General features: G+C 50.0%; 2 protein-coding genes across 2 annotated transcripts; both read right to left on the reverse strand.

Annotated features, from left to right (window-relative positions):
- Window positions 1–17,662: 17,662 nt before the first annotated feature.
- LOC123346499 (butyrophilin subfamily 1 member A1-like) lies at window positions 17,663–102,159 on the reverse strand. Its single transcript, XM_044983935.1, has 9 exons — window positions 102,054–102,159; window positions 95,885–96,232; window positions 86,715–86,996; window positions 77,981–78,097; window positions 70,911–70,943; window positions 67,208–67,228; window positions 65,367–65,372; window positions 65,243–65,269; window positions 17,663–18,271 (listed from the first exon to the last, which is right to left on the reverse strand). Exons 1-9 carry the CDS (start codon window positions 102,157–102,159, stop codon window positions 17,712–17,714), a joined length of 1,500 nt encoding a protein of 499 aa, XP_044839870.1. The 3' UTR covers window positions 17,663–17,711.
- An 18,565-nt stretch (window positions 102,160–120,724) lies between these two features.
- LOC123346684 (erythroid membrane-associated protein-like) lies at window positions 120,725–121,386 on the reverse strand (the record flags this gene model as incomplete). Its single annotated transcript, XM_044984159.1, has 2 exons — window positions 120,725–120,751; window positions 120,859–121,386. Coding segments are annotated over 2 exons (555 nt in total), but the record flags the coding sequence as incomplete, so codon positions are not given.
- Between the last annotated feature and the right edge of the window lie 22,487 nt (window positions 121,387–143,873).

Consider the following 143,873-nt stretch of genomic DNA (forward strand, 5'->3'; position numbering starts at 1 on the left):
ATTCCAAGTTGTGTTTGTTGTTAACTGTTTTCATGGATAAGTTTGGCTAGGGCAGGAAGAGGGGGGAACTGCACCTTTGAGAGGCCCTGGCTTAGCTAGTTGGAGCTGGTTGTTATGGGAGGCAGAGGCTCGTGTCAGGCCATGCTGATCATTCAGAGCTCAGGCACTGAATGGAGCAGAGCTCCACCAACCTCCCTGGCTCCCAGGGGCATTTACACACAGGGCTGGTGCCAGTGGTTTCCCCAGGAATTGAAATTAGGGGGGGTGTTCGAATTTACAGGCGGGGTGTTAGGACCAATGAGATATATAAAAGAGATATGAATAAAGTAAATGTTTTGTTAGGATTATGCAAATTTAACATAAGAATAATGCAAGTTACACCAAAATACATAACAGGTCTAGATTTCTAAAAATATATACATTTTAAAAAAAAGTATTTAATTTAAATTGACTTTTGAAAAGTAAGCCATCATGGGGTAAGAGGAAAGTCCTCTCATGGATCAGTAACTGGTTAAAAGATGGGAAACAATGGGTAGGAATAAATTATCAGTTTTCAGAATGGAGAGAGATAAATAATGGTATCCCTGAGGGGTCGGTACTGGGACCAGTGCTGTTCAACATATTCATAAATGATCTGGAAAAATGGGTAAACAGTGAGGTGGCAAAATTTGCAGATGATACAAAACTATTCAAGATAGTTAAGTCCCAGGCAGACTGCGAAGAATTACAAAGGGATCTCATAAAACTGGGTGACTGGGCAACAAAAATGGCAGATGAAATTCAGTGTTGATAAATGCAAAGTAATGCACATTGGAAAACAATCTCAACTATGCTTACAAAATGAAGGAGTCTGAATTAGCTGTTAACACTCACAAGAAAGAGATCTTGGAATCATTGTGGATATTTCTCTGAAAACATCCACTCAGTGTGCAGCGGCAGTCAGTGATTCCCAACATTCTGTTTGCTTTTTTAAAAAGAACAGGAGCACTTGTGGCACCTTAGAGACTAACAAATTTATTTGAGCATAAGTTTTCGTGGGCTACAGTCCACTTCATCGGATGTAGCCCACGAAAGCTTATGTTCTTTTTGCAATACAGACTAACACGGCTGCTACTCTGAAACCTTTGCTTTTTAAAGAAAGGGATTGATAATAAGACAGAAAATATCATATTGCCTCTATATAAATCCATGGCACATGTACACCTTGAATACTGTGTGCAGCTCTGGTTACCCCATCCCAAAAAAGACATACTGGAAATGCAAAAAGTACAGAGATGGGCAACTAAAATGATTAGGGGTATGAAACAGGAGAAGAAATTAAAATGACTGGGAATTTTCAGCTTAGAAAAGAGATGACTAAGGGGGGATATGCTAAAGGTCTATAAAATCTTGACTGATGTGAAGAAAGTGAATAAAGTAAATGTTTTGTTAGGATAATCCAAATTTAACATCAGGAAAATACAAGTTACACCAAAACACATAACAGGTCTAGATTTCTAAAAAAAATATATATAATTTAAAAAAAATGTATTTAATTTAAATTGACTTTTGAAAAGTAAGCACTCATGGGGTAAGAGGGAAGATCCTCTCATGGATCAGTAACTGGTTAAAAGATGGGAAACAAAGAGTAGGAATAAATTATCAGTTTTCAGAATGGAGAGAGATAAATAGTGGTATCCTTGAGGGGTCAGTACTGGGACCAGTGCTATTCAACATATTCATCTGGAAAAATGGGTAAACAGTGAGGTGGCAAAATTTGCAGATGATACAAAACTATTCAAGATAGTTAAGTCCCAGGCAGACTGCGAAGAGCTACAAAGGGATCTCACAAAACTGGGTGACTGGGCAACAAAATGGCAAATTAAATTCAATGTTGATAAATGCAAAGTAATGCACATTGGAAAACAATCTCAACTATATATACAAAATGAAGGAGTCTGAATTAGCTGTTAACACTCAAGAAAGAGATCTTGGAATCATTGTGGATATTTCTCTGAAAACATCCACTCAGTGATTCTGTTTGCTTTTTTAAAAAGAACAGGAGCACTGTAGATCTCTGAAAACATCCACTCCATGTGCAGCAACAGTCACAAAAGCAAACAATGTTGGGAATCATTAAGAAAGGGATAGATAATAAGACAGAAAATATCATATTGCCTCTATATAAATCCATGGTACATGCACACCTTGAATAGTGTGTGTAGATCTGGTCACCCATCCTAAAAATATATATATTGGAATTGGAAAAGGTACAGAGATGGGCAACTAAAATGATGAGTGGTATGAAACAGGAGGAGCGATTAAAGTGACTGGGAATTTTCAGCTTAGAAAAGAGATGACTAATGGGGATATGATAGAGGTCTACAAAATCTTGACTGGTGCGAAGAAAGTGAATAAGGAAATTTTATTTAATCCTTCACATAACACAAGAACTAGCAGTCACCCAATGAAATTAATAGGCAGCAGATTTAAAAAAAAACAAAAGGAAGTATTTCTTCACACAATATAAAGTCAACCCAGGGAACTCTTTGCCAGGGGATGCTGTGAAGACCAAAACTATAACAGGATTTTAAAAAGAACTAGATAAATTCCTGGAGAACAGGTCCATCTGTGGCTATTAGCCAGGATGAGAGGGATGCAACGCCATGCTCTGAGTGTCCCTAGCCTGTTTGCCAGAAGCTGGGAGTGGGCGACAGGGGATGGATCACTTGATGATTCCCTGTTCTATTCATTCCCTATGAAGCACCTGGCCTTGACCATTGTTGTAAGACAGGGTACTGGGCTATATGGACCATGAGTCTGACCCAGTATGACCATTCTTATGTAAAAATTAATTATAATAAAAATGTTTAGTACAGAAACTCCCCAGCATAATGACCTCCCAAGATAGCAACAATGTGAGATAACAACCTTGGCAAATACTGCATTTTAAAAATCTTGGCCTACTGGGAAACATATTTATATAAGTTTCCATTCCCAGTCACAAATCTAGCATTCTGGAGCAAAGTGACTAAAATATAGTCCAACCATCAAATGTTTATTTAACATGCCCCTCACTTTTCCCTCCACCGCACTCCACTCACCGGTGTTGTCCTTGGTCAGTGGAGACTCAGAGTTCAGAGGTGCTTTCACGTGAGTACACCTTCCAGGTGGGGGACAAAAAGGCAGAGTTTGCTCTGGCCACGGCTGTTCGTTGCGCCACCGTTCACTCCACCACTCTGTTGCCAATGGCTCTGCACAGTCACCTTCTGCTGTCACCTACCACAGTGACCTCTGCGAGTTGGTCTCTTGAGGTTCCACCAGCTCTCAGTGATTTCAGCTGAGCCCTCAGTACGGGAACCTCGCTGCTAGTGCAGTCTGGGCTGTCTCTTACACAAAAACACTGTACCCACAGGAACACTGTCCCCACAACAGGACTAAGCACTTAGACCTGATTGTCAGTGATTTCAGCTGCAGTGGTCACTTAACAAAACAAAAGACTATCTATGGAGCCTAATCAGCTCTGTCTTTAAACCGTGGAGAGGGACAGGTTCCCCACCCTCTCTCTTGATGCCTTCAAATCATAAGAACATAAGAATGGCCGTACCGGGTCAGACCAAAGGTCCATCTAGCTCAGTATCTGTCTACCGACAGTGGCCAATGCCAGGTGCCCCAGAGGGAGTGAACCTAACAGGCAATGATCAAGTGATCTCTCTCCTGCCATCCATCTCCATCCTCTGACAAACAGAGGCTAGGGACACCATTACCCATCCTGGCTAATAGCCATTTATGGACTTAGCCACCATGAATTTATCCAGTCCCCTTTTAAACATTGTTATAGTTCTAGCCTTCACAACCTCCTCAGGTAAGGAGTTCCACAAGTTGACTAAGTTCCACATCACAGACTAAGTACAGTTCTACTGCCCTTTATTCATCAATAAGAACAACATTTCATCCCCCCTTTCCCCCACATTCAAGTGGTTTGTAACCCAACCCCAGCCAAAATCTATCACTTGGACAACACAGCTTTGTTTGCTGGATCCCTAGGTAGATTAGGTGTGAATGTAAATATAATCTGTCCCTGAAGCCTTAGCTCCCAGCTCATCACTAGCTGTCAGGGAGAGCTCATTTAGACTTTGCTTACAAATCATCATTTGAAATTATTAGGTTGGCCAACATCACCGAAATGAATGCACTGACACTGTCATAAAAACCAGCTGTATAAGGAAGCAAGGAAGCTAGTCTATGTTCATACTTTTCAAATCTATTATACTTTTTCAGATACACATATTTTATCATACACTGTATAAGCTTTTAAAGTGTGTATTAATGTTTCAGTTTAAATTCAGATTTCCAAACAGTCACTAAATTGGTATGTAACTAGCTCACAAAACTGGGGGGGGGGTTGGGAAAATTCAGGGCGGGTGTAGGGAAATCACTGGCTGGTGCAACCACTAGGAGAACTAGGCGGTTGCCTAGGGTGCCAAGTGTTTGGGGGTGCCAAAAAGCGGTGCCCTCGCTCGGCAGGGAGGATCCGTCTTCTGGAGGCACCGGAGAGCCAGGGCACCGGCTTGCGGGGGCGGCGAGCCCCAGCCATGGAATAGCCAGTGCGGTGCAGTGGGGGCAGCAGCCTTGCAAAGGCAGTGGTGCCGCTAGCAGGGAGCAGCTGTGCCCCCCACCCCTCCTGCCCAGGCTGCGGCCTGGCGCCCCCCCCCCCCCAGGGGCTTCTGCAGGCTGCAGCAGATGCATGCGGGAGGTGGCTCCCATGTGCCCCCCAGCTCCCCCATTGTCATGCCCTCATGCTCGGGCTCTGTGGCTCCCAGGCATGTGAGCTGCCACCGGGGTGCGGGGCCCTGAGCCTGCCGGGAGGGGCAGTGGCGGTGGCAGCTCACACTCCTGGGAGCCACTGAGTGTGAGCATGGTGAGGGGGGAACTGGGAAGCACACGGGGGGGGGGGGGGGCGCGGCCTGCATGCATCCACTGCAGGAGCCCCCGGGGGTGTGCCAGGCCGCAGCCTGGGCAGGCGCGCCCCCCAGCTCCCCCCTTCACCGGGCTCGGGTTCTGCGGCTCCTGGGTGTGTGAGCTGCCCCTCCCCTCCCAGGGCCCCGCGCCCCGGCGGCAGCGGCTCCTGACATGCAGAGGTGAGTGCTGCCCAATGATCTTGGAATTCCTGGTGCGGGTGCTGAGAAGCAGCCAAGCAGGGGAGAGGAACTAGCTGAGGCAGCAGCCAGGAGTGTCCAGGGGGAAGGTGCTGAGAGCTCACTGTTCAGGGCCTGGTACGGCTTTGGCCTCTGGCATCTCAACTGGGCTCAGTCCTGGGTACACAAACAGTGCTGCATTAAGGACCTCAGAAACAGGCCTGACTTGGGAATTCACATAAGTGCTGAATCTATGCCCCTGCTTTGAGGCTGGCATTGACCATCCCATCCCAAATGACTCACATGAGTTCCAGGAACTTTTGGATGTGGCCAAATCCGTTGCGCAACATTAAGCTTGCATGTGTGTGGTGCACTGCGGGCAGTGGGGAGAGGTGAGAGTCTGTGGCTGGAGCTGGTGGGTGTGGTTGTGGGACAAGATAATATCTTTTACTGGACCAACTTCTGCTAGTGAGAGAGACGAGCTTCCGAGCCAAGCAGAGCTCTTCTTCCCTCTGGGAAATATACTCAGTCACTGCTAAATACAAATTGGGACAGATTGTTTAACATAACCAGTTAACACACATTTCAAGGGACCATTCAAGGTCAAGTGGCCAGTTAACGGGGGGGGGGGGGGGGGGAAGGAAGGTGGAAGTTTTGCCTAGGGCGCAAAATATCCTTGCACCGGCCCTGGTTCTGCCTTGGTCAGAAGCCTGGCCAATATAAGTTCATTACCCAGTCCACCCCCTCCCCTGATGTGGAGAAGACGTGAACTAGCCTTTGTAAATGTAGCTGAGATTTTCCAAGCACCTCAACCAAAACACAAAGTTTTAGATTAAATATCACACAGATTTATTGGCTACAGAAAGATAGATTTTAAGTGGTTATATGTAGCAAATGTAGAGATCAAAGCTGGTTACCTAAGAAATGAAAATAAATTTGCAGGCTAAGTTCTACAAACTAAACAAGATTTGAATCAAGCAGTGTCTCCCCCTGACAGATGGTCTAGTTCCTCGATACACAGGCTGGGACTCTTTTCCAGCCTGGGACCCCCTTCTTTTATAGTTTCTTCCAGCTTGCTGGAAAGATCTTTTGCTGTGACATGAGGGTCAGTCACTCCCCACTGGTCAAGCTGTCTCCATTGTACACAGTCTCTGGAGAGTGGGTTCTTTCCTTAATGGGTGTCGATGAGCCATTTACCGCTGTCTGGCTACTCCATTGTTGTACCTGAAAGGCTAGTTGTGATGTTCCCAACCTGACAACATATTTCAGTAACACATATAGCAACAATTCATAACTTCACATAGAATAACACATACAATCCAACAGATCAAGACTTTTAGAATGATACCTCACAAGGCATACTTTATACAAAACATATCCTAATGATCTGACAGTGGTGAATATGGGGGTTCCAGGGTGCTGCTTTGAGGTACAGAGGCCTTACATTCAACTCAATGCATTTCACCTCTCTGTCTGTAACACAATAATGGTTCAATGCTGCATCTGATCAATTCCAACACTTCAGTGATTGTTCTAGCCATCAGCAGGCAGAACTGCACTGATTGTGTCAGAAATCTGGAAGCAGGAAATGGGAGACACTCGGAGGGCCTGGCACTGGGTGGGGTGGGCAAATGGGGGCCTTTGATGACAGAGTTGGGGGTAACTGAACCTTTAATCCACTCTGTGGTCTATTGAGAAGCCACCTACAGCAGTGGGAGGGACAATCATTCCTGGTGGGGAAGACCCTCCTGCAGCCAGTTTGGTTCTGGTGAACAGGGCAGGGATTTAGCAGGAGGCCTCCACACGCCCTGCCGGGACAGTGGACAGTATTAACACCTATTGGTGAAAGTCTCCCTCTAACTCCTCCCAGCTGCGAGTGATGCAGACTCAGGAGAAATTCTACCCACAGTTCGAAATCTAGGCAGACCGGGCAGGTGAGAGCCTCCTAGAGACAGAGCGGGGGTGGAGTGGGAGGCTGCAGCAGCCAGGGCCCTGGGAGAGGAACAGGGGGGGGAAATTCAGTCTCATTCATTCATTTCACAACCATGGGCCTCACCTCATGGAACTAGCTACAGGCAGAACAGCCCAAAGCCCTGAGCCCTGGCACTTTAGGGTCTGTTCACAATTGATTCTGCTTCGCCCAGGATCTCCCCTTAGACTCTCCCCTGTTGCACTGTGTGTTCCCGTGCAACTCACCAGGGGCTCTTGCTTAGGGGCCCTGGCCCTGCAGAGACCTGTCACCGGCAGGGGCAGCTCCTCCCTGGGGGAGGAGGGAGTGAAGTCCCAGCAGAAATGTAACTGCTGTGCTGTGCAGCTGACATACTGTGGGGGGCAACGCCGCCTGCTGCCACTGGGGAATCCTGGAGGCTGCAATACACCAGGCTGCTACCAATGCCTGTGTCCCACTCAGCCTGCAGGCAGCACAGGGAGGAGCCCAGAGCAGGGCCCAGAGGTGGCTGTGGGGCTGTTTCAGCTCATATGCACTGTGAGGTCTCAGGGGGGTTGGTGTTGCAGGGTTCCCAGAGGCAACCTGGAATAATGGGGTGCCCAGCGCTGTCCCTGGGGGGATGGTTCCCCAACCCCACAGATCTCACTGCCAGGATGTTTCCCCTGGGACTCAGCCTCACTTTCCCCTTTGTTAATTTCTCTCCAGCCCCCCTGCTCTTTTTGCCCCTAAATTCTTTATGTTCAAAAACAGAACCAGAAACAATAGAACCCCCCAGTTAGTGGCCACAGAAAATACTGACTCTAGGATCAATTCTCAATACACATCTCACACTGCCCATGAGACCTCCTGTTCTCAGTCATAGCTCTGCCCACAGTCCTGCATGTCTGGATGGGTCTCTCCACAGCTGGGATGGGCAAATCCCCTCCTGCAGACCCCTCCCCTCACAGCTAGGATGTGGGACTCTGGAAAGTCTGGAGGATGCAGCCACATTAGCATTGGCCTCCCCCCTCCTCAGATGCAGTTGGTGGGGACAGAAATGAGGACATCCCAGGAGGGGGTTCATACAGGATTTCATGCCAGGCAAAAGTCCTGTTTGGATTGGACTTAACTTTACAACCCCTGCAATGAAGTGGACCTGAGCGGATGGCTCCCTGTTAAATCAAACACTTTGCATCTCTCCCCATGTTAAATACATCTGGAGTGTTTTTAAACATTGGCCAAGCGAATTATTTATCATTCTCTGTATTATTGCTGCACAATAAAGCCTCTAATCAGCTCTAACAAGTGCCCCTGTGAACTAATGGATGATGTGGAAGTAGAGCAAAAACTAACAGGGATTTCAATGCATGACAGTCTCTGTGAGCAAGAGTCAGGTTAGCTGTCACCCTAATAATGCGAGGTTTGTAGAAGCGAGGATTGTGTGAGGCGAGTGGGAAAGAACTGTGGGAGAAGTCGTTGCGACCTTGTGTCGATAATGAATGTAGACTGGCGTCTAAATAGAGGTAAGAAAAATAAGATATCAAGATGGCCTATGTATAAACAAAATGCAGCTGTTGCCTATTATTGTATGTAACAAAAAGTATAAATGCTGCTGTAATTGTTTACCTGTTGAGAGACCTGCCTAGGACTGGGGAAACCCTGTGTCCTAGCGCACCCCCTCCCTCTATACAATTGTAAAGAGAAAATAAAGTATCTGACTCTGCTGCACCCAACCAAAAAGTGAGAACTAAGTTTTTCTCTGACAATGACATAGTGCAGCAATTACTTCTATTCACCGTTGTGCTGGCACAGCGGCAGGGGCAACAGGTTTCTATAATTTTTGGTGGTGCCCAGAATGGGTCCATGTCCTGTGCTTCCCCGTGCCCCCCGCCCTAACCTGCCTTGTAAGCTGTCATAAACAGTTAGTTAAGGGTTAAGGTTTTTGTCTACCTGTAAAGGGTTAACAAGCAGTACCTGTGGACACCTGACCAGAGGACCAATGAGGGACAAGATTATTTTCAAATCCGTGTGGAGGGAAGTTTTTTTTCCCCTGTTCTTTGTTTTCTTAGAGAGTCTCTCTTGGGAATTAAGAGAGTCCAGACATCTTAATCAAGTCCTCCCAGGTTTCTGCAATAAATTCTTCTATTCAAGCTAGTGAGTATTAGCAAGGAACTAGTATTCTTATACTTTTATTTCTGTATTTGCAATTCTGTGTTTTGCTATAGAATTTCTTTAAGTCTGTACTGTATTGCTTTTACTGAGAAAGAAAGGAGGGGGAATTCTCTCCAGAGATTGATAAGTTTAGACCCTGTATATTGTTCCATTTTGGTTACAGAGACAGTGACTTTCTTTTTATTCTTTAATAAATTCTTTTCTATTAAGGACTTGGTTGGTCTTTCCTTGGGTGGATTCTCAGGGAAAGAGGAGGGGGAGGTATCCCTCTGTAGTTAGATCCCGGTGTCTCTCCTAGGAAAAGGGAGGGGGGAGGAAGCAGGGGGGAATGGTTTATTTCTCCTGGGTGTAAGAACTCCATGGATTTGGGGCTCTTGGGATCCCCTAGGATTTTGGGGAAGGATTGTGTCCCAATCCACGTACCAGATTGGGTGGTGGCAGTTTTACCAGATCTAAACTAGGATTTTAGTTTAGAGGGAAACCAAGGCAGGTCCCCACATTGGAACCCAACAGCTCTAAGTGGGGGTGAGACCTATGACATAGTTGGCAGCGGTGACGAACCTGGCAAGGCATTTCTACCAAAAGGCAGTTTTGAAGCAGTTTTCAGGGTTAGAAGGAGGGTTTTTTTTCAGCTGGGCTAAGCTGAAGGGAGCTATTCTCTTCTTCTAGAGCAGGAAAGCAACCTGAGAGAAGGGGGGGGGCGGTTACAAGTAGACAGTTTCTAACTGGTATTGTTAGAAGGAATCTTCAGCAAGGTTGGCTGGAGGGAATTAAGTTTTCCAGCAGGCTTTGTTGGAAGCAGTTTTTCTTTCTGGTGGCTTAGAAAAGCACCTTGGAGGAAAAGGAAGGGTAGGTTTTCTGACAAGTCTTTGTTTCAGGAGACCCCATACTGAGAGCTACTTAGCAAGGGCGAGAGACACTGGTTAAACCAGTTTGTCTTGCTCTTGGGAGGAGGGGGAAATTTTTTTTTCTTTCTCGGTCAAAAGCACAGTCATCCCCACAGAACACAATCTGCAAAACAAAAGATTTGATTTCTCTTTGTTTAGTCAATGATAGACAGGGTTAGGAACTGAAGCAAGCAACACAGAAGTACACTGACTGCAGAGGGGTGTGGCCAGCACCAGGACACAGAAACAATGAGTGCCAAGGACGCATCTAAACTGGAGGCAAAACAAAAAGAACTGGACTTAAAACAACAGGAATTAAATATTAAACTCCAGGAGATGGAAATGAAAGAAAAAATCAAAGAGGCTGAGCACAAGAGAGAAATGGAGAAACTAAAAGCCAAAGAGGCTGAGCACATGAGACAAATGCAGTTAAAAGACAGAGAAATGGAGAAACTACAAGCCGAAGAAGCTAACCACAAGAGGGAGCTGGAGAGACAAGAAGCTGACCACAGAGCCAAAGAGGCTGAGCACAGGAGACAAATGGAGATCCAGAGGGAGGCCCACCAGCAGGCTCTGGAATTAGAAAAGACTAAGCAGCAGGAGCCAACAAATCCAACCCCTCTTACAACTACTGATCAACTTTCTCGAAAAAAATTTCCCGCCTACAGGACAGGTGATGATGTTGAGGCCTTCTTAGAAAACTTTGAAAGGGTCTGCATTGGGTACAGGATCCCTGAAGACCAATACATGGTAGAGCTGAGGTCACAGCTCTGCGGAGAATTATTACTGGTGGCAACTGAAATGCCTAGGGACAACATGAACGACTATAGACTGTTCCTAACCAAGGCCAGATACAGAATGGGCATAACCCTTGATCACGCCCGTCAGCGTTTCAGAGCCCAGAAATGGAAACCAGAGGTGTCATTTCCAAAACACGCCTCCTACCTTGAAAAGCATTATTTTTCCTGGTTATCAGGAGCCAATGTTAATTCCATAGACGACCTAAACCTCCTGATAATGATGGAGCAGTTCTTGGATGGTGTTCCTGAGGACATTACACGCTACATACAAGATGGAAAACCAAAAAATCTCACTGAGGCAGGGGAGATTGGAGCCAAATGGATGGCAGTTGCAGAGAACAAGAAAGCTACTGTCAAGGGGAGCGAATCCCACAGGGTTCACACCGACACTAAACCCTACCATCGAGGACCAATCAAGCCCACACCTACAACCCAAGGACAGCCACAACCTACTTCTTCTTCTACCTCACTAGTCTCCAGTAATCCTCATCGGCCCAGTGACCCGTCAACTGGGCGATGTTTTAAATGTAATGAACTGGGGCATATCAAAGCCAAATGCCCAAAGAACCTAAACCGAGTGCAACTCCTTGCACCTTCACACCAGAGAAACTCAGACCTAGATGTCTCTCAAATACCCTCACACCGTAGGGAAACTTTGAGAGTGGACGGAAAGGAGGTTATCGCAATGAGAGACACTGGAGCACATGTGTCAGCTATCCACCGAGCCTTCGTGGACCCAAAATTCATCAACCCAGAGATCAAAATCAAAATTTCTCCATTCCTGTCAAAGTCGGTAAGCTTACCTACAGCTGAATTGCCTGTCCAGTACAAGGGCTGGTCAGGAAAGTGGACTTTTGCTGTCTATGACAATTATTCTATCCCCATGCTACTAGGGGAAGACTTGGCCACCCACGTTGAGCACCCCAACTCAGTGGGAGTGGTTACACGCAGCCAAGCCAGACGAGCTGCCGAACCCATCCCTGTTCCTGAGCCATCCACCAAGACCCCGTCTGTGTTACCAGAGACCCAGACAGAGGTGGTGCAACCGGATCCCATGCCAACAACTACAGCAGCCATAGTACCTCCAGTCCCAGAACCGGAACTGGAAGAACAACCAGTGTCAACACTGACTCCAGCGCTTGCAACTCCACCACCAGAGGGCACCAACGAGCCTGAACTGGCAGAAACAGCAGACAACCCTACCCAAGAGGCTCAGCCAGAGCCTGAAATGTCACCCAGTGCACCAGTAGAGAGCGGTCCACAGTCAACAGAAACAACCTCTTCACCTACATCGCTTCCAGAGGGATCAAGCCCAAGTCCACAGTCTATGGAGGAACTGGTGTCTCCAGCCTCAAGGGAACAGTTCCAGACTGAGCAGGAAGACGATGACAGCCTTAAGAAAGCTTGGGCGGCGGCACAGAGCAACCCACCGCCTCTCAGCTCTTCTAACCGATCCCGGTTTGTTGTAGAACAAGGACTTTTATATAAGGAGCTTCTTTCTGGTGGACACCAGGAAGGCTGGCATCCTCAAAAACGGTTGGTGGTTCTAACTAAGTACCGGGAAAAGCTCTTAAGCTTAGCCCATGATCATCCCAGTGGCCATTCTGGGGTGAACCGAAGCAAAGACAGGTTGGGAAGGTCCTTCGACTGGGAGGGGATGGGCAAGGACGTTGCCAAGTATGTCCGGTCTTGTGAGGTATGCCAAAAGGTAGGAAAGCCTCAAGACCAGGTCAAGGCCCCTCTCCAGCCACTTCCCATAATTGAGGTCCCATTTCAGCGAGTAGCTGTGGATATTATGGGTCCTTTCCCAAAGAAGACCCCCAGAGGAAAGCAGTACATACTGACTTTTGTGGACTTTGCTACCAGATGGCCGGAAGCAGTAGCTCTAGGCAACACCAGGGCTAAAACTGTGTGCCAGGCCTTAACTGACATTTTTGCCAGGGTAGGTTGGCCCTCCGACATTCTTACAGATTCGGGAACAAATTTCCTGTCAGGGACCATGAAAGACCTGTGGGAAGCTCATGGGGTGCATCACTTGGTTGCCACCCCATACCACCACCAATCCAATGGCCTGGTGGAGAGATTTAATGGAACTTTGGGGGCCATGATCCGTAAATTCGTAAATGAACATTCCAATAATTGGGATCTAGTGTTGCAGCAGTTGCTGTTTGCCTACAGGGCTGTACCACATCCCAGTTTAGGATTCTCACCATTCGAGCTTGTGTATGGCCATGAGGTTAAGGGGCCATTACAGTTGGTAAAGCAACAATGGGAGGGGTTTTCGCCTTCTCCAGGAACTAACATTCTAGACTTTGTAAGCAACCTACAAAACACCCTCCGACACTCTTTGGCCCTTGCTAAAGAGAACCTAAAGGATGCTCAAGCAGAGCAAAAGGTCTGGTATGATAGACATACCAGAGAGCGTTCCTTCAAGGTAGGAGACCAGGTCATGGTCTTGAAGGCGCTACAGGCCCATAAGATGGAAGCGTCATGGGAAGGACCATTCACGGTCCAGGAGCGCCTGGGAGCTGTTAACTACCTCATTGCATTTCCTAATTCCTCCTTAAAACCTAAAGTGTACCATGTTAACTCTTTAAAGCCCTTTTACCCAAGAGAATTCCAGGTCTGTCAGTTTACAGCCCAGAGAGGAGATGACGCTGAGTGGCCTGAAGGTGTCTACTACGAAGGAAAAAGAAATGGTGGTGTGGAAGAGGTGACCCTCTCCACAACCCTGGAACGTCTACAGCGGTAACAGATCAAGGAGCTGTGCACTCACTTCGGCCCTTTGTTCTCAGCCAACCCAGGACGGACTGAGCAAACGTACCACACCATTGACACAGGTAATGCTCACCCGATTAGAACCCCACCCTACCGGGTGTCACCTCATGCTCAAGTTGCTATAAAACGGGAGATTGAAAACATGCTGGAGATGGGTATCATCCGCCCTTCTACCAGTGCATGGGCATCTCCAGTGGTTCTAGTTCCCAAACCAGATGGGGAAATACGCTTTTGCGTGGACTACCGAAAGCTTAATGCTGTTACTCGCCCTGACAACTACCCAATGCCGCGCACCGATGAACTATTGGAGAAACTGGGACGTGCCCAGTTCATCTCCACAATAGATTTAAACAAGGGGTACTGGCAAGTACCACTAGATGAACCCGCCAAAGAAAAATCTGCGTTCATCACCCATGCAGGGGTGTATGAATTTAATGTGCTTCCGTTTGGACTGCGGAATGCACCCGCCACCTTCCAAAGGCTGGTAGATGGTCTACTAGCAGGATTGGGAGAATGTGCAGTTGCCTACCTCGATGATGTGGCCATTTTTTCTGACTCATGACCCGAACACCTAGAACACCTGGAAACGGTCTTTAACCGCATCAGGCAGGCAGGACTAACTGTTAAGGCCAAAAAGTGTCAAATAGGCCAAAACAGAGTGACCTACCTAGGGCACCAGGTGGGTCGAGGAACCATTAACCCCCTACAGGCCAAGGTGGAGGCTATCCAAAACTGGCCTGTCCCACGGTCAAAGAAACAGGTCCAATTCTTCTTAGGCTTGGCCGGATATTACAGGCGATTTGTACCACACTACAGCCAAATCGCTGCCCCACTAACTGATCTAACCAGAAAAATGCAACCAAATGCAGTTAAGTGGACTGATGAGTTTCAGAAAGCCTTTACCCAGCTTAAGGCGACACTCATGTCTGACCCTGTGCTAAGGGCCCCGGACTTTGACAAACCCTTCCTAGTAACCACCGATGCATCTGAACGTGGAGTAGGAGCAGTTCTAATGCAGGAAGGACCGGATCACAACTTCCATCCTGTCGTGTTTCTCAGCAAGAAACTGTCTGAGAGGGAAAGCCACTGGTCCATCAGTGAGAAAGAATGTTACACCATTGTGTATGCCCTGGAAAAGCTACGACCATACGTTTGGGGACGGCGATTCCAGCTACAAACTGACCATGCTGCGCTAAAGTGGCTTCATACTAACAAGGGAAACAACAAAAAACTTCTCCGATGGAGTTTAGCTCTCCAAGACTTTGATTTTGAAATTCAACACATTTCAGGAGCTTCCAACAAAGTTGCTGATGCACTCTCTCGTGAAAGTTTCCCAGAATCAAGTGGTTAAAAAGTGTTCTTCACATGTTTACATGCTTAGTAGAATATGTAATACTGCATGTGTTTCAGTAATCTGTTTATTTTACAGTTCTAGGAGGAAATCACCACCAGTAGTTCCCACTGTTGGCGATTTGGGGGGCGTGTCGTAAACAGTTAGTTAAGGGTTAAGGTTTTTGTCTACCTGTAAAGGGTTAACAAGCAGTACCTGTGGACACCTGACCAGAGGACCAATGAGGGACAAGATTATTTTCAAATCCGTGTGGAGGGAAGTTTTTTTTCCCCTGTTCTTTGTTTTCTTAGAGAGTCTCTCTTGGGAATTAAGAGAGTCCAGACATCTTAATCAAGTCCTCCCAGGTTTCTGCAATAAATTCTTCTATTCAAGCTAGTGAGTATTAGCAAGGAACTAGTGTTCTTATACTTTTATTTCTGTATTTGCAATTCTGTGTTTTGCTATAGAATTTCTTTAAGTCTGTACTGTATTGCTTTTACTGAAAGAAAGGAGGGGGAATTCTCTCCAGAGATTGATAAGTTTAGACCCTGTATATTGTTCCATTTTGGTTACAGAGACAGTGACTTTCTTTTTATTCTTTAATAAATTCTTTTCTATTAAGGACTTGGTTGGTCTTTCCTTGGGTGGATTCTCAGGGAAAGAGGAGGGGGAGGTATCCCTCTGTAGTTAGATCCCGGTGTCTCTCCTAGGAAAAGGGAGGGGGGAGGGAGCAGGGGGGAATGGTTTATTTCTCCTGGGTGTAAGAATTCCATGGATTTGGGGCTCTTGGGATCCCCTAGGATTTTGGGGAAGGATTGTGTCCCAATCCACGTATCAGATTGGGTGGTGGCAGTTTTACCAGATCTAAACTAGGATTTTAGTTTAGAGGGAAACCAAGGCAGATCCCCACATTGGAACCCAACAGCTCTAAGTGGGGGTGAGACCTATGACATAAGCCGATCTATATATTTGTAAAACAATGTAAAAATGGACTGGAAACAGTAAGCGCTTAACAGTTTCCCTCTATTGCACAATATCACTATCGTCAGAAAAATGTATTTAACTAAGACTATCAACTTGATTAATACTGTTCTGAATACGGAAACAACGCAGCACTCTTGGATCAATAACCCATAAAAGCAAATACCAAGCCCTAGCTGCTCAGGTCCAGACTCCAGGAAGCCCCCTCAGAGTCAGTCAACTCCCGGTGAGTGCTGGGGGGGGGGCTACCATAACATGTGTGTCTCCTCCCCTCCTGCCTCTGCAGGCGCAGTCCCTTTGTTGTGAGGTAGCGCAGCATAGAGTGGCAGGGCAAGGGACAGCTCCATCCCCCACTGGACAACGATGAAAAGTGTTTGCTGCCTCCTGAAGAACATTGCAAAAGAAGGGGCTACATTTTGTTTTAGTTTTAGAAAGTATTTGCTTTTTATGGCTTATTGATCCAAGAGTGCTGCTGCCAGCAATGCCCCTCTGCTATGTACATCGGCCAAACTGGACAGTCCCTACGGAAAAGGATAAATGGACACAAATCAGATACTAGGAATGGCAAGATACAAAAACCTGTAGGAGAACACTTCAACCTCCCTGGACACACAATACAGGATTTAAAGGTGGCCATCCTGCAGCAAAAAAAACTTCAGAACCAGACTTCAAAGAGAAACTGCTGAGCTCCAGTTCATCTGCAAATTTGACACAATCAGCTCAGGATTGAACAAAGACTGTGAATGGCTTGCCAACTACAAAAGCAGTTTCTCCTCCCTTGGTGTTCACACCTCAACTGCTAGTAGAGGGCCTCACCCTCCCTGATTGAACTAACCTCATTATCTCTAGCCTGATTCTTGCTTGCATATTTATACCTGCCTCTGGAAATTTCCACCACATGCATCCGACGAAGTGGGTATTTACCCACAAAAGCTCATGCTCCAATATGTCTGTTAGTCTACAAGGTGCCACAGGACTCTTTGCTGCTTTTAATTCTATCATTTTTTTCAACTATTAATTTTCAAAGATGTAGTGCAGGACGTGAGCATATGTGCCCTGCCTTCCAGAGAGAACCAGTCAAGACAATAAGCGGGGGGGGGGGGAGAGAGAGCAGATGTACATGTGTGTAGTTGTGATGTTTATGACACTTGTACATTTGTAACTGAACAACCCAGTCTGACAATTTAATAGTTTATTTTGTTAAGATAAATATTTTGGATTTCTTGAAATCCCACAGTTGAAATACAAATGACGTTATTTAGAGAAGTTAAACTTCACTATAGATTTGAGGGAAGAATTTAAAAAAATGTAAATAATTCCATTTCTACAAATATATTTAGATGCTTGTTTTTAAAATAGTGTTTAAATGTAAATTAAAATATTCTTGTATTTACACCTTGTTACAATAATATTTTCTAAATTAAAAAAATATTTTTTCTTTCATATTTTATATTGAGATTTCACAGGGGTAGAAAATTCTGACAGGAGTGAATGACCCCATCCCCCACCATCTGCTACCCCTGGGGCAGGGGACGGGGAAAGGTGGGGGCTGGGGGTTCCCAGGTGTCCGGTTTTCGACTGGGACCTCTAGTTGAAAAGGGAAACTGGCAGCGTCTGGTCAGCACAGAAAGTCCAGTTGCTGCAGTAACTGGCCCCCACCACGGGGGGTGGGAAGAGCAGCAGGGCTGGGAGGGGCCAGTCTGTGCCGCGGGGTCACTGTCAGGGACCAAGATTCCCTCCAGCCTGAGCTGGGACCGGGCAGATTATCAGGGGAGCCGCGTTTGTACCCCCAGCGTTGTTACAGGGACAGAAATAAGGGCGGAGCTTCCCGGAGAAGGTGTCAGTGAAAGTGAAGAGATGGGACCTGTCAGTCACATTGTAAAACGAGACCTCGCCCACCTCATAGTCCAGGAAAATCCCCACCCGGCTGGGCCTGACGCTCACGGGGAGGGGGGTCCTGTGGGAGGTGCCGGCCTTGTATTCCCCTTCCTCCAGCCACATGGCCCAGTATCCATTCCCAGGTGTGCCTGTGACCTTCCCCTTCCTGCTCACAGATTCCCTACAAACCCCCAGAATCCAGTCAGGCTTCTCCCTCACCTCCACCTCCCAGTAACACCTCCCGCCCGCGAACCCCTCAGCGCCCAGAACTTCAGGGTACATATCAAATCTCTCAGGGTTGTCGGGCAGATCCTGGCATGTGTCTCCATGTCTCGCACGTTTCCAATCCTCAGACAGGACTAGGTTGGGATTTGCCGTGTCTGGATCCAGAGTCACGTCCACTGGGGAGAGAGGCACAGAGTCAGGGATGGGGGCAGGACCTCGTCACTGGGATCAAAGGGAAATTAACCTGCATCCCCGTTAATCACTGGGGGGTGGGTTGTGGCCTGAGAGGGATGGGCACCAGGAAGGAAGGGGACAAGGGGAAGGTCAGGTGTTGTGCGGGAGGAGGAGGGAAGGGGCAGGCAGCAGGAGGGTGCGGGGGGGAGGGGAAGGGCAGGTGCCAGGGGATTGAGGGGGTTGAGCAGAAGGGCAGGCACAGGGAGGGCAGAGGAGGGGAGGGACAAGCACCAGGGGGCAGAGAGGGGTGAGAGGCAGGGCAGGTGGGCAGAGGGAGGTGTTAGGAGAGGGGACTGGGGAGAGGCAGGTGACGGGGTCAGAGTGGGGCTAGAGGAGGGATGGGCACAGGGGGGTGAGGGAAGAGGCAGGTGCCAGGGGTCAGAAAGGGTGGGGAGAGGGGCAGGTGTCAGGAGGGCTGAGGGGAGTAAGAAGGGCGAAAGTCAGGACAGCAGAGGAGGGTGAGGGGAGGGGTGGGAGACATGGCACAGAGGAGGGAAAGGGGAGAGGTGGATGCCAGGACATAGCAGGGGTGTGAAGTGATGGGAGGGCTCCAGGGTGCAGAGGATGTTTTGGGGAGAGGGGCAGATGCCAGGAGGGCAGGGGGGAGAAGGGATGGGCTGTTCCAGCAGGGCAGAGATGGGTGGAGGACAGGGGCATGTGCCAGGGAGCAAAGTGGCAGTAGAAGGGCAGGGGCCCAGGGGAGCAGAAAGGGAGTGAGAAGAGAGGGAGGGATGTTGGTGAGGGGTCAGAATAGATGCAGGGTCCAGGGTCCCTCACAGGGGTGAGGGAAGGGTAAGGGAGGGGCGGGAGCCAGAGAGCGGGGAGGGAGAGGCAGGCCCCAGGGAATCTCTGCTGCTTTCGGGCCATGTGTGGTTGGTTTCTCACTCAGAGCACGTCGGTGCTGTCCCCACACATACTGGGGGTGCAGCCCTGTCCCAGGAGGAACAGCTAGGGCTCCCCATGCTGGCGGACCCCACAGGCCCCACCTTCCAGCCAGGAAAACCCCACAGCCAGCCCCTGCCCTCGCCGGGCCCAGCCCCACCCAAGGGGAGCAGTTGTCTGCATTTCGGGGGGAGGGGTATAAATGTGTGCTAATCGGCTGTTGCTAATGAGGCCAGGGTAGTGGGGAGGGGAGGGGGCATTTCCCCACTTACTGCCCCCTCCATCTGGGAGAAGCTGCACTGGGGACAAGTCCCAGTTCACACCTGCACAGCGCATCTACACTAGGGGTTTGCACCAGTGCAGCTACATCAGTGCAAGGAAACCCTGGCAGACATGGCCTGAGACACTGCTGTGCCAGGGGCCATAACCCCTCCCCTCACTGGGGTTATGGATCAATAATTACAGGGTCACTGGAGCAGGGGAGCTGGACTCTGGGCTCCCAGGTGGGCGCCCAACCCACTGGGCTGCAAAGTCATTCTCACTCTCACACTCTGGCCCAGTGCCCATGGCAGTGTTTAGACACAGGGGGACGTCATCAGACACCTGGAGCCCAGCGGTTCACGCCCTCTGGCCCAGTGCCCATGGCAGTGTTTAGACACAGGGGGACGTCATCAGACACCTGGAGCCCAGCGGTTCACGCCCTCATGGCATCACACGGGGGGATTGAACCTGGGGCTCCCAGCTGAAGGCCCAGCCATTGGGCTAGGGAAGAGGCAGCACCTTTTTCTGTTCATTGAAACCAGTCAGCAAACCCGACATAGAGTCACGAATAGTTTCTATTGACCCAAAATATAATTTTGCAGCAAATAAACTATTTGTCCAAAACATTTCACCCAGCTCCACTGCAAACCTGTCTGAGCAACTTAGGAGCCCCAACCCCAGTGACTTGCAATGAGAGACTGTCAACATCCCCAGAAACGCAGTTACAGGCAGGCCAGGCTCAGGACAGCAGCTATGAAACACTCCTGAGCTGCTGTTTAATTTGCCCTTTGCAGACAAATGCCCCCTGGGCCCCTGATCTCACCCCCACAAATCAGGCTAAAAATGGAGACTCGGCTCCAGCCTGAACTCTCTGCCCAGAGCCATTTGTCCCCTGGACTCTGATAGCAGCACAGACCCTCTGCAGCTGCACCTGGGCATCTCCCAGAGCAGATAACAGTCACAGAGACCATCTCAGAGCCCCAGGAGCTCAGGTGTCTCCATCTAACGACTGTGCCAGCCACCCCCCTCGCTCTCATTAACCAGCCCTGGGACAGACATGTTGGGAACTTTCACACCCAGACTCTGGAGACGCTTTGGGTCCTTCTACACAGCCTGCAGCAGTGAGTCTTGGAACAGGGTGGACAGATTCAGGCTTGCGGGGCTCCCTCTGTGGAATTAAAAATAGCCGCACAGATTTTCAGGTTCTGGCTGGAGCTCAGGCTCTGAAGCCCAGGGTGGAGCCAGGTCTGCCCCTCACAGTGCAAGAGGGGACATTGTCTGTGTCCACATTCCCTTCACCCCCTTCCTGGGACGAGGAACAGCAGCCCCAGGGCCCCTCCCTTCACCCCCAGGGCAGGGGAGTGAGAGCCCTCAGCCTCCTGGGCAGTGGGGCCTCCCAGCACAGGTTCCTGGGTGAGCGTGAAAGTGTCTCCACACAGAGAGCTCTGTGCACCCGGCAAATACACAGATGTGCCTGTGGATCAGGATCGGGGATGGTGCTCTCCCCAGGAGTGATGGAAGCTCCCTCAAAGTAGAGGGGTCACCCACTCGTGCCAGCCCTTCTCCCTGAGCTCCTGTCCCCGCACCCCTGAACCCTCGCTCTCACACTGCCCCTCCTTCCTGAGCCCCTGCCTTCACACCACCTCTTCCCCACACCCTGACCCCCTGGTCTTTCTTCTCAGCCGCTCCCCCATTGTCGCTCACCCTTACAGCTGGTAAAAAGTGGGAGGGAATAGCCCTCCCATTGCTAAAAGTGATGGGGTCATGGCCCTCTGACCCCTCTCTTCCAGTGCCCCTTACTCACCCGCTCCCACCCCAGGAGGAGAGGAGCCTTGGGGTAGTGTCAGTGAGTTCAGTGCGGCGGGTACGAGTGGGGTTTACACGCCGGCTGCTGGAGCTCTGTGTATCGAGGGTACTAGGACGTCACAACAGCTGTGTGAGCCCCCCACTGTCCTGCCAACATGGCTCAGCCCTGGCACCTGCTGGAGCCTCTCCCTGGGGAGGAATCGTCCCTGCGGCTGGTTCAGGCCTTGGCCTCCCTGCAGATGTGGCTGGTGAGGCTGCCGTTAAGGTGAGTTATGATGTGAGCTCCTGTCCGCTGGGAACCAGACTCTGAGCCTGGGCTGAGATCGGTGATGGGGAGTGAAAGGCCCCAGCTCCCATCACTGTCCCCCTTAGCCAGCTGGTTCCCCTTCCCCCTGCAGTGCGATAACAGCGATGCTCACACTTGGTGACACCCCCAGTGCCCCAGCGGGCAGGGCGAGGGCCTGTCCATGGAGCAATGGGCACAATCTGCAGCAAGGGAGGTTGAGGCTGGAGATGAGGAAACACTTTCTAATTCTCAGGGCCGTGAAGCTCTGGACCCGGCTCCAAAGGAGGTTGTGGGATCCCCGTCACTGGAGGTTTGTAAGAACAGGTTGGACAAATCCCTGCCAGGGATCGTCTAGTCCCTGACCGAGCATGGGGGGCTGGATTAGGTGACCTCTCGAGGGCCTTTCCAGCCCTGCATTGCTCTGGTTCTAGGTTACAGCAGTTCCTGGGGCTGGGCCCAGGGCCCTGGGGGCTCTAAGCCTGGTGAGTGGCAGGTGACAGAACACATTTACTCTAATTGTTGGAATCCAGACCCAGGGATCTGAGTTCTAATTCTGGATGGGTGGAGATGAATTTTGATGCCGTCTCACCTTTAGCAGCTCCACAACTGGTTGCTGACACTTCTCCTCGATCTCTGTGATCAGCTGCTGCAGAGAGGAGCTTTGCTGGGAGAGTTTGGTTACATTTTCCGTTAGTCTCTGCAGAGTCTCCTTTTCCTCCTCCTCCAGGCTCTGCAGAAGCAACTGCTCCTCCTCTCTCAGCAGTGTGTGCAGTTTGTTAAATTCACCTGCAATCATCTCTCTCCTATTCTTCACTTTCCCCTTGAAATAGAAGAATAGGAAAGGCACAGAGAAAACGAGCCAGATGCTGAGTTACACAGACTGGGCCTCTGTCGATGAAGCAGGGGATTAGATCAGTATCAGGTTTGTAAGATTTACTTCTTTGGGAAACGTATCATAAAGGGTTTGTTTTAGTTCAGAGTCCATAGGGCCAATTCCATAGCGGGGTTGTCTAGGGTGCTTTGTAAAGACGCAGTCTGTTATTACAGGTGGCATGGGATTAGGGTGACCAGACGTCCCGATTTTATCGGGACTGTCCCGATATTTACTTCATTGTGCTGCATCCCAACCGATGTTCGGTCAGGATGCAAATAGGCAGTTAATTTGCCTCCACAGGCAGAGCCTGGAGGGGGCTCACGCCCCTGCCCCCGACTCTGCCCCCTTCTTCCCCCATTGGATCCCTCCCCAAATCCTACCCCCGGGGGGAAGGAGGCAGAGGCTTTGGCCTCGGTGCCGGGGAAGGGGTGAGGGATGCCAGCTGCAGCTGGGGATGGGGCTGAGTGGGAGTGGGGCATGGGGCTTAGCAGGAGGGGAGTGTGGGTGGTGCCTCGGGGAGAGGAGGCCTAATGGGGGTGAAGCAGTGGGCAGGGCGATGATCCGGGCGCAGGGGAGGTTCCGGCCCATAGCTGGCACCAATCCTGTGCAATGGAGTAAACAACCAGAGTAGGTTCATAACCTCCTCCTGGAGCTTTACGGCCCCGTCATTCCTGGGAACGCTGCAGGGGGAAGGGCTCAGGGAGGAATAAACCCAGATACCCACCTGCCACTCTGTGGTTTTCTTCTCCTCTTTAGACATCAGAGCCAGGGCCTCTTCCAGCTCCTTCCTCAGAGGGCCCAGGGCTCCCTGGAGTTTCTCCTGCAGGGACATAATGTGCGATAAACAGCCATTAGTCTGCCTGTCCGATGGGTGGACAGTACTGTTCATATTGGTATTTCACACATGAGCAGTAAATATCCTGCAAGCGAGCAGCAGACTGGGCTCTGCCGGCCCCAAAGGCCTCATGGGAGCAGACAGGGGCGGCTCTAGGAATTGCGCCGCCCCAAGCGGGGCGGCACGCCACGGGGCGCACTCTTGCGGTCGCCGGTCACGCGGCTCCAGTGGACCTCCCGCAGGCACGCCTGCAGATGCTCCAACGAAGCCGCTGGACCACCGGACCCTCTGCAGGCAGGCCTGCGGGAGGTCCACCGGAGCCACCTGCCGCCCTCCCGCGGCACGCCGCCCCAAGCGCGCTTGGCGCACTGAGGTCTGGAGCCGGCCCTGGGAGCAGAGACGCCAGTCTCAGAGCAGGGGCTCTGCTCCCTGCAGACACTCAGGACTTCTCAGAGCCTGTGTCTGAGCTAAAGCTTCACATCACTGAGCACAGGGCAGAGGGGAAAGAGCTGGGAAGGTTCTGAACGATCCCTCCTGCCGGTGCCAGTGAAGAGGTTGGGGCAGCACCTCGCTGCACTGTACCCAGACCCAGGCCAGGAACAAGACCCCACGGTGCTCTCCTCTGTCCAGGCTCCCATGTGGCCTCCCCAAGGCAGCGGCTGAGCACCTGAGCCAGCGCAGTCCCATTAACTGCACAGGGTGAAGCTGTGATGTGGCTGGAGGTCAGTGAGGAACAGGGAACACTCGGTCTGGGGGAATGTGCAGCACGCATAATTATAACTGCCCCAGAGCTGTAATAACCCAGGGCTCTCTTCCCCTTTGACAGCGTGTGATTCATTCACACAGCACAGCAACGTGCTCCTGCCCCGCCAGCCCCGCTCTGTGCAACACCCCTGGCAGCCCCCCAGAGCCGCCGGCTGAAATTTCCCCATTTCACTCTTTTCTCTGAGCCCTCGAGTTGTCTCCTCCCCTCTGCCCAAGGGCCCAGGCTGCTGCTGAGAGCTCCTGGGGAGCTGTTCGGTGACACCCCTGCGGTGCTGCTGCAGGGAAGCTGGGAGGGAGGGAGGAAGTCAGCAGCAAGTTGGTGGGGAGAAGGCACATAGGTTCATCTGTCCTCCTCCTCCCCACACAATGGCTCTGGTGCTGTGCAATGTGGAAGGTTGTTACCCCCATTTAGAAGAGGGGTAAGTCAGGCCCAGACAAAATAAATGACTTACCTGACTTCACACAGAGCAAAACCTGGTTCTGTGCATGTTAACTTAGCACCTTAACTATGGGGAAACCTTTCCCTCTGCAGCCAGAACCTGGGAGAAGAGGATGAGGAGATGGATGGACACACACAGACACAGAGTTTGTCTGACAATTGTCTCACTGACCCTCCCCACAGGCACTAGGCCAGTCTGTGCAGAGTCAGGTGATAATGGTGAGATCACCAGTCCCTGATGTGGGCTTTCAGGGGGCTCTGCTACCCCCTGATTGGCTTCCTTTGGTTGGCCCCTGGCATCTAGTTAGGCCTAGAAATCAGTGCCTTTGGGCTGTGTCTCTAGAGGCAGCCTGAGCCAGGGTTTTACCCAGGCCTGTCCTTAGGATTTATGGGGCCCTACGCAGTATTATTAAACTGGTGGTGCCCCTCTGCCCGCTGGCAGCCCAGGCTTGCAGCCCAGCGTGGAAGGGACGAGGTAGCAAAGGATAGTGAGATGCCCGGCCCGCCTCACAGTGGCGGAGAGTCACAGTTCCCTGCAGAGACCCTGTACCAGCCACCTCACGCAGAATGGACATGCAGACCCATTTTAAACCCTTCACCACAAAAGACAAAGCCCCTAGGATTCATCATTAACTATTTATTTTCCTCCCTTGGCCAGGGCCGGCTCCAGAGCCCAGCGCGCCAAGCAGGCGCGTGGGGCGGCCCTTTCCCGGGGGCCGGCATTTGGCTCTGGCGGACCTTCCGCAGTCATGCCTGCGGGAGGTCCACCGGAGCCCGGGACGAGCGGACCTGCCACAGGCATGACTGCGGCGGGTCCCCTCTTCCCGCGGCTCCGGTTGAGCTCCCGCAGGCATGCCTGCGGCGGGTGCGCTGGTCCCACAGCTCGGACAGAGCTCCCGCAGGCATGCCTGCGGAAGCTCCACCGGAGCTGCGGGACCACGGCACCCGCCGCAGACACTTCTGTCCCGGCCGCGGGACCGGGGAAGGGCGGCGCAGTGCACTGCCCTGCTTGGGGCGCTCTAATTTATAGAGCCGCCCCTGCCCTTGGCTCCCTACAGCCACCAGCCACCTTCTTTCCCTCTTCTCTCGCAGTCACAAAGACCCGAGGCACAGGAAGACCAGGGCCCTCCTCATTCTCCATTGATTTCCATGCTCAGCAGCTCACAGGGGCTGGCCCAGCTGAGAGACTCTCAGCCTGGGGAACAGTGTCCCACAAGGGAAGGGCTGGGAGCCCCACTGCTGGGACTTTTCCAAAGACACTGTAGACAGCTCTGGAGAAGCCCCTGCCCAGTCTGAGAGTGAGGGGCTCTTGGGGTCTGTTTGCAAATGAAATCCCCCTTTGGAGATGTTCTCTCCCCCTCTTTCTGCCTCTCTCCACCGAGGAACCCTAATGCCACTCACTTGCTCTAGGTGATGGTAGGATGGATGGTGGATGTTCAGGGTCAGCAGATGTCCCTCTCCCGCCTCCTCACTCTCCAAGCCCAAGGCAGGCTGGAGAGGGTGGTGACCTGAGGAGTTACCCTACCCAGCCAGCAGGCAGGGTGATGACACAAGGGCGATCGACTGGCTGTGAAAACAAGAGTCTGTCTTATTGCCAAGGGATGGAGAAACTCGGCCAGCAGCAGGGGGTGCAAAACAAGAGCATCTCCTGTTTGTCACAGTGCATTAAACTGTCTCGTCGTACACAAAGAGGAGACACTGTGATCTAGAAAATTAGATGAGATGCTTCAGTCTGAGCTAAGTAGTTGCCGCTCTTAACAATTTCTAAAGAATAAAATACCAATCAAATAGAATATTATGTCATAATCTGATATGGCTCAATGTGATAGGACACCTCCTATTCTGCACTGCTAGCAGTGACACTCTTCAATGGATCACCATCATCCACCCATCGCGAGGTAGGTGGGAGAGGATTGTTATTCGTACTTGACAGAAGGAGAAACTAAGGCTGAGAAAGGAGCAGTGACTTGTCTTAGCTGATGCAGCCAGTCAGTAGCAGAGTTGCTCTCAAATGAGCTACAGACCAACAATTGTTCATAGTAATTATTCAGCAAGTATTTTAGAAGAATTGGAATGTTAGAGAGGATCATGAACTGCTCTGAGACAATGAATGGAGAGCAGCATCAACATTGGTCAAACATATCACTGGTTGTGACTTATTTGCTTGGTCATAAAAGAGAACAACAAAGACCAGAGTTTCCTCCCTGTCAATAGCCCCCTCCTCAGCCAATCAAGGTTGAGACTTTGAGGGGTGGGAGGCTAAGGGTTCTCATCAAATAGCCCAAAGAATGGTGCAGGTCACCACTGAGGGGATCACTCTCGGAGCACTATTCCAGTCTCACCTCTCTGTGAGGGCCTCCCACAACCCCCCGGCCCCCGCTGCACACACAGAGCTCCTGGTGGTGGGAGGAGAGCAGAGGAAAAGGACAAAGGAAGCAAGAAGAGAAAGGTAGGAGGGACAGAGGAAAAGGGAAAACAAAAAGGAGAAACCGCAATGTCCCCAGTGATTCTAAGGGACAAGTCCTACATTGGGAATACAATGCTGCCACCTCAATCTAGTGTTTTCCATTCCTAGAATTCAGCCGGCACCTGATGGCTCAGATTGAACAGGTTCCAAATCTCTCGGAGGCTCTTACCTTCTATACAAGGACGTCTGTTTTCTAGCAAAATCATGAAAAGAAAAGGAGACAAATACGAAGAGGGTCCTCTTTGCGCTCATGTACATGAAAGTGAATTCTCTCTCAGTCCTCAAGGAGAGACCTCGTGAAAGAGACATTCTGAAGCAAAGCCACAGGGATCTCCAAGGTTGCCCCTGTCCTGCACCCCTGTCTTGCTTGGCCGATGTCAAGATCTCTCTGTGAGATCATCGCCTCCCCACCACCTTTGTCCAATAGGCTGAGGTCCTGCCAAAGGCCCTTGTGATGTCACTGCCACACCCACCCCTCCCCTGCAGTGCTGATGTCCTGCCCCTGTCCAGCCACATTGGATGTTTGAGCTGCTTCCCCTGGATCACTCCACTCAATGACTCTTCATTGTGGGATGACACCGACTACATAGTAGAACACGAGAGGCTCTTCCCCAGGCCACAATCAGGTTTTCATAAGTTAGTAGACTATATGGCCAGAAGGAACCATTAGAGCATTTGATTCCTCTGCGTATCCTAAGGCCTCGTGTATGTCAGAAGAGCTGGGTTTTTCTTTTACTCAAACATTTTCCAGAAAGTCATCTAGTCTTAGAAGATATCAAGAGATGGGGAAGCCATCATTTCTCTTGGTAGTTTGTTCCAATGATGAATCACCCTCTTACAAATCTGGGTCTTATTGTCATTATACTTTTTATGATTTCTGCTTCCATCCATGGGGTCTTGTCATGCCTTTCTCTGCTAGATAAAAGCCCTTTTATACTCAACATTTTCTCTCCATGAACTCAAGCAACTCACCTCTCATTCTTCTTTTGTACATACTAAACAGACTGAGCTTTTTGAATGTCTCATTACAAGGCATCATCCCCATCACTCAATTATGAATCTTTTCTGTACCCTCTCTAATTTTTTTAACATAATCTTCAAAATGTGGACACAAGAACTGGATTCAACATTCCAAGATCAGTCTCCCCAATGCTGGATCACTTCCCTTTTCATACTCACTACTCTATCCATCCAAGAATGGCTTTAACCTTTTTTACCACAGTTTCACATGGACAGGTTATGTTGAGCAGCTCGTCCACTATGGCCCCGAAATCCTTTTCAGTGTCACTGCTTTCCAGCAGACTGTCCCCCATTCTGTAGGGTGCTGCCTGGCTCCTTTGTGACTGAAAGTATGGGTTTGCATATGGCTTTATTAAAACCTAATTATTTAGTAAGTATTTTAGAAGAACTAGCCCATTAGAGAGAGAATCATGAATTGCTCAAAGACAATGAATGGAGAAAAGCGGCAAGAACAATCAAATACATGTTTGATTATGGCTTATTTCCTTGGTCTTAAAAGCGAGTAACCTGAGTCTCTTCCCTCACAATAGCCCCATGCTTGCCCAATCAGCGTTGAGACTCTGAGGCCTGGTCTACACTACGCGTTTATACCGAATTTAGCAGCGTTAAAACGATTTAACCCTGCACCCGTCCACACAACGAAGCCCTTTATATCAATATAAAGGGCTCTTAAAACCGATTTCTGTACTCCTCCCCGACCAGGTGTCAAAGTTAGACTCAGGACTCACAGTTTGTCAGACCACTCTGTTTTATTAGCACAGCGCTTCTGCTAATAACACCCAGATAATGTGAGCCCCATGCAAGACACAAACTATCTTATTTATACAGATAAAAGGATGAGAAACTTAACAAGATAACAAAGGAAGCAGAATCAGATAAGTTTACCTGGGTTAGGCATGCATATTTTATTCCCTTACTAACTACTACCCATCTTCTGTTAATGTTTTGCCATTAGCACCATTGTTTATGCCTAATGTTTCTTTTCCTGGCACCTGTATTTCAACATTTCTTATTTCTGCTTAAAGGTACATACAACATTTCTTTAATCCATTCTTATTTTTACAATATAATTTATTCTACTTTCACAATCCCTCCTTTTGGTCAAGCTTACGCCATGACCAAAATTTTACTGGGTTTTACATATTAACCGTTTTTTTTTATCTCTTTGTTCATTAGCAATATTTAAAATTATTGTATTAGCACTCTGTTCTGGGGCAGTTACCTGAGTAGCATGCCTTACACAATTTTGGGTACAACAGGAGACTAACTGAAAACATACAAAAATTATTAGGATTTCAAACAGGATAGTTAGGGCTTCCTGAAACAACCAGTTTCCTATACCACAGAATACTTAGCCACTTCCATAAAGAACTTGGCTTTTTATGGGGAATATATGCGATTTGTTCTAAGAGGCTAGCGTGATCTATTACCTTATTGGTATCGTCAGGTATAAACACACAACATTGTTTTTTTTTAATGAGAGCACAGGTCCCTCCTTTGGCCGCCAGCACTATGTACAATGCCTGACGTTTTTGGAGGGCCACCTGTCGGACCGCCCCTGTTTCTTTGGCCAGGGCTCTTAAAACTTTCTCCAGTTTTATTTGCCATTATTTTAACTACTTCTTTTAACCTCAGGAGCCTTTTTGCCCGGTGTATTACTCCCCCAAGTGGGTTAAAGGAACTGCCAATAGTCTCTTCCCAGGTGTCATTACTGTTCCATATTGTATTAAACGGACGAGGTCCTCCAGTGAAGTCTGGGGAATTGAGTGGGATAGCCAGGACAGGAACATCAGTTTGACAGTGGGCTGGGATGTGGCTGCAGACCCAGCATTTAGAAATATTAAGGGTCTGAGCTATCCACACTTGCTGCTGGATAAAAGAATTGTCATTGTGGACTCCCCCGACCTTCAGACACCAACAGCCGAGGAACAGGCACCACATGTTGGAGGCAGGGCCCTTCTGGTTCTGACAACCTCAACTGAGGGAACTGTAGTCAGTTTTATGTCCACCAGGCAGCAGGCGCTAGGCTCACTACTGCTTTTTCTTGGGCCTTGCTTTAGGTAGTCGTCTGCTTCTGGCAACCCTTACGAGAACGTAGATTGTAAGGTATTGCAGGCTGTTCCTCTACGTCATCTTCTGGAGTCAAAATTGACTCTGCGTGGTCCTGAGGTGATGATTGGTTCGCTGGGGTGGTGCATTCTTACACGGCAAAGCATGTATTCATGCTGCGGATGCCAGACAGTTTAACAGCAGTTTGGGTAGTAAGCAGTGCCTGATGATTCTTTGATACTCTTTAAGTCTTTTTGCTTCTTTTCTTGACTCTGGCTATAACAATGGCCTTCACACCTTATCTTTTCCTGATGCATTCATTCCTCATTCACACAAACAGATTGAGAATACAAACAGTAGTATTTTATATTGAGCAAAAAGGCATTGCAAATTAAACCTTTCTAAGTTTTACAATTAACCAAGACAATTTACATTGAGACCCAGGCCTTCAATGTTTCTCTAATTTACTTAACATAGACACAATAGAGAATCCTGTCTCTTACTACCTAAATCTTAAAACAAAGAGTTAGAGAGGGCCCAATTTGTAATGCATATGGGAAAACAGAATCTTATAGTCCCAGAGGGTCATTTCTTTCTGCTATTCAAAAAGGGTGGCTGGTAGGATGAAATCAAATTATACATTATAAAGTCCAGCTCCTACATATCCCCCTTTTGACACTAAGATTATCAATCGCCAGTGTCACTTCTTATGTAGTAAAATACTGGGAGGTGATTTGGGCCTGTGGCTTTAGCTTTGCATACATTTGTTTTATTTACCAGCATATTTTAAACATTTTAATTAAACACATACAATTTAAAACCAAAAACAATTAGGGGTAGTAACATTAGTATGCCAGTAGTTGTGGGAGACCATCCAGATAATATGAATGGTTCTGTTTCCCACATTGTTTTGTTTGTTTGTTTTTAGGAACTATGTTACCTTTTTAAACAGATAATGGGTAACTGTTTGCCATTTAATGCCAAGACTGATAGAGAACTCAGCTAAATCAGTGCTTACAGTAAGCTGAGACTTTTTGGTTGTGGCAAATAGTAAATGTGATTATTGGTAAACACAGTACTTACATTACATGTACATTTGTCTCCTGGTGGGTTGCTAACACTTTTATTCTTTTAAAACACTTCTTTCCAAGAATTAACACACACATTGCCCGTTATACAATACTTTGGCCTAATTATTAATTGTATCCCACATACAGGATCCTAGTGAGATGCCTTTACTACAGGGCTTTGGAGCAACAGGCATGGATAAGCATACCCACTTTTGAGGAGTTCACTTGGTACAACCTCTAGTGTCCAATAGTTTCCCTTCCTCCCCAGCCCACTGGCTTGAGGTTTGAGGTAGCCAGAAGGATCCCAGGTGCAATCTGTGGAGTGGGCTAACTTTTCATTTTTTTTGCTTCCAGAGCCTGTTGGTGTGCAATTTTAACAACAATTTCTTCACTTAACAAATTTTGTCTTACCGTACTGGAGACATACTGCATCCAGTTATATTGATAGGTATTAAACAATAATCTTTTCCTTTGATTTAACAGATGCATCAAAACCTTAATATTTTCTGATATTACCCAAAACATCTTATGTTCTAAATATCTGCATTTTAGTACATTTCATAGCTATTGCAGTATGTTTTTTTTTTTTTAACTTATTTGTTTTTGTAATAGGTTGTTCTGTAGCTGGTATTAGCTTTTTCTGATTTTCTGAAAGACAAAAATAACATTTTTCTACCCCTTTCAGGGTGGCATTGATTGTTGCTTAAAATATTCCTTTCTTTTACAAATACCCTTGCTGATTGCAGGCAAAACAGAGGAATTACCCCCATATTTTCCTGTGGTTTTTTTGTTCTATAGGCAGGCCAGGTTTTAATGGGTTCTACTTTTTAAGAGTCTTGGCTTGTGGATTCAAAGCCATTAGCAGAGCTCAGAGACTTTGTCTTAAAAGGGACACAATTAACTTCCACCAGAGTTTTAATTTCTTTCCACTTTCAACTCCTGCTTACAAAACACACAGAGATCTGAAAAAGAAAACAGTCTATTGCGGCTCTTTTTGGAGCCCTAATAGGATTTTAATTCAGTAGCATATTTCATTTGTATTTCTTTTACCCCTTTTTACAATATACACTGCACATGTCCTAGGGAAAAAGCACATTCCTTCTATATTACAACTTTTTTTTTTTTAAACATTAGCCATATCAATTTTTACATACGATGTAACTGTTTTTTTTTTCTTACAGAGTTTTCATGTACCCTTATCAAAAGTGACAGTCTGATTACACAGAGCCATTTTAAGGCTCAGTGTTTTTAACATTGCTTCTTTTTGTTTTGTGCACCTCACCTCTGCTGTTGCTTCAGAGGGGCACTGTTAAAATATTTTTTTTTTAATTCTTTCACTACAGCTCTTATCTGCTATTGTTACCAAAAAAAAAACAAAAACAACCAACCAAACAAAAAGACTCCAGAATCTCTCCCTATTCTCCTGATTTTGACTGCCCTATTGCAGCCATGACTTGGTTTTTATTTAAAAAACATTTTAAATTTTATAAAGAATCAAGTTACCCCTTAAGGGTTAAATGCTAAATCCCAAAGCCAAACAACACTAATTACCTGTGTCTTGCAAAAAGGTCTGTCGGTTTTGCAACTTTGAATTAAGAGTCAAATGAATTTTTAGTGGCATTAAAAACAAAAACAAAACTAATTTATCTTACACCTACAAAACAGGAGTTTTACAAACCAGATGTGCTGGTTTAGATTCTTAGAACTTTACATATTTTCACAGACAACTAGATACATACACATTTTCTTTTCCTTAACATTCCTTTGCACTGCTTTGTTTTTACATAGCTCTATATATATTTGGATTATTTACAGGCATTCTTTTGGAAAAGGGCCCATTTTCCCTTCAGAATGGCTGCAAAGAAACCAAGAATTCTCTCTCTTTAACGTGGTCCTTTTTAACATTTTCACAAAGTTTAACTGCTTAATTCTCTCCAGCCCTTGTAGAGTTAACTTTTCACTCTCTTTCCTTAAATCACTCGTTTATCTCCCAAAATAACACCTTTATCACCTCAGATTTCACCATTTTAAGTATTGTTCCAGGGGTTCATGCCTGCACTTACTGCTTTTCTTACTCCTTACACTATGCCCTTAGGGCGTCCAACCTGTTTTTCAGTTTGTTTTTTTTTATCTGTTGCTTGCCTGCTTTTCTGGGCCCAATCCTGCTTTTTGTCCTTTTTACAATGAGATGGGAGTATTAAGAGGGTTGGATCGATCCGGGGTGGGTTTTTTTGAGAACGGGGTAAAGGGGAGTGCTCGGTCTGGTGGTGGGAGAGGAGGCTTTTAATAAAGCTTTCAACTTATTATTTGAATATTTGAGAGAGGCGAGTTTTTGATTTTGTCCAGCTACGATTTGCCTCTTCCCACCACTGAATGAAACAATTAACCTCTTCTTTAGCCAATTTAGTTTTAGGTTGGCCGAGTTTGTCCTTTAAGACGTCCACTCGGTCTTTGTTCCAAGATTTTAACAGTGGCCACTGAGTTTTGGGATCCCCCTGAGTTAGCCTAGACCATTTTTCCAGAAATTTACAGGAGTCCGGACCCTTCTTACAGGAGTCTGGAACCATCCTAAATACATAAAATGAGCCGGCGTTCGTTTAGGGAACTGTCCCTACTTAGATGTCTGGTTACCCATACAGGAGGACTTCACACATCAATCGCACAAGAAGGAAATTCGGGTTTGTCAGAGCAATGCCCAGTGCAACACACAAAAGGAGCCCACAGGCTACTGCCTCAATTGCCCTTGCTTTCACACCCAGGAATTTACCCAAAGTGTGGTGCGGCTGCAATTGTGCAGATTCCACTCACTCAGACCGCAGGGACAGGAACCCCTTGGTTGGCCGATCCCCGGACGGAGATGGCACCCAGACTCAAACACTCCACAGGAAGACGGATAGACACAGAGACAGAACAGTCCTCAGTCCGGACAAAACACAGAAATAATTACCTGACCAGATTCCTGATGTCAGATCCCGGGATCCCTACCAGAACAGAGTGGGAACCAACAGGTTCAATGGCGTAGACTTCACTGTGGTCGTGCACCTTTCCGTTCTGGTGGAGGACCGCTCGGGCCAAATGCCCAGGTGCCGGCTTCCACGGTCGTCCTACAAAAACAGTCAGGAATCACACAGCCCCAGTGAAGACGGTTGCCATCTCGGTGGAACCTCCAAATTGTCAAAGTTAGACTCAGGACTCACAGTTTGTCAGACCACTCTGTTTTATTAGCACAGCGCTTCTGCTAATAACACCCAGATAATGTGAGCCCCATGCAAGACACAAACTATCTTATTTATACAGATAAAAGGATGAGAAACTTAACAAGATAACAAAGGAAGCAGAATCAGATAAGTTTACCTGGGTTAGGCATGCATATTTTATTCCCTTACTAACTACTACCCATCTTCTGTTAATGTTTTGCCATTAGCACCATTGTTTATGCCTAATGTTTCTTTTCCTGGCACCTGTATTTCAACATTTCTTATTTCTGCTTAAAGGTACATACAACATTTCTTTAATCCATTCTTATTTTTACAATATAATTTATTCTACTTTCACACAGGGGAGTAGCGCTCAAATCGGTATTGCCATGTCGGATTAGGGTTAGTGTGGCCACAATTCGATGGCCTCCGGGCGGTATCCCACAGTGCACCATTGTGACCGCTCTGGAAAGCCATCTAAACTCGGATGCACTGGCCAGGTAGACAGGAAAAGCCCCGCGAACTTTTGAATTTCATTTCCTGTTTGGCCAGCGTGGAGAGCTCGCCAGCACAGGTGACCACGCAGAGCTCATCAGCACAGGTAACAATGCAGTCTCCTGAGAATCGAAAAAGAGCTCCAGTATGGACTGCACGGGAGGTACTGGATCTGATCACTGTATGGAGAGAGGATTCCGTGCTAACAGAACTGCGTTCCAAAAGACGAAATGAAAAAACATTTGAAAAAATTTCCAATGCCATGATGCAGAGAGGCCACACCAGGGACTCAGTACAGTGCCGTGTGAAAGTTAAGGAGCTCAGACAAGCCTACAAGAAAACCAAAGAAGCCAATGGAAGGTCCGTGGCAGGGCCGAAAACATACCGCTTCTACGCTGAGCTGCATGCAATTCTAGGGGGGGGGGGTCTGCCACCACTACCCCACCCGTGTCCATGGATTCCGAGGTGGGGGTGGTAATCTCAGCCATGCCTGAGGATTCTGCGGATGAAGAAGATGAGGAGGAGGAAGAGGAGGACGAGCTTGCAGAGAGCACACAGCACTCCGTTCTCCCCAACAGCCAGGAGCTTTTTCTCACCCTGACAGAATTACTCTCCCAGCCCTCCCAAGCCACTATCCCAGACAATGAAGCCATGGAAGGGACTCTGGTGAGTGTACCTTGTAAATATAAAACATGGTTTAGAAGCAAGCGTTTTTTAATGATTAATTTGCTCTGAGGACTTAGGATGCATTCACGGCCAGTAAAGTTACTGGAAAAGTCTGTTAACATGTCTGGGGATGGAGCGGAAATCCTCCAAGGACATCTCCATGAAGCTCTCTTGGAGGTACTCCAAAAGCCTTTGCAGAAGGTGTCTGGGCAGGGCAGCCTTATTCCATCCTCCATGGTAGGACACTTGACCACACCATGCATGTAGCAAGTAATCTGGTATCATTGCATGACAAAGCCTAGCTGCGTATGGTTCCAGTGTTTGCTGACATTCAGGCAACATCCGTTCTTTATCTCACTGTGTTATCCTCAGGAGGGTGATATCCTTCATGGTAACCTGGTTGAAATTCAGGAATTTAATTAAGGGGACAGAGATGGTTGGGCTGTTTGCCTGTGGCTTAAAAGAAATCCTTCCCTGCATCTAGCCAACCGGGGCGGGGTGGGGTGATTGGCACAGAGCTTTTTCGCGTTTGGCTAGCTGGGATCTTCTCTGCTACCAGCCACGCGGTGGGGGGAGGGGAGGGTGGCTAGCAGCGATCTTCCATGATACCAGCAATGTGGTGGGGGGAGGGGTAAAGTGATCATCCCAGAGAATTGGATGGGGGTAGTTCTGGTGCTGCACATTAACAGGAAAGAAGCAGCACTCAACGGGCTTTCCTTGCTATTTGGGAAAGGAGGGCGCTGGATATATGAAGGCTGCAGAAGCCGAAAGACAATGGCTTACCATGGCCACATGCAAGCCGAATTCTGCTGCCCGGACCTGCGTCTGTGATCTCTAACACCAAAGCCACAGGCACTCAATATTAAGATGCAAAATGCGACCTTGTAGTGAGATCACATGTGCTATGTGAGGTGAATAGTGTTGTTCACCGTGAAAAAGTATAACCATTGTTCTGTACAATGTATCTTTTTAAATACTTCTCTCCCTTTTTTCCCTCCCTCCTGCAGCTGCAAATTTTTCAAGTCTCACTCCTCCATCCCAAAGGCTAGCTCAGATAAGGCGGTGGAAAAAAAAGATGCGAGACTAAATGTTCTTGGAAATCATGGAAGTGACCTGCAATGAAAGAGCTCATCTGAATAAGTGGAAGGACGCGGTATCAAAGTACAGGAAAGATGCCAGTGACCGTGAGGATAGGAGGGACCAATGTGAGGATAGGAGGGACAAACGTGAGGAGAGGAGAGACGCTCGAGATGAGAGGTGGCGGCAGGAAGATCTGAGGTGTCGGGATGCAACTCTGGGGCTGCTGTGTGATCAAACGGACATGCTTCGGTGTCTGGTGGAGGTTCAGGAATGGCAGCAGGATCACAGAGTGCCGCTGCAACCCCTGTATAACTGCTCTCCCCTCTCACCATGTTCCTTAGCCTCCTCACCCACCAGACAACTAAGAACGTGTGGGGGGAGGCTCCGTGCCCACTCCACCCCCATGGACAGCCCAACCAAAAGGCTGTCATTATTTTGAAAAAATTTTAGTGGCCTTTTCCTTCCCTCCTATCTTCCTCCCAAACCCCACCCAGGCTACCTTGTCAGTTCTCACCCTCTTTTTATAATTAATTAATAAAGAATACATGATTTTTAAACGAGAGTGATTTTATTTCCTTAGGAAGCAAGCGGTAATCGAAGGGGGAGGGTGGGTGGCTTACAGGGAATGAGTCAGTCAAGGGGGAGAGGGGTTTCATCAAGGAGAAACAAACACAACAGTCATACCGTACCCTGGCCCATGATGAAACTGGTTTTCAAAGCTTCTCTGATGCGCACCGCTTCCTGGTGTGCTCTTCTAGTCGCCCTGGTGTCTGGCTGTGCATAATTTGCCTCAGCCTTCCGCCCCGCCATAAAGGTCTCCCCCTTACTCTCACAGAGATTGTGGCGCACACAGCAAGCAGCAGTAACAATGGGGACATTGGTTTGGCTGAGGTCTGAGCGAGTCAGTAATGTGCGCCAGAGTCCCTTTAAACGTCCAAATGCACATTCCACCACCATTCTGCACTTGCTCAGCCTGTAGTTGAAAAAGTCCTGACTACTGTCCAGGCTGCCTGTGTATGGCTTCATGAGCCATGGCATCAAGGGGTAGGCTGGGTCCCCCAGGATAACTACAGTCATTTCAACATCCCCAACTGTTAATTGTGGTCTGGGAAGTAATTCCCTTGCTGCAGCTATTTAAATAGAGTAGTGTTCCTGAAGACACGAGCGTCATGAACCCTTCCCGGCCATCCCACATGGATGTTGGTGAAACGTCTCTTGTGATCCACCAGTGCTTGCAGCACCATGGAAAAATACCCCTTACAGTTTATGTAGTGGGTGCCCTGGTGCTACGGTGCCAAGATAGAAATATGGGTTCCATCTATTGCCCCACCACAGTTAGGGAATCCCATTGCAGCAAAGCCATCCATTATGACCTGTACATTTCCCAGAGTCACAATCTTTCGTAGCAGCAGCTTAGTGATTGCTTTGGCTACTTGCATCATAGCAGCCCCCCACAGTAGATTTGCCCACTCCAAATTGATTCCTGACTGGCCGGTAGCTGTCCGGCGTTGCAAGCTTCCATAGGGCTATCGCCACTCACTTCTCAACTGTGAGGGCTGCTCTCATCTTGGTATTCTGGCGTTTCAGGGCAGGGGAAAGCAAGTCACAAAGTTCCATGAAAGTGCCACTCCCCCAGCTCCCCAAAGCAAAGGCACCTACCATCACAGAAGCAAGGATGTTACAAACCTGCTTCACAGAACAAAGCCTCCTCTACTCCCTCCTCAGCTCCAGCAGCAGTAACAGCTCCCCAGCAGTGACAAGGACATCAGCAATCCAGCCAGAGGAGGCCACAAAAATGATAGAAGAAGTGGGGCCTTACACTCCTCTCTGAGGGTCACACCAGCAGGGTCCTCCCTACAGCAGCAACCGCAGCCAAGGGGGGGTGTAACCGGCCAACAGAATGGCCTGAAAAGTGTGGAAGGCAGATAGCTCAGCCTTCAGAACAAATAGGTCCCTTTTCCCTGGATAAGGTAACAGGGGCGGTTCCAGAACAACCAGGAACTTGCTGGAACCAATTAAGGCAGGCTAATTAGGACACCTGGAGCCAATTAAGTCAGGCAGGCTAATCGGGGCACCTGGTTTAAAAAGGACCTCATTTCAGTCAATGAGGGATGGGCAAGGAGCTGAGAGGGTGTGCTACTGGAGGACTGAGGAGTACAAATGCTATCTGGCATCAGGATGAAGATCCTATGGTGAGGATAAAGAAGGTGTTTGGAGGAGGCCATGGGGAAGTAGCTCAGGGAGTTGTAGCTGTCACACAGGTGTTACATGAAACACTGTAGACTGCTGTTATCCACAGGGCCCTGGGCTGGAAGCTGGAGTAGATGGTGGGCCTGGGTTCCCTCCATCCCCCTCAACTCCCTATCTGAGACAAGAGGAGGTGATCTGGGCTCTGGGTCCCACCAGAGGGGAAGGTCCCTGGCCTATCCCCTGACCTACTGGGTGGGTCAGCAGAGGCTGATGGGATTGTTTTCCTCCCTTTCCTCATGCTGGCCAGTGATGAGGTTAGTTGAGTGAATGGCAGGTTTGAGCCACTAGCAAAAGTGGCCAAACTGAGGGCTGCTGTTAATCTCTGAGGCAAGCAAATCCGCCAATAAGTGCAGGACCCACCAAGGCAGAGGAGGAACTTTGTCATGATACTTTATAGAAATATGCTTATGAGTGTAAATATGACATAACTGGAATATGTTTTATACTAGTGTGACGGTGCTGCCCCTGGGAGCCAGCTGAGGTCACTCAATCAGGGTGAACTGCAAACAAAATGGGGCAGACAAACCCCGAACGCTGGTGGATATTCCAGTACTTAGATTTACCAAGCCAGCACAAAACAGTTCTGTAGTACCTCACTGGTTACTCAGAAGTCCAAACAATGCAGTTCCCTCAAAGTACCCAGCCTCAGTCCAGACACACCTGTTAGATAAGATAAGATTTTCAGTAATCATCATCATATCATATAAAAGAAAAGGTTCTTCAATTCCAAAGGATCAGCCACATACCCAGGTACAATTATACCTTAGATCTTACCCAAAATACATGCTTATAGCCAATTTTTATTAACTAAGCCAAAATTTATTTTAAAAAAGAGCTTGTTGGTTAAAAGATCAATATACATACAGACTTGAATTCAATTCTTGCGGTTCAGATACATAGCAGAGGTGATCTTGTAGTTGCCAAAAGTCCTTTCAGATATAGTCCATAGGTTATAGTCCAATGCCCATTTTCATGGTGGCTCCAGTCAATGACTGGGGATCTCAAGTCGATTGTAGCCCACAAAAGCTTATGCTCAAATAAACTTGTTAGTTTTTAAAGTGCCACAAGTACTCCTGTTCTTTTTAAAAAAAGCAAACAGAATGTTGGGAATCATTGACTGCCACTGCACATTGAGTAGATGTTTTCAGAGAACTATCTACATTGACTCCAAGATCTCTTTCTTGAGTGTTAACAGCTAATTCAGACGCCTTCATTTTGTATGTATAGTTCAGATTGTTTTCCAATGTGCATTACTTTGCATTTATCAAAATTGAATTTCATCTGTCATTTTTGTTGCCCAGTCACCCAATTTTGTGAGATCTTTGTAACTCTTTGCAGTCTGCCTGAGACTAACTATCTTGAATAGTTTTGTATCATCTGCAAATTTTGCCACCTCACTTTTTTCCAGATCATTTATGAGTATGTTGAACAGTAATGGTCCCAGTACCGACCCCTCAGGGATACCACTATTTATCTCTCTCCATTCTGAAAACTGATAAAGGGTAGGAATAAATTGTTTCCCATCTTTTAACCAGTTACTGATCCATGAGAGGACTCTTCTCCCATGATGGCTTATCAAAAGTCAATTTAAATTACTTTTTTTAATTTATATTTTTTTAGAAATCTAGACCTGTTATGTGTTTTGGTGTAACTTGCATTATTCTGTTAAATTTGCATCATCCTAACAAAACATTTACTTTATTCATATCTCTTTTCTATATCTCATTGGTCCTGACACCCCCTCCCCATAAATTCAAACACCCCCCCTAATTTCAGTTCTGGGGAAACCACTGATATAAGCCCCTGGAAACCCCTCCATTTTGTCTTCAGCTGGCTCAAGAAATAGCCTTTCCACCCAAAGAGATGCCTGAAAGAAACTGGAACAAAGGACAGTAACTACAGGGGTGTGAGTGAGTGCTGGACCCAGACTAGGAGACAGTCTAGTCTGTAAAAGAGACCTATTGGAACATCCTGAGGGTGAGATTTACTTGCATTTAGTTTCTTGCTGTATTAGGCTTAGACTCATGTCATTTTATTTTGCCTGGTAATTAACTTTGTTCTGTCTGTGTTGTACAGACAAAACTACACAGGATCGTTTTAGGGGTCAAGACAAAGATGCCACATTTATTATGATCTATAACTACTAGCAAATACCTTAATACTTGTGTATATATACACACACACACACAAATGTTCTGCAGCTGCTGGATAGTTACCAGTCCCGATTGTAGCTTGAGTTCGTGGCTTGAGTTCACAGCTTGGGATCGTAGCTTGTGGTAGCTAACTGGCCAGGAAAGCTGGGCACGAGGAGGAGCCGGGTCTCTGCTGGGCGCGCACCGATGCCCCTCGATGTTGATAGCAGAATGTTACCCAAAGTCTCTCATCTCACCCTTCTTTTTTTATAGGCTTTTAGTTTGGATTCAAAGGCTATGGCTACACTTGTACTTCAAAGTACAAAGCCACGGCAGCGCTTTGAAGCGCTAAGTGTAGTCAAAGCGCCAGCACTGGGAGAGCTCTCTCCCAGCGCTGTACGTACTCCACCTCCCTGTGGGGAATAACGTACAAAACTGGGAGCCGCGCTCCCAGCGCTGGGACTTTGACCACACTGGCGCTTTGCAGCGCCGCAATTTGCAGCGCTGGAGAGGGTGTGTTTTCACACCCTGCTGCAGCACTGCAAATTTGCAAGTGTAGCCAAGGCCAAAGTCTATAGGTCTTGCTGTGTCACACTGCTTCTGGGTTTGGTGGTTGATCACCCGTCAATTGCAGACGTGACTGTCAGCCTGGGACCTGGCTTTGATCTTCATTCTGTTGTTCTTCTGTCCTTTTCTTTTTAGGGTGAATGCTTTTTACTTTGTTTAGGGCTGTTGTGTGCGTCTTCAGCTGTTGGTATTTGAACTTTATCTCATCAGGACAGGCTGGCACTGGAGGTTGATTCTATCACCCATAGATACCTCATTCATACATTTAAACTAATAAAATTACAACAGGGCTTGCAAAAATGAAGGCTGCAGCAACAAGCCTTCCACAAAATGGAGTAAGCATTTTAAAATGGTTTTTGAATTACAATAGTGCACAGAAGTTACAATGTAGGCAAAATGTCAAGTGTAATGAAATGGTGAACAGAAGTTACAATGATACAGTGAATAACTAAAAACAATTTCTTTCACATCAGTTCTACATCTGCTATTACTTGGAACTACTTAAATCCTACTTTATATATTTAATAAAATAACTTATTAATTAACCCTGAGCAAGTATTAATACCTGGGGGAGCAAACAGCTGTGCATAGCTCTCTATCAGTGTTATAGAGGGTGAACAATTTATGACTTTACCCTGTATAAGCTTTATACAGAGTGAAACAGATTTATTTGGCGTTTGGACCCCATTGGGAACCGGGTATCTGGATGTTGGAGACAGGAGCACTTCTTAAGCAGATTTCAGTTAAGCCTGCAGCTTTTGGGGACGTGGTTGAGACCTGGGTCTATGTTTGCAGCAGGCTAGCATGTCTGGCACAACCAGAGAAGGTACTGAAGTCACAAGCTGGCAGGGAAAACAGGCTCAGAGGTAGTCCCAGCACATCAGGTGGCAGTTCTCAAGGGTGTTTCTGTGACCCCAACCTGTCAGTGTGCGTCATTCACCTTTCCAGACCAGCCTGCATTGATATCCATGAAACACCCCCACCTGCAACACCATGGAGAAATATCCCTTTCTAATGATGTATTCTGAGGCAAGGTGTTCTGGCGCTAAAATTGGAATGTGTGTGCCATCGATTGCCCTGACACAACTAGGAAAACTCGTCTCTGGAAAGCCATCCACTCAGTGGTGAGCTGGACCTGGTTCCCACCGGTTTGCGGGATCTGGTGGTTAAATTTAGAAGCCCTTTTAGAACCAGTTGTCCCGCTCTGCCTCCTCCCCTGAATGCTCCCCCGGCTTCTCCTCCCCCTCCCCAGCTTCCCGTGAATCAGCTGTTTGTGTGGGAAGCCTGGGAGGGCTGAGAGGGAAGCAGCGGCTTCCTGCAGGTGAGCTGGGGCAGGAGGGCGGGGGCGCAAGGAGAGCTCCAGGAGCCGCATGGTTCCGGCCCGACTCCCGGCCGGGCAGCGGGGCTCCAGCCCGGCCCTGACCCTGGTGGCGTGGCTCTGCCCTCGGGCCCAGCCTGCACTGTTGGATAGAGGGCAGGGGAGTTGCAGAGAAGCAGGGGTGGATTAGGGTCAGAGCAGTCAGAGGTCAGGTAACAGGGGGATTGAATGGGGGCAAGGGTCCCGGGGGGGGCAGTCAGGAAGGAACAGTGGTTGGATGGGGTGGTGAGGGAAGTCAGGGGCAGGGGTTCCAGGGGCAGTCAGGGACAGAGAGAAGGGGTGGTTGGATGGGGCAGGGGTCGCGGGGGGGCCATCAAGAATGAGAGGAGGGGTTGGATGGGATGGCAGGGGACAGGGAAGGGGGGTGGATGGGGCAGGGGGGGCTGTCAAGGAACATGGGGGGTTGGATGGGGCAGGAGTCCCGAGGGAGGGTATGACCCCGTCGTGGGGTGAGGAGGAGGGAACCGGTTATTAATATTTTGCCAGCTCATCACTGCATCCACTATTTCATGCCACTGCTTGCATCTGAAGAAGTGGGTATTCACCCACGAAAGCTCATGCTGCAAAACGTCTGTTAGTCTATAAGGTGCCACAGGATTCTTTGCTATTTCATGCACATTTCCCAGAGTCACGGTCCTATGCTGCAGGATGTGATTTATTGCCCTTTGTCATGAACATACAGCTAAGGGTAGCATAAAATCCCTCCTTACCAGTAAAGGGTTAAGAAGCTCAAATAACCTGGTTGGCACCTGACCAAAAGGACCAATAAGGGGAAAAGAGACTTTCAAATCTAAGGGGGAAGGCTTTTGCTTTGTGCGGTGTCGGGGGGCTCTCTCCAAACAAAGGGAGAGACCAAGCAAGTGATCCAGCTCCTACTAAATAATACTTTGAATATTACAAAAATAGTAAGTAATAGCAAAAAAATGCATTAAATTATCTTTTGTTTTAGTTTATGAATTTTCCCTGTGCTAAGAGGGAGGTTTATCCCTGTTTTTGTAACTTTAAAGTTTTGCCTAGAGGAGAACCCTCTGTTTTAAATCTTATTACCCTGTAAAATTACCTTCCATCCTGATTTTACAGAGGTGCTGCTTTTACTTTTTTTTCTTTATAATAAAATTCTGTTTTTTAAAAATCTAATTTGTTTTTATTGTTCTAAAAACCCAAGAATCTGGTCTGTGCTCACCTTGTTTACCTATCTGGTTGGTAAATTATTCTCAACCCTCTGCAGGAAAGGGGGTGAAGGGGCTTGGGGGGGCTATTTTTGGGAAACAAACTCCAAGTGGTCCTTTTCCTGAATCTTCATCTAACTCACTAGGTGTTGGCAGAAGTACTCATCCAAGAACAAGGAAGAACTTGTGCCTTGGGAACATTTTTAACTTAAGTTGGTAAAAATAAGCTTGGGGGGGGTCTTTCATGCAGGTCCCCACATCTGTACCCTAGAGTTCAGAGTGGGGAGGGAACCCTGACATGGTGGCAGAGTGGTGGGATCATTCTGAACCAGAAGCACAAACCTGAGGATTTTAAAAACACTTTTTCTTGGAATATGACCACGAGGCTGCTAGACAGCTCTCTAACACCACATTCTATAGGCCATTATCCTCTGGTCCCACTGAGGATTACCTAAAGAAACTACACCATCTGCTAAAAAAACTCCCTGACAAACCACAGGAACAAATCTGTACAGACACATGCCTAGAAACCTGACCAGGGATATTCTATTTGCTACCCAAGATCCATAAATCTGGAAATCCTGAACACCTCATCATTTCAGGCATTGGCACCCTAACATCAGGATTGTCTGGCTATGTGGACCTTTTCCTCAGGTCCTATGCTACCAGCACTCCTAGGGCTTGGCTACACTTACAAATTTGCAGCGCTGCAGCAGGGTGTGAAAACACACCCTCTCCAGCGCTGCAAATTGCGGCGCTGCAAAGCGCCAGTGTGGTCAAAGCCCCAGCGCTGGGAGCGCGGCTCCCAGCGCTGTCCGTTATTCCCCACAGGGAGGTGAAGTACGGACAGTGCTGGGAGAGCTCTCTCCCAGCGCTGGCGCTTTGACTACACTTAGTGTTTCAAAGCGCTACCGCGGCAGCGCTTTGAAGTGCTAAGTGTAGCCACAGCCCTAGCTATCTTCAAGACACCACTGACTTCCTGAGGAAACTACAGTCCATTGGTGATCTTCCAGAAAACACCATCCTGGCCACTATGGAGGTAAAAGCGCTCTACACCAATATTCCACACAAAGATGGACTACAAGCTGTCAGGAACAGTATCCCTGATAATGTCACAGCTAACCTGGTGGCTGAACTTTGTCACTTTGTCCTCACCCATAAGTATTTCACATTTGGGGATAATATACATCTTCAAGTCAGCGGCACTGCTATGGGAACCCACGTGGCCCCACAGTGTGCCAACATCTTTATGGTTGACTTAGAATAACGCTTCCTTAGCTCTCGTCCCCTAATGCCCCTACTCTACTTGCGCTACATTGATGACCTCTTCATCATCTAGACCAGGGGTGGGCAAACTTTTTGGGGCGAGGGCCACATCTGGGTGAGGAAATTGTATGCAGGGCCGGGGCAGGGGGGGTGGAGTGCGGGATGTGGAGGAAGGGGCTCAGGACAAGGGATTGGGGCAGAGAAGGGGGTGCAGAGTGTAAGAGGGGGCTCAGGGAAGGGGGTTGGGGTACAGGAGGAGTGCGGAGTACAGGATGGGGCTCAGGGCAGGGAGTTGGGGTGCAGGGTGCAGCAGGGAGCTCAGGGCAGGTGGTTGGAATGCACAGGAGTGCAGAAAGGGGCTCAGGGCAGGGAGTTGGGTGCAGGAGGGGTGCGAGGTACAGGCAGAGGTTTAGGGCAGGAAGTTGGGGGGCGGGGGGCAGGAGGGGTTTGAGCTCCAGCCCGGTGCCGCTTACCTAAAGTGGCTCCAGGGTGGCAGTGGCGCACACCAGGGCCAGGGCAGGCTCCCTGCATGCCTGCCCTATCCCCACGCCACTCCAGGAAGTGCTGCGGCCCCTGGGGGGGGGCAGAGGGCTCTGCGTGCGCACATGGAGCCCTTTGCCTCCAGGCCAGGGGGCTGCTTCTGAGAGCAGCGCCGGGCCCGCAGCACCACCAGGGGTAATCCCGTGGGCCGGATCCAAAGCCCTGAAGGGCCGGATCTGGCCCGCAGGCCATAGTTTGCCCATCCCTGATCTAGACCCATGGAAAAGAAGCCCTTGAGGAATTCCACCAGGATTTCAACAATTTCCATCCCACCATCAACCTCAGCCTAGATCAATCCACACAAGCGGTCCATTTCCTGGACACTACGGTGCTGATAATTGATGGTCACATAAATACCACCCCATACCGGAAACCTACTGACCACTATATTTACCTACATGTCTCCAGCTTCCATCCAGGACACACCACATGATCCATTGTCTACAGCCAAGCTCTTAGATGCAACCGCATTTGCTCCAATCCCTCAGAAAGAGACAAGCACCTACAAGATCTCCATCAAGCATTCTTGAAAATATAATACCCACATGCTGAAGTGAAAAAAACAGATTGACAGAGCGAGAAGAATATCCAGAAGTCACCTACAAGACAGGCCCACCAAAGAAAATAACAGAACACGACTAGCTGTCACCTTCAGCCCCCAACTAAAACCTCTCCAGCGCATCATCAGATCTACAGCCTATCCTGAAAGATTATCTCTCACTCTCACAGATCTTGGGAGACAGACCTGTCCTCACTTACAGACAACCCCCCAACCTGAAGCAAATACTCACCAGCAACCACACATCACTGAACAAAAACACAGACCCAGGAACCTATCCTTTCAACAAAGCCTGATGCCAACTCAGTCCACATATCTATTCAAGTGACACCCTCATAGGACCTAATCACATCAGCCACACCATCAGGGGCTCATTCACCTGCACATCTACCAATGTGATATATGCCATCATGTGCCAGCAATGCCCCTCTGCCAAGTACATTGGCCAGACTGGACAGTCTCTATGCAAAAGAATAAATAGACACAAAATGGACATCAGGAATCCTAACATTAAAAAACCAGTAGGAGAACACTTTAACCTGTCTGGTCACTCAGTAACAGACCTGAGGGTGGCAATTTAGCAACAGAAAAGCTTCAGAAACAGACTCTAAGGAGAAACTGCTGAACTTCAATTGATATGCAAACTAGATACAATCAACTTAGGCTTGAATAGAGATTAATAGCTCAGCCGTCCCCACAAACATTGAATCTGTCTCCCCATATAAGTATTCTCACACTTCTTATCAGAATGTCTGTACTGGGCTATCTTGATTATCACTACAAAAGTTTTTTTCTCTTACTTAATTGGCCTCTCAGAGTTGGTAGGACAACTCTCACCTTTTCATGCTTTCTGTCTGTGTACATATATCTCCTCAATATATGTTCCATTCTATGCATCCGAAGAAGTGGGCCGTAGCCCACGAAAGCTTATGCTCAAATAAATTTGTTAGTCTCTAAGGTGCCAGAATTAGAATGGGCAGCAGTTCACAACCCTAAGGTGGAAACCAGACATGGTATTTTCCTGACACGCCAGCACATTGTAAAAAAATTGGGATGCCTGGATATCAGGAGCAAGTGTTAAATCTCTGAAAGATCTGTTCTTCCTAATACAAATGGAGCAGTTCTTAGAGGGTGTTCCTGAGAAAATAAAAAAGTACATCCTAGATGAGAAGTCCAAAACTGTAAGCGAGGTGGGGGAGATGGCGGAAGAGAAAAAACTAGCAGCAGTTGGAGCAAATATCAGAAAGGGCAACCTGAATCAAAACCCTACCACCGGGGGCAGCCCAAGGCCCCACCTATATCCCAAGGAAAAACCCAAACACCTTATCTCACCACACCAGTTTCCAGTAACTCACCTCACCCCAGTGACCTGTTAGCTGGGCGATGTTTTAAATGTAATGAGCTGGGGCATGTAAAGGCCAGCTGCCCCCAAACTCCCAACAGATTGCAGTTCATTACACCAAAATCATACCAAAGGTCCCCAGACCCAGGTGCCTCCCAGATACCCTCAGAGTGAAGGAAAACCATCAGTGTGGGTGAAAAAAAGGTTATAGCGTGACACTGGAGCACAAGTGTCAGCTATCCACCAGTCCTTAGTGGACCCCAAATTCATCAACCCAGAGGCCCAAGTGATGATTCAACCCTTCATGTCAAACTCCTTAAACTTGCCTACAGCAAAATTGCCTGTCCAGTACAAGGGCTGGTCAGGAACGTGGACTTTTGCAGTTTACGATAACTATCCCATTCCCATGCTGCTGGGGGAAGACTTGGCCAACCATGTGAAGCTAGCCAAGAGGGTGGGAATGGTCACCCGCAGCCAGGCTAAGCAAACCTTCATACCTAGCTCCATTCCTTCTACAAGGGCCCAATCTGTGTTACCAAAGACTGAGACTAAGGCGGTGAAATGTCAGCGACAATGTCAAAGTCTGGGACAGCAGTAGTGGATCCAGTTGCAGAGACCCAAACAGAGCCAGTCCCAGAACTGAAATCATTTCCAGCACTGAATCCAGCACTTGCAACCCCTTCTACAACTCCAAAGCCAGAGGGCACCAGCAAGCCTGCACTGGCAGCAGCAAATAAACCTAAGCAAGAGGCTTAGCAGGAGCCTGAAATACAACATAGTGCACCAGCGAAGAGCGGTTCAGTCAATGGAAACAGCCCCGTCACCTACATCGCTTCCAGAGGGATCAAGCCCAAGTCCACAATCCAATGAGGAACTAATGTCTCCAGCATCAAGGAAACAGTTCCAGGCAGAGCAGAAAGCAGATGAAAGCCTCCAGGGAGCTTGGACGGTGGCACAGAGCAACCCACTGCCTCTCAGCTCTTCTAACCAATCCGAGTTTGGTTGTTGTTTTTTAAACTTTTTCTGGTGGGCACCAGGAGGACTGGCATCCTCAAAGACAGTTGGTAGTTCCAACTAAGTACTGGGTAAAGACCTTAAGCTTAGCCCACGATCATCCTAGTGGCCATGCTGGGTTAAAGAGGACTGAACACTGTTTGTGAAAGTCCTTCCACTGGGAGGGAAATGGGCAAGGACGTTTCTACTTTATGTCCGGTCTTGAGGTGTGCCAAAGAGTGGGAAGACCCCAAGACCAAGTCAAAGCCCCTCTTCAGCCACGCCCCATAATTAAGGTTCCATTTCAGGAAGTAGCTGTGAACATTCTGGGTCCTTTCCCGAAAAAGACACCCAGAGGAAAGCAGTACATACTGACTGGCCAGAAGCAGTAGCTTTAAGCAACACTAGGGCTAAAAGTGTGTGCCAGGCATTAACAAACATTTTTGCCAGGGTAAGTTGGCCCTCCAATATCCTTATGGATTTGGGAACTAATTTCCTGGCCAGGACCATGAAAAGCCTTGGGAAGCTCATGGGGTGAACCACTTGGTTGCCACCCCTTACCACCATCAAACCAATGGCCTGGTGGGAAAGTTTAATAAAACTTTGGGGGCCATGATATGTAAATAAATGAATAAGCACTCCAACAATTGGCACCTAGTGTTGCACAAGTTGCTCTTTGCCTACAGGGCTGTACCACATCCCAGTTTAGAGTCTTAACCCCACGGCCATACACAAGTTCAAATGGTGAAGGGGCCATTACAGTTGGTAAAGCAGCAATCGGAGGGGTTTACGCCTTCTCCAGGAACTAACATTCTAGACTTTGTAAGCAACCTACAAAACACCCTTTGAGACTCTTTAGCCCTTGCTTAAGAAAACCTAAAAAATGCTCAACAAAAGCAAAAGGTCTGGTATAATAAACATGCCAAAGAGTGTTCCTTCAAAGTAGGGGACCTTCAAAGAGCGATTGGAAGCTGTTAACTATCTCATAGCTTCCTCCACCTCAACCCTAAAGTGTATCATGTTAATTCTCTAAAGCCCTTTTATTCCAGCGAATTAAAGGTTTCCCAGTTTACAGCCCAGGGAACATATGACACGGAGTGGCCTGAAGGTGTCTACTATGAAGGGAAAAGTGACGGTGGCGTGGAAGAGGTGAACCTCTCCATGACCCTCAGACGTCTGCAGTGACAGCAGATCAAGGAGCTGTGCACTAGCTTTGCACCAATGTTCTTAGCCACCCCAGGATGAACCAATCGGGCATACCACTCCATTGACACAGGTAATGCTCACCCAATTAGACCTCAACCTTACTGGGTGTCTCCTCAAGCCAAAACTGCTATAAAACAGGAGATCTAGGACATGATACAGATGCGGCTACTCTGCCCCTCTAACAGTGCATGGGCATCTCCAGTGGTTCTGCACACTTGGAGTAATACAGCCCCAACGGTGGGCATCCCTGCTCCAAATTGATTTGCAACTGACCCGTAGCAGTCTGGATTTGGCAGCTTCCACACAGCGATTGCAACGTGCCTCTCGACCAAAGGGGCAGCTCTCAATCTGGTGTCCTTGTGCTGCGGGCCAGGGGCCAGCTCAGCACATAACTCCAGGAAGGTTGCTTTACGCATCCGAAAGTTCTGTACCCACAGGTCTTCATCCTACACCTACATGACAATGAGATCCCACCAATCAGTGCTAGTTTTCCTAGCCCAAAAGTGACGCTCCACCATATGCAGCTGCTCTGTGAATGCACATAGTACTGATAAGTAGCTGCCGTCCATATCTCACAAGGGTGCCTGCAATTCATCCTCTGTCAGTAACTTTGCAAGTAAGTTTTCGAGCAACTCTGCTGCCATGTGCAAAGTCCTCACAACAGTTAACAGTGCATAGGAGAGAAGTGCGGGATCCATCCTTTCTCACTGCAGATGCTGACGCGCACTACAAAAGATTCACAGTTGGAAAAATGGCACGAAAAGTCAGAAACCATAGGAGGTCTGGGACACAAAGTGGTGCATGACGGTACATTTTGCACGTCCCAGGATGCTCCACACTCTGTTTACGCATTCCCACAACACCTAGTGACAGACGGTGTTACCAGGCACTGTGGGATACATACCCACAGTCCATTGCTCTCAGTGTTGACAATGGTGCCCTGGATGTGGACATGATCTGTCGACAGAGGGAGCAAATATATACACACTTTGGTGACTTTGCTTTGGTTTATTTTTTTCGTGTGGACATTAGTTTCATTGACAAAACTTGCCAGTGTAGAAAAGCCCTTAGTTTGTTCATTGCCCATGCTGTTTTTTGACTCTCTACCATGTAATCAGTCACTGGCTTTTCTTTCCCTCTGGTGTTTCCCTTTGTGTTGGCTCTTAATTTAATCATATTTTTGGAATGTTGGTGCCTCAGGGTCCAGCAAGATAGGTGTTCAGGGAGATCCTGCACATTCATTGGCCCCATGGGGAGCAGTCTCCCAACCCCAGGACTGTACATATGTAGAAAATAAAGCTCCCCTTTTGGGGTTACCCTGTGTTTCCCCTTCCCAGCACTGAGTCCTTCCCTGTCCCCTTGAGGGCTATGATCTATGCTCTTGGGGCTAGGTGTGTTTACTCTTTGATTAGATGCACCTTTTCCCAGTAGCTTTCCCATAACTGCTCTCTATGTCTCACCAGCGTGGGGGAAGACACTCCCTCTCTGTCATCTGACACCCCACTCGCTGACATTCCTCTCTCTCTTGCTTCCAGCTGCAGTGCAGAAGTTAGTCTCAACCACCCTCCCACCTGGAAGTAGACTACTTCCTGTGCTACAGAGTCACAGGAATCCTCGTCCACCTCAGGGGTTTTTGAAATTCCCTGCCACTTCTCTGGGCTCTCCTCTGGGACACATTTCTCTATGCTCCCTAGAGCCGGTTTTGCCTCAGATTCAGCTGTGACCTGCCTGCAGCTAACAACCTGGACAATGCTCTCCCTGGCAGCCCATTACACCCCCATCCCTTCCTGATGTGGTGCTGCCTCCAGCTGCAGTGCAGGAGTTCGTCTCAACCACCCTCCCACCTGGAAGCATGTGGCTTCCCCCTGCTGCCGAAGAATCAAGGAGACTTTCCTATTCTCTCAGCAGTCCCTGAGACCTTGTCCTTTCCCTCTGGGGTCCCAGGATAAAACTCCCTCCTGCTGCAGGCAAATACTTTAACATGAGCTACACTGAAAAAAATCCTTACCACAGAGCAGGTCAACTAGAAGGTGTTCTATTTCCCCCACAGACAAAACACTTTCCAAACCACATGGATCTTAGCTAGTGGTACAAGGAATCTGTTTTCACCCACCCCCACAATCTCTTCCATTTGGCCAGGCAACATACTGGCCTTTGGGACCACAGTCTGCCTAACCAGAGAGACTTTGGGCCCCTGTATCCCTCTGCCCCAAGTATTCCCTGCCATTAACATGCTCCATATCTAGTTCTGCAGAGGCTAGCCTCACAGAACCAGTATGATAGGTTTCAATTGCTTGTGGGGTTCCTGTGTTGAGGACAGCAGAACTAACATGAGCTATTGGTTGCCTGCTTCCTCCTAGCAGACGGCATTTATTCTTCAAGTGACCAGTGGAATTACACTGATAGCATCTTTACGGCTCTTCTGCTTTTACAGGAGATTTGGGATGCGGGTTAGAGGAATGTTTTTGGGTAAGAGAATGTTTAGGATCCCAAACTCCTCCTCTCTTCCCAGAGGCAAAATGGGATCCTCCCTTCCCACAAGTTTTAAAACCATCTTTCTGTGGCCTGCCCTCAATAGACGCCTGATTCTGTTCGAAGGCATCAGCTAAAAAAGCCATCTCATCCAGTCTTTACATCTTTGTCATATAGACACTGCTTTACATGAGCCTTACATACACTTAGGAAATGCTCTTGAGCAACAAGATCCAACATTCCCTCAAAACTTGCCACCTCTTTACCCCTCACCCATTTTCCCAACAAATCTTTCATTTTGTTTACATATTCCTCATTACTCATCCCAATATCCCTCGTAAGATTCATAAATGTAACTCTATATGTTTCAGGTGTAATTTGAAAACTTTGCAAAACAGTATCTTTAAATTTACAATAGTCTAAAGCATCTTCAATAGGCATTCCATTGAATGCATTTCGAACTTTACCAGTTAATTTCGCAGTCAGGGTAGGAACTCTCTTATCAGAGATTTCATGTATTACACACTGCATTTTGAAGGTAATCAGATATTCAGCAATATTGTTCTCACTGTATGCAGGACATAAGTGTTCCCACTTGTGGATTTTTGGAGTGATGGGCGTCGCTGGGGTTGGGGGGTTCTGGTACTACTTCTCTAACAGGTCCAGTTGGTGTTTTTGTGCTCTCTCTCTCTTTCTTCCCACGATTTTTCTTCCAAGGCCCTTCTGTGTGCAGGCTCCTCAATGGCTACCTCTGCCTCCATAGTTTCCCTGGCAGCAGCTGCTTCTTTGAGCCTCATTTCTGCCTGCTACATTTTAAACTCGAGGTCCTTTGCCTTCTTCCACTTCCAGTCTGGCCAGCTCTAGTTCTGTAGCTGCCTCACTGATAGTCATTTTTCTGTGTTCTTGTGCTTATTTCCCTCAACCAAAATAAACCAACAGAAAATAACAAAACTGTGACCTCCTCCTGACTGTTCTTAGCCACTACACTTAAGACTCACTTAAAATCACAAATGTCAGTGCTTAAAGTGTGAACTTCACTTGGAGTAACAAGCCGTACATACACCCTGCTTGCTGCACCACTGTGACGTTCCCCTCTGGTATTATCCAGACCAGTGGTTTCCCCAGGAATTGAAATTAGGGGTCGGGTGTCAGGACCAATGAGATATATAAAAGAGATATGAATAAAGTAAATGTTTTGTTAGGATTATGCCAATTTAACATAAGAATAATGCAAGTTACACCAAAACACATAACAGGTCTAGATTTCTAAAAAAATATAAATTAAAAAAAAAAGTATTTAATTTAAATTGACTTTTGAAAAGTAAGCCATCATGGGGTAAGAGGAAAGTCCTCTCATGGATCAGTAACTGATTAAAAGATGGGAAACAAAGGGTAGGAATAAATTATCAGTTGTCAGAATGGAGAGAGATAAATAGTGGTATCCTTGAGGGGTCCGTACCGGGACCAGTACTGTTCAACATATTCATCTGGAAAAATGGGTAAACAGTGAGGTGGTAAAATTTGCAGATGATACAAAACTATTCAAGATAGTTAAGTCCCAGGCAGGCTGCAAAGAGCTACAAAGGGATCCCACGAAACTGGGTGACTGGGCAACAAAATGGCAAATTAAATTCAATTTTGATAAATGCAAAGTAATGCACATTGGAAAGCAATCTCAACTATACATACAAAATGATGGCATCTGAATTAGCTGTTAACACTCAAGGAAGAGATCTTGGAGTCATTGTGGATAGTTCTCTGCAAACATCCACTCAATGTGCAGCAGCAGTCACAAAAGCAAACAATGTTGGGAATCATTAAGAAAGGGATAGATAATAAGACAGAAAATATCATATTGCCTCTATATAAATCCATGGTACGTGCACACCTTGAATAGTGTGTGCAGATCTGGTCACCCATCCTAAAAATATATATATTGGAATTGGAAAAGGTACAGAGATGGAAAACTAAAATGATGAGGGGTATGAAACAGGAGGAGAGATTAAAATGACTGGGAATTTTCAGCTTAGAAAAGAGACAACTAAGGGGGGGATATGATAGAGGTCTATAAAAACTTGACTGGTGTGAAAAAAGTGAATAAGGAAATTTTATTTAATCCTTCACATAACACAAGAACTAGCAGTCACCCAATGAAATTAATAGGCAGCAGGTTTTAAAAAAAACAAAAGGAAATACTTCTTCACACAACATAAAGTCAACCCGTGGAACTCTTTGCCAGGGGATGCTGTGAAGACCAAAACTATAACAGGATTATAAAAAGAACTAGATAAATTCCTGGAGAATAGGTTCATCAGTGGCTGTTAGCCAGGATGGGGAGGGATGCAATACCATGATCTGAGTGTCCCTTGCCTGTTTGCCAGAAGCTGGGAATGGGCAACAGGGGATGGTCACTTGATGATTACTTGTTCTGTTCATTCCCTCTGAAGCACCTGGCCTTGACCACTGTTGGAAGACAGGGTACTGGGCTATATGGACCATTGGTCTGACCCAGTATGACCATTCTTATGTAAAAATTAATTATAATAATAAAAATGTTTAGTACAGAAACTCCCCAACATAATGACCTCCCAAGATAGCAACAATGTGAGATAACAACCTTGGCAAATAATTCATTTTAAAAATCTTGGCCTACTAGGAAACATATTTATATAAGCTTCCATTCCCAGTCACAAATCTAGCATTCTGGAGCAAAGTGACTAAAATATAGTCCAACAAACAAATGTTTATTTAACATGCCCCCACCGCACTCCACTCGTTGTCTTTGGTCAGTGGAGACTGAGTTCAGAGGTGCTTTCACGTGAGTACACCTTCCAGGTGGGGGACAAGAAGGCACCTTGCTTGTTCCTTCAGCTGCTCACTGTTCGCTCTGGCCACGTCTGTTCATTGTGCCACCGTTTACTCCACTGCTCTGTTGCCAATGGCCCTGCGCAGTCACCTTCTGCTGCCACCTGCCACTGTGACCTCTGCGGGTTTGGCTACACTTGCAAATTTGCAGCGATGCAGCAGGGTGTGAAAACACACCCTCTCCAGCGCTGCAAATTGCGGTGCTGCAAAGCACCAGTGTGGTCAAAGCGGCTCCCAGCGCTGTACGCTATTCCCCACAGGGAGGTGGAGTACGGACAGCACTGGGAGAGCTGGCGCTTTGACTACACTTAGCGCTTCAAAGCGCTGCCGCAGCAGCGCTTTGAAGTGCAAGTGTAGCCATAGCCTGAGAGTTGGTCTCTTGAGGTTCCACCAGCTCTCAGTGATTTCAGCTGAGCTCTCAGTGCGGGAACCTCGCTGCTAGTGCAGTCTGGGCTGTCTCTTACACAAAAACACTGTACCCACAGGAACACTGTCCTGACAACAGGACTAAGCACTTAGACCTGATTGTCAGTGATTTCAGCTGCAGTGGTCACTTAGTAGAACAAAAGACTATCTATGGAGCCTAATCAGCTCTGTTTTTAAACAGCGGAGAGGGACAGGTCCCCACCCTCTCTCTTGATGACTTCAAATCATCACAGGCTAAGTACAGTTCTACTGCCCTTTACTCATACAATAAGAACAACATTTCATCCCCTCCTTCCCCCCCACATTCAAGTGGTTTGTAACCCAACCCCAGCCAAAATCTATCACTTGAACAACACAGCTGTTTGCTGGATACCTAGGTAGATTAGGTGTGAATGTAAATATAAGCTGGCCCTGAAGCTTTTCCCCGCAGACCCAGCTCATCACTAGCTGTCAGGGAGAGCTCATTTAGACTTTGCTTACAAATCATCATTTGAAATTATTAGGTTGGCCAACATCACCGAAATGAATGCACTGACATCATAAAAAACAACAGCTATATAAGGAAGCAAGGAAGCTAGTCTAGGTTAATACTTTTCAAATCTATTATACTTTTTCAGATATACATTTTATCATACACTGTATAAGCTTTTAAAGTGTGTATTAATGTTTCAGTTTAAATTCAGATTTCCAGTCACTAAATTGGTATGTAACTAGCTCACAAAACTTGGGGGGGGGTGTTGGGGAAACTCATGGAGGGTGTAAGGAAATCACTGATCCAGACCCTGATCTGCTAGGTCACGCCAATCCTTGACTCTGGGAGCCAGCCTGACCCTGCTCTGCTGTGAGAACCCTCACTCCTGCACTGTTCACGCACAGCCTCTAGCATGTAAGCTGCTCCTGGGATAGCGTAACCGCATGACACTAGCCAATATCTCCCGTCCCAGACACAACCCTAGGAACCTCCATCTTGCAGTGTCCAGTTATGCCCTGTTCATCAATTTAACAAGAAATTGTTATCCCAAGGAGAGTCTCTGACACACTTCAGACCAAATGCACTGCTTCAGGTAGAATAAACAAACAGATTTATTAACTAAAAAGATAGAGATTGTTAAGTGATTATAAATCAAAACATAAGTCAGATTTGGTCAAATGAAATAAAAACAAAACGTATTCTAAGCTGATCTTAACACTTTCAGTTCCCTAACAAACTTTGATGCTTCTCATCACAGGCTGGCTGGTTGCTCTTCAGCCAAGCTCTCTCCTTTGATCAGCACTTCAGTCGCTTGGTGTAGTGTCTGTAGATGGAGGTGCGAGAGAGAGAGAGCATGGCAAATGTCTCTCCCTTTTATCATGTCCTTTCTCCCTGCTCCCCTTCAGATTCAGGTGAGCATTACCTCATTGCAGTCCCAAACTGACCAAAGGAAGGGGGGTGACTCCCTTGAGAGTCTAACAGAGACTTTTGTTACTGCCAAGGCCAGCATCCTTTGTTCCTGTGAGGCTGGGCTGGGTTTGTCCCATACACCCCAATGAGATGTGAACCATCCCTCTGCTCTTTGAGAGTTTTTTTCTGGGCTTATTTTAAGCCATGAGGATACAGTTTCAGCCTCATAACTACATACATGAAATTATAATCTATAACATTATTGTAACAACTACTATAACATCACTATAACAACCATGCTCAGTGCAACGTGAGCCTTCCAAAGACACCTGCCATGACAAACTTTAATTGGTTGGATACAACACAATCATTTTATAAAGATGAACATGGGGGTGTAGGGTGTTCCCCAGAGGTACAGAGCATCACAGTGTTGGACAGAACCCAGAGAAATTGTGATGAATTTCCTGGAGCAACTTTCTTGTCTTTGTACTCTAAACCTCACATGACAACAAAAATATCACCCTTTCAACTGATTTATAGCCAAGAAAAGTTTCCTTATAAAGATTAACAAAATTTCATGTGATGTGTCATTAAGTGCCAGGGTCTTTAATACAATTAAGTTAATTTGTGATGATTCGGTAAAGGAACACAACCCCTTCTCTATTTCTTTATCAAACTACATTTGTTGTGTCTTTATAACCAAGAACATGAAGAGCCCAGCAGTACATTGAAATCAACAGCAGTCACTGACAGTACATTGCCTGCAAATAATATTTCTAAATAAAAATAAATTAAAAAATGGAGATTGTAGGAGAGATTTCTATCTGTAGGAAGAGAGCATTTGAGGCTGGGGACCATGTTTTGTTAATTGATGAGAGAAAAAGAAAGACAGGGTCATATCTTGATTACTGTTTATATGTAGCTAGAAAGTTAAAAATCACATGAATTAATGCTGACAGAAGTTCAAATAATATTATATTGTGTGAGTTAACTTAAATATATTGCTTAACTAATTTGATCATTTTTTCATCTATTAATTGTCAAAGATGTAGTGCAGGAGGTGCGTGTATGTGCCCTGCCTGCCAGAGAGAACCAGTCAAGGCAATAGAGAGAGGTGGGGAGGGAGAAAACAGCTACACATGTCTGTAGTTGTTATGTTTATGACACATGTACATTGTAACTGAACAACCCAGTCTGACAATTTAATAGTTTATTTTGTTAAGATAAATATTTTGGGTTTCTTGAAATACTATTGAAAGGCAAATAAAACTATTCTTGTATTTACACCTTGTTACAATAATATTTTCTAAATTAGAATAAGCTTTTTTTTTATTTTTTAAGATTTCACAGGGGCAGAAAATTCTGACAGGAGTGAATGACCCCATCCCCCACCACCTGCTACCCCTGGGGTAGGGGACGGGGAAAGGTGAGGGCTGCGGGCTCCCAGGTGAAAAGGGAAACTGGCAGCATCAGGTCAGCACAGAAAGTCCAGTTGCTGCAGTAACTGGCCTCCTCCACTGGGGGTGGGAAGAGCAGCAGGGCTGGGAGGGGCCAGTCTGTGCCGCGGGGTCACTGTCAGGGACCGAGATTCCCTCCGGCCTGAGCTGGGACCGGGCAGATTATCAGGGGAGCCGCATTTGTACCCCAGGTGTTGACACCAGGACAGAAATAAGGGCGGAGCTTCACGGAGAAGGTGTCAGTGAAAGTGAAGAGATGGGACCTGTAAGTCACATTGTAAAACGAGACCTCGCCCGCCTCATAGTCCAGGAAAATCCCAAACCGGCTGGGCCTGACGCTCATGGGGAGGGGGGTTGCGGGGGAGGTGCAGGCCTCGTATCCCCCATCCCACAGCCCCACGGCCCAGTATCCATCCTCGGGTGTGGCTGTGACCCATCCCTTCCCTACAAACCCCCAGAGTCCACTCCCACCTCCACCTCCCAGTAACGTCTCCCGCCCGCGCACCCCTCAGCGCCCAGGACAATGGGCATAGGATCAAATCTCTCAGGGTTGTCGGGCAGATCCTGGCGTGTGTCTCCGAGTCTCACACATTTCCAATCCCCAGACAGGACAAGGTTGGGATTTGCCGTGTCTGGATCCAGAGTCACGTCCACTGGGGAGAGAGTCACAGAGTCAGGGCCAGGGGCAGGGGCTGGTCACTGGGAACAAAGGGAAATTAACTTGTGTCCCCATTAATCACTGTGGGGGGAGGGGTTGTTGCCTGAGGGGAGTCAGGGCCCCTGTGCCTGGAGGAGACAATGGGGGGAAAGGGCAGGAGCAGCGGGGGAGGGGTGAGAAGGTGTCAGTGGAGGCGGGGGAGGGGAAGTGACAGACTGATGCTGGGGAGGAAAGGGGAGGGGGAGGTGACAGGAGCAGAGAGGGGGAGGGAGGGACATGGGGTGGGGCAGGCACAAGGGCAATGGGGTGATAAGGGAAGGGACGGGCACCAGGCAGACAGGAGTGTGAAGGGAAGGGCAGGTTCCAGGGGGCTGCAGGAGGTGGGGGGAGGGGTGGGCACCAGGGCAGAAGAAGGGGATGGACCCCAAGGGGCACAGGGAAGCAAGGGAAGGGGCAGGCACCAGGGGGCAGAGGGGGGTGAGGAAATGGGGGAGCTCCAATGGGGCAGGGGAAATCAAGGGGTGAGTGAGCTCCCAGGGGTGAGATGATGAGGAGTGGGGGAGGTGGAACCATGGGTGGGGGGAGCGAATGAACAGGCATTGGTGCCAAAGGGGCAGAATGGGGGGTGAGGAAGCAGGTGAGCAGAAGGGGGCAGAGAGAGGGGTGTGGAGAAGGGCAGGCCCTAGGGGGGCAGAGGCGTGTGCAGGGAGATGTGGGCACCAGGGGGGCAGAAGGAGGATGAAGGGAGGGTGGGGCCCAGAGGTTAGGAGAGGGGGAGGGGAGGGGCGGGGCAGTGCTGAGATGAGAGGAAGGGCAGAGACCAGGGGTCCCAAAGGGGGGCAAGGGAAGGGACTTGCACCAGGCAGGCAGAGGAGGCAAAGGAAACAGCAGGCACCTGGGAGGCAGATGGGGCCAGGGTAGAGCTGGGACTTGGGGCAGAGGAGGAGCTGGCACCAGGGGACTGGAGGGGTGGTGAGGGGGGCAGGTGTCACGGAGCCAGAGGGGGAGGGGAGGGGCAGGGGTGAGAAATAAAGAGAAGGTGGCATGGGTGATGGTGGCAGAGGGGCGAGAGGAGAGCAGGGTTAGTGGGGCAGAGGGTGGTGAGGGGAGGGGCACCAGGAAGGAAGGGGACAAGGGGAGTGTCAGGTGTTGGGGGGCAGGAGGAGGGAAGGGGCAGGCAGCAGAAGGGTGCGGGGGGAGGGAAAGGGCAGGTGCCAGGGGATTGAGGGGGTTGAGCAGAAGGGCAGGTACAGGGAGGGCAGAGGAGGGAGGGACAAGCACCAGGGGGCAGAGAGGGGTGAGAGGCAGGGCAGGTGGGCAGAGGGAGGTGTTAGGGGAGGGGATTGGGGAGAGGCAGGTGCCAGGGGGTCAGAGTGGGGCTAGAGGAGGGGTGGGCACAGGGGGGTGAGGGAAGGGGCGGGTGCCAGGGGTCAGAGAGGGTGGGGAGAGGCGCAGGTGTCAGGAGGGCTGAGGGGAGTAAGAAGGGCGAAAGTCAGGACAGCAGAGGAGGGAAAGGGGAGAGGTGGATGCCAGGACATAGTGGGGGTCTGAAGTGATGGGAGGGCTCCAGGGTGCAGAGGATGTTTGGGGGAGAGGGGCAGATGCCAGTAGGGCAGGGGGAGAAGGGATGGGCTGTTCCAGTGGGGCAGAGATGGGTGGAGGGCAGGGGCATGTGCCAGGGAGGCAAAGTGGGAGGGGCAGGGGCCCAGGGGAGCAGAAAGGGAGTGAGAAGAGAGGGAAGGATGTGGGTGAGGGGTCAGAATAGACGCAGGGTCCAGGGTCCCTCAGGGTGGGGGAAGGGCAAGGGAGGGGCAGGAGCCAGAGAGGGGGGAGGGACAGGAAGGCCCCAGGGAATCTCTGTTGCTTTCGGGCCATGTGTGGTTGGTTTCTCGCTCAGAGCAGGTTAGTGGCTGTCCCCACACACACTGGGGGTGCAGCCCTGCCCCAGGGGAAGCAGCTGGGACTCTCCATGCTGGCAGGCCCCACGGGCCCCGCCTTCCAGCCAGGGAAACCCCACAACCAGCCCCTCCCCTCGCCGGGCCGAGCCCCACCCCCACGGGGGCAGTTGTCTGCATTGGGCTCACAGTGGAAGATTCGGGGGGTTGTATAAATGCGCACTAATGGGCTGTTGCTAATGAGGCCAGGGCAGTGGGGAGGGGACGAGGCATTTCCTCACTTACTGCCCCCTCCATCTGGGAGAAGCTGCACCGGGGACCAGTCCCAGTTCACACCTGCACAGCGCATCTGCACTAGGGGTTTGCACCGGTGCAGCTACATCAGTGCAAGGAAAACCCGGCAGACATGGCTGAGACACTGTTGTGCCAGGGGCCGTAACCCCTCCCCTCACTGGGGTTATGGATCAATAATTACAGGGTCACTGGAGCAGGGGAGCTGGACTCTGGGCTCCCAGGTGGAGGCTCAACCCACTGGGCTGCAGAGTCATTCTCACCCCCCACGCTCTGGCCCAGTGCCCCTGGCAGTGTTTAGACACAGGGGGACGTCATCAGACACCTGGAGCCCAGCGGTTCGAGCTCTCATGGCATCACACGGGGGGATTGAACCTGGGGCTCCCAGCTGAGGGCCCAGCCACTGGGCTAAAGGCTACAAGGGAAGCGGCAGCACCTTTTTCTGTTCATTGAAACTAGTCAGCAAACCCGACATGGATTCACGAATAGTTTCTATTGACCCAAAATATAATTTTGCAGCAAATAAACTATTTCTCCAAAACATTTCACCCAGCTCCACTGCAAACCTGTCTGAGCAACTTAGGAGCCCCAATCCCAGTGACTTGCAATGAGAGACTCTCAACATCCCCAGAAAGGCAGTTACAGGCAGGCCAGGCTCAGGACAGCAGCTATGAAACACTCCAGAGCTGCTGTTTAATTTTCCCTTTTCAGACAAATGCCCTCTGGGCCCCTGATCTCACCCCCACCAATCAGGCTGAAAATGGAGACTTGGCTCCAGAGACTGCCCAGAGCCATTTGTCCCATGGACGATGCTAGCGGCACAGACCCTCTGCAGCTGCACCTGGGCCTCTCCCAGAGCGGATAACAGTCACAGAGACCATCTCAGAGCCCCAGGAGCTCAGGTGTCTCTATCTAACGACTGGGCCAGCCACCACCCCCCTCCCCCCGCTCCGATTAACCAGCCCTGGGACAGATACGCTGGGAACTTTCACACCCAGACTCTGGAGACACTTTGGGTCCTTCTACACAGCCTGCAGCAGCGAGTCTTGGAACGGGGTGGACAGATTCAGGCTGGCGGGGCTCCCTCTTTGGAATTAAAAATAGCCGCATAGATTTTCAGGTTCTGGCTGGAGCTCAGGCTCTGAAGCCCAGGGAGGAGCCAGGTCTGTCCCTCACAGTGCAAGAGGGGACATTGTCTGTGTCCACGTCCCCTTCACCCCCTTACTGGGATGGGGAACAGCAGCCCCAGGGCCCCTCCCTTCACCCCCAGGGCAGGGGAGTGAGAGCCCTCGGCCTCCTGGGCAGTGGGGCCTCCCAGCACAGGTTCCTGGGTGAGCGTGAAAGTGTCTCCACACAGAGAGCTCTGTGCACCCGGCAAACACAGAGATGTGCCCGTGGATCAGGATCTGGGATGGTGCTCTCCCCAGGAGTGATGGAAGCTCCCTCAAAGTAGAGGGGTCACCCACTCATGCCAACCCTTCTCCCTGAGCCCCTGTCCCCGCACCCCTGAACCCTCGCTCTCACACTGCCCCTTCTTCCTGAGCCCCTGCCTTCACCCCACCTCTTCCCCAACACCCTGACCCCCTGGTCTCTCCTCTCGGCCCCCTCCCCCAGCGTCACTCACCCCTACAGCTGGTAAAAAGTGGGAGGGAATAGCTCTCCCATTGGTAAAAGTGATGGGGCCATGGCCCCACGGCCCCCCTCTTCCAGTGCCCCTTACTCACTCCCCAGCCCCAGTAGGAGAGGACCCTTGGGGCAGTGTCAGTGAGATCGGTGCCGGGAATACGAATTGGGTTTTACACACCAGCTGCTGGAGCTCTGTGTATTGAGGGTATAAGGATACAGAGGCCGTGTGAGCCCCCCACTGTCCTGCCAACATGGCTCAGCCCTGACATCTGCCGGAGCCTCTCCCTGGGGAGGAATCGTCCCTGTGGCCCATTCAGGCCTTGGCCTCCCTGCGGGGATGGCCAGTGAGGCTGCCGTTAAAGCGAGTTACGATGTGAGCTCCTGTCCGCTGGGAACTAGACTCTGAGCCTGGGCAGAGATCGGTGACTGGGGAGTGAAAGGCACCAGCTGCCCTGCTGCCCCCTGAGCCAGCCCAGCGCCGCCAGCCATTCAGTGCGATAACAGCGATGCTCAGGCTTGGTGACAGCCAGTGCCCCAGCGGGCAGGGCGAGGGCCTGTCCAAGGAGCAACAGGCACAATCTGCAGCAAGGGAGGTTGAGGCTGGAGATGAGGAAACACTTTCTAATTCTCAGGGCCGTGAAGCTCTGGACCCGGCTCCAGGGGAGGTTGTGGGATCCCCGTCACTGGAGGTTTGTAAGAACAGGTTGGACAAATCCCTGCCTGGGATAGTCTAGTCCCTGACCTAGCGTGGGGGGCTGGACTAGGTGACCTCTCGAGGGCCCTTCCAGCCCTGCATTGCTCTGGTTCTAGGTTACAGCAGTTCCTGGAGCTGGGCCCAGGGGGCTCTAAGCCTGGTGAGTGGCACGTGACAGAGTTAACACTGTTAGTGACCATGGCAGCTGGTAGTTCGGGGTCCCTGCCAGGGGCCTGGGCTGGCATGTGGCTGCCTGTACCTGGCTCAGCAGGGTGTTACTGGGCCATGTGGACAGGACCTAGGGTTGGCACCTGTCCATAGGGTTGCCAGGCGTCTGGCTTTTTATTGGAACGCCTGGTCGAAAAGGGACCCTGGCGGCTCCGGTTGGCACCACCAACTGGGGCATTAAAAGTCTGGTCAGTGGCGCAGCGGGGGCCCGGGGCTAAGGCAGCCTCCCTGCCTCCCTAGGTCCATGCAGCTCCTGGAAGTGGCCAATAATTTACTTCCCTGGAGTTTGAAACTTTTCTAGCAGAACATAACCAAGTGTCAGCCATGGTCAAGCCTCCCTTTGAATACAGGTTGGCTCTGGGGGTGGGGGGGAAATGTATCAAGAGGGCTGGTCCTGTTAGGGGAGTCAGGGTCCAGACTACCTGTGACAGGCCCCTGTAAGGGAGAGTGAGACAACCCAGACCAACCTGGCAGTAATTAAATCCCTAGCGAAACAGCTAATGAGGCTGATAAAGGGTAACCAGGGCTCAGCTGAAGGGATCCTAGGGACAGGAAGGTGCTCAGGAGAGGAGCTCCCAGGAGAGCTCACAGAGTAAGGAGCCTGGAAGGGGCTCCTAGAGCAGTGCTCCCCAAACTGTGGGTCGTGCCTCCCTCAAGGGTGTGGAGGAACATTTGGGGGGCCTGACAGGGCCTGGACCAGCCCCCTTGGGTGGCGGGAAGGGAATGTCACCCAGCCCTGCTCTGCCCCCAGCTCCACTGCAGCCCCACCCTCAGCCCCAGCTGCATCTCCGGCCCCAACCTCAGCCACCGACTCCCGGCCCAGCTGAGTCGGTGGCTGGTTCTCCCAGCTGCAGCCCCAGCCCCAAACATGGTTCACCCCCGGCTGAAGCCCCCAGCTCCCGGCCCCAACTGTGGGTCCACTCCCAGCCATGGCCCCCAACTTCCTGCCCCAATTGCGGCCCCATTCCTGACCTATCGCCCATTGGCCTGCTAAACCCAGGATTGTGAGTTCAATCCTTGAGGGGGCCATTTGGGGATTGGTCCTTCTTTGAGCAGGGCATTGGACTAGATACCTCCTGAGGTCTCTTCCAACCCTAATATTCTATGAATCAGAGAGCAGGAAAACAATTGTCTGTTTGCCCCAGCTCTCCCTCAAAAGCAGGTACCTTAGTGGGAGTGTGAATAACCAAACCCTCAGACTTTCACATGGACAATGACGTTTTGCCCAACCCCTTAGTTGTTGTGAGAGCTGTAAGAGGACTGCAGGACCGAATATCCCAGGGGAATGGAACTGAGAGTGACTGAAGCAGTATCAGCGTTAGTTACCTGCGTAGCTTCGGGCTCTGGTGAGTCCTGAAATAATCAGACATGAGAATTTAGACTCGAAATACAGACTCGACAAGTCACACACTGTGAAAAACAAACTCCACATACCAGAAACGGAGCTTACCCAGTTCTTCCAGAGGATCCATGGGAACGAGATGGGAGAAAAGGGAAAAAAGAACATAAATGAATCAATAGGAGAGATTCTCTATTACATAAGCGCCCGGTTCTAAACCCAAATTACATTGGCTTCAGAGGGAATTTTGCCTGAGTAAGGACACCAGCATTAGGCTCCTAATCAGTAGTTAGGGCAGGGGTGGCCAACCTGCACCTGAGAAGGAGCCAGAATTTACCTATGTACATTGCCAAAGCGCCACAGTAATATATCAGCAGCTCCCCATCATCTCCCGCTATCTTCCAGCAGCCCAGCTGATCAGCGCCTCCCCCACCTCCCCCATGCCTCCTGCGGTATGCAAGAGACTCTGGGAGGAGGGGGACAAGTGAGGGCATGGCAGGCTCAGGGAAGGGGGCAGGAAGGAGCAGAGGCCTTGGGGGAAGGGGTGGAGTGGGGGCAGAGCCAGGGGTTGAGCAGTGAGCACCCCCCAGCACATTGGAAAGTTGGCGCCTGTAGCTCCAGCCCCAGAGTTGGTGTCTATGCAAGGGGCCACATATTAACTTTTTAAAAGCCGCATGCGGCTTAAGAGCTGCAGGTTGGCCACCCCTGAGTTAGAGCTTCTGCTTTTTCACACCTGATCCTGCAAACCCTCCCCCCAGAAATCACTGGGACTGCACCTGTGAGGATCACTCATGTGAGTCGGGGGGCAGAATGGGGCCCATAGCGATAAAGGGTTCAGTTCTCTCCCCTGCTCCAGTTACTGTGTGCAAGGCTGGCGCAGACTGGCAGGAACCAGGCCCTGGATATCAGAGAATTCCCCTGGTGTAGAGAGAGCTCAGCTGGGGTAAAGCAGCGTATCTGGCTCCTGTGCTAACTCCCACCACCTCCAACCTGGTGTAGGAGGCTTGTCAGGGTGGGAGGGGTTGGGGGGAGGTGTGCTGGGGCAGAGCAGAGCACAATCACCAATCTCAGGGACCACAGTCAGCTGGAGCAAATTAGAGCAGCCCCTGGGGCAGCCTGAGAATCAGGGAGCCATAACCTGATCCCTCACTGCCCCCACCCGCTACCCCAAGCAGATCCTGGCACAGCAGAAAATCTGGGTTTCCAGCTCAAAGAACTCTTCCTTTATAAGTGTTTCCATAATGTGGATAATGCAGGTAACCCCAAGAGGTGCTGAGTGCCTGCAACTGCTCCCCATCAGCTCCCCATCCCCACTCGGGGGCCCAATCCTGCTCCAAGCAAACCAATGGGCGTGGGACAGGGCCAGCTCTAACCCCCAGCGCCCCGTCGCACCGCCCAAGTCCCCGCTCCCCCAGCGCCCTGTCGCACCGCCCAAGTCCCCGCTCCCCCAGCGCCCTGTCGCACCGCCCAAGTTCCCGCCCCCCTGAGCGCCTCCTGGCCAAACCAAAAACAACAAAAACAAACCCCGATCGCTGCCCCCTCCCAAGGTGCCACCCCAAGCACGTGCTTGGTAGGCTGGTGCCTGGAGCCGGCCCTGGCGTGGGAGCATGTCTGTGGAGAACTCACACGGCTGGGCCCTATTGGTATAAATAATTATTGTTCTTGTTACAGGGTGTCTGTGGTGTCAGGGAGTGAAGTTTGTTTGTTTGTTTGTGTTTAAGAGTATTTCCAAGGATTAATGTTGTGAAAAATAAAACTGTTAATGTTCATATTTCAATACCACAATTTTTCCACCCATTATTTCTGGATACTATTTGGATTTCCCCTTGTCGTGTACATTACCTATAACAGTAACACATTACTTTTTTACACTAACATTCCTTTGCACACATAGTTCTGAGTGTTCATTTTCTAATATGAAGCATAATCAAAACTAGTAAAAACACAGGTACCTTTCACTGCCTCGTACTCCTCTGGAAAGTAAAAGACATTGTGAGTTAATGTTGAGTCTCAAAACTTTGTGGAAGCCAGTAAATAATTAACAAGGATTTGAAGAGATCTTAATGAATGTTAGTTAGCAAGAGTCAGGCCATACTGTAACCTTAATGACGTAAGACTTGTAGGAGCAAAGATAGTGCGAGGCGACAGGACAGGAACTGTGTACAAAGTTATTACGACCTTGCAATCACTAACCAAAATGCAGGCTTGCTTTTCTTAGGATTGAGACAAATAAGATAAGCCTTTTTGCTATGTATAAACAAAATGTAGCTGTTGCTTTTTACTGTCTGTATTATTGTTAGAAATTGTCTGTAACGAAGGTATAAGGGCTTGCTGTGATTGTTTACCAGTTGAGAGACCTGTCCAGGACCCTGTGTCCTATGGCACTCTCTCCCTCCATTGTAATTACTGGAGAAATAATAAAGTATTTAATTTTGCTGCACCCAAACAAAAAGCGAGAACTGAGTTTTTCTTCGACAATTTGGGGGCTCGTCCGGGATGGCAACGCCCATGGACCCACGGACGGCTACTACGGATCATTCCCCTTCGAACCCCATGGCGCCACATGAGAGGTATGAGACCTTTTGAAATCTCTATTGGGGTATCGGAGGAGGACTTTCCGTGAGGACGTCTGTCTCTCTGTTGGGCTCACGCCATCTGAACTTATTGACTGTGCAGCAGGATTAGATGCAAAGTGGTATTGGGGAGAGGCCCCAATAAGGTTAGTTTATAGCAGTACTGGGAACTGCTGAGTTGGCCAAGGAAATGCATAAGGTAATGCATAAGGTAATGCATAGGTAAATGCATTAGAATGCACCGGTGCTGAGGGGTTTTTACCGCCTCAAGAGAGGTTGTCATACCGCCTCATGGTATTGGTCCGGACCAGGTAAAGATGCATCATGGTTAAAAAAAAAAAAAAATTAGCATAACAAAAAGGCCTGGGTTATTTCCTCTGGACAACAAGGGAATTGACCAGATCCCTGTGGGCTGGGTTGTTTCATCTGGCCAATAGTGTAGTAGCCATTTGGACTATTCTTCCAGGCCAAGAACATGATGAGAAATTGGGGCAACTAGAAAAGGCCACTAGTCTTATTTTTGAAGCTCAGCTATCTTCAGTACAGGCTGGTGTTGGTGAGTTACATGTCATTTCCACCCTTAGTTCTATGACCCAGAAGTTACTGACAGAGATGGTATTGAATATCACTGAGGCTGGGAAGGCATTGCAGTGGGATCTGGACTAGACTTGGCCCACTGCCCTTCCAGACACGTCAGGAGTACCATCTGATCTGTGGTCATGAAGACATACTTGGACACTTTCTGGATGGAAGTGTGGACATTCACAGTGCTCCTTCCAAGCATATGGACCGGTTAGGGTGGGTGTGGGCTCCCACATACCGAATCCTGCTGGGTCCATGGGGAGGATGCCTGTGGGACTGTAATTGTTTACCGAGACATCTGGGGAAATTAAACCACCTGGTATCTCCAACTGATTTCTAGACAGTACCCCTAGAATGACACCTGACATTTTGGATAAGAATAGAGAGTCAATGGACATTTTGGCCGTTAGAACCACCACAGCTCAGTGTATCTATAAACTGAAGCTAGGGGAAGTTGTCACTGTTTATGACAATATTTGTTGAGAGGGTGGAGGTCAAGGAACTACCCTGACGGGACACCCACTTTTTCAAGCTAATGATAGCTGTGTGTGCGTTAATGCCACCACTTTACAAGATATACATATTGATCTTACCACTGCTGCAGGCAATTATATCATTTACTGGCCTGCAGATAGAATACAGATAGAATATTGCAAGTAGCTCTTAGATTTTAGGTATATTTTGATTGGATTAGAATGGTGCCTGATCAGTTTCAAAATTTGCTTTCATTGTTACCAAAGGTTCAAAGAATCTCTGAATTGCAAGGGCAAATTCCCATGCTTTAGAATATATATCAAGCTGGAAGGAATGCCTTTCATACAGCTTATAGAGTGTTTACTTTATGTACTAGGTCTGATGTTTTGTGCTTTGTGTTCACGATTGTACAACAGCCCCATTATATTATTCCTATGGGATTGTTATTGTTTGTAGTGTTGTTAGTTAATTTAGGATTATATTGTTGTTGTTGTTGTTGTTGTTGTAAATAACGTAAGAATAGCAATACCTTTCATGTTTATGCTAATTATGCATTGTCATTACGTCCCCTGACGGTTGACATGTTTGCTGTAGAATTTGAAGTCCCTGGTTTCATGCGAATTGAGATTTGAAATTGTTTGTTGTACTAGAAGTACAAAAGGGGGGAGTGTGGAAGCCAGTAAATAATTAACAAGGATTTGAAGAGATCTTAATGAATGTTAGTTAGCAAGAGTCAGGCCATACTGTAACCTTAATGACGTAAGACTTGTAGGAGCAAAGATAGTGCGAGGCGACAGGACAGGAACTGTGTACAAAGTTATTATGACCTTGCAATCACTAACCAAAATGCAGGCTTGCTTTTCTTAGGATTGAGACAAATAAGATAAGCCTTTTTGCTATGTATAAACAAAATGTAGTTGTTGCTTTTTACTGTCTGTATTATTGTTAGAAATTGTCTGTAAAAGGTATAAAGGCTTGCTGTGATTGTTTACCAGTTGAGAGACTTGTCCAGGACCCTGTGTCCTATGGCACTCTCTCCCTCCATGGTAATTACTGGAGAAATAATAAAGTATTTAATTTTGCTGCATCCAAACAAAAAGCGAGAACTGAGTTTTTCTTCGACAATTTAATACACAATAGTCAAGCTAACAGCGACATCTTCCTCACTGGTGATACGAACGTTTTGCAAGATTTGTCCATCAGATGCTAAGCAGAGCACAGCATAGGAGCTGGCTTCTTATGGAGGCAGGGACCCAACCTGTCTAGGTTGCCAACTTTCTAATTGCACAAAACAAAACATCCCTTTCCTCAGGCCCTGCCCCTTCCACAAGGCCCCGTCCCCAGCTCGCTCCATCCCCCCTCACTCCATCGCTCGTTGTCCCCACTCCTCACTCAGTTTCACCTGGCTAGGGCAGGGAGTTGGGTTCCGGCTAGGGCTAGGGATATGTTGTCTTGGATGTGGGAGAGAGCTCTGGGCTGCGACATGGGTTCGGGAGTGGGCTCCGGGTGGGGTCAGAAATGACGGATCCAGGGAGTGGGAGAGGGCTCTGGGCTGGGGCAGGGGGTTGACGTGCAGGGGAGGGAGGGGGTGAGGGCTCCAGCTGAGGGTGCAGGTTCAGGGGTGGGGCCAGGGATGAGGGGTTTGGGATGTAGGAGGGGATTCAGCAGGAGTTTGGGATGCAGGAGGGGGTGTGCGCTCCAGCCACGGCTATGGCTCTGGGGTGCCATTTCTGTAATTCCCATGGGGTTTATTAAGAAAAGTGGTCCCTTCCCCTTCAGAGCCCGTCTGTGTCAGCACAAGCAGCCCTGAACTCACTGCTTGGGCTCTGGTGCCGATATGGAGATGTTCTTCATTACTTATTAAAACAGGCTGTAACTCCACCTGCTAAACTTGATCTAAAATTGTTAAACTGAGACTCCACTGCATTAAACGTGGCTTTCAATTGACTTAAGCTGGCTTGAGAGAGCTAACTCGACTGACATGATGTGAAATCTTCAACCCATCCCATTGTTCCCAGACACTGACCTTTCTGTCTCTTCATGTCAGACCGCAGAGCCTCTAGAGGGAGAAAAGAGAGAGACATGAGATTCCCCCTGTTGTATTTATAACGGTAACCCCACAGCTCATGCAACTGTTCCAGACACTGATCTTTCTGTCTCTCCATCTCAGATCGCAGGAGCTCTAGAGGGAGAAAAGGGAGAGACATGAGATTTCACCCTGTCGTGTTTGTGGGGATAATGTTAATATCAGTTAATGTAACTGGCCCAGACAGCAGGGTCTCTAGAGAGAACAGGATGAGAGGTCATCAATTCATAGAGTCCAAGACCAGAAGGGACCATTGTGATCACCTAGTCTGACCCCTGTGTAACACAAGCCCATGGGCTTCCCCACAACAATTCCTAGAGAGGATCTTTTAGAAAAACATCCAATCTTGATTTCAAAACTGCCAGTGCTGGAGAATCTACCATGACCCCTGGGAAACTGTTGCAACAGTTAATTAATAATGGTGAGATTTCACCCTGTCGTGCTTATGGGATAACTCTACTGTCAGATAATGTAATGGGCCCAGACATTGACCTTTCTTGTTCTCAATATCAGGTCGTAGGGTATCTAGGGAGAGAAAAGGGCGAGATGTGAGATTTCACCCGATCGTGTTTATGGCGCGGTTCCCGCTATTCATGTAATTGTGCTGTAATTATGAAAGCGAGGCAGACGGACTGGCAAACAGGACACACAGACAGATGTGTCTCATCATCCCTACACTCAGCATCCCTGCTGCCTGGGCCCACTGACCATCACCTCTAGGGGCTGCTCTAAGTGTCTCCCCCAGGGGCCATCCCTGCTGCCTGGGCCCTGTCACACTCCTGTCTGATCTGGCTGCTCCCCTCTGTGCCCATCCCCTGAACAGCCGCAGCTCTCCCCAGCTCCTGCCTGTGGGGATGGGGGAGGGCAATGAGCGACAGACAGGGTTTGGTTGGCTCAATCCTAGGCCAATTCCTGACCTTGTAGGTGGTACTTGCTCCTGATCCTAATGATAAGTGGTAACAGCTCCTCCTAGGGTCTCGGTAGATTGCGGAGGGAGGGAGAATGGGGTGGAGGTGCCTTTGTTTAGCTGGATGTTCAGATCAGCAGGATCTCAGGCTGAACAAGTCTTAGGGTACGTCCAGACTATACGCCATATCGGCAGGCAGTGATCGATTTTTCGGGGATCGATATATCGTGTCTCATCTAGACGCGATATATCGATCCCCGAACGCACTCCTGTCAACTCCGGAACTCCACCGGAGCAAGCGGCGGTAGCGTAGTCAACATGGGGAGCCGCGGACGTCGATCCCGCACCATGAGGACCTGAGGTAAATCGATCTAAGATACTTCGACTTCAGCTACGCTATTCACGTAGCTGAAGTTGCGTATCTTATATCGATACCTCCCCCCCACAGTGTAGACCAGCCCTAAGTGTAGCTAAGATAATTGCTAATCTGTCCATTTTGACAGCCACTGCTTTGCCCTTCTGCAGCTCCTACTCAGCTGGATTGGGGTGGGGGGTGCAAGCACCTACTGGGGAGCAGAATTGGCCCTAAGAAACACCCTTTTTTCCTCCTTTGCTTTCTGTTTTTCCTGCAAGCAGCCAAGTTACATTTGTCAGTGCTCCAAGCCCAGTTCACTGAGCCCCACATGGTGTTTCTGTCTGAGCCATGCTGGTCCCCGTGGAATAGTTCAGAATCACATTGGATTGGGATCCCTGAGTGACATCTGAAGGAGTGAAACCACTTCTCAGTTTAGACAAAGTTATAATTTGTTCAGCTCCCCCTTCATGATCAGCCTGGTTCCCACTGCCTGACACCTCCTCCAAATATTGAATCCCTGTATATCTAAGGGTACGTCTACACTACAAGACTATTTCGAATCTACTTAACTCGAATTTGTGGAATCGACCTTATGAAGTCGAATTTGTGTATCCACACTAAATACACTAATTCGACTGTCTGAGTCCACAGTAACGGGGCCAGCGTCGACTTTGGAAGCGGTGCACTGTGGGAAGCTATCCCACAGTTCCCGCAGTCCCCGCTGCCCATTGGAATGCTGGGTAGAGCCCCCAATGCCTGCTGGGGGAAAAATGTGTCAATGGTGGTTTTGGGTAACTGTTGTCATGCAGCCGTCACTACCGCCCTCCCTCCCTGAAAGCGCCGGCGGGAAATCTGTTCACGCCCTTCTCTGGTCAGTTACAGCGCGTACGCCACAGCACTGCGAGCATGGAGCCCGCTGCGATCATCGCTGCACTTATGGCCGTTGTCAACTCCTCGCACCTTATCGTCCACCTCTTCCACAGTCAGCTGCTGAGAAATCGGGTGAGGAGGCAACGGCAGCGCGGTGAGGACAGGAAGTCACAGAGTGGCACAGACCTCTCACAAAGCAGGGTACGCCACGTCGTGGAGATCATGGTGGCAATGGGTCAAGTTCATGCTGTGGAACGGCGATTCTGGGCCCGGGAAACAAGCACGGACTGGGGGGACCAAATAGTGCTGCAGGTCTGGGATGAATCACAGTGGCTGCGAAACTTCAGGATGCGTAAGGGCACTTTCCTTGAACTCTGTGACTTGCTGTCCCCTGCCCTGAAGCGCCAGGACACCCGGATGCGAGCAGCCCTTACTGTGCAGATGCGAGTGGCCATAGCCCTCTGGAAACTTGCAACGCCAGACAGCTACCGGTCAGTAGCGAACCACTTTGGCGTGGGCAAATCTACCGTAGGGGTTGCTGTGATTCAAGTAGCCCACGCAATCATTGAGCAACTGCTCTCAAAGGTAGTGACTCTAGGAAACGTCCAGGTCGTCAGAGATGGCTTCGCCACGATGGGATTCCCAAACTGCGGTGGGGCTATAGATGGGACTCACATCCCTATCCTGGGACCAGCCCACCAGGCCAGCCAGTACATTAACCGAAAGGGCTACTTTTCAATGGTGCTGCAAGCACTGGTGGACCATAGGGGACGTTTTACCAACATCTACGTCGGGTGGCCGGGCAAGGTTCATGACGCGTGTGTGTTCAGGAACTCTGGTCTGTTTAAATGCCTCCAGGCAGGTAGTTTCTTCCCGGACCACAAAATAACTGTTGGGGATGTGCAGATGCCTACAGTGATCCTCGGGGACCCAGCCTACCCGCTGATGCCCTGGCTCATGAAGCCCTATACAGGCGCCTTGGACAGTGAGAAGGAACTCTTCAACTACCGGCTGAGCAAGTGCAGAATGGTGGTGGAGTGTGCTTTCGGACGTCTCAAGGGGAGATGGCGGAGCTTACTGACTCGCTCGGATCTCAGCGAAAACAATATCCCCATTGTTATTGCAGCTTGCTGTGTGCTTCACAATCTCTGTGAGAGCAAGGGGGAGACCTTAATGGCGGGATGGGAGGTTGAGGCAAATCGCCTGGCTGCTGATTACGCTCAGCCAGACACGCGTGCCATTAGAAGATCCCAGCGGGAAGCGCTGTGCATCCGGGAGGCTTTTAAAGCTAGGTTCCGCAGAGAGATGGGTAACCTATGACTGCACAGTTTCTTTACAGAGAAGCTGAACCTGACCCTGTTTCAGTTACTGTTGACTTCTATCTGCGGTTACATACCCCGTTCACCAGGTTTCCCCCCTTCCAACACACATTTAAAAATAAAGTTAATGGAACACTGTTAATTAACAAAGTTTTCTGTAATTATGAATTCATGTTCAAGGGTTGAAACAGGGACGCAGACTGTGGTGGGTACGGTGTGCAGTGATGTACAGACCGCTTCTACACTCGAGGAATGACAGGCTCCTGCTCCTAGAGCGGTCTCTGGGGGGAGGACGGTTGCAGGTGGGTGTGCAGGAAGGGGTGGGTTTGCAGGAAGGGGTAAGGGTGCCGGCTTTGGGACGGAGTTTGGATGCAGGCTCTGGGCTGGGGGTGGGGGCGTAGGAAGGGGTGAGGGGTGTGTGTGTGAAGGGTGAGTAGGTGTCCGTGGATGAGGGCTCTGGCTGGGGCTCAGGGCATCGGAGAGGCTCATGGCTAGGGTGGAAGGGCATGGTAAGGGCAGCCTGCCTTGCCATTTGTGGATGACAGGCGCTAGGACCCTGGGGCAGCATATACCTCCCTGACTGACCTGGGGCAGCAGACACCTCCCCGACTGACCTGGGTGCCTAGTGGCTGCACTCTGTGTGTGTCCTGCTGTTGATCCTGCCCCCAAGTCTGTACCCTGGTAATGGTGGCTGTCCTATGCAATTAAAAAACCCCTCCCCCCCTTCACACAAAGTGTTCTGCAAAGAAACATGACGGAAACAGTGATTAACAGCAAACTATTTTTAATACTCAACTACACAGTTGGGGGATGAAACTGGGATTTGGGATTGGGTGATCCAGGAAGGGAAGCACTTCTCAAAATTTAGGGAATGAGAGCTGTGTGGTACATGAGCGCTCTGCTGGGGTGGAGTGACAGTTTTCACGGCCCCTAGCGCCCCTCCTTCTTGTTATTTTGGGTGAGGGGGGGACAGGACTTTGTGGCGGGGGAGGGCGGTTGCAGACACAGTGCAGGGGGGCTCTCTCATGCCTGCGGTCCTGCAGAACATCCACAAGGCGCCGGAGCGTGTCCGTTTGCTCCCTCATTAGGCCAAGCAGCGTTTGAGTCGCCTGCTGGTCTTCCTGCCGCCACCTTTCCTCCCGTTCACTGTGTGAGCGCTGGTACTGACATAGGGTCTCCTTCCACTGTCTCTGCTCGGCTGCCTCGGATCTGGAGCAGGCCATCAGTTCCGAGAACATGTCGTCCCGAGTCTTTTTCTTTCGCCACCTAATCTGCACCAGCCTCTGTGAGGGGGATGCCGGGGCAGTTCGGGAAAGAGCCGCAGCTGTGTGATGGGAAAAAGGAAGAGATTTCCTTCCAAAGATACATGTTTGCGAACACTGAACACAGTCTACTCAGTTTCTGTGAACAAGACCATACAGGGCACCTAATCTCATGTGCTCTCAGGACAAGTTCGAATTTTCGGAATTCGCTTTCATTGCCTGGGGTCTTGCACTGGAGATCGGACAAGCGGGGCAGGACAGCAGAATCCGTGTAGCAGCCAGGCCTGGTAAGCCGTAAACTTTAGGCTGCTTAACAGTTAATGGATAGCAGTGCCCTCCTGCTGCAGGCAATCTGGAAAGCATAAAGTCTGACCCTGTTCCAGCCCCTCGCGGCTGTCCCCGGGAAAGATCCCTGTATGCTTTTCCTCTGCAGCCTCCAACACGTGGCTGTTAAACGACGGTCATTGCTATGCAAAGGAAAAGTCAAGCATTCACAATAGTAACATTACACTAATTGCCCTAATTAGATGCAGCAGTCGCCGAGCGAGATCATCCTGAGGCGGGTGACTCGGAGAGACAGAGAGAGCATGCTGCGTGAATCCCTGCACAGACCTGGGCCCTATGCTGCCATGCTGGTCGAGGCAATGCTTCCACTGTACCTAAGGATGGCCTGGCGCGGAAGAGTGTGCTTCCACGGAGCACCCAATAAGGCACCTCTCCCCAGGAACCTCCTGCGGAGGCTTTTCGAGCACCTCTACGAGAGCTTCGTGGAACTGTCCCAAGAGGATTTCTGTTCGATCCCTATATGTATCGACCTTCTTTTCATATAGTTTTTATTCCTGTTTTTAAAAAAATAAATGTTTACATGTTTATAGCACTTACCGACTGATCCTTCCCCTGATTCTGAGTCCGGGTTAACGGCCGGGGAGGGTTGGTAGGGGATCTCTGTGAGGGTGATGAAGAGATCCTGGCTGTCGGGGAAAGCAGTATTGTAAGCGCTGTCGCCTGCCTCGTCCTCCACAAACCCTTCCTCATCTTCCCCATCGGCGAACATCGCCGAGGAACTGCCCGTCGACACTATGCCATCCTCAGAGTCCACGGTCACTGGTGGGGCAGTGGTGGCAGACCCACCGAAAATGGCATGCAGTGCCTCGTAGAAGTGGCATGTCTGGGGCTGGGCTCCGGAGCGTCCGTTTGCCGCTCTGACTTTTTGGTAGCCTTGTCTCAGGTCCTTGATTTTCACGCGGCACTGCGTTGCATCCCGGCTGTATCCTCTGAGTGCCATGGCTTTGGAGACCTTCTCGTACGTATTTGCATTCCGTTTTTTGGAGCGCAGCTCCGAAAGCACAGACTGATCGCCCCACACAGCGATCAGATCCAGGACTTCCCGGTCAGTCCATGTTGGGGCCCTCTTTGTACTCTGAGATTGCATGGACCCCTCTGCTGGAGAGCTCTGCATCGTTGCCGGTGCTGCTGAGCTCGCCCCGATGTCCAACCAGGACATCAGATTCAAAGTTCCCAGACAGGAAAAGGAATTCAAATTTTCCCGGGTCGTTTCCTGTGTGGCTGGTCAGAGCATCCAAGCTCGGACTGCTGTCCAGAGCGTCAACAGAGTGGTGCACTGTGGGATAGCTCCCGGAGCTACTAAGTTCGATTTGCATCCACACCTAGCCTAATTCGAGATAGCCATGTCGAATTTAGCGCTACTCCCCTCGTCGGGGTGGAGTACCGAATTCGAACTAAAGAGCCCTCTAGGTCGAATTAAATGGCTTCCTGGTGTGGACGGGTACGCGGTTAATTCGAATTAATGCTGCTAAATTTGATTTAAAGTCCTAGTGTAGACCAGGCCTAAGAGGGCTTGTCTACAGGCAGTGATCGATCCAGCAGGTGTCGATTTATCACGTCAAATTGACAACTGAGTGCTCTCCCATTGACTCTGGTACTCCACCAGGGTGAGTGTCACAGGTGGAGTCGACAGGGAAATATCAGCCATTGACTGACTGCACTGAAGACACCCCTCCAGAGTAGACCAGACCTTAGGGTTTCCAACCCTCCAGGCCTGGAGTCTCCCGGAATCAGCATCCATCTCCCAGTGACTATTGAAAGCAATTCTGGAGAGTTTAATAGGCTATTTTAAGGAAATGACATTACCTCATATTGGGGAAAAAACCTACCAGAATAGCTTCAGTTAGAGTTGGCAGCCCTAGTATCTCTCCTTTTGGTTTTGGTTTTCAATCAGTCAATCAATCAATTTCTCTCTCTCTCTCTCACCAAATTCCCCCATCTTGTTACTTCACCTTTTGCTCTGTGTTGCCTCCAGACGCAGTAACTGGCCAGGAGAAGGAGAACAGCCAGGAGAGCCAGGATCACCCATAGAGCCACCATCCAGGGATTGACTCGTGGGAAAAACAGCTCTGCAAGAGAAAATGCCATTGACTTGGGAGCAAACACGCGCAGAATGAAGGCAGAACACCGTGACAGTGGTGACACTGTGACTAGTTAAAAGACTCACAGGGAAATACACAGGGAGATGTGGCTCCTCTGTGCTTTATTATTAAGCCAATGAAAGTCCAAGCTTTAGCCTGGTTATGGAACATGATTAGTTAATGGGAGGGGGCATGTCGGGGGTAGGGAAGGAATAGGGTGGAGCTCCGCTATGCTACAACTATCCGCCTGTAGCCAATGCTGAAATGTATCAGATATATTTAGGATATAAAGGTGAGATATAAATATTAGGGATGTTGATTAATCACAGTAAACTCATGCAATTAACTAAAAAAAATTTATCACAATTTTAATCACACTGCTAAACAATAGAATATCATTGACATTTATTAAATATTTTAGGATGTTTTTCTACATTTTCAATTACTGTGACGAAGTGGGACTGGTCTTACTGGGGGCTGGGTACAGATCCTAAGTTGCTAGGCAACAGAACGAGTTGTCACGGAGTGTAGGGGAGTCAGGCCCTGCACCCCCGGTCTCCCTGCCGATTCACCAGGACTCTCAGCCAGCCAGTAAAGCAGAAGGTTTATTTAGACGACAGGAATACAGTCCAACACAGGTCTTGCAGGCACAGATAACCGGATCCCCCCGGTTAGGTCCATCTTGGGCAGGGGCGGCTCTAGACCCCAGCGCGCCAAGCAGGCGCTTGGGGCGGCCGTTTCCCGGGGGGGCGGCATTTGGCTCCGGTTGAGCTCCCGCCGGCATGCCTGCGGCCGGCCCACCGGAGCCCGGAACGAGCGGACCTGCCGCAGGCATGACTGCGGCAGGTCCCGTCTTCCCGCGGCTCCGGTTGAGCTCCCGCAGGCATGACTGCGGCAGGTCCGCTGGTCCCGGGCTCCGGTGGACCTGCCGCAGGCATGCCGGCAGGAGCTCAACCGGAGCCGCGGGAAGAGGGGACCCGCCGCGGGACCGGGGAAGGGCGGCGCAGCGCTCCGCGCTGCTTGGGGCAGCCTACTGTCTAGAGCCGCCCCTGATCTTGGGGCCTCACCGCCCCCCTCGGGGATCAGAGCCCGGTCTCCCTGCCTCCCCTCTGTTCTCCAGCCAACTCCAGTCTGCCAACCCCCTCCGGCCCCTCCTCTCTCCTCAGCCTCTCTCCCGGGCCAGCAGGTCACCTGACCCCTTTGTCTCCAACACCTTTAGATGCACCTTTGTAGGGAGGGGCCCGGCCATCAGTTGCTAGGCAACAGAACGTCAGGCATCTGGCTGCCTGGCCTTTTGCTGCTAGAAACTTAGGATCTGTACCCAGCCCCCAGTAATACCAGTCCCACTTCGTCACAATTACAACATAGAACACAAAGTGCACAGCACATGTTGTTCATTTTAAGAACACTTTCACTTCAGATTTGACAAAACACAAAGAAGATAACAATGTGAGATTTCTAAAGAGAGCTACAGCACTTGACCCAGCGTTTAAGAATCTGAAGTGACTTCCAAAATCTGAGCAGGATGAGGTGTGGAGCATGTTTTCAGATGTCTTAAGAGAGCAACATTCTGATGCAGAAACCACCTGAAGCACCAAAAAAGAAAGTCAACCTTCTGCTTGTGGCATTTGACTCAGATGATGAAAATGAACCCGTGTTGGTCTGTGCTGCTTTGGATCGTTATTGAGCAGAACCCGTTAGCAGCATGGACGCATGTCCTCTGGAATTGTGGTTAAAGCATGAAGGGACATATGAATCTTTAGCGCATCTGGCACATAAATATTTTCTGATGCTGGCTACAACAATGCCATACGAATGTCTGTTTTCTCTTTCAGATGACATTGTAAACAAGAAGTGGGCAACATTATTTCCTGCAAATGTAAACAAACTTGTGTGTCTGAGTGGACAAGAAATAGCACTGAGTGGACTTGTAGACTCTAAAGTTTTACATTGTTTTATTTTTGAATGCAGTTTTTTTGTACATAAAAGCGTACTGGCTTCAGGCCTGTAAAATATCTGACTTAGCCAAATTAGGCCTCAGGATTTAGCGTACGTTAGTATAAATACATTAGTAATATACCTGCTGGGTTTGTGGCTTTGTGATATGCTGATGTTTGAAAAGAAGTGCTGAGTTTCGATTATAATGTCTATGAGGGATCCATAGACACCACAAGACGACCGTTGGTAGCCGGGGTGAAAGACTTCTGCCTGTTACTATGTTGATTCGGTGATGTAAATGTTAATGAGCATAAGGGGAACTAATGAGTTGACCTATGAGAAATGGAGCATCCCAACAGGAGTGAGGTCTGGAAGTTGGAATAAGGGTCAAAAACTTCATAAATATGTTTGACTCCCAGCAGGCATCAGCATAACACATTACAAAAGCTGTACCCCAGCCTGTGCGCCTTGGTGGGGGGGAGATGCCAGGGTGATGGGCACTGGTGTGGGGGGTGGTGATGAAGGATGATGGTGAGGATGATGGCGAAGATGAGTAACACTTTGGGTTTTTCCGCAAGGCCTGGTGTGAGTAATGCAAACACTATGCATTCTATATTGGGCTCTCTCTACTTTGCCAATCTGCAGCATGTGTATTGTTTGGCTAGCTAATCAAAGTAATTAGTATAGAGAGAGCACCATGTAGTCTCTGTTGTGCACCATGCAGTCCCCCTGCTATTGATAATCTCTCTAATGTAGTTGACGTTGGAGGCTGAACTCTCTCAGATTAAATTAGATTAAACCGTCACCATGGGGTGGGTTGTTGGTTAAACTAACCCATAACTATAGATAAGGCTAAACCTCACTGATATAACTTCAAGCAGTCTCTAGGCTGCTCTAATTGTTCCCTAGGCTGCAGCCAGCGCCGACTGGCCATCAGAATCAGAGAGTTGTGACCAGCTTCCTGACACCCCCGACTCACCTATGCTCAGTGGGGCTCAGCCGCACGAGAGAACCTGGCCCAAAATATGTTAATGAAGGACTTTAATAAAAACAAAATGTCAGCCTGGAATTTCAGAGTAAACATTTCTCCAGATTCCTGTTGCCTTGGCTCTAGAGCAATGGGTCATTGCTACATGATTAACGGTGTATTGAAAACTGTGTAAAAATTACAAGTGTAACTTTAAATCCTGAGGTGATTCCTGGTGTTGCTTGCAGGCTAAGGGGCCCTTCAAGGAGTGTACAATCTGGGGCCTCTGCAGTCAATCTGCAAAGAATCAGCCTACACATAGGTGGGTTGAGTTCCGCCTCTCTGCCTTAGGGAGCACCCACCTTATAGTAGCCCCATCTAAGTTATATTTGCCTAGTTTGTTGATAAGAATATCATGCAAGACCATATCAAATGCCTTACTAAAGTCCAGGTATACCACATCCACTGCTTCTCCCTTATCCACAAGACTTGTTATCCTATCAAAGAAAACTATCAGATTGGTTTGAAATGATTTGTTCTTTACAAATCCATGCTGGTTATTCCCTAACACCTTACCACCTTTCAAGTGTTTGAAGATGATTTCCTTAATTACTTGCTCCATTATCTTCCCTGGCACACACGTTAAACTAACTGGTCTGTAGTTTCCTGGGTTATTTTTATTTCCCTTTTTGTAGATGGGCACTATATTTGCCCTTTTCCAGTCTTCTGGACTCTCTCCTGTCTCCCATGATTTTCCAAAGATAATAGCTAGAGGCTCAGATACCTCCTCTGTTAGCTCCTTAAGTATTCTAGGATGCATTTCATCAGGCCCTGGTGACTTGCAGGCATCTAACTTTTCTAAGTGATTTTTAACTTGTTTTTTTAAATTTTATTTTATCTTCTAAACCTACCCCCTTCCCATTAGCATTCACTATGTTAGGCATTCCTTCAGACTTCTCTGTGAAGACTGAAACAAAGAAGTCATTAAGCATCTCTGCCATTTCCATGTTTCCTGTTACTGTTTCTCCCTCCTCACTGAGCAGTGGGCCTACCCTGTCCTTGGTCTTCCTCTTGCTTCTAATGTATTGAAAAAGTCTATTTGTTTCCCTTTATTCCCGTAGCTAGTTTGAGCTCATTTTGTGCCTTTGCCTTTCTAATCTTGCCCCTACATTCCTGTGTTGTTTGCCTATATTCGTCCTTTGTAATTTGACCTAGCTTCCATTTTTTATATGATGCCAAGGTGGTTTTTTCCACATTTTCTAGATTTCCTATCCAGGGGAATAGCTTGCTTTTGGGCCCTTAATAGTGTCCCTTTGAAAAACTGCCAACTCTCCTCAGTTGTTTTTCCCCTCAGTCTTGATTCCCATGGGACCTTACCCACCAGCTCTCTGAGCTTACCAAAATCCGCCTTCCTGAAATCCATTGTCTCTATTTTGCTATACTCCCTTCTAACCTTCCTTAGAATTGTGAACTCAGTGGTTTCATGATCACTTTCACCCAAGCTACCTTCCACTTTCAAATTCTCAACGAGTTCTTCCCTATTTGTTAAAATCAAATCTAGAACAGCTTCCCCCCAGTAGCTTTTTCAACCTTCTGAAATAAAAAGTTGTCTGCAATGCAGCCCAAGAACTTACTAGATAGTCTGTGCCCCGCTGTGTTATTTTCCCAACATATATCTGGATAGTTGAAGTCCCCCATCACCACCACCAGATCTTGGGCTTTGGATGATTTTGTTACTTGTTTAAAAAAAGCCACATCCACCTCTTCCACCTGGTTAGGTGGCCTGTAGTAGACCCCTAGGATGACATCACCCTTGTTTTTTTACCCCTTTTAGCCTAACCCAGAGACTCTCAACACTTCCGTTTCCTATGTCCATCTCCACCTCAGTCCAAGTGTGTACATTTTTAATATACAAGGCAACACCTCCTCCCTTTTTCTCCTGTCTATCCTTCCTGAGAAAGCTGTACCCATCCATACCAACATTCCAATCATGTGTATTATCCCACCAAGTTTCGGTGATGCCAACAATGTCGTAGTTGTATTTATTTATTACCACTTCCAGTTCTTCCTGCTTGTTACCCATACTTCTCACATTTGTATATAGGCATCTAAGATACTGATTTGATCATACCTCCCAGTTTTGTCCTGACCCTCCTTTCTCTGTGCCATTATAGCCCACACTCCCTCCTATTTCCAAATCATCTCCCAGGTCTCCATGTTCTCCACTTACCTGTGGACTTTGCTCACCTGTCCCCATCAAACCTAGTTTAATGACTTTTTTTGACTTTTAATGACTTTTTTGTTTCGGATTTTCACCAAAAAGGCTAGTAGTGATTGGACATCTAACATAGTGAATGGCAATGAAAATGAGATAGGATCAGAGGCTGGGGAAAGAAAAAGTTAAAAATTACTTAGACAAATTAGATGTCTTCAAGTCACCAAGGTCTGATGAAATACATCCTAGAATACTCAAGAGGCTGACTGAGGAGATACCCGAGACATTAGTAATTATCTCCAAAAAGGCATGGGAGATGGGAATGATTCTAGGGGACTGGAAAAGGGCAAATATAGTGCCAGTCTATAAATAGGGAAATAAGGACAACCCGGGGAATTACAGATCAATCAGCTTAACTTCAGTACCCAGAAAGATAATGGAGCAAATAATTAAGCAATCAATTTGCAAACACCTAGACAATAATAAGGTGATAAGTAAAAGTCAGCATGGATTTATCAAGAACCAATTGTGTCAAATCAACCTAATAACCTTTTTGACAGGGGAACAAACCTTGTGGATGGGGGGAAGTGGTAGATGTGGTATATCTTGACTTTAGTAAGGCTTTTGATGCTGTCTCGCATGACCTTCTCATAAACAAACTAGGGAAACACAACCTAGATGGAGCTACTATAAGGGGGGGTGCATAACTGATTGGAAAACCATTTCCAAAGAATGGTTAGTGGTTCGTGGTCAAGCTGGAAGGGCATATCAAGTGGGGTCCCACAGAGATCAGTTCTGGGTCTGGTTCTGTTTAATATCTTCATCGATGATTTAGATCATGGCATAGAGAATACACTTATAAAGTTTGTGGATGATACCAAGCAAGGAGGGATTGCAAGTACTTTGCAGAATAAGATTAAAATTCAAAATGATCTGGGCAAACTGGAGAAATGGTCTGAAGTAAATAGGATGAAATTCAATCAGAACAAATGCAAAGTACTCCACTTAGGAAGGAACAGTCAGTTGCACACATTAAAAAATGGGTAATGACTGCCTAGGAAGTAGTATTGCAGAAAGGGATCTGGGGGTCATAGTGGATCACAAGCTAAATATGAATAAACAGTGTAATGCTGTTGCAAAAAAAGTGAACATCATTCTGGGATGTATTAGCAGGAGTACTGTAAGCAAGACATGAGAAGTAATTCTTCTGCTCTACTCTGTGCTGATACGGCCTGAACTGGAGTATTGTGTCCAGTTCTGGGCACCACATTTCAAGAAGGATGTGGACAAATTGCAGAAAGTCCAGAGAAGAGCCACAAAAATGATTAAAGGTCTAGAAAACATGACCTATGAGGGAAGATTGAAAAAAACTGGGTTTGTTTAGTCTGGAGAAGAGAAGACTGAGAGGGGACATGATAACAGTTTTCAAGTACATAAAAGGTTGTTACAAGGAGGAGGAAGAAAAATTCTTCTTGTTAACCTCTGAGGATATGACAAGAAGCAATGGGCTTAAATTGCAGCAAGGGCAGTTTAGGCTGGACAATAGGTAAAATGTCCTAACTATCAGGGTGGTTAAGTACTGGAATAAATTGCCTAGAGAGGCTGTGGAATCTCCATTAGTGGAGATTTTTAAGAGTGGGTTGGACAAACACCTGTCAGGGATGGTCTAGATAATACTTAATCCTGCCAGTCCTATGATTCTGTAACAATCACTTCATTCCGAGCCTACTAAGAGGTTATTAAGCAGTTCAGCACTTTGAAATCTCAAATTAATAGTACTTTACAAATGCAATATTCTTATTATTACAGTGATGAAATATTCATTCTGTATTAACAATGTTATTTGATAGATAATACATATTTTTTAGAAAAAAAGGTTAATATGTTAAGCTGTTTTTACATAAGATTTTGTTTCTGAATATTTTGGGCTGATCCTTTATTGTAACACTCTCAATGCTCCTACCGACTTGGTTATGCAGGAAGGCAGGATCACGCCCATTGTGTGACTGAAGTGAAAAACTATAATGTACATTCACAGCAGAGATCAGAATTATACTAGCCATGGAGCTCTGCGTTTACTGCCTTCTGTGCAATTAAGTACAAGTTACAACCTAATTCTCAGCTCTGACGTCAGCAAAACTCTCATTTAAGCAGATGGGAGTTTTGTCAGAGTCTGAACTGCAGGACAGGGCCTGTCGTGCAGCTCTCACACTGATGTGGTCACCTAAGCAGCAATGCTCAGATCATAACCAGGGCTCTTGTGCTATTCAGGAAAAATGACTTAATTAGCCAGATTTTCATAAACACTCAGCAACCAGCTGGTCTCACTGAGAACAAAGGCGAATTCCCTCCCTCACACTCACTGAGAACTGTGATAGTCACAGAGAAGTTAGCTACAAACAGAAATACTCTTGCCGGAAGGTTGCAGCGTAACACAACTTTATGTCTTAGAATCCACACACAAGAACCCAAACCAGAGGGGGGCTGCTCCCTAAGGCAGGGGGCACCACTCATCCCACCTTGCTTTATGTTGGCTCATCTATAGGAACAGTTAGTGCACTGCAGGCTGAGGTGTAAATCTATCTCACACTAGCCTGCTGCCCACTAACTATCCATGTGGACCCTGCTGGCATGCACTGAAAGTTTCTTGGTGCATGTTGCTCTGTTCTAGTTTCAAAGTGGGGTAGATCGAAGCGCACTACGGAATTGTTAGTGCAGGTAGCAGAGTCCACACAGACAGTTAGTGCGCACCAGGCTAGTGAGAGGCAGATTTACACCCAGCTCGCCGTGAACTAACTATACCTGTAGACAAGCCCTGATTCTGCTCACATGCTTTCCTACAGAGCCCTCTAGCCTGCAAACAGGACCTGGAATCCCCCTCTCTTAAAGTGACAGCTTGCAATTCCAACATAGTTCTCTCTATACCACACAAACAAAGGAGAATTCCCTCCCCCAGCCCCACTCAGAAGAATGATGATTGCTGGGTACTGAGCTGTTATGACAATCTGGCCAATGGCATCCTAGCCTGCAAGGTGCTAAACACCCTCAGCTCCTACTAGCGACAAAGGGCATGTCTACACTGTAATTAGCACCCGCTACTGGCCCCTGCCAACTGACTCAGGCTCATGGGGCTCAGGCTAAGGGGCTGTTTAACTGCAGTGTAGATATTTGGGCTCAGGCTGAAGCCCGAGCTCTGGGACCCTCCCACCTCACAGTAGTCTGAAGCCTGGACTCCAGTTCCAGCCCGAATGTCTACACCAGAATTTAGCAGCCCTTTAGCCCGAGCCAGCTAGCGCAGACCACCAGCAGGTGTCTAATTGCAGTGTAGATACATCCAAAGAGAACTGAGGTTGCTCAGGACTTTACAAGACATGCTCAGCACATTGAAGGTCTGGGCCAATAAACAGGAGACACAATGATAAATACTCTCTGCTCATGTCTGCAGCGTCTCAGCCTATCCATGTGTGGCACAGACGGGCACTGACCTGCTATGGAAATCGTTGACTCTCTCTCCTGGTTGAGTCGGGGGTTCCTGACAGAGCAGGACACTTTCTGGTTGGACTCTTCTGTTATAACAATGGCAATCTCTGCTTGAAACAGGCCATTGGCCTCTGGGGATATTTTTTCAGAGGCTGATGGTAAGACCTGCCCCTGGAGATCTTTCCACTGAGCCTTGGGCTGTGGGTACCATCCGGCTGATCGACATATAACCCGGATCCCTCCGTCCTGATGTCCCTCCACAGAGATGGCAGGAGCAGAGCCCAAACCTACAGAAGTAGTAAATGAAATTATGATAATCCTACAGCGCCCAGTAATGAGCAAACAGCTTCATTACACTGTTATCAAAACACATTTCCTATTAAACTAATAATCGAATGTCAGTCCACGAGTGCAGCTGACCAGGAAATCTTCTCAGATTCCTATTTGATATACAGTAAAGTTAATAAGAACAGGAGTACTTGTGGCACCTTAGAGACTAAAAAGGTATTTGAGCATAAGCCTTCATGGGCTACAGCCCACTTCATTGGATGCATGCAGTAGAAAATACAGTAGGAAGATATATATATATATATATATATATATATATATATATATATATATATATATACAGAGAACATGAAACAATGGGTGTTACCATACACACTATAAGGAGAGCGATCAGTTAAGGTGAGCTATTATCAGCAAGAGAGAAAAAGAACTGTTTGTAGTGGTAACGAAATTGGCCCATTTCCAGCAAAGTTAATGTTAATATCAGGGCTTTTCTATGCACAAACTTGCTTCAATTTAGCTGAAATGATTTAGTTAATCAAGAGCAAATCCCTGTGTGGACATTTGAAAATCAGGAAGGAATTGACTCAAGATAAATCAATACAAGCCATTTCCAAACTCATTTAAGAATATCCACACCAGACGTTTGCACTCATGCATTGAAACCAGTTCACATATATGTGTAGACAAGCCTTAAATTAATTCAGTAATAAAAAGCCTTATTATAGGGGAGTTTGGGTTGCTTTGCACTGCCTTGTACCCTTCCAGAATGCAGAAGTGGGTGGCAGTAAACTGATACCTCCATAGGTACTGGCTTGAAATAGTTTCCATCATATACAGTGTTCACGGTTTGGTTCAATGGATCTCAGCACCCCCACTATACACATTGTTCCAGTTACCCTGGGTACCTCTGAAAGCCAGGGCTTGGCTACACTGAAGAGTTGCACCGCTGGTGGTGGGTTTACAGCGCTGCAACTTACTCACCGTCCACACTTGCAAGGCACATACAGCGCTGCATCTCCCTGGTTGCAGCACTGGCTGTACTCCTGCTCTGCCTCGGTTATAACTATTGCAGCGCTGATGATGCAGCGCTGCTCCGCCATTGTGGCCACCAAAAGCGCTGTAATTGGCCTCCAGAATTTTCCCAGAATGCTTTTAACTAAAGAACTCTCTTTGTTTTGTTATGATGCCTCTCTTTGTTTTGTTGTGAACTCGGGGCTCCCGGAGCTGCTTATCTGAAAAACAAACACAGCTCCTGTTTGCTGTGAATGAGGCAGGCAGGGGGATGAATGTCTACAGCTAGTGTTTGCTTGAGGAGAGAAACAGCACGGCGGGGGAGGAGGAAGGGAGTCCGTCGGAGCAGCTGCTTATCTAATCTGCAGGCTGTTTGCATTTAAGAGTGAATGAGGGGTCGGGAAAATGGTCAGATTTTGCAAGGCAGGGAGCTGACATAGAATTTGCAAGGCAGGGAGTTGACACACAGTGTGGGCTCCAAAAATCCACTCTCTCTCTCTCCCCCACTCCCTGTCACACTCCACCCCACTCCCCTCTTTTGAAAAGCATGTTGCAGCCACTTGAACGCTGGGATAGCTGCCCATAATGCACCACTCCCAACACTGCTGCAAATGTGGCCACACTGCAGCGCAGGTAGCTGTCAGTGTGGCCACACTCCAGCGCTTTCCCTACACAGCTGTACGAAGACAGCTGTAACTCCTAGCGCTGCACACCTGCAAGTGTAGCCAAGCCCCCAGGAAATACGCTCAGCAAAACAGAAACACAAACACTAGATAACAAGGAAGTGCAGAGTTAAGGTCATGCCTCCCACACCAGATCACACGTGGGTTTTATTTTACTGATGAGATAAACTGTGTGACGGGTTGGATCACAGAACTCCCCCTGACAGCTGTCACCCGATGTGCCAAGACTACTTCTATCCCTTTTTTCCCTGCCAGCTCAGGCCTCCAGCACCCTGTCTTGCTGAGCCAGACACTCTTGTCTGTTCCAACAAAGATCCAGGGTCTGAATTACTTGCCCTAAAGCAGGTTTTCCTGAAAAAAGCTAACAGAAGTGTGCTTGTCTTTAGCACTCAGATGCCCAACTCTCAAGGGGGTCTAAACCCAAATAAATCCGTTTTACCCTGTATAAAGCTTATCCAGGGTAAACTCATAAATTGTTCGCCCTCTATAACACTGATAGAGAGATATGCATGGTTGTTTGTTCCCCCAGGTATCAATACATACTCTGCATTAATTAATAAGTAAAAAGTGATTTTATTAAATACAGAAAGTAGGATTTAAGTGGTTCCAAGTAGTAACAGACAGAACAAAGTAAGTCACCAAGCAAAATAAAATAAAATGTGCAAATCTATGTCTAATTAAACTAAATACAGATAAGATCCTCACCAGGTCCAGAATGCTCCCTGTTCCAGACTAATCTCCTTTTAGCCTGGGTCCAGCAATCACTCGCAGCCCCGGTAGTTACTGAACTTTGTTACAGTTTCCTTCAAGTATCCTGGGGGGTGGAAAGGCTCCTTCTTTAGTCAGCTGAAGACAAAATGGAGGGGTCTCCCAGGGGTTTAAATAGACTCTCTCTTGTGGGTGGAGACCCCCTCCTCACCCTGTGTATAATCCAGTCACAAAATGGAGATTTGGAATCACATGGGCAAGTCACATGTCCATGCATGACTCACTACTTGCAGGTAGCAGCCATTACCCATATGCTACCTTGAATTGCTTATGTGGATTGGAGTCTTCCAAGCTCTTTTGTCTGTTAAGTGCTCCCTGATTGAGCAGTTAATTTGCACGTTCCTTTCCCAAGAAGTGACCAAATGGTCTAACTAAGGCTACTTAGAAATCAAGCAATTATACAGCCAATATTCATAACTTTGAACACACAAATGGTGCCTGCACACAACTAGGATGAACATAACCAGTAGATCATAACCTTTACACAGATATGTTACATGGCATATGTAGCAAAACCCTATTCCAGTTATATCATACATACATTTATGAGCACCCCTCCCCATAAAGCCTTATGGGATACAGTACCCACCCACTGCTAAAGGACCTCCCGCAGCCTAAGGGGAAGATTCACAAAGTCCAGGATCTCAATTAATTGCAGGGGACAACTAAAGATATATGAGGGAAAGGAGTGAGATCACAGGGCTAAACTAAGGGAACCTGATGGCGACACCGAGCAGAGAACCCCAGACAGCACCCACAACTTCTCAAAGGCATCAAGGAAGATTTTTGTACCATAACCAAAGGCGTGAATTCAAACTGATTTCATTATTGCGGGGTAAGTCTGTGAGCACCTTAGGGTGTTTGGAAATTTCACACAGAGAAACAACGAACAAGAGAGACAGAGAAGGGACAGGTGTCTGGAACCTTCCCGCTTGGATTCTTGCCCAGAAGAGCACAGGCTCAGGAGTCCCCTCCCAGAAGGGGTGTGATTCAGAAGGCTTTGGTCCAACAGACTCATGAGATATGCACAATAGCCACGGACAAGAAAAAATGGTACTCACCTCTTGTAATTGTTGTTCTTCGAGATGTGTTGCTCATATACATTCCAATTAGGTGTGTGCACGCTGGAGGCATGGCTGTCACAAAGTTTTTCCCCTAGCAGCACCCGTCGGGTCGGCTGTGGAGACTCCTGAAGTGGTGCCTCCATGGCGCTCAATATATGACCCTGCCAACCCAGCACCTCCTCAGTTCCTTCTTGCCGGCTATTCCAACACAGGGGAAGGGGAGGCAGATTTGGAATGGATATGAGCAACACATCTTGAAGAACAACAGTTACAAGCTGTGAGTAACCCTTTTTTTCTTCTTTGAATGATTGCTCATATCAATTCCAATTAGGTGACTCCCAAGCCTTACCTAGGCGGTGGAGTCAGAGTTAAGGAATGCTGATTGCAGCACCACTCTACTGAAGGCTGTGTTGTCCCTGGCGTGCCGGATGATGGCGTAGTGCAATGTGAATGTATGCACCGAGGACCATGTTGCCATCCTGAAAATTTCTTGGATCAGCACCTGGGCCAGAAACACTGCTGACGAGGTCTGGGCCTAGTGGAGTGGACGGTAAGAGCTAGTGTTGGCACCCCAGCAAGCTGATAGCAGGTGCGGATGCAGGACGTGATCCAGGAGCATATTCTTTGAGAGGAGACCGGGAGGCCTTTCATCCAGTCCGCTACTGCTACGAATAGCTGGGTTGATTTTCTGAATGGCTTAGTGTGTTCGATGTAGAAAGTCAGAGCTCTGCAGACATCAAGGGAATGCAGCTGCTGTTCCCAGGACCAGCATGAGGTTTTGGGTAAAAGACGGGTAGGAAAATGTCCTGGCTCATGTGAAAGTTCAACATCACCTTAGAGAAAGAGGCCGGGTGTGGTCTGAGTTGAACCTTATCCCTGTGAAGACCGTGTAAGGCGGTTCCGAGATGAGGGCCGTCAGCTTGGAGACGCGTCTCACGGATGAAATGGTGACCAGGAAAGCTGTCTTCCAGGAAAGATACAGGAGAGAGCACATGGCCAGTGGTTTGAACGGGGGCCCCCATGAGCCTCAAAAGGACCTGGTTAAGATCCCACGCAGGGATAGGCTGACAGATCTGAGGATAGAGACGGTCCAAGCCCTTGAGAAAGTGACCAACCATAGGGGTTGGCGAAGACAGAGCGGCCAGATGCACCTGGATGGAAGGCCGAGATGGCAGCGAGGTGCACCCTTATGGAGGACCCCGCCAGGCCTTGCTTTTTCAGGTGGAGGAGGTACTCCAGAATGAGGGGTACCGGCCCCTGGAGGAGGGGTGTGCAGCACTGGTCACACCAACATGAAAATCTTTTCCACTTTGCTAGATACATGCCTCGAGTAGAGCGCTTCCTGCTGCCTAGCAGGACTTGTCTTACTTGGTCCAAACACAGAAGCTCTGTGGGGTTCAACCATGCAGCTTCCAAGCCATGAAGTGGGGGGACCGTAGGTCGGGATGACAGAGGCGGCCGTGGTCCTGAGTGAGTAGGTTGGGGAGGAGAGGCAATGTGACTGGGTATGTCCACTGACAGCTCCAGCAGCATGGTGTAGCGATGCTGGCAAGGCCATGCTGAAGCTATCAGAATCATCATTGCCCCCTCCCTGCGAATTTTGAGCAGGACTTTGTGCACGAGAGGGAACGGAGGAAAGATGTAGACCAGGCGACCTGTCCAGGGTAGCAGGAATGCGTCCGTGAGGGAATGAGTCCCTGGAAGGAGCAGAACACCAGGCACTTCCTGTTGCTTCGGGTGGCAAACAGGTCAACCTGGGGAAACCCCCACCTCTGGAAGATGGGGTGTATGACATCCGGTCGGAGAGAGACCACTCGTGCATATAGAAGGACTTGCTGAGACAGTCCGCAAGCTTGTTCTGGATCCCTGGAAGAAAGGACACTACCAGGTGAATGGAGTGGGCTATGCAGAACTCCCACAGTCGAATGGCTTCCTGGCAGAGGAGGGAGGAATGGGCCCCCCTTTGCTTGTTGATGTAAAACATGGCTGTGGTATTATCCGTTAGAACCGCCATGCAGCAACCCTGCAGCTGGGCCTGGAAGGCTTGGCAAGAAAGGTGCATCGCCATCAGCTCCCGGGCATTGATATGGAGGGAGTGCTCATCCTGTGACCACAGGCCCTGAGTCCGAAGATTCCCCAGATGTGCACACACACCCCCATTGCTGACGCGTCCGTAACTAGGGACAAGGAAGGCAGGGAGCTGTGGAAGGAGACTCCACCGCATACTGCTTGAGGGTCGAGCCACCAGCAGAGGGAGGTGAGGCCCTCCCCGGTACATTGACCACTGAATTCAAGCTGTTGCACCACGGACAGTAGACCGATGCGAGCCATGCCTGCAACGGCCTCAGCCGGAGTCTGGCTTGCCGGGTCACATACGTGCATGAAGCCATGTGGCAGAGGAGACTCATGCACCCTCTCGCTGTCGAGGTCAGGAAGTGCTGAAGGCCTTGAATGATGCCTGCGATAGCTCAGAAATGGGACTCCGGTGGAAGGGCCTGCGCCTGAATGGAGTCCAGCACCGCCCCGATGAATTCTATCCTCTGGGTAAGTTCTAGGGTCGACTTCTCCACATTGAGAAGGAGAGCCAGCTGTTCAAACGTACACCTGACCAGGTGGAGTTGGGACTGCACCTGCGCTCTGGTGTGGCCCCAAAGTAACCAGGCATCGAGATAGGGATATACTTGCACCTGCCATCGACGGAAGAAGGCAGCCACGACCAACATGCACTTGGTCAACACTCGGAGGGTTGCTGAAAGGCCGAATGGAAGGGCCGTAAATTGGTAATGTTCACAGTGGACTACGAAGCACAGGAAGCACCTGTGCGCCGGATGAATCGCTATGTCGAAGTACACATCCTTCATGTTGAGGGCAACATACCAGTCTCCAAGATCCAGGGAAGGGATAATGGTGCCTAGGGAGACCATGCAAAACTTCAATTTTACCTAGAATTTGTTGAGCCCTCGCAGGCCCAGGATGGGGCTGAGGCCCGCTTTGGCCTTGGGGATTAGGAAATATTGGGAGTAGAACCCTGGCCCCATAGTTCCCATGGAACCTCCTCTACTGCCCCCATGGCGAGGAGCGCCTGAACCTCCTGAATAAGGAGTTGCTTGTGGGAGGGGTCTCTGAAGAGGGATGGGGAAGGGGGGTGGGTAGGAGCAGAACTGGAGAGAGTATCCTGCTTCCACTGTGTAAATCACCCAGCAGTCCAAGGTAGTTTGAGATCACACATGGTGGAAGTGGGATAAATGATTCAAAAAGGGCGGGGAAGGATCCGGGGGTAAGTCCAGTACGATGTCTTCGAGTGTCCCTTCAAAAGGCCTACTTGAAATCCAACGATGGTTTGGTTGGGCCCTGGCCTTGTCCTGACGGGGGGGTTGGAAGGCTTCCTCTTGCCATTCCTTCCCATCCACCTGTAAAAGTCCTACCTCGGCCAAGGAGGGTAGGAGTGCTGTTGCAGTTGCTGGGGCTTGAAGTGCTTCTGCTGGGTTGCCGGGGTGTGCATACCAAAGGACTTCATGGTCGCCCTTGAGTCCTTAAGGTTATGCAGCCTAGAGTCAGTCTGCTCCAGGAACAGGCCCTCCCCGTCAATGGGCAGGTCTGCAGCGTCTGTTGAACCTCAGAGGTAGGCCAGAGGCTTGCAACCAGGAGGTGCGCCTCATGGCAATCCCAGAGGACAAGGTATGTGTGGCTGAGTCTGCAGTGTCCAGTGAAGCCTGCAAAGAGGTCCATGCCATCGTCTTGCCCTTGTCAACAAGGGCCCCAAACTCCTACCTGGACCCAAGTGGCACAAGCTCCTTGCATTTGAGCATCGAGTTGAAGTTATAACAGCTCAGGAGTGCCTGTTGATTAGCAATCCTGAGCTGGAGCCCCCTCGCACATGGAGTACACCTTGCGGCCAAACAAGTCCAGCCGCTTGGCTTCCTTCAACTTGGGCGCTAGGGCCTGCTGCCCGTGCCTCTCTTTCTCATTCACAGCCGCAACCACCAGCGAGCAGCGCTGCGGGTGTGTGAAGAGATAGTCGTACCCATTCGAGGGCACGAAGTACTTGCGTTTGACCCCCTTAGCTGTATGGAAAATGGAGGCCAGGGTCTGCCAGATGGTCTTGGCATTGGCCTGAATGGTCTTAATGAGGGGCAGGGCCACCTTCAACGGACCTTCCAGGGCCAAAATGTCTACTACCAGGTCCTCCAATTCTACGACCTCCTTGGCATGCAGACCCATGTTGCGTGCCACCCTGCACAGGAGGTCCTGGTGGGCGCGGATGTCTATGGGGGGAAGCCCAGAGACAGAGATGCCTGCTACGGCCTTTTCAGGGGAGGAAGATGAAGAGGCCAAGGCGGGGAGAGGATCATCTCAACCTTCCTGCTCCTCGGGAGCTCAATGCCCTGTATCGCTGACCGCCTCAGGCTCAGGCTTATGAACTGGAATTGGAAGGGGTTTCAAGGGGGGAAAGGGGCACAACGTCTCCTCTGTGCCCCTAAGAGTGGGCTGACTGGCCAAGGCTTCTGGCACCCTTGGTTCAGAGGCGGCCGACTGGGAAGCCCCAGACTGTGTACCCTGGGCCTAGTGATATGTCCACAAGGTCCAGAATAGCCACTGAGTGGGCCCCTGCCAGTGCGCCTGCCATGGCCCTGCCCCCACATCAGGGCGTCCAGTCTGAACGGGGCCGTTCCCACTCCGAAAACCGAGACCCCGTCTCTGAGCCCGAGGAACAGGATCAGGACCGTGAGGGCCCGGGGTGGAACCAAGTGGATCTGCGACAGCGAATGGCACCGCAAAGCTGGAGAGTGGTGGTGTGAGGCTTGGCAGCGGTGCCGTCACCTGGATTGGTGCCTCCTGCCTTCACCTGTTCTGGGGGGGAATTCCTCAACGCTCCCACTCTTAGACAAGGGGCAGGGCTACTGGACCCTGTGCATTGAGCACTGTTACCCTGCGGGTGCCATACACCACCAAAATCAATCCCAGCTGGTGACATCAGTGTGGGGAGGATCAGCCATTGTTTGACCCCAGGTGTGCAAAAAAAGTTTTAATAACCACAACATGTTAATATCATCTGCCCTTTCAGGGAGGTTTGTGTATCTCATTAACCTCTTGCTCAAATGACCTCAAATTTAGCCCACTAACCCCTCCCCAGAGTCTAATGAGTCACAGAAATTTTCAAGAGATTTTGAGCATGTGTCTGGATTTTAGAACCCACAGAAAAAAATAGCCCTAAACAGTAAACTAGAATCAACCTTAACCAGAGCAGAGCTACCCCCCTATCATAATGAGAAAAATCAGGTGTCATCTCACAATGAACCCTCTGACTCCACTTATTACCCTGTTGAAGATGTCAAAGTATCAGAACAAGTCACTGACCTGCCACCTGCAGTTCCAATAAAGCTTCTTCATAAGAGACATTGGATTTAAAAAAACATTTGTATTGTCCATTGTCGGAGGGTTGGATATCGTGTATTCTCAGGGAAACTCTCCCATTGGTAATATCGTCTCTCAAAAGCTCAGTTCTTCCTTGATATTCTGGCATCTGCTCGCCGTACTGATCCTGCCCATCACGATACAGGTGCACGACTGCAGAGAACTTGAATCGGAACCATCTCACCTCCATGTTCTCAGCGCTCATTCTGGGGGAGAGGTGGCAGGGCAGGATGGCCTCCCTGCTTAGGGATGCAGTTATTGGATGGCCAGATCCAGTCACTGTGAACTGTGCTGTGAAATGTGCAAAGAAAAATGGAAGGTAAATCAGCGAGGGGCTGGGAGTGGCATTAACTGAGCAGTAAGACACACAGTAAGAGAGCGCCCTGCGTTAGAAGTGAACACTCCATACCCAGGCAATGCCCTACACATGTCTCTGAGTGCAGAGAGTCATAGGCTTGGGGTAACTGCACCTCTGAGCCCCTCTGTGGTCTGCTCAAGGAATATCTTCCTAGGTCTCAGGTCTCCATCCATCACCTCTCCCTGGGCAGGGACCCACATCCTTCTCTATCCACACTAGGATTTTAGGCTTGCAGCCCCCTTCAAGTAACTGTGGTTTTCCCAGCATGCCTGACCAAAGATCAATATGTGCACTTTGCTGTCACTCCCAGGGCTATGAACAGCGTGTGCCAGTAGTTACCAGTAACCAAACGGCCCTTCCAAAGCAGAGAACATTGAAGGATAAAGGCCTGACAGAGAAAACTTACCATAAACCAATCAAAGGTCTGAACACATTATACTTATGCCAAAGGATTCTCATTTGGTACATGGGACACACTGGTAGGGTCCAAAGTCTTTCAAAACTTTCTCTAAGGGTTTGTTCTTTTGGTTAACAAATCACGTCAGTTTGTAGCCCAAGATCCCAGGCCTCCGACCAGTTTAAATTGAGGGTTTATATCAAAAATCTTTGTTCTCTTGGGCTTCTGGGACCTGCCCTGAACTAGTTTAAGCAATTTCCCCCGGGGGTGGTACTTCTCTGGAGCTGTTATCTGTCCCAGGAGTAACTACCCCCCATGGTTCATAGATACTGGAGGAAATGGGGTAACCCTCCCCCATGGAGTAGATTACAATCCAGAGCCCACAAAGACACATATAGCACAGGGGTTCTCAAACTTCATTGCAACACAACCTGCTTCTGACAATAAAAATTACTACACGACCCCAGGCAGGGGGGTGGGGTGGAGGGAAGCCCAAGCCTAAGCCTAAGCCCCAACACCCTGGCTTTGGGGGGCCAAAGCTCAAAGGCTTCAGCTCCAGTCAGGGAGGCCTGTAACCTGAGTCCCACCACCCAGGGCTGAAGCCACTGGGCTTTGGGGCTCAGGGTTTGGCCCTGAGTGGTGGAGCTTGGGCTTTGGTCCTCAGCAAGTCTAATGCCAGCCCTGGAGACCTCATTAAAACAGGGTCGCGACCCACTTTGGGGTCCCAACCCACAGTTTGAGAATCGCTGATATAGCACATATAGATACTATTTATAAAGGGGATACAAAGACACACAGAACATTCATAACATTAATTCAATAGTCCCCAAAATACCACACGTGGTTGCAATATCTGTCACACAGAGTACCCGTGTGAGTGTTATACACTGTCCATATTTTCTCTGATTAAGGCTCTGACTTCTCATGGGCACCTTGGGTATAATGGATATTGCGAGGTCTGGTTCACTGATACACAAGGATTTTTCATGATGCTGAAGTGCAGGGGTCTCTGCAACTAGTGTAGGAATGGTGTAAGGGTCTGCAAGGTGTAAAGATGTGAAAACAGCTCATCACTATGCAGGTAATGTTAGAGCTCAGATAACAGAGAGAGGGAGGAGGCAGATAGAAAAGTGCAGGGGGCAGAGAACCAGCCGTTATGGAACTGCAGAGAAAAGGGGGTCTCAGGGCAGAGACTTGGCATCAGGAGAGACAGAGAGAGCAGGTTAAATTAGCAGGATGGAATTCACTGCAGGAGGGAACCAGAATGCCAGAGTAGCTGTGGAGCCAGCCCTGGGGGTGGAGTGGGTCACTATAAGGCCTTCACCAATGTTAGGCCTAAATAAAAATATAGCAGACAAAACAGATATGCCAACCTGACCGAAGTCAGGCTAACAGAGGTTTCTGGGTAATCTCAAAGTAAAAAAATACTAAAAAGTAGCATATTTCACAAAGCCCTGGGAAAAAGTAAGATAAGTGAGAGGCTGCATTCCTGGCATAGTACCAACTGTGCTGTGTTAAAAACAGTTCATTTGAAGAACTAATAAAAAAACCCAGCCTCCCAGCGTCCTTACTTTCACTCCCTGGGTTTGTTTTTTGTTTGCTTTTAACTCCCCTACATTCCTAACTTTTGGTGCTTGTTAAAATATTATTAACAATCTAATGCTGTAAACATAGGGGACTAGGCATGCGTGTATATTAAAGGTGTCTAGTTTCTAGTTGTTAAAAAAAGGGGGTGGGTTGCTCAAGTAAATAATCTATGACGTAATAAAACTGTCTATATAGGCTAATACTAAGATGTAAGGGCGGGGGGGCTGGTTCTCTTTGGAATCATAGAATCATAGAATCTCAGGGTTGGAAGGGACCTCAGGAGGTCATCTAGTCCAACCCACTGCTCAAAGCAGGACCAAACCCAACTAAATCATCCCAGCCAGGGCTTTGTCAAGCCTGACCTTAAAAACCTCTAAGGAAGGAGATTCTGCCACCTCCCTAGGTAACCCATTCCAGTTCTTCACCACCCTACTAGTGAAAAAGTTTTTCCTAATGGCCAACCTAAACCTCCCCCTCTGCAACTTGAGACCATTACTCCTTGTTCTGTCATCTTCTACTACTGAGAACAGTCTAGATCCATCCTCTTTGGAACCCCCTTTCAGGTAGTTGAAAGCAGCTATCAAATCCCCCCTCATTCTTCTCTTCTGCAGACTAAACAATCCCAGTTCCCTCAGCCTCTCCTCATAAGTCATGTGCTCCAGCCCACTAATCATTTTTGTTGCCCTCCGCTGGACTCTCTCCAATTTATCCACATCCTTCTTGTAGTGTGGGGCCCAAAACTGGACACAGTACTCCAAATGAGGCCTCACCAGTGCTGAATAGAGGGGAATGAACACATCCCTCAATCTGCTGGAAATGCCCCTACTTATACAACCCAAAATGCCATTAGCCTTCTTGGCAACAAGGGCACACTGTTGACTCATATTCAGCTTTTCATCCACTGTAACCCCTAGGTCCTTTTCTGCAGAACTGCTGCCCAGCCATTCGGTCCCTAGTCTGTAGCAGTGCATGGGATTCTTCCGTCCTAAGTGCAGGACTCTGCACTTGTCCTTGTTGAACCTCCTCATATTTCTTTTGGCCCAATCCTCTAATTTGTCTAGGTCCCTCTGTATCCTATCCCTACCCTCCAGCGTATCAACCACTCCTCCCAGTTTAGTGTCATCTGCAAACTTGCTAAGGGTGCAGTCCACACCATCCTCCAGATCGTTAATGAAGATATTGAACAAAACCGGCCCCAGCACCGATCCTTGGGGCACTCCACTTGATACCGGCTGCCAACTAGACATGGAACCATTGATCACTACCCGTTGAGTCCGACCATCTAGCCAGTTTTCTATCCACCTTACCGTCCATTCATCCAGCCCATACTTCTTTAACTTGCTGGCAAGAATACTGTGGGAGACTGTATCAAAAGCTTTGCTAAAGTCCAGAAATAGCACATCCATTGCTTTCCCCTCATCCACAGAGCCGGTTATCTCATCATAGAAGGCAATTAGGTTAGTCAGGCATGACTTGCCCTTGGTGAATCCATGCTGACTGTTCCTGATCACTTTCCCCTCCTCTAAGTGGTTCAGAATTGATTCCTTGAGGACCTGTTCCATGATTTTTCCAGGGACTGAGGTGAGACTGACTGGCCTGTAGTTCCCTGGATCTTCCTTCTTCCCTTTTTTAAAGATGGGTACTACATTACCGTTTTTCCAGTTATCCGGGACCTCCCCCGATCGCCATGATTTTTCAAAGATAATGGCCAATGGCTCTGCAATCTCATCGGCCAACTCCTTTAGCACCCTCGGATGCATTGCACCCGGCCCCATGGACTTGTGCTCATCCAGCTTTTCTAAATAGTCCCGAACTACTTCTTTCTCCACAGAGAGCTGGTCACCTCCTCCCCATACCGTGCTGCAGAGTGCAGCTGTCTGGGAGCTGACCTTGTCTGTAAAGACAGAGGCAAAAAAAGCATTGAGTACACTAGCTTTATCCACATCCTCTGTCACTAGGTTCCCTCCCTCATTCAGCAAGGGGCCCACACTTTCCTTGACTTTCTTCTTGTTGCTAACATACCTGAAGAAACCCTTCTTGTTACTCCTAACATCTCTGGCTAGCTGCAACTCCAAGTGTGATTTGGCCTTCCTAATTTCACTCCTGCATGCCTGAGCAATACTTTTATACTCCTCCCTGGTTATTTGTCCAATCTTCCACTTCTTGTAAGCTGTTTTTTTGTGTTTAAGACGAGCAAGGATTTCACTGTTAAGCCAAGCTGGTCGCCTGCCATATTTACTTTTCTTCCTACACATTGGGATAGTTTGTTCCTGCAACCTCAATAAGGATTCTTTAAAATACAGCCAGCTTTCCTCGACTCCTTTCCCCGAGCTGTTATCTAAAAGAGACGAGCTGCTCTCTATTGATGCGTGCACTTGTCAATAAAAAGCTTTTGATCGGACCTTGCTGGTGTTGCCTGTCTCTCTGCGGTCAAACAACGAACTTTGCTGTTGGGGTTAGAGTCCCTGACACCAACGATACAAAATAAAGAAGACAGCAAAGTGAGATGTGAGGTTTAGGTCTCAGCCGTAGTCAGATGTACCTAGTGCAGTATGAACGGCTTGTGTGTTTTCGTTTCATAACCAGAGAGTTGGGGATTCATGATTTTTTGGGGCTGAAGAGTCTGATTTATGACGTATACAGTCTGTGTCATAACGATAAAGGAAGGGAACAGCTCTCCTGTGTACAATACTATAAAATCCCTTCTGGCCAGAGACACTAAAACCCTTTTACCTGTAAAGGGTTAAGAAGCTCAGGTAACCTGGCTGACACCTGACCCAAAGGACCAATAAGGGGACAAAATACTTTCAAATCTTAGTGGGGAAAGGCTTTTGTTTGTGCTCTTTGTTTTGGGGGTGGTTCGCTCTTGGGACTAAGAGGGACAGGACATCAATCCATGCTCTCAAAATCTTTCTGAACCAGTCTCTCACATTTCAAACTTTTAAGTAACAGCCAGGCAAGGCGTGTTAGGTTTAACTTTGTTTTCTCAACTTGTAAATGTTCCTTTTTGCTAAGAGGATTTACCTGTTTGCTGTAACTTTGAACCTAAGGCTAGAGGGGGTTCCTCTGGGCTCTATGAATCTGATTACTCTGTAAAGTTATTTTCCATCCTGATTTTACAGAGATGATTTTTACCTTTCTTTCTTTAATTAAAAGCCTTCTTTTTAAGAACCTGATTGAGTTTTCCTTGTTTTAAGATCCAAGGGGATTGGATCTGGACTCAGCAGGAATTGGTGGGGGAAAGGAAGGGGGATGGTTAAATTCTCCTTGTGTTAAGATCCAAGAGGTTGGATACTAGGAACTTGGTGAAGAAGTTTCTCAAGACTATCCAGGGAAGGGAGTTAGTATTTGGGAGTGGTGGCAGCAAAACCAGATCTAAGCTGGTAGTTAAGCTTAGAAGTGTTCATGCAGGTCCCCACATCTGTACCCTAAAGTTCAGAATGAGGAAAGAACCTTAACACAGTGCAGTGTAAAGGAATTGGGTAGTGTCCCTTTTAATAGTTTGTGAGCATCATAACGATGCTCACCATATTCTTTGTCTTAGAATCCACCAGTCAGAGCAGCAGTGTGTGTGTGTAGCTAGGCCTGACAAGATTGCGTATAGGTAGCAAACATGGCTACTACGGACCCATCAGTGCCCTGTGGTTTCTCCACGTTGCTGGTTGTGGGCAGGTTGAGCAGACGTGGTTTACAAGACAAGGCAGTGATGTGGGATAGACGGTGATGACCAGTAACAGCAGCAAACCCAGCGAGGAGGCCGGAGCTCCTACCTGACACCAGCCTGTGAACCTGTAGAGCAAGGCAGAGAGTGACGTAGCCGGGCAGAGCAGAGCTCACTGTGGAGCCGGGAGAGAACGAGGGAACCTTCCCCGTCATCGTAGCTGGGTCTGTGGAACAGGAAAAATAACAAACCAGGTGAGTGAGTGGGATGCAGTGACAGGACAGTACCACGGGGCAGTGGGGAGGAGGTAACAAGCCTCACTGCTGCCTAACGTACATGGGAAGGGATTTCCCCCACAGTCCTTGTCTGCCCTGGTCCTGAGCAGGGTCAGATGTCACTGTGCCAGCAACTGGTCCATACCACGTTCACACCATGGCTGGCACCTGTGGAGTTGTCTGGTCTCATTATTTTAATACACTCTCAAGAGCAGGGACGGTCCCTCACTACTGGTGTGTACGGCGCCCGGCACAACCAGGCACCCATCTCGCTTGGGGCATTTAGCTACGCCTGTAGAATGGGACATATTAAGGAAAACAAGCCAGTGCAGGCAGGGCCATTGAATGTGGTATGAATGGCCACTGATTGCTGTGGGGAGAAGTGGCTCCATCTCCCAACCACACCTGTGCTGGGCGAGGGATCTCTGGGGATCTCCCAAAGAGCAGATCAGTTCCTGGCCCTGATGATTTTACATGTCAGTGACCAGGAGCGGCTCTAGGAATTTTGCTGCCCCAAGCACAGCGGCACGCCGTGGGGGGCGCTCTGGCGGTCGCCTGTCCCACGGCTCTGGTGGACCTCCTGCAGTGAGGCCCATTGGTGCTAACAGCCGATCTGAAGGGACCTCAGTGCCGTGTGTCTGGAGATCTCAGCCAGAGCCGTGGAGCTGGGGATCCGTAGCCCGGAGCTCCCCTCCCTGCTGAATCCCAGAAAGCTTTGAAACAGAAAGTCTGGAAGGTTCCACAAAATTCTACAAAGTTCTAGAACATCCTCGGAGGTTAGTGACAAATGAGCCACAGAAGGAAAACCTGAAACATTTTACTTCAAACATTCGATTTTTCCTTTTATCACTAACAACAAACACAGCCTCTGAGCCCGGCGCCCCCCAGCCTGGCACCCAGGCAGTTGCCTCAGTTACGTGCTCCTAAATCCAGCCCTGGTCCCCGTGTCACTTACCCAGGCTGCAGCCCCAGTTCCGCACACGGGTCACGGAGCCGGAGGGTTTGAGACCCGACCTGTCAGCGTTACTTGTGTGACCTTTGTAGCTCAATTGATGGGACCCAAATTCCCCTGCCTGGGCCTTCAGCGTGCTTCAAACTGGAGGTACAGAACTAAGGGGAAGTGAAAGTAACGGTCCGTGTCCCGGGCTGGTTGGGGCGGAGCAAATTCCTCTTAAAGTACCGCCCCCCCAGCCCCCGCAGGGCCCAGAGCTACGGGGAGGAGCCTGGCAGGGGCAGTTTGCTGGGGGAGCCAGTGCAGGGGTGTCAGTGACCTCCCCGCTGCTGTTCCTGCCCCCCAGGTATCGCTGGGTTCTCAGTAATTCCCCTGCCCAGCACCGCCCACCACAGCCCTGCCTGGCTGGGGACATAACGCAGCAGCAGCAAAAAGCACCAGCCAGTTCCCCCCCCTCATGCCACCGCCCTGGGTTGAGGCAGAATGAGGAAGGGGCTGAAATCCAGAGTGACTAAATTGAGTGTGAATGGGATGGGAAGCAACAGCTGATCCAGGAGTGGGGGGGGGGGACAGAACGGACTGAGTGTGACCCAGGCGCTGCCCTGCTGCAGCTGGCTCGGCTCCTGTAGGCGCTCGGGGGGCAGAGCCTGGGGCGGGGGGACAGGGCGGGCAGCAGCTCTAGGACTCGCAGCCCCGCCGGGAGCAGAGCTGGGGCGAGGAGGGGCCGTTGGTGCAGAGTCACTTTCCTGCCCAGCCCCAGCCCTTTCCCCGGGTCTCCCTCTCAGCTGCAGGCTCCGTAGCTGGTGTCGGCAGAGCCTGGGGCTGTCCCAGGGGCAGGCCCTGTTTTAAGCTGATGGTGGGATACCAGTGAGGACAGAGACAGCAAGACAGACTAGAGGTTTTAGTTTGGACTGACAGAAAGAGGTGCAGAGTGGATAGGCTGATCTAGGAGTTGTCAGCATAAAGATGATAATGAAAGCCATGTTTTTTAATGAGATTGCCCAGAGATAAGGTGCAGAGGCAGAAGGGAGGAGGGGAGGTATGGAGTGAAGCTGAGGTGCACAGACTGTGAGGAGGGGAAGAGGAGAAGTAACATTTTTACAGTAGTGCCTAGGGATCCCACTCATAGACCAGGGCCTCATTGCGCTAGGTGCTGTACAAAACCAGAACAAACAGACAGTGGGATGCTTGTGGCAAGGCCCTTCCTGAGATGCATTGGGATCACCACTGGGATAAGCCAACACCTCCCCTCCAGTCGCCTATTGCAACACAGTACTGAGGGCAAATGGGAATTCTGTCGCTGACTTAAATGGGGCCTGGGTTCTCCCTGAAAGTATCAAGGCTGAAGGTCTCATTGCACTTGGCTGCAATGACTGTCTGTGTCACTGATCTCCAGCTCTTCCAGATACTCTCTGCCAGTTACAGTGGCTTTGCACGATAAGTGCATAGTTCCAAGGGGATTTGGGGTGGTTGTTTTTAACTGTAGAATTGTTTAGTTTGTTTCTGAAGCCCTTGCACAGGATGTGGCACGTCTGAAAGAGAATTTATAGCTCTGCGGCTCATGCTCTGACTACAGCTGAACCTTTGCTTCCTCTGCAGGTTCAGTTTGTAAGACACCAAGGCTGAGAATTGGTCTGAGTTCAATGAAATGAAATTCAATTAAGACGAGTGCAAAGTATTTAATTTAGGAAGGACAAATCAAATACACAACTACAAAATGGGGAATAACTGGCTAGGAAGTAGTACTGCTGCAAAGGATCTGGGGGTCATAGTAGATCACAAATCTAATATGAGTCAACAATGTCATGCAACTGTGAAAAAGGATAATATCAGTCTGGGAAGTATTAACAGGAGTGTTCTGTGTAAGACATGGGATGTAATTGTCCTGCACTGAGGCCTCAGCTAGAGTAGTGTGAGCAATTCTGGATGCCCCTCTTTAGGAAAGATGAGTCCAGAGGTGAGCAACAAAAAGTGATCAAAGGTTTAGAAAACCTGATGTCTGAGGAAAGATTAAAAAAACGAGACATGTTTAGTCCTGAGAAAAGAAGACTGAGAGGGGATCTGAAAACAGTTTTCTAATCTGTTAATGGCTGCTCCAAAGCATTCTCACTCCTGCCCCGCCTCCTCCCCGAGCACGCCGTTGTTGCTTCACTTCTCCCGCCTCCCAGGCTTGTGGCACCAATCAGCTTAGGCACTGCATGCCTGGGAGGCGGGAGAAGTGAAGCAGCGACGGCGTGCTCGAGGTGCTCGTGCACGGAGCAGGGGTGAGCTGGGGTGGGGGGGGAACCTCAGGGCAGAGGGTGGGGGATGGGGAGCTGCTGCAGGGGACGTACCTCAGGGCGGGAGCTGACGTGGTGGGGGGCACCTCAGGGTGGGGGCTCAGGGATGGGGGAGGGAGCAAGGTGGAAGTTTTGCCTAGAGCACGAAACATCCTTGCACCGGCCCTGGGTACAAGTGGAGAGATGCGGGTGAAGGGAGAGTACAAGGGGAAGCAGCGATGGGGGAGGTACAAGTGAAGAGGCTGGGAGCAGGATGGGGGGTGCAAGGGCTGAGAGGGGCAGGCGCTAACAGCTGCTTCCCCAGCCATGTGCAGGCAGAGCCAGAGGACAGACACTGACTCCCAGGTGGCCGAGCCGCGGGGGTCCCCTGGAGGGGCAGTATCCGCTGCCCCGCTCAGAGCTGGGCTCTGCCTCTCCCCACCCAGGGCAGGCAGCGCGGGGCTGAGGTGGGGGAGGTGTGCAGCAGGCTGGGTCCAGGGGCAGGAGGGGGCAGCTCCCTGGCAGCTCGAGCTGCCCAGCCACTCGCCCTGTCAGCGCGAGCTGGGATCTGCGCCCCCTGCCCAACCCGGCAGCGCCCTGCACAGCCCACTCGGGTGGGGAAACACTGCGCCACCCTGGGGAGACTCTGTGCAGAGCGGCAGCGCCAGCAGGACCCCTCCCCCCCCTGCATCCCGGGCCCCACTTCCCTCCCTCCCCAGCTCCTCACCCACAGGCTGGGCTGCAGTTCAGGCTGCGCTGCCGCTGGGGAGCCCGAGCCGAGCATCATCCCCCGGAGCTGAGCCCCTCTCGCCGCTGCAGCCCGGGCTCAGCTCCAGGGGATGATGCTCGGGCTCTGCAGCGGCAGGGCCGCCTGAACTGCAGTCCAGCCTGTGCAGCTCAGGCTGCCGTGAGCACCATCCAGCTACTGAAGGCAGAACTGCAGTGTCAGTTCCAGCTCAGCCTGCAAGCCTCAGCTGACAGGGAACATCCTGGTTCAGGGTCGGCTCCCGGCTTTTTGCGCCAAGCAAAAAAAAAAAAAGGGGGGGGGGGAGGGGACTGGAATGCCACCCCTTGGAAAATGGCACCCCAAGCACATGCCTAGAGCCGGCTCTGGATGGGGCCATTCCCCTGCTGTTCAGTGCAGATTGACAATCCCAACCAGAGACCCCCTGCAACATCCCCCTCTGCCCAGCACCCTGGCCCCTCCATCCATCACCGTATGCCCCTGCCCCTTCTGCCCAGTGCCCCCTGCAACCTCTGCACAGAGCCCCCTGTCTCCTCTGCACAGCATCCCCTGCCCCTTCCCCCAGCATAACCTGCTACTGCCCCCTCTGCCCAGCAGCCATCAGTCATTGCAAGAGCCCTCCCCCACAGACCAATAAGATGATTCCCATGGGAGCTCCCCCCCACACTCATGCACAAACACACACACTCCACCTTAAAAAAAGTCAGAATTTTGTTTTTGGGATTTGTAAAATTCCTTGTCAGTTTCCATACAGGGGACATGTCTACATATGTCCTCAGAGCTGTTCATATGTTTGTCTTATCTGCTGTTCTGGTTGCCTAAATCTGGTTCATGTCACACACTGTGAATGTAGTTTCATTCAAATTAATTATTTACTTTTAAATGTGTTATTTTTGTTGCTCTGATAACGTTTCCTCTGTCATTTAGTATCTTTAATATTGAAGTTTTGTTTTTTTGTAATAGCACAAGTTTATTCCTTGTGATCATGTGATTTCAATGCTGACTGATTTCCCGGGTTGCCCATCTTGTGGTCCAGGGGAAGTAATTTGTGACAGAAGCGGGTCCCCGTCACACCTTGCCACCCGCACCTGTTCCATGGGTAGCTATTTGAAATGGGTGGATGGCAGCCTCTCCTGTCACAATTTGCTACACCTGTGAAATGTCTATTTTAAATTTGGACACAAATGAAAACAAGATTTTTCTAATTTAAAAAAGTATATTCCATTAGAATGTGTTTTGTGCCCAGATTTAAAACCAATTTCACTGTTGTAGCTCATTGTGCTGGGAGTGCTTCCATCTGGCGGAGATTCCACCTTTCACCCATGGGGAACTGTGGATGTAGGTAATTGCGATAGTGCAGGGAAAAACCCCAGCGGGGTGTCAGTAACTGCTACCAGCTGGAACTTGTGACAGGGAGCAGTTTGTAACACAACCCCTGGCTCCACAGGAAAGATCAGTATCTCCCTGGAGCAAGTGCTCTACGTAAATGTCTCAGGCCTGGTGCAGCCTCAAGGGCCACCAGGGGGGCTGTGGCTGAGGGAGGTCAGGCAGGAGCCAGGGACCTGCTCCGAGCCTGGGAGACCAGCGGCAGGAACAGCAAACTCCAAGCCACACACAACTAATGGAGAGCCAGAGTCACACACCATGGGGCAGGGACAGGAAAACACACTGGACTCTGGTGTAAATCAGGAATAACCCATTAGAGTCACTGTGACCCCTAAATCCTTTCCAGAGTCATTGCTTTCCAGGATACAGCCCCCCCATTCTGTTGGTATGGTCCACGTCGCTTGTTCCTAAATGTGGAATTTTCTACTTATCTCTATTAATAAACATTTTGGTGGGGGGCAGGGGTTGCACTTCTCGAGGAATCTGAGCCCTTTCCCTGCCCCCTGTACTTATGCCAGGACACACAGGGGCCCTGTCCCTCTGGGGTTGTCCGAGTCCCTCTCAGTGCTTCTTATGCATGTGTTAGCATCTGGGGGCCCAAACCCTCTGTTGTCCAGGAGACCTTCTCTCTGCCTCCCATATATTTACCGAGATGTGGGGGGCCCTGCCCTTCTAGGTGTTATCAATCCAGTCCCCTCTCCCTGAGAGCCAAGAGCTGGTGGGGCCAACCCTTCCTGGGGTGTCTGAGCCTCTCTCCAGTCCCCTCATGTGAGCTGGGATGTGAGGAGTCTTGTCCCTCTACAGAGATCTGAGCCCCTCTCTCTGCCCCCAGGTGAGCCAGCAGCTGGAGAATCCCTGGGAGCTAAGAACAGACATGCTGGGAACATGCACCAAGATCACACTGCTGAGGCCTGATCGACACTAGAAAATCCATATGCAGGGTTGGAATGAGCTCTCCCTGACATCTTGTGCTGAGCTGGGGGAAAGACTTTAGGGACAGACCGTGTTTTATATATGCCCACTATGCCTAGGTGCACAGCAGAGGGAACTGCTCTGCCAAAATGATCACTTTTGACTGGTGAGGGGGGTACACGATACTCCAGTGTTGAATGTGGGGTAATGGAATGTCATTAGCCCTATTTCATTAGCAAAGGGCAGCAGAGCTGTGCTTAGCCTGCCCTGACTGAGGTGAGTCACCCTCAACTGAACCTCACTTGCTACGTAGAGATGGCAAATCCCTGTAAAAAGGAGACAGGGTGGGTACAGGTGTTCCTAAGGGCATGGCTACACTTGCAAATGTAGAGCGCTTTGAGTTTAACCAGCCTTCGGAGACCACAGTCTGTCCACACTGACAGCTGCAAGCGCACTGGCGTGGCCACATTTGTGGCACTTGCAGCGGCATTGGGAGCAGTGCATATGGGCAGCTATCCCACAGAACACCTCTTCCCATTCTGGAGCTGCGGCTTGTGGGAAGGGGGTGGGGGTGCAGGGCATTCTGGGTCCTGTCCCAATGCCCCATGATGCATCAATTAGCATCCCAGCAATCCCTGTGCTTCCATCCATATTCAGCGCCATCTTTAAATGTTTTTTGTACTGCACGCTCTGTCTTCCCTTTTGGTCTGCGGGAATGGAGCCCGAACTGCTGAGGAAAATGCTGACGAGTCTTGCCAGCACTTCACGTTTGGCAGTCGAGTTATTCCTAAGATCCAAACTGACAGTAAGGACTCTGATGATATCAACTCGAGTAACACATACAACACGAGATTGCTTGTGGCATTCACGGACATGCTCAGCATTGTGGGACGCCACTTTTGGGCTCAGGAAAGAAGCAGTGAGTGGTGGGATCAAATCGTCATGCATTCTTCCAGATTGCAATAGCCACCCGCTTCTCCACCATCAGGGCAGCTCTCAATCTCGTGTCCTTGCGCCGCAGGATCGGGGCAAGCTGTGTTCTTGCACATAGGTTGTTAAACCCTGGGAATTGCGGGGAGCAGATTTAATCGGACTATATCCAGTATGACAGAAGTGATACCAGTATTTACTGACAGCTACAGATGATTTTTCAAAATAGGTAGAAAAATTTCCACTTAGAACTATGAGAGCACATGAGGGGAGAAGACGACATGTAAAATTATATATCGACATGGCTGTGCAGAGCAGGTACTGGCAGATCTAGGTTGTGAATTGAATCAGAGGTAAAAGTTTACTTTTTCAAGATATGGTCAATTACACAATCATGGCCGTGTGACGGGGCTGTTAGCAGCTACAAACTGAGCCATTCAGAAGCCAGCACCCTGGTCACTGAGAGCACCCAGGGCACCGGGTGCAGTTACAGTAGGAGGGACTGAGTAGTTTGGGTTTGGAAGGGCAGAGGGGATCACTTGCAGCTGTAGGGAGCCTGATGAGGTCACTAGCTCAGTGCTGAGAAGAAAGCAGCAGTATAAAATTCTCAATTGGAGCAGGAAGGGGCTCCACGTAACTGCTGCTATGTTGTGATGCACCATAAAAAGTCATAAAGACGCTTGGTGGAAGTTCCCCGGCAGACTGCCTGCTGCTTCATTCACACAGAGGTCTGCCAGCCAGGGGTTGCAGGAACTGATGGGGGAGCCCATTCACAGTTAGAAATTTAAAAATGAACATTGCCTGCAATTGCTTCATGAGGCTTCATGCTGTAAAATGTGAGTAACAACACATTTTTGTGTCTTGTCAGACAGTAAAAAACATGTTGTATATTAACCTATTTGCCAACATATTTCCCAATGTAATAACACAATAAGATTGGATAAGAAACCACAGTAATTACACATAAGTCAGTGAGAAATAGAGAAAGGAACGCAGATATTTCTGAAGGAAATTTTAAGGAAAAATTATCTATTTTTAGATTAATATTTCCCTGTGTTAAAAATTAGGAAAAACACATAGCTTCAGGAGCCCATGCCACCTAGACACCAGTAGACTGGATAAAAAGCACAAATGAATCTATTAAAAGATAATTTTAGGGTATTTATCTTCAAATAATCAAGGTAAGTTTAGGGCACTCTGCCATGAATGGCATATTGTGAATAAATCTTCAAAACTGAATTATTACATTGAAAATCTTCATGACGCATCAAGTTTAAAACAAAAAGGAGTCCTAGCAATGCCATGTGATGTGCCTCCTCTCAGACTCTGCTCAGCTAGATCTTCAAGAAATTAGGTTCAACAGCTAATTTCAAGGAATTAGATCAATCAGTCACTATTTTTACAGAGCATTAGAGAAGGTGGTGGAAAGAACCCAGAGGAATTGTGATGAATTTCCTGGAGAAACTTTATTTTCTTTGTACTCTAAACCTCACATGACAACAAAAATATCACCCTTTCAACTGATTTATGGTAAAAAAGAAAGGTTTGCCAAAAAGTTTCACCAAATTTCATGTTATGTGTCATCAAGTGCCGGCGTCTTTAATACATTTAAGTTAATTTGTGATGATCGAGTAAAGGAATACATTTGTTGTGTCCTTAGAACGAAGTACATGAAGAGCCTGGCAGTACACTGAAATCAATAGTGCACAGTGACAGTACATTGCCTGCAAATAACATGTCTAAAGAAAAATAAACTAAAAACTGGAGGTTGCAGAAGAGATTTCTATCGATAGGAAGAGAGCATTTGAGGTTGGGGACCGTGTTTTGATAATTGATGTGAGAAAAAGAAAGGAAGGGTCATATCTTGATTACCCATTTTATGTAGCTAGAAAGTTAAAAATCACATGAATTAATGCTGACAGAAGTTCAAAGATTATTTTATAATCTTGTTTGAGTTCACTTAAATATATTGCTTAATTAATTCTATCATTTTTTCAACTATTAATTTTCAAAGATGAAGAGCAGGAGGTGGGTGCATGTGCCCTGCCTTCAAGAGAGAAGCAGTGAAGATAATAAAGGGGGCAGGGGGAACAGAGAGAGCAGCTGCACATGTGTGTAGTTGTGATGTTGATGTAAGCAGAGTCAGGATGAGCCCCACCCTGACATCTGGTGGTAAATTATGGGGAGTGCGGAAAGTGTTGCATTGGTATTTCGGTTATTTGCATGGGCACTCCCACCCCACTTAGCATACCGCAAAGCAGCATGGGATGGTTACTTTCACAGCTGTGGGAGCCCCAATTTCGTTGTTATTGGGGCAGGAGGAATGAAATGTTGTCACCCTGATTGGGTAAATGGGGAACTAAAAAATTGTCTTGTGATGGGGGATTTCATTGTCAGCTGGATAGCGCTTGCTAGATGGGGCACATGGGTTCCAAAACCCATTGAAAGGAGAGAGGCTGGGGGCCAGTATCTGTACTTGGTGGTGCAGGATCCTTGTGTGAGCCAGAAGCACCAGTTCCACCTGTGCCTCTCTCCACTGTGGAATGTCAGAGTTAACTTTTGATTCCCTTAAGAATCGAGATGCAGGTTACTGAGCTGAATTCACTGGTACTGGGGCTCCCCTACTATGAGCTGAAATCACTGAAGAGCTGGCCTTGCTGAGCTGGACTTGCTGAGCTGAGAGCACTGTGCTAATGAGTGGAGCTGAAATCATTGAAGAGCTGGACTTGCTGAGCTGAGAGCACTGTGCTGATGAGTGGGGGAGCCTGAAGCAATACTGGCAGAGCAGAGTGGAGCAGTTTGTGCAGCCACTGGGTGAGTGGAGCTGAGCAGCTCGTGAGGACGGCTGGAGCGGATCACAAGACAGCTGGTGGACCAGAGCAGCTGGCAGAGTGGAGCAGCCCACAGAGTAAGCGGAGCTGAGCTGTTTGCGGGGACGACTAGTGGAAGCAGAACCCCACGAAGAGGCAGGGCAGCTGGCCCCGAACCACGTAAGGTGCCCCTTTCTACCTGGGCTGGGGAGGGGGACCTCTGCAAAGAGACTCTTGAACTCTGGGCTGCCTGACCCGGGTCAGAGACTTTTGAATTGTGGGACTTTTGGGACTGTGGGTGATTTAGGGGGGTTGCTGGACTCAAGGGCCCAGAGAGAAGGACACGGCCCAAGTTGCTGGGGTGGGTCTTTGCTCACGGTTTGGCCTATGAACTCCAGTTGAGGTATTTTCCAAATTTCATGCTTGTTGTTGTTTATCTTATGTAATTAAACCTTTTCTGCTACACCAAGAGTCTGTGCTTGCGAGAGGGGAAGTATTGCCTCCTTGAGGCGCCCAGGGGTGTGTGTAAGATTTTCCCAGGTCACTGGGTGGGGGCTCGAGCTGGTCTGCATTACGTTGTGGGGAAGGGACCCCTAGGTATTGAACCTGGCCCTTGCTGCTATCGTTTCAGCCTGGCAGAGGGGTTACATTTTTGGGGGCTCGTCCGGGATCCTGGGTCAGTACCCCTCGCAAGCACATCTTGAGTGATCCATTGAATTGGGAAAACTGCAAATTACCTTGTTGTTTTGACCTGTTGTATTGGGAACAGATTAGAGTTTGTATAATGGCCCTACTCTTGTTAGAGGACTGGTGCAAGGGGATGAATATTGACCCCAGGAACTGTGTTCTGGTAACGGGGGTGCTGGAGGCAGTTGTTGAGGGCTCAATTGAACCTACCTTAAGGTCATCCACTGAGTACCTGCGTAAGTGCAAAATGCGTGGGCGCATGTTTGTGAGGGAGGAGGGGGCTTTTGCTGTACTGTGTGAGCTGCCCTCGGCTGTGGACCCTCTACAGGTTCCAGGCTCGATAGCAGTGGAAGATGGTGAGTGGAAGGTAATAACCACTGGGAGCCAGCCCTCACCAGCCCCTACCCCTGATGTAGAGTTTTTAAAGAAAATGTCAGCCTTTTTGGGGAAAGAGGGAAAAACTTTGGCTGATATGGCGGGTCTGTTGGGCCTTAAGCCGGAAGCCCCACAACAGGAGCCTGCTCCTTCACCTGATGAGTGGGTGAAGGCTTTGGGGCGAGCATTAGAGAAAGTTATGCCAGCCCACCCTGAGTCAAGCCCCTATCGTAAGCTGAGGTTGTTTTCTGGGGGTCCCACCCCAATACCTGGGGAGGAAGCATTTGAGCCCTGGCTGGAGCACACCACTGAGATGCTGCAGAAGTGGGCGGTGCCTGATGCTGAAAAGAGAAGGTGACTAGTAGAGTGTCTCAGGGGGCCAGCCCTAGATGTGATTCGCACCCTAAAGCTCAGTAACCCAGGGGTCAAGGTGAAGGACTGCCTGGAGGCCCTGGATCACGCCTTTGGGAGAACTGAGGGTCCAGAGGATGCTTATTGCAAGTTCCTCAATGCAAGGCAACAAAAGGGAGAGAAGGGTTCTGCCTATATCCAGAGGTTGGAGAAGTTATTACAGAGAGCCATCATGAGGGGAGCAGTAGCAGTTGAGCAAATGGACCGGACTAGATTGGCTCAGGTTGTGAGAGGAATTCAGTATCAGAACCCAATCCTTCTCCACCTTTGATTAAGGGAACGGCAAGATAATCCACCAAGTTACTCTCGCCTGATAAAAGAGGTCCGAGAGGAAGAAGAGAGGCAGGCAGCTGGCGAGGTTTGGGAGGTGCAGCAACACCAGGCAACTGGCACAACATCCATGCGGACGCTCAAGGCACTAATGGTGAATCCTCAAGAGGAACTTATCCAGCAAGTGCAGGCACTGACACAGAAAGTGACTGAACTGGAGGATACCTTTGATTCAGCAAAGACTTCGAGGTGCAAGGAACCCTCTGGTACCATGGTCCAGAGGACTACGTTTAGAACCTCTGCACCACCCCGTCAGCAAGGGAAAGGACAATCCTTCTTCTGCTACTGGTGTGGCCAGGGTGGGCACATTGCTGCAAGGTGTCAGAATGCAGAGAATCCCATGCTGGTATATCAAAAGCTGAGGACCTCCTGGGGAAAGTCAGGAAACGGCCCCAGGGCCTGGGAAGGGAGCCGCCTAGGCCTGCCGGATGTGGAGGCTCCCCTGGAAGGAACCATGCGGCCCGAATCCCCCCAGGATTGATAGGACCCCGAGCGGAGGTCACTGTAAAGGTTGAAGGAACAGAATGTAGAGCAGTACTTGACACAGGATCCCAAGTGACCATCATATTCCAGTCTTTCTACCAGCAGATGCTTGGGCATCTGCCTATACAGCCCCTGACAGGACTTGGCCTGTGTGGCCTTAGCATGGATGAATACCCCTATCAGGGCTATGTCATAGTACACCTGGAATTCCCAGAAGAGATTGCTGGGGTAAGACAGGAGGTGGACACTGCTGCTTTAATATGCCCTGACCCCAAAGGAGCCTCTGATGTGTCCGTGCTAATAGGGACCAACTCCAACCTCTTTAGGATACTTGCCGATTACTGCAGACAGCAAGCAGGAGACCAATATCTGAACACCTTGGTGATACACACACACTGTGCCGCGGCCTACAGGAAAATTGAGGACACAAGAAAAGTGATGCCTGATTTGCCAGTAGGAGCACTGAGGTATGCGGGCCCGGTCCCTTTGGTGGTGCCTGCAATGTCAGAAAAGGAGGTGATTGTCAGGAGTACCTGCCTAAAAGGTAGTAAGGGAACATTAGCTGTGGCAGAGCAGCCAACCGAGGGAGGGCTCCCAGAGGGAGTGCTGGTTCTCAGTGGAGTCATAACCCTACCTGCTGAAGCCCAGGAGGAGGTGACTATCCTGGTTGCTAATGAAACACGCCGTGATGTGTTTGTAAAACCAGGGCAGAAGATTGCAGACATCTTTGAGCCTGAAAGCATTGTGAGACCGCAGTGTAAAGCTGAAGTTCCAATGATAGATCCTGCAAAGTTTGACTTCGGGGACTCACCACTGTCCGAGGAGTGGAAAGATCGCCTGAGGAAAAAGCTTTGTGAGAGATCCAAGGTGTTCTCACTACATGAGTGGGATGTGGGATGTGCCAAAGGAGTGGAACACCACATCAGGCTACAAGATCCCCGACCCTTCAGGGAGAGGTCTAGGAGGATTGCCCTCTCTGAGATGGAAGACGTGCGCCATCATCTTCAAGAGCTGATCGCAGCTGGTATCATTACAGAGTCCCGAAGCCCCTATGCTTCACCCATTGTGGTCGTTCGTAAAAAGAGTGGAAAAATCCGGATGTGTATTGACTATCGCACCCTAAACAGGCGCACTACAGTTGATCAATACACCATGCCTCGAGTACAAGATGCCTTGGACTGTTTGCTAGGTAGCCAGTGGTTCTCTGTATTGGATCTTCGGAGTGGATACTACCAGATCCCTCTGGGAGAAGAGGATAAGGAGAAGACAGCCTTCATCTGCCCGTTAGGGTTCTACCAGTTTGAACGCATGCCCCAAGGGATTTCTGGGGCCCCTGCCACATTTCAACGACTTATGGAGAAAGTTGTGGGAGACATGAATTTACTGCAAGTGTTAGTTTACTTGGACGACCTGATTGTGTTTGGAAGAACCTTGGAGGAACATGAAGAAAGACTTCTTAAAGTGCTCGATAGGTTGGAGGCATATGGTTTGAAGCTTTCAATTGACAAATGCCAGTTCTGCCAAACCTCAGTAAAGTATGTCAGTCACATCGTGTCCCAAGAGGGCGTGAGTACTGATCCCGATAAAATAGAAGCACTCACTACCTGGCCACGTCCCACTAACTACAGGGAACTCAAGACCTTTCTTGGATTTAGTGGCTACTACCGCAGATTTGTGAAGAACTATGCCACAATTGTAAAATCTCTGAATGATCTTACCAGGGGATACCAGTGCAACAAGTACAAATCTAAGACCCGGAATAAGAGGACGCCTCCAAAGCCTCCTGTGCAGAGACACTATGGCCCCTTCGAACCATTTGGGCCACGGTGGGATGAAAGATGTGAGAGGGCTTTTCGGGAAATCATTACTCGCCTAACTCATGCTCCCATCCTAGTCTTTGCTGATCCAAGCAAACCATTTATCCTGCATACTGATGCCAGTTTGGAGGGTCTGGGAGCAGTACTGTATCAGGATGAGGAAGGCCACCACAAACCTGTAGCCTTTGCCAGCCGAGGACTGTCTGACAGTGAAACTCGCTATCCCATCCACAAGCTGGAGTTCTTGGCTTTGAAATGGGCCATCACTGAGAAATTTCGAGACTACTTGTATGGTGCTCAGTTCCAGGTGTGGACAGACAACAACCCCCTGACTTATGTGCTAACAAGTGCTAAGTTGGATGCTACAGGGCAGAGATGGGTGGCCGCCTTGGCTAGCTATGAGTTCAGCATTCAATACCGATCCGGGAGAAGCAATGTAGATGCAGATGCATTGTCCAGACGTCCGCAGACACCTGAAGTTGCTGTGATACCCACAGATGGAGTGAGAGCTATTTGCAGCATGAGTCGCAGAGAGCCAGAGGCCCATGAGAGCCTTCATGGATGTGTTGCTGAAGCTTTGGGCCTTCCCCCTGAATGCGTGCCTTCTGCTTCAGTGAACTACATTGCATTGGACCAATCTCCCTTGCCCGTGCTCAATGCGGCTGACTGGCAGGAAGCCCAGCTGCAAGATACTGACATCCGTGATACACTACTTGCCAAAAGGGAGGGGCGAAGCCCAGCTGCGGTTGTCCCGCCCAACCCAGAAGGTAAGCTGCTATTGAGAGAATGGACCAAACTAAAACTGATTCAGGGAGTGCTACACCGCGTGACCACAGATCCTTTACAAAAACAAAGGACCCAACTAGTGCTGCCGAAAGAGTACAGAGGCCTGTCCATGAGGGCCCTGCATGATGACTTTGGACATTTAGGAATGGAGAGGACCCTGGAACTTATTCGCAGTAGGTTCTATTGGCCCCGGATGGCTGAAGATGTTCGCAGAAAATGTGAAACCTGCTCTCGATGTGTTCAAAGGAAAACTCTGCCCACAAGGGCTGCATATCTGAAAAACATCACCAGCAACAAGCCTCTGGAGCTGGTTTGCATTGATTTCTTGTCCTTAGAAGTAGACAAGAGGAATATTGGGAACATTCTAGTCGTGACCGACCATTATACGCGATATGCGCAGGCATATCCCACACGTGATCAGAAGGCCACCACTGTCGCTCGAGTACTGTGGGAAAAATATTTCTCAGTTTATGGATTCCCAGCCCGGATACACTCAGATCAGGGGCGGGACTTTGAAAGTCACCTTCTGAAGGAGGTGCTGAGGATAGCAGGAATTAAAAAGTCGAGGACAACGCCTTATCACCCGCAAGGTGATCCTCAGCCAGAGAGGTTCAACCGAACCCTATTAGATATGTTGGGGACTTTGCGGCCAGAACAGAAAGCAACCTGGAGCCAACATGTTGCATTTCTGGTGCACGCCTACAACGCCACAAAGAATGACGCTACGGGATTCACCCCGTATCTTTTGATGTTTGGGCGAGAACCAAGATTACCCATAGACCTGTGCTTTGGTGTATCCGAGGATGGAGATGGCTATGAAACTCATCAGCAATATGTATCCCGCCTACGAGAAAAGCTGCGGGATGCTTATCACTTAGCGGCATCTGCAGCTCGGAAGAATGCAGAGCGTACCAAACATCGATATGATGCTAGAGTACGTCTGGAAGAGCTCCAGCCAGGGGACAGAGTCCTGCTGCGAAATTTGGGTATTGCTGGCAAACACAAGATAGCTGACAGATGGAAGGCAATACCTTACTTGGTGATGGAAAAGCTAGGAGATCTGCCGGTCTACAAGATCAAACCTGAAGAGGGTCCAGGGCAGGCAAAGACTGTGCATAGAAACCTTTTGCTCCCTGTGGGGGAATTGGTGGGCAGCCCTTATGAGATGGGCCACAACAGGGCAAGTGGGCAGAATGAAGGTGCTGTACCAAAGCCACCTTCCAACATGGACAGGCGGCCCCCTGCAGCTAACCTACCCCTACTCAGCACATCTGAGAGTGAGTCTGAGGAGGAAGACACAACCATGGTGTATCCTGGGATGAAGACAAGATTTCAGTCTCGATCAGCTGAATCAAATGAGAGCACCTCCTCTTCCACCCTAAACCCCATGGCAGAAGTATTTAGGCCTATTCCTGATACCCCTGAGCCACTGGTGGGACCCCCATATGATGTCACGCCCGGGTTATTGGACAGCGGAGACATACAGGTGGAGGATGTCCTGAGCACCATCAACCCTCCACTGTTAGAACTGGAAATGCAGGGGCCTATAGCAGTATCTGAGGGGGACTCACAGGAAACTTCCCCATCCGTTACTCAAGAGGATGTCCCCCCTGCCACAGCAACAGAGATTCTCAATAGGCGAGACAGGGTAATAAGACCAGTGAAACGGTTAACTTATGATGCACCTGAGGTGACTAGTGAGGAGCCAATACATTTAGCACACAGGCTTGTGGAAGCTAAAGTGGGCTATCTGAGGCCGTTTGACGGGGGCCAGTAAGTTGGTACAGTAGGGAATGTGATTTATCGGGACGACAAATTCTCGGCTGGGGGGAGGATGTAAGCAGAGTCAGGATGAGCCCCACCCTGACATCTGGTGGTAAATTATGGGGAGTGCGGAAAGTGTTGCATTGGTATTTCGGTTATTTGCATGGGCACTCCCACCCCACTTAGCATACCGCAAAGCAGCATGGGATGGTTACTTTCACAGCTGTGGGAGCCCCAATTTCGTTGTTATTGGGGCAGGAGGAATGAAATGTTGTCACCCTGATTGGGTAAATGGGGAACTACAACATTGTCTTGTGATGGGGGGTTTCATTGTCAGCTGGATAGCGCTTGCTAGATGGGGCACATGGGTTCCAAAACCCATTGAAAGGAGAGAGGCTGGGGGCCAGTATCTGTACTTGGTGGTGCAGGATCCTTGTGTGAGCCAGAAGCACCAGTTCCACCTGTGCCTCTCTCCACTGTGGAATGTCAGAGTTAACTTTTGATTCCCTTAAGAATCGAGATGCAGGTTACTGAGCTGAATTCACTGGTACTGGGGCTCCCCTACTATGAGCTGAAATCACTGAAGAGCTGGCCTTGCTGAGCTGGACTTGCTGAGCTGAGAGCACTGTGCTAATGAGTGGAGCTGAAATCATTGAAGAGCTGGACTTGCTGAGCTGAGAGCACTGTGCTGATGAGTGGGGGAGCCTGAAGCAATACTGGCAGAGCAGAGTGGAGCAGTTTGTGCAGCCACTGGGTGAGTGGAGCTGAGCAGCTCGTGAGGACGGCTGGTGGACCAGAGCAGCTGGCAGAGTGGAGCAGCCCACAGAGTAAGCGGAGCTGAGCTGTTTGCGGGGACGACTAGTGGAAGCAGAACCCCACGAAGAGGCAGGGCAGCTGGCCCCGAACCACGTAAGGTGCCCCTTTCTACCTGGGCTGGGGAGGGGGACCTCTGCAAAGAGACTCTTGAACTCTGGGCTGCCTGACCCGGGTCAGAGACTTTTGAATTGTGGGACTTTTGGGACTGTGGGTGATTTAGGGGGGTTGCTGGACTCAAGGGCCCAGAGAGAAGGACACGGCCCAAGTTGCTGGGGTGGGTCTTTGCTCACGGTTTGGCCTATGAACTCCAGTTGAGGTATTTTCCAAATTTCATGCTTGTTGTTGTTTATCTTATGTAATTAAACCTTTTCTGCTACACCAAGAGTCTGTGCTTGCGAGAGGGGAAGTATTGCCTCCTTGAGGCGCCCAGGGGTGTGTGTAAGATTTTCCCAGGTCACTGGGTGGGGGCTCGAGCTGGTCTGCATTACGTTGTGGGGAAGGGACCCCTAGGTATTGAACCTGGCCCTTGCTGCTATCGTTTCAGCCTGGCAGAGGGGTTACATTTATAACACATGTACATTGTAACTGAACAACCCAGTCTGACAATTTAATAGTTTATTTTGTGAAGATAAATATTCTGGATTTCTTGAAATTCCACAATTGAAATACAAATGATGTCATTTAGAAAAGTTAAACTTCACTATAGATTTGAGGGAAAGATTAAAACAAATGTAAATAATTCCATTTCTACAAATATATTTATCTGCTTGTTTTTGAAATACTGTTGAAATGTGAATTAAAATATTTTTGTATTTACACCTTGTTACAAAAATATTTTCTAAATTAAAATAATCTTTTTTCTTTCATATTTTACACTGAGATTTCACAGGGGTAGAAAATTCTGACCGGAGTGAATGATCCCATCCACCCCCATCTGCTACCCCTGGGGCAGGGGACGGGAAAGGTGGGGGCTAGGGGTTCCCAGGTGTCCGGTTTTCGACTGGAACCTCCAGTTGAGAAGGGAAACTGGCAGCGTCTGGTCATCACAGGAAGTCCAGTTGCTGCAGTAACTGGCCCCCAACACAGGGGGTGGGAAGAGCAGCAGGGCTGGGAGGGGCCAGTCTGTGCCGCGGGGTCACTGTCAGGGACCGAGATTCCCTCCGGCCTGAGCTGGTACCGGGCAGATTATCAGGGGAGCCGCGTTTGTACCCCCAGCGTTGAGACCAGGACTGAAATAAGGGTGGAGCTTCCCGGAGAAGGTGTCAGTGAAAGTGAAGAGATGGGACCTGTCAGTCACATTGTAAAACGAGACCTCGCCCGCCTCATAGTCCAGGAAAATCCCCACCCAGCTGGGCCTGACGCTCACGGGGAGGGGGGTTGCGGAGGAGGTGAGGGCCTCGTATCCCCCATCCCTCAGCCACATGACCCAGAATCCATTCCCAGGTGAGAGTGTGACCTGCCCCTTCCTGATCACAGATTCCCTACAAACTCCTAGAATCCACTCAGTCTTGTCTCCCACCTCAACCTCCCAGTAACGCCTCCCACCCGCGAACCCCTCAGCACCCAGGACAAAGACATAAGTATCAAATCTCTCAGGGTTGTCGGGCAGATCCTGGCGTGTGTCTCCGAGTCTCACACATTTCCGATCCTCAGACAGGACGAGTTTGGGATGAGCCGTGTCTGGATCCATAGTCACATCCACTGGGGAGAGAGTCACAGGGTATGGCTACACTTACAAATCTGCAGCGCTGGTAGTTGCAGCGCTGGTCGTCCAGCTGTGCAGGGCCAGCGCTGGTGTGTGGCCACACTCACAGCTACCAGCGCTGCAGTGTGGCCACATTTGCAGAATTTGCAGCGCTGTTGGGAGTGATGAATTATGGGCAGCTATCCCAGCATTCAAGTGGCAGCAACGTGCTTTTCAAAAGAGGGGTGTGTGGGGCAGTGTGACAGGGACCGGGCGGGGAGAGAGAGAGTGGATTTTTGGAACTGACACTGTGCAAAATCAGAAAAATTTCCCACCCCCTTACTGTTAACTGCAAACAACCTGCATCCAACATACTCTTTCCCCCCTCTGCCCCCTCCCCCCGTTTCTCTCAAGCAAAGCAAACACTCAACCCCTGCAGGGGTTATCTCATTTCATTGTTGACAGTTGTTACAGATTAATGACAGCAAACAGGAGGTATGTTTGAAGCAGCTCCCGGTGCACGGAGCTCCGAATTGACAACAAAACAAAGAGAGGCTGCATAACAAAACAAAGGGAATAATTTAGTTAAAAGCATTCTGGGATACTCCTTATACCCTGGAGGCCAATAACAGCGCTGGTGAGTGTCCACACTTGATGACCAGCGCTGCAGAACCAGTGCTGCAACCCTTATACCCCAAGCAGACCTGGGTGTACGGCCAGCGCTGCAGCCAGGGAGTTGCAGCGCTGGTTGTGCCCTGCAAGTGTGGACAGGGTGTAATTGCAGCGCTGGAAAGCCTCTACCAGCGCTGCAACTTGCAAGTGTAGCCAAGCCCACAGAGTCAGGGCCGGGGGCAGGGGCTGGTCACTGGGATCAAAGGGAAATTAACCTGTGTCCCTGTTAATCGCTGGGGGGGGGGGGGGTTGTTGTCTGAGGGGAGTCAGGGCACCTCTGCCTGTGAGGAGACAATGAGGGGAAAGGGCAGGAGGGGAAAGGGGAGCGGGTGGGAAGGTGTCAGGGGAGGCGGGGGAGGGGAAGGGACAGGCTGATGCTGGGAGAGGAAAGGGGAGAGGAGGTGACAGGAGCAAAGGGGGAGGAGGGAGGGACATAGGGGTGGGGCAGGCACAAGGGCAATGGGGTGATAAGGGAAGGGAGGGGCACCAGGAGGACAGGGGTGTGAAGGGAAGGGCAGGTTCAAGGGGGCTGCAGGGGTGGAGAGGAGGGGTGGGCACCATGGCAGAAGAAGGGGATAGACCCCAGGAGGCACAGGGGAGCAAGGGAAGGGGCAGGCACCAGTGGGCAGAGGGGTGTGAGGGAATGGGGGGGAGCTCCAATGGGGCAGGGGAAATCAAGGGGCGGGTGAGCTGCCAGGGGGTGAGATGATGAGGCGTGGGGAGGTGGAACCATGGCGGGAGGGGAGCGAATGAACAGGCATCGGTGCCAAAGGGGCAGAATGGAGGGTGAGGGAGCAGGTGAGCAGAAGGGGGGCAGAGGAGTGTGGAGAAGAGCAGGACCTAGGGGGGCAGAGGCGTGTGCAGGGAGATGTGGGCACCAGGGGGGCAGAGGGAGGATGAAGGGTGGGGTGGGGCCCAGAGGTTAGCAGAGGGTGAGGGGAGGGGTGTGGCAGTGCTGAGGTGAGGGGAAGGGCTGAGACCAGAGGTCCCAAAGGGGGATGAGGGAAGGGAGTTGCACCAGGCAGGCAGATGGGGCCAGGGCAGAGCTGGGACTTGGGGCAGAGGAGGAGCTGGCACCAGGGGACTGGAGGGGTGGTGAGGGGGGCAGGTGTCACGGAGCCAGAGGGGGAGGGGAGGGGCAGGGGTGAGAAATAAGGAGACGGTGGCATGGGGGATGGCGGCAGAGGGGCGAGAGGAGAGCAGGGTCAGTGGGGCAGAGGGTGGGGAGGGACTGGGCACCAGAAAGGAAGGGGCAAGAGGAGGGTCAGGTGTTGGGGGGCAGGAGGAGGGAAGGGGCAGGCGGCAGGAGGGTGCAGGGGGAAGGGAAAGGGCAGGTGCCAGGGGATTGAGGGATTGAGCAGAAGGGCAGGCACAGGGAGGGCAGAGGAGGGGAGGGAGAAGCACCAGGGGGCAGAGAGGGGTGAGAGGCAGGGCAGGTGGGCAGAGGGAGGTGTCAGGGGAGGGGATTGAGGAGAGGCAGGTGCCAGGGGGTCAGAGTGGGGCTAGAGGAGGGGTGAGCACAGGGGGACGAGGGAAGGGGCGGGTGCCAGGGGTCAGAGAGGGTGGGGAGTGGGGCAGGCATCAGGAGGGCTGAGGGGAGTAAGAAGGGCGAAAGTCAGGACAGCAGAGGAGGGGGAGGGGAGGGGTGGGAGACATGGCACAGAAGAGGGAAAGGGGAGAGGTGGATGCCAGGACATAGCGGGGGTGTGAAGTGATGGGAGGGCTCCAGGGTGCAGAGGATGTTTGGGGAGAGGGGCAGATGCCAGGAGGGCAGGGGGGGAAGGGATGGGCTGTTCCAGTGGGGCAGAGATGGGTGGAGGGTAGGGGCATGTGCCAAGGAGGCAAAGTGGGAGTAGAGGGCCAGAGGCCCAGGGGAGCAGAAAGGGAGTGAGAAGAGAGGGAGGGATGTTGGTGAGGGGTCAGAATATACGCAGGGTCCAGGGTCCCTCACAGGGGTGGGGGAAGGGTAAGGGAGGGCAGGAGCCAGAGAGGGGGGAGGGAGAGGCAGGCCCCAGGGAATCTCTGTTGCTTTCGGGCCATGTGTGGTTGGTTTCTCACTCAGACCAGGTCGGTGCTGTCCCCACACACACTGGGGGTGCAGCGCTGCCCCAGGGGGAGCAGCTGGGATTCTCCTTGCTGGTGGGCCCCACAGGCCCCACCTTCCAGCCAGGAAAACCCCACAGCCAGCCCCTCCCCTCGCCCGGCCCAGCCCCACCCCCACAGGGGCAGTTGCCTGGATTGGGCTCATTTAGGGGGCATTACAGTGGACGATTGCAAGAGGGGGCATAAATGCGCACTAATGGGCTGTTGCTAATGAGGCCAGGGCAGTGGGGAGGGGATGGGGCATTTCCCCACTTACTGCCCCCTCCATCTGAGAGAAGCTGCACCGGGGACCAGTCCCAGTTCACACCTGCACAGCGCATCTACACTAGGGGTTTGCACCGGTGCAGCTACATCAGTGCAAGGAAACCCCGGCAGACATGGCTGAGACACTGCTGTGCCAGGGGCCGTAACCCCTCCCCACACTGGGGTTATGGATCAATAGTTACAGGGTCACTGGAGCAGGGGAGCTGGACTCTGGGCTCCCAGGTGGAGGCTCAACCCACTGGGCTGCAGAGTCATTCTCACCCCCACGCTCTGGCCCAGTGCCCATGGCAGTGTTCAGACACAGGGGGACGTCATCAGCAGGGCCGGCTCCAGGCACCAGCCTACCAAGCACGTGCTTGGGGCGGCATCTTGGGAGGGGGCGGCACTCTGGGTTTGTTTTTGTTTTTGTTTGGCCAGGCGGCGCTGGGGGGAGGCGGGGCTTAGGAGGCGTGGTGCTGTGTTGGGGGGGCGAGGACTTGGCCGGTGCTTGGCTGGGGCGGGGACTTGGACGGCCTGACGCAACACTTGGGGGAGCGGGGACTTGGGCGACCTGACGATTGGGGGGCGGGGACTTGGGCGACGCTACGCTCGGGGGGGCAGGGACTTGGGCGACGTGACGCTCGGAGGCATGGCCTTGGGCGGTGTGACACTGAGGAGGTGGGGACTTGGGCGGGGCAATGCTCAGGGTGGGGACTGGATGGGGCGCCACTCTGGGGGCGGGGCTTGTGTGACGCTCGGGGGCGGGGCCTTGCGTGCCGTGACACTCAGGGGGCGGGGACTTGGGCAGGGCAATGCTCAGGTTGGGGACTGGGCGGGTTGACGCTCAGGGGCGGGGTCTTGGCAGTGTGATGCTCGGAGGGGGGCGGCGCTCCTTGTTTTTGCTTGGGGCACCAAAAATGTTAGAGCCGGCCCTGGTTCTCGGGTACATAACCTGAGCTGCTGCCTTTGTTGCCCCAGCTAGTGCTACATGCTAGGTGAGGTGTGCTAGCTCCAGCAGAGCTATCACATGTCTACCTACCCCATGAGGAAGCTCGCTCCCAGCTGCAGTGGAGACGTACCCTGAGAGAGGTTTAAATGTTGCAGATCCGAGGGGGCACAGAGCTGGGGTGATTCTGTTCAGAATTCATCCCTCACACTTGTACCAAGGCTGGAGGCTATGAGAGTGGGTCACTGATATGTAAAATCACCCGGGGCCAGTTCTGGAAGATCCCCAGAGAGCCCTCACCTGGGACAGGTGTGGTCAGGTGATGGAGCCATTTTAGCCCAGCAATCAGTGGCCATTCGTACCACACTGGCTTGTTTTCCTTAGGATGTTCCGTTCACAGTAGTGTCTGAATGCCCCAACTAAGATTTGGAGGGGAAAAAAATCATAGGCAGGAGTTGTAGACCAAGCTGGATGAGCAAGCATCTCAGAGAGGTGATTAAGAAAAAGCAGAATGCCTACAAGGAATGGAAGATGGGTGGGATTAGCAAGGAAGCTACCTGATTGAGGTCAGAACATGTAGGGATAAAGTGAGAAGGACCTTGCAAAGGGAATTAAAACCAATAGTAAAAGGTTCTATAGCCATATAAACAAGAAGAGAACAAAGAAAGAAGTGGGACCACTAAACACTGAGAATCTAATGGAGGTTAAGGATAATCTAGGCATGGCCCAATATCGAAACAAATACTTTGCCTCAGTCTTTAATAAGGCTAATGAGGCGCTTAGGGATAATGCAAGGATGACAAATGGGAATGAGGATATGGAGGTAGATATTATCACATCCGAGGTAGAAGCCAAACTCAAACAGCTTAATGGGACAAAATTGGAGGGCCCAGTTAATCTTCATCTAAGAATATTAAAGGAACTGGCACAGGAAATTGCAAGCCCATTAACAAGAATTTTTAATGAATCGGTAAACTCAGGGGTTGTACCGTACAACTGGAGAATTGCTAACATAGTTCCTATTTTTAAGAAAGTGAAAAAAACGTGATCCGAGCAACTATAGGCCTGTTAGTTTGACATCTGTAGTATGTAAGGGTCTTGGAAAAATTTTTGAAGGAGAAAGTAATTAAGGACATTGAGGTCAATGGTAATTGGGACAAAATACAATATGGTTTTACAAAAGGTAGATCGTGCCAAACCAACCTGATCTCCTTCTTTGAGAAGGTAACAGATCTTTTAGACAAAGGAAACGCAGTGGATCTAATTTACCTCGATTTCAGTAAGGCATTTGACATGGTTCCGCATGGGGAATTATTAGTTAAATTGGAAAAGATGGGGATCAATATGAAAATTGAAAGGTGGATAAGGAACTGGTTAAAGGGGAGACTACAAGGGGTCGTACTGAAGGGTGAACTGTCAGGCTGGAAGGAGGTTACTAGTGGAGTTCCTCAGGGATCAGTTTTGGGACCAAACTTATTTAACCTTTTTATTACTGACCTTGGCACAAAAAGTGAGAATGTGCTAATAAAGTTTGCGGATGACACAAAGCTGGGAGGTATTGCTAACACCGAGAAGGACCGGGATATTATACAGGAAGTTCGGGATGACCTTGAAAACTGGAGTAATAGTAATAGGATGAAATTTAATAGTGAAAAGTGCAAGGTCATGCATTTAGGGATTAATAACAAGAATTTTAGTTGTAAATTGGGGACACATCAGTTGGAAGTAACGGAGGAGCAGAAGGACCTCGGAGTATTGGTTGATCACAGGGTGACTATGAGCTGCCAATGTGATATGGCCTTTAAAAAAGCAAATGCAGTTTTAGGATGCAGCAGGCAGGGCCGGGTCCAGGCACCAGCCTACCAAGCACGTGCTTGGGGGCGGCACCTTGGGAGGGGACGGCACTCGGGTTTTTTTTTTGTTTGTTTGGCCAGGCAGCGCTGGGGGGAGGTGAGGCTTAGGAGGCGTGGTGCTGTGTTGGGGGGGCGGGGACTTGGGTGGTGCTTGGCTGGGGCGGGGACTTGGGCGGCATGATGCAACACTTGGGGGGGCGGGGACTTGGGCGACCTGACGCTCGGGGGGCGGGGCCTTGGGTGGCGTGACACTCAGGGGGCGGGGACTTGGGCGGGGCAATGCTCAGGGTGGGAACTGGGCGGGGTGACGCTCAGGGGCGGGGCCTTGTGCGGTGTGATGCTCGGAGGGGGGCGGCGCTCCTTGTTTTTGCTTGGGGCGCCAAAAATGTTAGAGCCAGCCCTGGTCTTCAGACACCTGGAGCCCAGCGGGTCGAGCCCTCATGGCATCACACGGGGGGATTGAACCTGGGGCTCCCAGCTGAGGGCCCAGCCACTGGGCTAAAGGCTACATGGGAAGAGGCGGCACCTTTTTCTCTTAATTGAAACCAGTCAGCAAACCCGACATGGATTCGCGAATAGTTTCTCTTAACCCGAAATATAATTTTGCAGAAAATAAACTATTTGTCCAAAACATTTCACCCAGCTCCACTGCAAACCTGTCTGAGCAACTTAGGAGCCCCAATCCCAGTGACTTGCAATGAGAGACTGTCAACATCCCCAGAAACGCAGTTACAGGCAGTCCAGGCTCAGGACATCAGCTATGAAACACTCCAGAGCTGCTGTTTAATTTGCCCTTTGCAGACAAATGCCCCCTGGGCCCCTGATCTCATCCCCACAAATCAGGCTGAAAATGGAGACTCGGCTCCAGCCTGAAATCTCTGCCCAGAGCCATTTGTCCCATGGATGATGCTAGCGGCACAGACCCTCTGCAGCTGCACCTGGGCATCTCCCAGAGCAGATAACGGTCACAGAGACCCAGGAGCTCAAGTGTCTCCATCTAACGACTGGGCCAGCCACCCCCCTCGCTCTCATTAACCAGCCCTGGGACAGACCCACTGGGAACTTTCACACCCAGACTCTGGAGACACTTTGGGTCCTTCTACACAGCCTGCAGCAGCAAGTCTTGGAACAGGGTGGACAGATTCAGGCTGGCGGGGCTCCCTCTTTGGAATTAAAAATAGCCGCATAGATTTTCAGGTTCTGGCTGGAGCTCAGGCTCTGAAGCCCAGGGTGGAGCCAGGTCTGCCCCTCACAGCGCAAGAGGGGACATTGTCTGTGTCCACATCCCCTTCACCCAGTGGTGAGCTGCAGCCGGTTCGCACCGGATCGCGCGAACCGGTTGTTAAATTTAGAAGCCCCCTTTAGAACCGGTTGTTCCCCGTGGGACAAACTGGTTCTAAAAGGGGATTTAAATTTAACAAGCGCTCCCTCCCTGCTGCTGCCCCAGCTCACCTCAGCTCTGCCTCCACCTCCTGCCATGAACGCTCCTCCTTGCTTCTCCTCCCCCACGGCTTCCCGCGAATCTCCTGTTCGCGCGGGAAGCCTGGGAGGGCTGAGAAGCAAGCAGGCCTCCCCGGCCCAGGAAGACGACGCTGAGGTAGGAACCTAGGGGGGTCCCCGTGCCCCGGCCGGTCCCGGGCCCGTCCCCGCCTCCCCGGCCGCGACCCTCCCTGGCCACGCGGCTCCAGCTCCGCGTCCCCGACAACCCTGGCCACCCGGCCGCGCCCCCCCCCCCCCCCGCGTCCCCACCCGACCCTCCCCGGCCCCACCGCATTCCCCTCCCCGCGTTCCCGGCCACGACCCTGCCCGGCCACCCAGCCTCACCCCTGGCCCCGGCCCCGCAACGACCCTCCCCGGCCCCGGCTGCGTCCCCCCCGCCCCGCGTTCCCAGCCGCGACCCTGCCCGGCCTCGCGTCGCCTTCCCACAACCCGGCCCCGCAATGACCCTCCCCGGCCTCAGCCGCGTCCCCCCCCCCCCCCCCGGCGTTCCCGGCCACGACCCTGCCCAGCCAACCGGCCCCGCTCCCACCCCTGTCCCCGGGTCCCCGGCCGGCCCCGACCCTCCCCGGCCCCGCAATGACCCTCCCCGGCCCCGGCCCCCCCCCGTGTTCCCGGCCCCGCGTTCCCGGCCCGACCCTCCCCGGCCGCGGGCCCCCCCCCCCAGTCCCCGGGTCCACGCCCGACCCTCGCTGGCCGCGGCAAGGCCCCGCGTCCCCCCCCTGTCCCCGGCCGCGACCCTCCCCGACCCCCCCCGAATGGCCGCCCGGCTCCGGCCGCAACCCCCCCCGGCCCTGCCATGCCCCCACCTACTGGGATGCCCGGCTCTGGACACGGCCCCCCACCTCCGGCCCGGCCTGGCCCCATGGCTCCAGCCGCCCCTGCTGTTTTGCCAGGGGGCCGAGCTCCGGCAGCGCGGGTCTGGGCATGGCGGCGGCCCCGGCTGCCCGGCTCCAGCTCTGGCCGCAGCCCTCCCTGGCTCCACCCGGCCATCCACCTGGCTCCGGCCACCGGGCTCCCGCCGCATCCTCCAGCTCCGGCCGCGCGACTCCTGTCCCGGCCCAGCCAGGTCCAGGCAGCGTGGTAAGGGGACAGGGAGGGGGTGTTGGGGAGAGAGGGTAGGGGAGTTTGGGGGTGGGGGGTCAGAGGGCATGGAACAGGGGGATTGAACGGGGGCCAGGGTCCTGGGGGGGCAATCAGAAAGGATCAGGGGTTGGATGGGGTGGTGGGAGGCAGTCAGGGGCAAGGGTTCCAGGGGCAGTCAGGGGACAGAGAGAAGGGGTGGTTGGATGGGGCAGGGGACCTGGGGGTCCATCAGGAATGAGAGGAGGGGTTGGATGGGGCGGTGGAGGGTACTCAGGGTACAGGGAAGGGGGGTGGATGGGGCAAGGGTCCCTGGGGGGGCATCAAGGAACGCGGGGGGTTGGTTGGGGCAGGAGTCCGCGGGGGGGGCATGATTCCCCCTGGGGTGAGGAGGGAACCGGTTGTTATGATTTTGGCAGCTCATCACTGCCTTCACCCCCTTCCTGGGATGGGGAACAGCAGCCCCAGAGCCCATCCCTTCACCCCCAGGGCAGGGAAGCGAGAGCCCTCGGCCTCCTGGGCAGTGGGGCCTCCCAGCACAGGTTCCTGGGTGAGCGTGAAAGTGTCTCCACACAGAGAGCTCTGTGCACCCGGCAAATACACAGATGTGCCCGTGGATCAGGATCTGGGATGGTGCTCTCCCCAGATCTCCCCTAAAAGTAAAGGGGGTCACCCACTCGTGCCAGCCCTTCTCCCTGAGCTCCTGTCCCCACACCCCTGAACCCTCACTCTCACACTGCCCCTTCTTCCTGATCCCCTGCCTTCACACCACCTCTTCCCCAACACACTGACCCCCTGGTGTCTCCTCTCGGCCCCCTCCCCCATCCTCGCTCACTCTTACAACTGGTAAAAACTGGGAGGGAATAGCTCTCCCATTGGTAAAAGTGACTGGCCATGGCCCCTGGCCCTCCTCTTCCAGTGCCCCTTACTCACCCCCCAGCCCTGGGAGGAGAGGAGCCCTGGGGTAGTGTCAGTGAGTTCAGTGCAGGGGATACGAGTGGGGTTTACACCCCGGCTGCTGGAGCTCTGTGTATTGAGGGTACTAGGACATCACAGCAGCCGTTCAAGCCCCCCGTCCTGGCAGCTCCGGTTGGCTGCACCGACTGGGACATTAAAAGTCTGGTCAGTGGCGCAACGGGGGCCCGGGGCTAAGGCAGGCTCCGTAGGTCCGTGCAGCTCCTGGAAGCGGCCGCTGATTTACTTCCCTGGAGTTTGAAACTTTTCTAACAGAGAGGAACATTTTACACAGAAGGTCACCCCTATATTACCCTCAAGCCAATGGGGCAATCGAACAGTTTAACAGACGTTTGGAAGAGACTTTGCCAACAGCTGAACTGGAAGGGCGATTGTGGATACCCTTCACTACCGATTTCTTGCAAGCATTCCGGGCTACCCGACATGCCACAATGCAAAGATCACCCGCAGAGTTACTGCATGGGAAACAGATGAATACTAAACTGAACATTGTTGGATTGTTAAAGGCACGACCTGAGGCCCCTACCAAGGATGATGTGAGAAAAAACAGTTGAACGGAATCAAGCAAAATATAAGGCTTTGACAGACAAGTGGTGGGATGTTAAGGAACCAAAGTTTGGTTTTGGGAGATTAGAAAGTTGGTAACCTGACCTGTCCAGGTTTTCCCAGGATTGTCCCTTTGTTCATGTCACTCTCCTAGGAAATCTGTGAGTCTGCCCAGGACATTACAAGTCCCAGGTGTGTCAGTGGCTGTAGCGGGGGAGCTGCGGAGTGGTGGTGCCTATGCAAAGGGACCTCTGGGTCCATAGTGCCTGGGAGCTGCAGAGACGGGGCAGCTCGAAATAGTGAGTAAGATTGGGAGCACCCAGTCACCACCGTGCAAGTACCAGCTGTGGGGGTCACCACTGGGGGCAGCGGGGTAGATCTGGTGCCATGTCCCACTGGGTGAGGTTGGTACTTGGGGCAGTCCAGGAGCAGGAGCCTCTGGGGGCTGGTGCCCTCTCCCGGGATTCGGAGGGGGAGACAGTGCCCGGGTGAGGGGACAGGTGATGTACATGAAGCAGGCAGGTTTCCTGTTTTGTTGCACCTCAGAGGTGGTGAGCCTAACGGGACCCCCAACGGTGTTTGTGTAACTGCCCTGGGTGCCCCCCTCCCTCCCAGCTCTGTGCAGTAGGATACCCCGGAGTGCATGGACCCCTGGGCCAGTGGTGCTGCAGTGTGTGCGCATGGCCCCTGGGCTCTCTGATCCCTGCTGGAGCTGCTCAGACTCTCCCAGCATGCACCAGGGCGCACACATGGTCAGGCTGCAGGCTGGGAGCAAACACACACACACAGCTCAGCCACGGCTGTGAGGCAGAAAAGCTGCCGCGTGGGCACAATTTGTTGCAACTGGGTCAGGGGAGCATCACAAGCTGGTTATAAAAACCTGTCTGCCCTTGCAGTGGGGACAGGGCCTTCCTCCCCCCAGATCCAGGGGACACTGAACAGCTCCTCTCTGGTCCTGTTATGCTAGAAGGAAATTGTGGGCTAAAGCCCAGTCTGAGCATAGAAACCCTGCTGCTGGGAGGAGAGAGCTGAGCAGTTCAGTGTAAATGATGGGACGGATAAAAATGTCCATCCTGCAGAGCCCAGGTACCGCCCTGGAAAGGTGACACCAGGGGGCAGCATTCCCTCACCAATCAGCCCTTTCCCAAAAGGGGCAAGTCCCTGCTCTGCAATAAACCTGGGGTGTCACCTGCCCCTTTCCATCCACCCCAGTGACATTGCAGTGTCCAGCCTATTGAATGTCATAGGAAAATGCTCTGTACAGGGAAAGGAGCAGAGAGCTCCCAGGGGGAGGTGGGTGTCACCATGGATAAAACATCAGTGGTATGTACAGTACCTGCGTAGATCTGGGCGCATCTCCACCCTGCAACCAAACACAAACAGAGGGGTGAGAACTCCCCTGAACACTGACACGCTGAGCAGGAGACAATGTCACAGGGTGATATAGAGGGGAATGGAACTTACTGAGCTCAGCCTGGAGTTTGTCTAAAAATAAAACAAAGAGAAATGAGTCAATATCACAAAGTGACCAGATGTCCCGATTTTATAGGGACAGTCCTGATATTTGAGGCTTTGTCTTATACAGGTGCCTATTACCCCCCATCCCCTACCCCGCTTTTTCACATTTGCTGTCTGGTCACCCTAATATCACATTATCTTGCAGAAGAGAAGTGAGTCAAAAAGACTTTAAAGGAAGGAAGTTAAAATCCTTAGACTCAGCCTGGAGGCTACATCAGCAACCAGAGCCTGGCACTTCCTGAGCAGCAAAGGAATTAGCACGGGGAGAAACACAGTAACCCCACCTGGCCAGGTGCAGGAGGTTGTTAGAGCCAAACAGGGATCCCTCAGCAAATGGAAAATATTAACCCTGTGAAGCCTGCAGAAAGGATCATACAGTACATCGGGTGAAGTGCATGATGGGAACTGAGAGGCTAAAATGGAATTAGCAGAGTGAACGTCCAGAGATATAAAACAAATACCAGGGAATTATTTCTGTTTTTGATGGGGGAAAGTCCAACTAGCACGGCTGGAAAAGAAAACTGAGAGGATGTCTACACTTAAACCTCTACTGCAGTACAGCTGCACCACTGCTGCTGGGGGGCTTCGGCATAGACACTAGATTCTCCCATTGTCGTAGGTAACCCACCTCCCCCAAAGTCAGTAGCTAGGTTGATTCTTCCGTCGACCTAGCACTGTCTACACCAGGGGTTAGCTTTGTATATAAACTATCTCTCTCAGGGGTGTGGATTCACACTCCAGAAAAACGTAGCTACACCAGTATAAATTCCTAGAGTAGACTAGGTTTGTGTCTCACTAATCGATTAAATGTCAGTGAGTTTGTCAGTACAGTATGGCACAAAGGAGAACCCAATGGCATAACTGATGTGGACTTTCAAAAAGTTTTTGAAAAAGTTCCTCACAAAAAGTTTAAGGAAATTAAGGCTGTCTACCACTACCACTGATGGCTCCAAAAGTGACATACCACGTATGTCACTCAGAGGTGTGAATATTCCACCACCTGAGCAACATAAGTTACACTGACAAGCATTAGTGTGCACAGCACAATGTTGGTGGGAGAAACTCTCCTGCCCACATAGTTACCACCACCCGCTGGACGTGAATCATTATGCCAGTGAGAGAACTCTCTCCCGTCGGCACAGAGCAGCTACACTAGAGATCTTACAGTGGCCTGACTGCATCGGTTCAGCTGTGGCATTAGAAGCTCTGCAGTGCAAACATGGCCTAAGTCATCATGGGGTGAGGGGTAAAGTGTTGTCCTGGATCAGAAACCAGCTAAATGACAGAAAACAAAGAGCAGGAATAAATGGTCAATTTTCATCTGGAAAAAGGTTAGCAGTGGGCAGCCTCACAGTCAGGTATTAGGATGGGTGTTTAGTCTATTTCTGTGGTTCTCAAACTATGGGTCAAGACCCCAAAGTGGGTTGTGACCCTGTTTTAATGGGGTTGCCGGGGGTGGCTTAGACTTGCTGGGGCCTGGGCCTGAAGCCCGAGTCCCACCACCTGGGGCTGAAGCTGGAGTCTGAGCGCTTCAGCCCTGGGCACTGGGCCTCAGATTACAGACCTGTCTGGGACGGAAGCCCTTGAGCTTCAGCTTTGGCCCTGGCTCCCTCAGGCTTTGGTCTCCCGTCCTGGGGTCGTGTAGTAATTTTTGTTGTCAGAAGGGGGTCGCGGTGCAATGAAGTGTGAGAGCCCCTGGTCTATTTATCAGTGACACAGAACAAAGGCTAAGCCCTAAAGTGACAAAATGTGCAGCTAACACACAATGATTTCGGTTACCAAAGAAGTCTGAGTTATTTCAGAGGCACCAAGCTTGGATAACCTGATGGCTGATGAAATTCAGTGTTGATCAATGTGAGGTAACGCATGCTACAAGGATAATCAGACCTGCGCATGCAGGTTATTGGCTTTAAAATACTCAGGAAAAAGACCTGGGCAGCCCTGGGGACACCTCTGCTCAATGTGATCTAAACTCTCAGGGTGAGATTCTGTGCTCAGAACCTGCAGCCCAGGGGAACTTGAGGGCTCAGGCAGCTTTAAGCGCTGCCCCGTATCCCCCTGACCCTGGGTGCTCTGGATGCCAAAGCAGCCCCCGCTGTAACTCAGGGCTTGTCTGCAGGGCAAAGTAACACCAGTGTAAAATAAGTTGGGCATTTAAACCACTCATGTTATACCAGCGTAATGCTCCATATGATACACTTATTTCATAATAAGAGTGAGTTTTTCTGGCTTAGCTTGTGCCTTTAGTTACAGCAGTTCCCTGGGTGCATATGGGCAGCAGCACGTCCCAGGATCTCTGCAGCACTGTGCATTGTGGCCCTGCCCCGACACCCCCCTCTTGTTCCCAGCCCCATCTTCCCTACACCCCTACAATAGGGCTTGTGAGTAGGTCCTCAGAGGGCAGCCTGCAGCTGTTCTCTGCACTGCCTGCACTGGGAATCCTCCCTCAGCTGGATCCAAGCCTTCTGGAGCCCAGTTATGCTGTTTTGGTCCTTTTACTGACCATAAAAGGGTTGAAGGCTGGGTGAAAATCTCACCCTCCATTTATTAAAAGGTGTCCAGCCTTTCTGGGTATGAAGGTAGCATTGAGCAAGTGACCTGGGTGTAAGCAGTGCTGCAGGCCAGTGAGATCTGCCTGAGTCTGCAGGAAGCGCTGTTTGCTGCTCATACTTATCAAGTGGGGCTGGGATGCTGACATTAAAGCCTGATCGATGACAATTTAATTGTCACCATTTGCAATTATCTCACTGCTGATCATTTTAACAGAAACATCCAACTTCTGTGCTTCTCCCTCACAGCCAGATGCAAGGACTGATACGGGGGCGGGGGGGGGGCAGTGGGGCAATGGCAGATACTGGGGCAGAAGGCAGCTACCTGTCATCAAAGGTTGCTGGGGTGAGGAACAGTGAATTCAATTCCCTCCATCCAAATACAGAGCGACCACTTTTATGCTAAAACAGGAAGGGAGAGAGGAGATACATTTCCCTTTCCCTCCCCTCCCCCAATAGGAAATGCCTCCTGGATAGGAGAGCAAACACACACACAGCACATAGCAGGTCACTGAGGGTGAAATCCTGCCCCTTCCCTCTTTACATGGCTGTGGAAGGGGGGATCCCAAGTGAGAGATCCTGTTAAATACTGGGCAAGTCTTATAGTCTCCAGCAATGAGCCTGGCCCATGTGGGCTGCTAGACAGAGCTGCTCAGCCCCTTCCCAGCTCGTCTGTGTCAGTGCGACAGATAGAGAGAAAAGGGCGAGAGGTTGGATTTCATTCCATCACGTGTAGGATGAGGTTCCTATTACTGTTTAATGCAGCTCCGCTGTAGTTATGAGACAGAGGAACAAAGAGCCGGACAAATCAGTCACACAGATAGGTCTGTCTGTGCAGACCTCTGCCCTCTGCGTCCCTGCTGCCTGGGGCTGAACTGCAGCGATGGGTGCTTCAACCTGTCCCCACAGGCTGTGGCCTCTATGGGTCAGAGCAGCCGACCCTGCTGCTTGAGTTCTAGACCCACTCACATCAGATATGGCTGTTGTGGGAGGGAAGGTCTCTGTTTATCGAGTTCCCTATCTGGTGCCCTCTGTGCCCATCCCTTGAATGGCCCCAGCTCCTGACTGTGGGGATGGGGGAGGGAAGAGAGCGATGGGAATGGGACTTTGACCTGGGCTGGATAAGGAACAGGATCTTGCTGGCTCCATCCTAGGCCAGATCCTGACCTTGTGGATGGTGTCTGCCCTTGGTCCTAGGGATAACAGGGAAGAGCTCCCCCTAGGGGCTTGGTAGATAGTGGGTGTCCCAGCAAAGGATGGGGTGGAGGTGCCCTTCCCAAGCTGGATGCTCAGGTCACTATCACCGCTGAGCACAGCCTGAGCAAGAGCATCTTGTGCCCAGTGTGAGCAGCGTGTCAGACCAGCCGTGCAAATCCTGAGTGTGTTTGTGTTATTACAGCATCCTAGCCACAGCTCACCAGGGCAGCTCATGCGGAGAATTCTCTGAAAGGCCCAGGGAACAAGACAGTGACAGTTAATTGTTCTGATTGTTTAGTGGTTGGAAATGAGCCCAACATAGCTCTCTCCGGGCACGTACATGACTTTTACATACAACTCAAAATGAGTTAATCCCTGTCACCTAAACATGGACACAACCCACATAACGTATCTGTTAAAGCAGGGGTGGGGACCCTTTTTTCTATCAGGGGCCACTGACCCACAGAAAAAAAATAGTCGGGGGCCACACACAGCCCCACGGGCAGGGGGCGGGGTGTGGAGGCTCAGGATTTCCCCTAGGCTCTGAAGTGGTGCCAGAAATGAGGGGCTCAGAGTGTGGGATGGGGCTCCGGGTTGGGGCAGGGGGTTGAGGTGTGGGAGGAGGTGAGGGCTCTGTCTGGAAGTGTGGGCTTGGGATGAGGGGTTTTGGGTGTAGGAGAGGGCTCCAGGCTGGGGCAAAGGGGTTTGGAGTGCAGGAGGTGCCTCAGGGCTGGGCAGGGAGTTGGGGTGTGGGCTCCAGCTGGGGGTATGGGCTCTAGGGTGGGACCACAGATGGGACAGGGGGTTGGGGTGCAGGAGGAGGTTCGGGGTGCAGGTTCCAGGATGGAGTTTCGGTGTAGAAGGGGGCTCTTTGTTCATTTATTTATAAATGGACACAAATCTGACATCAGGAATTATAACCTTCAAAAACCAGTAGAGAACACTTCAATCTCTCTGGTCACTCAATAACAGACCTCAAAGTGGCAATTCTACACCAAAAAACTTCAAAAAATCAGACTCCAACGAGAAACTGCAGCACTGGAATTAATTTGCAAACTGGAGACCATCAGATTAGGCCTGAATAAAGACTGAGAGCGGATGGGTCATTATAAAACCTAATTTCCCCCTGCTGTTACTCACACCTTCTTGTCAATTGTTTGCAATGGGCCAATCTCATTACCCCTATAAAAGTGGTTTTTCCTGCCTTGGTATCCTGCTGTTAATTGAATTGTCTTGTTAGACTGACCTCACACTTGGTAAGATAACTCCCATCTTTTCATGTGCTGTGTATTTATACCTGCTCCTGTATTTTCACGCCATGCATCCGATGAATTGGGTTTTAGCCCACGGAAACTTATGCCCAAATAAAATTTGTTAGTCTCTAAGGTGCCACAAGGACTCCTCTCTCGCTCTCTCTCTCTCTCACCAAGTTCCCGCCTCTTGTTACTTAACCTTTTGCTCTGTGTTGCCTCCAGAAGCAGTAACTGGCCAGGGGAATGAGAACAGCCAGGAGAGCCAGGATCACCCCAAGAGCCACCATCCAGGGACTGACTCGAGGGAAAAACAGCTCTGCAAGAGAAAGTGCCATTGACTTAGGAGCAAACACGTGCAGAATGAAGGCAGGACATTGACAAAGGTGACACTGTGACTAGTTAAAAGAATCTCACAGGGAAATACACAGGGAGATGTGGCTGCTTTGTGCTTTAGTATATTAAACCAGTGAGAGCCCAAGTTAGCCAGGTTACTGAACATGGTTAATTAATTGGAGCGGGCATGTTGGGGGGTCGGGTGCAGCTCCATTATGCTGCCCCTATCCCCACTGACATACGTTCAGGCATTCCCTACATTGATCTAAGTGATCCCCAAGCTGCAGCCAGTGCAGAGTAGCCCTTAGGCCTGGTCCACACTAGGACTTTAATTCGAATTTAGCAGCGTTAATTCAAATTAACCGTGCACCCGTCCACACCAGGAAGCCATTTAATTCGACCTAGAGGGCTCTTTAGTTCGAATTCGGTACTCCACCCCGACAGCAGTCCGAGCTCAGATGTTCTGATCAGCCATACAGGAAAAACCCCGGGAAAATTTGAATTCCTTTTCCTGTCTGGCCAGTTTGAATCTCATTTCCTGTGTGGACGTCGTGGCGAGCTCAGCAGCACTGGCATCGATGCAGAGCTCTCCAGCAGAGGAGTCCATGCAATCTCAGAGTAGAAAGAGGGCCCCAGCATGGACTGACCGGGAAGTCTTGGATCTGATCGCTGTGTGGGGCGATGAGTCTGTGCTTTCGGAGCTGCGCTCCAAAAAACGGAATGCAAAGACCTACGAGAAGGTCTCCAAAGCCATGGCACTCAGAGGATACAGCTGGGCTGCAACGCAGTGCCGCGTGAAAATCAAGGACCTGAGACAAGGCTAGCCATGAACCTCTCCAATGCCCTGAGCCCCAGCCAGAGCCATCATCCACCCACACCAACTCACCCTTCCCACACACCCCTCACCCCTTCCTGCAAACCCACCCCTTCCTGCACACCCTCCGGTAACCGTCCTCCCCCCAGAGACCGCTATAGGAGCAGGAGCCTGTCAGTCCTCGACTGTAGAAGTGGTATGTACATCACTCCACACCGTACCCACCACAGTCCGCGTCCCTGTTGTAACCCTTGAATGAGAATTCGTTAGTAAAGAAAACTTTGTTAATTAAAAATGTTCCAATAACTTTATTTTTAAACGTCTGTTGGAAGGGGGGAAACCTGATGAACGGGGTATGTAACCGCTGAAAAAAGACAATAGTAACTGAAACAGGGGCAGGTTCAGCTTCTGTGTAAAGAGAATGGACAGTCATAGGTTACCCTGCTCTCTGAGGAACCTAGCTTTCAAAGCCTCCCAGATGCACAGCGCTTCCCGCTGGGCTCTTCTAATCGCACGGGTGTCTGGCTGAGCGTAATCAGCAGCCAGGCGATTTGCCTCAACCTCCCATCCCGCCATAAAGGTCTCCCCCTTGCTCTCACAGAGATTGTGGAGCACACAGCAAGCTGCAATAACAATGGGGATATTGGTTTCGCTGAGATCCGAGCGAGTCAGTAAGCTCCTCCATCTCCCCTTGAGACGTCCGAAAGCACACTCCACCACCATTCTGCACTTGCTCAGCCGGTAGTTGAAGACCTCCTTGTCACTGTCCAAGGCGCCTGTATAGGGCTTCATGAGCCAGGGCATTAGCGGGTAGGCTGGGTCCCCGAGGATCACTGTAGATATCTCCACATCCCCAACAGTTATTTTGTGGTCCGGGAAGAAACTACCTTCCTGCAGGCGTCTAAACAGACCAGAGTTCCTGAAAACACGCGTGTCATGAACCTTGCCCGGCCACCCGACGTAGATGTTGGTAAAACGTCCCCTATGGTCCACCAGTGCTTGCAGCACCATTGAAAAGTAGCCCTTTCGGTTAATATACTGGCTGGCCTGGTGGGCCGGTCCCAGGATAGGGATGTGAGTGCCATCTATAGCCCCACCGCAGTTTGGGAATCCCATCGCGGCGAAGCCATCTATGATGACCTGGACGTTTCCCAGGGTCACTACCTTTGAGAGCAGTAGCTCAACGATTGCATGGGCTACTTGCATCACAGCAACCCCCACGGTAGATTTGCCCACGCCAAAGTGGTTCGCTACTGACCGGTAGCTGTCTGGCGTGGCAAGTTTCCAGAGGGCTATGGCCACTCGCTTCTGCACAGTCAGGGCTGCTCGCATCCGGGTGTCCTGGCGCTTCAGGGCAGGGGCCAGCAAGTCACACAGTTCAAGGAAAGTGCCCTTACGCATCCTGAAGTTTCGCAGCCACTGTGATTCATCCCAGACCTGCAGCACTATGCGGTCCCACCAGTCCGTGCTTGTTTCCCGGGCCCAGAATCGCCGTCCCATAGCATGAACGTGACCCATTGCCACCATGATCTCCGCGGCGCGGGATCCCGTGCTTTGTGAGAGGTCTGTGCCACTCTGACACTTCATGTCCTCACCGCGCTGCCGGAGCCTCCTCGCCCGATTTCTCAGCAGCTGACTGTGGAAGAGGTGGACGATAAGGTGCGAGGAGTTGACAACGGCCATAAGTGCAGCGATGATCGCAGCGGGCTCCATGCTCGCAGTGCTGTGGCATCCGCGCTGTCACTGACCAGAAAAGTGCGGTAACAGATTTCCCGCCGGCGCTTTCAGGGAGAGAGGGCGGGAGTGACGGTTGAATGACAACAGTTACCCAAAACCACCCTCGATACATTTTTCCCCCAGCAGACATTGGGGGCTCCACCCAGCATTCCAATGGGCAGCGGGGAGTGCGGGAACTGTGGGATAGCTTCCCACAGTGCATCGCTTCCAAATTCGACGCTTGCCCCGTTAGTGTGGACTCACAAAGTCGAATTAGTGTCCTTAGTGTGGATACACAAATTCGACTTCATAAGGTCGAATCCACAAATTCGACCTAACTTAAATTGAACTACTCTTGTAGTGTAGACATACCCTTACATCAGTTAACAAAACACGGTCCCCAACCTCAAATGCTCTCTTCCTGTCGATAGAAATCTCTTCTACAATCTCCAGTTCTTAGTTTATTTTTCTTTAGACATATTATTTGCAGACAATGTACTGTCAGTGTCCACTGTTGATTTCAGTGTACTGCCAGGCTCTTCATGTTCTTGGTTAAAAGGACACAACAAATGTAGTTTGATAAAGAAATAGAGAAGGGGTTGTATTCCTTTACTCAATCATCACACACTAACTTAACTGTATTAAAGACGCCGGCACTTAATGACACATAACATGAAATTTGGTGAAGCTTTTTGGCAAACCTTCCTTCTCGGCCATAAATCAGTCGAAAGGGTGATATTTTTGTTGTCATGTGAGGTTTAGAGTTCAAAGAAAATAAAGTTTCTCCAGGAAATTCATCACAATTCCTCTAGGTTCTGTCCACCACTTTCTCTAAAGCTCTGTAAAAATAATGACTGATTGATCTAATTCCTTGAAATTAGCTGTTGAACCTAATTTCTTGAAGATCTAGCTGAGCAGAGTCTGAGGGGAGGCACATCACATGGCATTGCTAGGACTCCTTTTTGTTTTAAATGTGATGCGTTATGAACATTTTCAATGTAATAATTCAGTTTTGAAGATTTATTCACAATATGCCATCCATGGCAGAGTGCCCTAAACGTACCTTGATTATTTGAAAATAAATACCCTAAAATTATCTTCTAATGGATTCATTTGTGCTTTTATCCAGTCTACTGGTGTCTAGGTGGCATGGACTCCTGAAGCTTTGTGTTTTTCCTACTTTTTAACACAGGGAAATATTAATCTGAAAATAGATAATTTTTCCATAAAATTTCCTTCAGAAATCTCTGTGTTCCTTTCCCTAGTTCTCACTGAATTATGTGTAATTACTGAGGCCTGGTCCACACTAGGACTTTAATTCGAATTTAGCAGCGATAATTCGAATTAACCGTGCACCCGTCAACACCACGAAGCTATTTAATTCGACATAGAGGGTTCTTTAGTTCGACTTCTGTACTCTTCCCCGACGAGGGGAGTAGCGCTAAATTCGACATGGCCATGTCGAATTAGGCTAGGTGTGGATGCAAATTGACCTTAGTAGCTCCGGGAGCTATCCCACACTGCACCACTCTGTTGACCTTCTGGACAGCGTTCCGAGCTTGGATGTTCTGATCAGGCACACAGGAAAAGCCCCGGGAAAATTTGAATTCCTTTTCCTGTCTGGACAGTTTGAATCTCATTTCCTGGTTGGACATCGGGGCGAGCTCAGCAGCACCGGCAACGATGCAGAGCTCTCCAGCAGAGGAGTTCATGCAATCTCTGAATAGAAAGAGGGCCCCAGCATAGACTGACCGGGAAGTCTTGGATCTGATCGGTGTGTGGGGCGAGGAGTCTGTGCTTTCGGAGCTGCGCTCCAAAAAACGGAATGCAAAGACGCTCCGGAGCCTGCCACCACTGCGTGGGTGGGTGGGGGGGGGATGTGACTTTGTAGCGGGGGAGGGCGGTTACAGATCTTATGCAGCGGTCCTTGTCCTGGATCACAGAGTCACGCAGCAGAGGAATCTGTATCCGTCCTCCTCCGCCACAAGGTCACATAGCCCCCGCACACAGAATCCCAAAAAGGAGGGATGGCAGGCTCTGTTGAAACAACCAGTCCGGCACTGCAGACCGCTCTAGGAGCAGGAGCCTGTCATTCCTCAAGTTTAGAGGCGGTCTTTACATCACTGCACACCCTACGCAGCACAGTCTGCATCCCAGTTTCAACCCTTTAACGCAAAGTCATTAATAAAGAAAGCTTTGTTAAGTAACAATGGAATATGTATTTTATTTTTACACGTGTGTTGGAAGTGGGGGAAACGGGGTGAATGGGGTATGTAACTGCAGAGATAGTCAACAGTAACTGGGTAAAGAAACAGGGGCAGGTTCAGCTTCTCTGTAAAGAAACTGAACAGTCACAGGTCACGCTGCTCGCTGGTACTTGAAGAGTTCCTTGTCGCTGTCCAAGGCGCCGGTATAGGGCTTCATGAGCCAGGGCATTAGCGGGTAGGCTGGGTCCCCGAGGATCACTATAGGCATCTGCACATCCCCAACAGTTATTTTGTGGTCCGGCAAGAAACTTTCTAAGCAGACCACAGTTCCTGAAAACACGCGCGTCATGAACTTTGCCTGGCCACCCGACGTCGATGTTGGTAAAACGTCCCCTATGGTCCACCAGTGCTTTCAGCACCATTGAAAAGTAGCCCGATTTCTCAGCAGCTGACTGTGGAAGAGGTGGACGATAAGGTGCGAGGAGGTGAAAACGGCCATAACTGCAGCGGGCTCCATGCTCGCAGTGTTGTGGCGTCCGCGCTGTCACTGACCAGAAAAGTGCACGAACAGATTGCCCACAGGCGCTTTCAGGGAGGGAGGGAGGGCGTGATTGAAGGTTAAATGATGACCGTTTCCCAAAACCACCCTCGACACATTTTTCCCCCAGCAGGCATTGGGGGCTCTACCCAGCATTCCAATGGGCAGCGGGGACTGCGGGAACTGTGGGATAGCTTCTCACAGTGCACTGCTTCCAAAGTCGACGCTGGCCCCGTTAGTGTGGACTCACAAAGTTGAATTACTGTCCTTAGTGTGGATACACAAATTCGACTTTGTAAGGTCAATTCCACAAATTCGAATTAAGTTGAATCGAACTACTCCTGTAGTGTAGACATACCCTGAGTTCCCTTATCCAATCTTATTGTGTTATTACATTTGGGAAATATACAACATGGTTTTTACTATCTGACAAGACACAAAAATGTGTTGTCACTCACAATTTGC

This window comes from Mauremys mutica, chromosome 12, assembly GCF_020497125.1.
Source record: "Mauremys mutica isolate MM-2020 ecotype Southern chromosome 12, ASM2049712v1, whole genome shotgun sequence".
Classification (NCBI taxonomy): Eukaryota; Metazoa; Chordata; order Testudines; family Geoemydidae; genus Mauremys; species Mauremys mutica.

Excerpts from the sequence above, each read along its gene's own strand:
- LOC123346499 (XM_044983935.1), bottom strand. The coding sequence starts at position 102,159 with ATGACGGGGAAGGTTCCCTCGTTCTCTCCCGGCTCCACAGTGAGCTCT. Across the intron at positions 96,233-102,053 it reads GGTTCACAGGCTGGTGTCAG|CACAGTTCACAGTGACTGGA; the intron begins GTAGGAGCTCCG and ends CACATTTCACAG. Across the intron at positions 70,944-77,980 it reads GAGGCAACACAGAGCAAAAG|AGGCTCTGCGGTCTGACATG; the intron begins GTGAAGTAACAA and ends TTCTCCCTCTAG.